The sequence below is a fragment of the Chanodichthys erythropterus genome, chromosome 14 (genome assembly GCF_024489055.1).
Source record: "Chanodichthys erythropterus isolate Z2021 chromosome 14, ASM2448905v1, whole genome shotgun sequence".
Taxonomy (NCBI): domain Eukaryota; kingdom Metazoa; phylum Chordata; class Actinopteri; order Cypriniformes; family Xenocyprididae; genus Chanodichthys; species Chanodichthys erythropterus.
In genome coordinates, this window is record NC_090234.1 from 24,434,838 (window position 1) to 24,557,325 (window position 122,488).

A 122,488-nucleotide genomic window follows, 5' to 3' on the forward strand; every position below is an offset into this window, starting at 1 on the left:
TTCTTTTCTGAGAAAATCAGATCAAAGTATTGCATAACAAAACATACCAAAAGACTGACTTCAGACTTTAAAAAAGACATGGTTATTCAAATTATATTCTTAGCTTTAAATAAACAAAACTCTCAGCCGAGAAATGTATTAATGGTCTATGCACTCATTGCACAGCTCAGTTCTTTCTTAAAGAGAGTGTTAAATGAAGTGCAAATTGCATATATTTACAAGTTTAGATTATATATTCTCATCAAAGTAGAATTTAAATGCAACATCTTTATCAACCATTGTGCGCACCTACACACTCAACCTTGGTTGCATTCCCATCGATATGTGTACATAAAAGGGCTAATGGGTTACCATCACGTGCCACTCATTGACACCAAAGAATTTAATTTGAGAGTATGTTCAACATTCCCTGAGCTGGTGCTAACTGTCTGCCTGTGAGGCATTTATATTTTACCTGTGGAAATACTGTGGCATAATTTCTTACAGCTGAAATTCTATACGTTAATAATCCTAGACATTCTTTTTCAAGCCGACTGAACAAATTAAGATAGGTGTTCAATTCTAAATCTACAAAAACTGAATTTTTAATCAGCATCCCTGTTTTCAGGCATGGTTGTGCAATACTCACATGATGTGCATTGTATTTATTTTCTTCTTTTTGGAATGGATTCTAGTCCATCATAATGGTTCGGTGTAAAATTTACAACCAGAGCAATTTAGAGACAGCTAACTTCAGGGTGATTTATATTATATTATATTATATTATATTATATTATATTATATTATATTATATTATATTATATTATATTATATTATATTATATTATATTATATTATATTATATTATATTATATTTATTATATTCATTAGCCTGGGGTTTTTGACATCCTTAAAAGCATTTTGAAATAAACCTCTGACAACTCCATTTCCTAACAACTAGGGATTCAGTCCCATGGGAACAGACATTAACGGTTTAGCAGTTCATCGCCTTGAACACTCAGCCACCTCATGAGGCATAAAAAAATGGTGTATGATGTAGTTCTTTTAGCAGATCTGTAAATTGAGTTGTTGATCAGTGAATTCATTTTTTATTATTACATTTATTCTACCACTATAACACAATATATTGTTGGAAATAGAATAGAACATGACAGTTAGTGCTTTTAATTAGTGATCCAGAAAATATACTTGTGCATTATTCAGCTTTGATTAGGATTGAGAGGGATTCATGTTTTGAACGATGTGTAATGTAGAAATTGCATAGAGTGACGTTGGTATTTCACACCCTTTCTTTTCAGTGATGTCACTACAATGTGCTGTTGAATGTCTGTCTAGGTTTTAAAAAGATCCAACACAAAGACAGAATGATAGAATCTTTTCACTAAGCAGAAATTTAGCAGGCCTAAAATGTTCTTAAAAATGGAAAACATATTGTTTTGGCATACAAGAGATTCTACAAAAGTTTACAAGAGGAGAACTGGGAAAATCAGCAAATGACAGTTATCATAAATAAGAGATGATGTGGTTGGGATGGGAAAACAGATGTTTTATTATAGAGAAAATATCACAGTGATTACAGTTTTGAATGTGCAGTGGTGAAGGCCTGATATATTTCTTATTTTCAAAAACACTAAGAATGATTTCTTAAAACGTTTTCACAAATATCTAAATTAGCTTGTGTCATGAAAAAATCATGTCATGTTATATAACGTGTAATTAAATGTATGAATATTTCATTAGCATTTTCTAGAGGTGTCACAATTCGATACATATCATGAAACTGAACTCACAATACGATATTATTGCGATACTGCAAGACATAAAATGTACTGTTGATTAAAATGCTAAATTTGGTGTTACATTGGGAGCGGAAATGAATAGGCTTGGACTTGGTGCTGGCAACCCAATGCACAGGACAATGGTGACACCAGAATAAAAATATTCATGATTCTGAAGCTGTAAATACAGAATTATTTAGATGAATATGCTTGTGCTCTGTCACTGACAAAATAATGTAGGCCACTTTTTACTGGTTACACAAGAAATTTTGGCAACAACAGTTGTTGACCCACAAATATTCCCCAATTGCATTATTATACATTATATTCAACATTAGTATTTTAATATAATACTGACACTCTGCAAACTTGAATTTCTCACACACTAATTTTCATTTTGGGTGAACTACACAATACATATTGTCACTATCCACGATACACATTGTGGCATTTTTGTATTGCGATATATTGTGGCACGATATTTTGTTACACCTCTAGCATTCTCTAATGCAAACAAGCAAACGAAAAGTTCAAAGTTCAAAAATTAAGCATAAATGCATTTCCTGCTTTTAGAATAGATGTCGGCATCATGATTAAACCAGGGACTTTAGTTGTCAAGGCTAGTAATTTCAAAACCGTGCTGACTGACTTTCTTAGATACTTTCTAGAAACTCAGACACATACAACTTTTTTATTTTTCTATGTATCCATTTGTGTTAATGTGCTTTCAATTAATAATGTGTCCTTACATGACATTTTACAATGGTTAAACAGTGAACAACATTACATTCTCTTTTGAATTATTAATCATTTTACATAATTCAATAAAATAGAAATTAAATAATGTGACACAGATATGTCATACTAGGACCATGTTTAAATGTGAGTGGGTCATGTTAAATCCGCAATGATAAAAGCCTTTGCAATTATGCAGTGATGAAATCTAATGCAATTGTATCATTTTTTTCATTGAAGTAAGCTCAAAGCAAGTTAAATCAAAAGAAACAACAAATATCAAATTAAAAATGGAATATTATGGAGATGAAAGTTTATCGTTTTGTAAAAAATGCATACTGAAAACTAGTGTTGAGTTCACCAAAAAAGTTTTCTACAGTTTAGAAATGAAAATCTCTCACAAAGGGAAAAGCTGTTTGACTGGCAAGGCTCTCCTCGCAGAATACAAACCTGATGTTTAGTAACTTAAATGTATTTTATGGAAGGACACTAATTGAATATCAAAAAGCTTTGAATGTCACTTTTCTGGTCACCTGCTTTCCTTCCACGTCCACAGCTTCTCCTAAAAACATTGGGCTGGCATCTCCCTGGTCACATCTTTAATCAACCCCTTACAATAAACACTTCACACAGGTGTTATGCAAAACATTTGGAGGCTGTTTGGCCTAAAACATTAATAGGCAATTGGAGTCTGTTGGCCGTAAGCCTTGCCAAATCCAATTAATAATTTGCTGAAGAAACAGGTGACATAAAGGTCTGCATGAACAACAGTATCACTCAGTGAGTCTGTATGAGTCAGTATGGCCAAGTATGTACCAGACAAACAGCACAAATTACACAACAGATGGTCTGTCTTCAAAGACGAGAAGGCTAAGCACATCTTAAGGGGGAATTTTGTGCATTTGTAATAATTTTAATTTGAAATAACTCAAGGCTTTTTCAGGCTTTCATGTTTTTGCATTTGCATCAAATAAATGACAAGTCACACTCTCACAATTATTTAGATGATTTATTTTTATCTATACTACCATTTAATGGTTTGGGGTCAGATTCTTTTATCTTTATCTTTTTTTTTTTAAAAGATATTAAAGGTGCCCTAGAACACTTTTTCACAAGATGTAATATAAGTCTAAGGTGTCCCCTGGATATGTCTGTGAAGTTTTAGCTCAAAGTACAAAGTACATAGATTTTTTTTTATTCATTTTTTTAACTGCCTATTTTGGGGTTTAATTAGAAATGCGCCGATTCAGCTCACTTCCCCTTTAAATGGTCGCGCTTCCCGCCCCCAAGCTTGCGACTCTATAATACATAAACAAAGTTCACACAGCTAATATAACCCTCAAAATGGATCTTTACAAAGTGTTCGTCATGCAGCATATCCGATTATGTGAGTAAAGTACTTATTTTGATGTTTACATTTGATTCTGAATGAGTTTGAGGTTTTGCTCCATGGCTAAAGCTAACATTACACACTGTTGGAGAGATTTATAAAGAATGAAGTTGTGTTTATGAATTATACAGACTGCAAGTGTTTAATAATGAAAATAACGACTCTGATCTCTGTGAATACAGTAAGAAACGATGGTAACTTTAACCACATTCAACAGTACATTAGCAACATGCTAATGAAACATTTAAAAAAGACAATTTACAAATATCATTAAAAATATCATGTTATCATGGATCATGTCAGTTATTATTGCTCCATCTGCCATTTTTCGCTATTATCCTTGCTTGCTTACCTAGTCTGATGATTCAGCAGTGCAGCTCCAGATGTTAATACTGCCTTGTCTAATGCCTTGAACATGGGCTGGCATATGCAAATATTGGGGTCGTACATATTAATGATCCCGACTGTTACGTAACAGTTGGTGTTATGTTGAGATTCGCCTGTTCTTCAGGGAAGAGAGGCTGTGGTTGCAGGAGAGAAGGAAGAAGGAAGAACAAGAGTGCCTTGAGGAACAGAGGAGGAAGAGAGAAGAGGAAGAGCGCCTCCTTCAGGAAAAAGAGAGGAACAGACGAGAGGAGGAGAGGAGGCGACTAGAAGAGCAGAAGAGATTTCAGGATCAAGAGTGAGTTTCTGAGTTTCAACAGTCATTAGTTGGTTTCTTCTACTTTAATTGTATGTCCCAGCTCTCATTATCTTTGTCATACTGATATAAATGTATAATTTTCTCAAGCATGCATTAACTTTTTTTTTTTAACATGAAGGAATGGCATTGAATAGCATGCTTGACAAATATTAGTCCTGCTTTAAATGAAAATGGTTGTGCTGCTTACTAGTATTTTTAAAAAAAAAAATAGAAATCTTTTGTAACATTATAAATATCACTTTTGATCAACTTATTGTGTCCTTTCTGAGTATTAAAGGTGCCATAGAATTGAAAATTTAATTTACCTTGGCATAGTTGAATAACAAGAGTTCTGTACATGGAAATGGCAGTGAGTCTCAAACTCAATTGTTTCCTCCTTATGTAAATATAATTTGTTTAAAAGATCTCTGAAGAACAGGCGAATCTCAACATAACACCAACTGTTACGTAACAGTCGGGATAATTAATATGTACGACCCCAATATTTGCATATGCCAGCCCATTTTCAAGGCATTACACAAGCCAGTATTAACGTCTAGATCTGTGCACAGCTGAATCATCAGACTAGGTAAGCAAGCAAGAACAATAGCGAAAAATGGCAGATGGGGCAATAATAACTGACAAGATCCATGATAACATGATATTTTTAGTGATATTTGTAAATTGTCTTTCTAAATGTTCTGTTAACATGTTGCTAAGATCAAAAGTGACATTTATAATGTTACAAAAGATACTAGTAAAAATACTAGTAAGCAGCACAAATACTAGTAAAACAATACTAGAAAAAAAATACTAGTAAGCAGCACCACCGTTTTCAGCATTGGTAATAATAAGAAAGGTGTTTTAATGAGCAGCAAATAAGCATATTAGAATGATTACTAAAGACTGGAGTAATGACTAAATGTTGAATGGTAGTAAATGTTTTGATATATTTGTTGGGTTGCTCATTGGATAACAAGCACTACAGAATGTGCAGTCACAAAGGCAATGTGATCTTGGTGAAGACACATCTGTTCATTATTATACTATCACCAGATGGCTGCTTCTACCTTCTCATGTTATTAAGAGGGCACAGCTTCACTATATGAGAAGAGTCAAAAAGATTGCTTCCAGCATATTAAAAAACAGTTCAGCTGTTTTATGCTAGCACAATCTGTCTTTGGAGCGTGAAATATTTCACAGCAGTGACCTGGACTGTGATTTCCTGGTTGGCTAGCTCCAAAAATAAAAATCACTTCAAAGTCTATTTTTACTGATAAAATTCTGTGAAACACTAAGAGTGCTGCACATTTTGGTGCTACTGTGGAATATTTCTATTAATCAGAATATAAATTAAGCATAGTCAATATGAATATAGCCGTTTACATTAACAAGTTATTCTACTATTATAGTCAACTGTGTGTGTGCTCACATATGATGAGTAGCTACAAAGAGAAGACATGTGATGATCTTATGCTCAGCTATATAATAATCTGTCATGTGATGATCTTAAAGGGCGCCTATATTGCTCCTTTTACAAGATGTAGTATAAGTCTCTGGTGTCCCCAGAATGTGTCCGTGAAGTTTCAGCTTCAAATACCACACAGATAATTTATTATAGCTTGTCAAATTTGCCCCTAAGAGGGTGGAGCTTTAACAGCTCGCGCTTCGGTTGCTCAACAACAACAAAGCTTGAGAATCTCACGCAGCAAAAATGACGTCAGTAATGGTGTTCAGCCTTACACTGTTCAAACCGGAGTCGGACACTGATGGAGAGACTCAGGAAGAAGTAATGCAACTGGATGTTTTTGAATGGTTAGTGGATTAATAATGTAGTTGCTGTGGAGTTGATTCAACTCATCGACTAGGATGTGCCGTCATGTTATTCTTTTTGTGCAAATCCAGCGTTGAATTGAAGCAGTCCGGCATGGCAACAACACTCTACAACAACTCTTCCTCTTCTCTAAAGCAGCACAACATGGCCTTGCCTACTTTTTGCATGTTCTCGGGGGCAGGGTTTATGTCAATTTTAGGGTTATTGATGTCACTAACCCAGGAAGAAGCTTGTTGTAGTACCTACCAGCCGTTTGTTGTAGTCCTTAAACAGAGAATTCAGAGAAAATATCTCCCTTTGCATTGAACATTGAGCATCGTAACTTTGCAGATGTTGTTCATGTTCTAACAGCAACATTACACACTAACTAAAGTTAAAAAAGTGAAATCATAATCAATCACCCCTTTAAGCTCATATATAATGAACTGCAGGCTCTTTGTGCACCCTATCATCATAATGATATGAGATCTCTATGTAATGAACTGAGATCTCTTGTTGTACTTAAATATATTTTGGCGTATATGAAATACATTAACACTACCTTGAATTGGAGTGTATGGAAACTGTATATAAGACCGTCAGAGACAACATTACAAACCAACTCTCTGATAATAAAGTCTATCTTTTGGCATTGGAACCTGGGACTTTGAGAGTGATTCTTCTTCAGGGGAAGAAGACACTCTATCATTAAAAACAAAAATGTGAAATTCCAAACAAATAATACATTAAATATTATGTAAAGTAATACAGCTGTTTCCAGAACTGTGTCAAGTTTTCAAAAAAACTCTTCACAGGTTATATGGAAGAATTTAATGCAGAGATAAGTAGAAATTCCTCAATGAAAATCCTCCTGAAAATCCAAACTGCATGAGATAAGAAAAGCCCAAGAAGAAGGGTTGAATTTTTAAGACAAGACACTACAGGCAAAACAATTGTTTTTTTTTTGTTTTGTTGTTGTTTTGTTTTGTTTTGTTTTTTTTAATGAACTGATTAATTTAGAGGTTTGGGGCTAGTCAGTAGATTTCAGTTACAATACACATCTTTAAAGGCTGTTTTCTGAAAATGAGTTCTTTCTCATGCACTGAGCCAGAAATCTTTAGTTACACTTACATACACCAAACCTAGTTTTATTCTTATGTTCTGAAGGTTTTTACAGAGGGTTTGTTCATATATCATTCACCCTATTTATATAATATATACCATTCCCATTTTTCTCTGGCAGTTGACAGTATTGTCTGATTTATGGAGTGATAAAAAGAGATATTCAGAATCCCCTCTGTAAAAAAACCCCCCCAGACTTTATCCAATGTTCTGATTTCTGTTCTGGAAATATATGCACATTTGCGCATATTTAATTACACAAACATAAACATTGCAGAAAACTTAAATTTATTATGATTACTGTAATTAACAAGGTGATATATATTTGGATTAGATTTAGATATATTTTAACCTATTTACATGTTTCTTTCTATCTTCATTTATTTTTAAAATACAAATTATAATATTTGCTCTTACTTATGTACTTCTAGACTTACTAGCCATTGGTAGAGAAATACATGAACCACTATGATCAATACAGGTCTTAAAAAGCCATAAGCAACTAAGTGGAAAAGGAAACAGCCCAAGCACAGCGTCAAACAACCCAGTAATCATTTTACCCACAAATCTGTTTATCTTCATTAAGAAGTAGTCGATAGACTGTTTCCTGAGGAAAGGGATTTGTTTCATAACTAGCTGCATTCTGTCTACCTAATAAAATGTATAGCCTTTTCTGTCAATAGTAACAGCTCTCTGTGGTTTTCAGAAAGGCAATGAAAAGAGTAAAAGAGTGCTAATTTAATGTCAGCCAACCTAAACTGAATAAAATCAATTAAACATAGACACTTCCTCAGGGAACATGGACATATTCACATTCTGATCCTATAAATACTTCCTGTAAAAGATCATCCCCTTCTTTTCATGTCTAATGAAATTCAGTGCATGTTTCTGCATTACTTTTTCCTAATTCATCATAGCTAAAATGCAATATTTAGATTGGTAGCAGATAGGGTCTTAATAAGCAGATTACGATACAGTGCACAAATGATGATAATGCCAAATACCAGGACCGTGAGCTGAACAGCCAAGACTACATTTTCCAATACATATTTCCATTATAGAAAAGATCCTTCAAAACTAGATAGTATCCTTGGATTTTGTTCGGTTCATGCTAAACTTCAATGCATTTTAAATGGGCCTGCCTGTGTTCTTCGGGCAAAAACTGGGTCCTTGAAAGATCATCAGGAACAAAAAACAACTGACTCAACTACAGCAAATGCTCAACCAATACTGGAAAAGTTGCCTTTTAAGCTCAAAGAAAATGTTTTAAATATTCAAATAGACTATTAATTTAAATTATTTCATCATATGAAAGACAACCTGGGTAGAGTTATGCATTTGTGAGTTTTTGTAAATGTGCACATGGATTTACATGTGTGCTATAGATTTAGCAGGGCTCTGAGAGTATAAAGTATTGCTTAAATGTCTCCCATCTCAGTATCTCTCTAAGAGTTAAAGCTATTGTTTATAAAAATACAGACAGCCATTTTGATTTAGCATGTTGATCGATGTTTGCTTTTGCCGTTGTTTTAAACAAATGCTCATTAGTCAGGAGTCAATTGAATTAGGAAAAAAGACAATTACCGGTTCCTGTTGTGTTGAGTATAACCCTTCCTTTTTAAGTGTAGTATTACTTGGTAATTCTATTTGAGAGAAAAGAACAGTGTTTAGTGATCTTGTGTTGTTGGTCAAATCATGTAATGCAATAAATGTGGTGCTCTGATCCTGTAATGGCCAGTAAAAGATCTAAAAAAAATTCACTTTATGATAACATCAGTTTTTCATATAGTGATCATATAGTTTTTGCAAAAATGTTATTCCTCTTTATGTAAATTGCTAACATAAGCAACTTAGACCTAATACAGCTTGATAACATTATACTATTTAGTTTACTGAATAGACTGATTATTATCTGATTAACTGACAGATTATCTGCATTGATGGAAGCATATACCTATAAACTCCACAGATGTTCATACATTTTAATAATGCCACTGCTCGAACAAAGTATGTCTCTTCACACTATGGTTTAATTGTATTTGACATCTACTGTGTCACTTGACATAAAAATTTCATTCAAAGGGATATAATCTTTTAGGACAGAATCTTGGCAAATGATAGCAATCTGAAATAGATCTTATTACATTCATGCATGAAATAGCCTACTGATTGTAGTCTGAGAACAGGTGACTCAACTTCTCTTTGAAATGCAAAGCGTGATTCAGATTTATTTCAGAGGCTGAGCATTTTGGGTTCATAATTACACCAAGCCCAAGTTTCCTCCAGATGGATCTGTGTTATAAAGTATTTTAACAATGACATAGAAGCTCAGAGATTTCTTCATTCACTCATAGCTATTTTAGGATATAGCATCAGGTACGGCAAGCCGAATTAGCCTTTGACGTTCTCAACGTTACTTGTTGTAATTACATTTTAACAATTGAAGTAGAGCTCTCTAATTTAATTTGTACTACAATTACAATTTGAGCTCTTTAATTCATGTTACTAGTAAAAATGCAAATACGACATACTAACACGGTGCGAGCAAGAGTAGCTGCTTACACTTTAGACAAAAGTATTTCAAATTCATGAAGCATTTAAATGACACATTTTATACTTTAAAAAGTAAAATTAGTAGTTAATTATCTCTTATTGTTAATTATCTCTTATTAGCCAAGCCCTCCATAAACACAAAAACAAGTTTATTATATTTACATTTAAATCAAGCCATAATTTTATTTTATTTACACTTCAAGATGGTATTTAATGATTTGTAGATTGCATTTAATAGATCACACTTTCAAGAAAACATGTGCAATTAGTTTGTAAATGGTGTTTTATGCTTGTTTGGGCAAGTTTTCAATGCTTTTTGATGCATTTTTCAATACATTTACAGTGTTTTGACCTGCAGGTGCCATCAGCTTGTGGTGTTTCAAACACTTTAATCATTTTGAAAGGCGGCTGGTTTAATTGATTTGGAGTTTCAAAAAGCTTTGTTTCTACCAAAGAGTGGTGTTACTGAAGTTATCATGTGTATAATTCAATTACTAATGAATCTGAGAGATGAATTAAACTTTAAAATGCTCAACATAAGAACTACTCTAAAAAGTATGTGCATCACTATATGTGGGGTGAGGTTGTGGAATAATTTGGAGCAGGTGTTAAAATTTTAAACAGTTTAAAAAGTTGTATAAAAACGAGTTACTAAAAGGATATGAGGATGAACAAGAGTGAATGTGAGGGTGGGTTAAAAGATTGATTGTATTAAGACTAAAGGGTGAGGGGTTGTTTGGAATAAAAGGTAAAATTTGTTTTGAGTTTAAAAAAAAAAGGTTTATTTGTTATTGTGCTATGAAGATATAGAAAAATATTTAATATATAATGGAATTTTGAATGGTTGTATAAGGGGTGGGTAAATAATAAGCTTTTGCTTCATCCCGTTCGGACACATGTAATTAATTGATGATTATTCTTAGATATTGTTTTGTTTTTTATGTGGTGACACAATTATTGTATTTTCATATTTTATTTTATTTTTTATTGGTTGTTGTTCGAAATAAAAAAGGAAAGAAAGAAAGAAATACCCCTTTTGTTTATTCATTAATGTTTTCGAACAAATCTGTTGAGTAAATGATTCAATGATTCACTCATAAAGACAGTCAATTGTTGCCACCTACTTGCGTAATGATTTAACTTGTGGAAGGAGTCACTGAATCCTCCACTAATCATGCACAGACTCTTTCTGAAACAAGCAAACACAAAGTGGAGTGATACAAACAGCACTGCTAGACTGTTATACAGAAATTCTTAGAATGCTTGACCAATCAGATTCAAGAACTAGAAAAATTAATTTGTTAACATTTTAGTTAAAGGTACAATTTGTAAAATTTTTGCAGTAAAATATCCAAAAACCACTAGGCTAGTGTTATATATTTTGTCCAGCTGATAACTAACAATATCTCTAATGTTTTCAACTACTTGTAAATCATGAGAAAATTCCCATTCTAAACAGTGACACGGGGCAGTGCAGTCGCCTGTCAATGACGTCAGTTACCTTTGTTACCACCTTTACTGACGTAGATACCACATGACAACAGTGCCGTGGACAAATGCGGAAGTAGTGTCTAGCGTCCAGCAAACCACTAGCTCGCTTCAAGCAGTTTCTTATTTACTTCTTGCACGTTTTATGGTGGATGGTGTTACTTATTTATGGAACATAATTACTGTTTACCATCTGCCGCTGGTTCTGTCGACAAGGACAGTTCCCGTAAACTCATGACCGGAAAAGCGGAAGCGGTGCCGGCGACTGTGTCATAATAAAAGTCCCGCTGCTCGTGAGGCATGTGTTGATCAATCGCTCCAGCTCCTCGTTCAGCTCCCGCAACACTCGGTCCTGCTAGTCTTTCAGACTCCAATCCCTATTCTTTTGCACCGTCCGTTGAGATGGAGACCACATGTCCCAAGTTTCCGCTCTAAAACTTGACGTCATCAAACTACGCCTTTGTTTTGAATAGGCTTCTAGCGACCTCTATCGGAAAAAAATATCACAAATTGTACCTTTAACAGTGATTTCTCTCTCTCTCTCTCTCTCTCTCTCTCTCTCTCTCTCTGGATATATTTACAGTTATATTATATATATATATATATATATATATATATATATATATATATATATATATATATATATATATATATATATATATATATATATATATATATATATATATATATATATATATATATAAAACTGTAAATATATCCATTTCTTGTGACCTTACTTCCTTACTTTACCATAAAGAGAATAAAAAAAGATGAACTTAAAGAGAAGCTCAGTTTGTCGTCTTTAACAAAGTGAGAAAAGGAATCATTTCTTTTGTTAGCTTCTCAAAAGGAAGTCTGGTTTAATCAGTGAACACACTCACAAGACACACTTACACAGGATGGACCTGCCAAGTGCCCCATCATCCTCTATCTCATCAGCTTATCTTGCTTAAGCAGCAGGGGTCTTGCCATGCTGGGGTCTGTAAATGGCAGCACAAGTTCAGTGTTCCTGGACCAGCATAGGCAAGTTTATTGATCTGGTTTGGCCACCAGACTTGGTCGGGGGTGGTATGTCAATAAGGTGCAACCTGTACAGCTGTGGAAGCAGTTGGTAGCCATTTAATTGAGGATTACATGCTGATGACCTATCCTCCTCATTGGAAATGCATCATGGGAGATTTATATTGATAACGAACAGTAACATCTGTCACTAACACCAGTGACCTCGAAGGAGGTCTATAATTCTAAAGCTATCTGTTAGTACTCCCATTCATCCCATAGGCAGTTGCTCGGCTGGTGAGGGACCCCCCAGAAGTGCGCAACTTTAAATCTGCCTCCCAAAATTTTGAGAACAGCAAATACAACAAAACAAAACATAATACAAATCAATCAGGCTTTCACAACTGTGGATTTTAATTGCTGGGTTGGTTCAGATCTGCCATAGCTTTCCTTTGGAAAAAAAAAATATATATTTAAATTCTATTACTGGTACTCAGATGTAATTTTGATGGATTTTATAAAGCAATACTAGTTACAAAAAATAATTTTAGAGTAAAGCAAATGCAAGTCGATTTTATGAGAACAAACAGTAACCATGAAATTCATCAAGCACTGTGTAATCAAAAGACTGCAGCTGTCCGATTCATCCCTCAAACGTCTATCTGCCTCTAGCTTTCATCATCAGAAAAGGATGCAACTAAATAAATTCTATTATTGGTGTGGGCCTTTCAGTAACTAAGAGACGCTTATACATACAAACACATGTACAGATTCTCTAAAGATGAATGGGTCACTGTAGATTCCTTTCTAAGGAAAATTAAGTCTTTTAATGTTGATAATGTTGATTTTATCAAAGAGCATTTGTAGTTAAAGGGTTTCAGGGAGCCTGAACGTACTACAAGCAACCAGCCTTAATAGTTCAGATTCATTATGCTGTTTGACTTAGGTTTAAATGAATTATAGAATTATACAGTATGAATTATACATTATAGTACTGTTCAGAAATTTAGGGTAAGATGTATTTGGTCAAAATACAGTAAAAACAGCAATTTTGTGAAACATTATTACAATTTTAAAATAACTGTTTTCTAATTTAATCAATTTAAAATGTAATTCTTGTGATGTCAAAGCTGAATTGTCAGCATCATTACTCCAGTCTTCAGTGTCACATGATCCTTCAGAAATCACCCTTATATGCTGATTTGGTTTATTATTATGATCAATGTTGAAAACAGAACAACAAACAGTTCAAATGAATACTATTTATTTGAAATAGAAATCCTTTCTACAATGTAAAAGTCTGATCAAAGTATTAGTAATGTATTAATGCCAATAATAAGAACAGCAGAGATAAACTAATTATTTATGAGATTTAAGTAATCCTTCAACTTCATTTGTACCTCCAGTCAACATGCCAGTCTAAACTGTGTGTATCAGCACAATGTCACTTATTTGACAGTCTTGACATTTGAGAATCCATTTGGAGATAATGAGAATTCTTCCAAAACAAACAAGCTAAGCTTTGCAAAGAGTTGGCATCATTCCCTCCTGGGGGTCTTCCTCTGCTGTAGGTACTGCTCGATTTCCTCAAGCCCTTCAATCAAAGAGGCAAGAAGACGATAACAGCTGACCTATCCTGAGAACCAGCTAGCTACTCTTCAAAAATGTTTTCTACATGTCTCAGTAAATCTCCAAATATTGTCAAATTAAAGCTTTCTTATTATATCCAAAGGCTGTACATTTCATTACTATAACTAAACTATAACTAGTATTTAAATATTATTTCAAACAGTTAATGTATTTACTTTGTCTTGAAGAAAGCACTGTTTCACACAGTATGTCTTTTCATAAAAACGCTGTATAAAACATCAAAAATCAGCCTGCTGCTTGCAATTTATCACCTTCATGGATCTGCAAATGGCGAATAATCTTTTAGATTACAGGGTTATTTGTCGTAATTACTCAAACGCTACATAAAGAGATTTGAAATTGATAGGCTTCACACAAAGAGTGTCTACAGATTAGAGCAGAAGCTCTACGAAGGGAAAATGACACATTCATTCTTACAATGACTGCATAATAACATTTTTCAAAAGCAAAACAATTACAAGTACATTTTCTGTCTGGGATGAGTCACATGACTGAGGAAGAAGGTTATGAAAATGTTGATGAAAAGTTGAAAAAGGAGAGAGTTCAGAGAGGAATCAATTCTGTACTGCTGTGAGGAGAAATCAGAGCAATCAATGAGAAAAGTATAATGCGTCCAGTATATGTTTCTCATTGATTGATCTAATTTCTCCTCACAGCAATACAGAACCGATTCCTCTCTGAACTCTCTCCAGTCAAGCAGTGTGCTTTTTCAACTTTTCATCAACATTTTCAAGATATACCAGGATCTGTTAGGCTATACCAGACTCAAACAAGTTATAGTGAAAACAAACAAGGCAGCAATGATGGGTTGAGCATAACAGGTCAGTAAACAGTCTATTGGCAGGTCGAGGGTAATGGCAGATGAATGATTTACTGATTTTTTTTAATGATTTACTGTTTTGCAGATGGTGACAGAGATCATGGTTGCTGAGCAGAGGATTGTGAAAAGCACACACCACATTGGTAAGAGGAGGAAGGATCCCGTTGAGTACAACTGACTATTTCTTCACTTACAGGTGATGCAGAGATGAGCGTTGGAGCATGGAGAGGCAGGAAGAATACAAGGGAGATTGCTAAGAGTTTGCAGGATAAATTGCTGGAGGTAAGTAGTCAGTTAGGTAGTCCTTGGTCCACCTTGAGGCCAGACAATGAATGTGGTTGAGATGTGTGCTAATGGGTGCCACCTGATGGGTGGCAGGCAGGGGTGATTCCATTTCCAAACAGGTTTAATTTAAAATCTTTTTAAATTTAATATATTGTTTGTATACTAAGGCATGAACAACAGTAGGTTCTACACTATCAAGTCAATCCCTGAATAAACATATTAAAATATATTTTTAAACACACTTTAAAGAAGATCAACAATATATTTTTCATTCATGGAGACAAAATGTGCCATGCTTTAGCAGAGGATTTCTGTCACCTGGTGGAAAAATACATTTTTAACATGAAACTAACCAATAGTAGCTCCAAACCAAACAGTTGTGGGGCATCATTGACTTCCATAGTATTTTTTTTCCCATACAATGGAAATCATTGGTGGTCCACAACTGTTTGGTTAAAAACATCCTTCAAAATATCTTCCTTTGTGTACAGCAGAACAAAGAAATGTATACAGGTTTGAAACAACTTGAGGGTGAGTACACTCTAAAAAATGCTGGGTTAAAAACAACCCAAGTTGGGTTGAAAATGGACAAACCCAGCGGCTGGGTTAAATGTTTGCCCAACCTGCTGGGTAGTTTTATTTAAACCAACTATTATTTAAAAATTGCTATATGGCTAGCTTAAAATGAACCCAAAATAGTTGGGAAATTAAAAACCAGATGCAATTAGAGACAACAATAATAGACAAAAGGTGAATGTTTATTAATAAGCTTTAATATTTTATTAATATAAATTTAATAGTTTAATAGTTTATTAATATAAATTTATTAATAAGCAATTTAATAAATGTTTATTGTTTAATAATTATTCATTGAACATTAATAAATGTTCATTTCCAACATACTTTGGGTTAATTTTAATTAAGCAATACAGTAATTTTTAAACAATAGTTGAGTTAAATAAAACTACCCAGCAGGTTGGGCAAACATTTAACCCTACCGCTGGGTTAAAACAACCAAATTGGTTTTCAACCCAACTTGGGTTGTTTTTAACCCAGCATTTTTTAGAGTGTAAATGATGACAGAATTTTCATTTTTGGGTGAACTATCCCTTTAAGACTTTAGTTTTATAAGCAACTTTTACTCTCTACTTGACTATATTTTTGAACGAGTAATTTTTTACTCCAATACACAATTACACATTACATTTTGCATAACACCTAACTTTTTCTGCAGTTTATTTCTGCTATAAAGAAGCTATATCGCTATCTAAGCGCACTGAAAGTACATCATCTTGTGCGTTTTGCCATGAATGCGAGTGCATTAGCAGGTAGTTGCTGAATTACAGGTGTTTGATTTAGGAGATGAGGTCATGACTTCAGTTGATAGGCTCAAACCAGCATGTCCAGTACAAGTAGGCTTTGACTATTTAATTTTACTTAACATTATTTCATTTATCTGTTATATTGAAACCATTCTGAAGGGTATTGGTTTACTTATATCCTTTTTGAGCACTTAAGTGCTTAACTGAGACTTGAGAGTTTGTAGACATTTAAGTGTCGACCTTGATTTATTGCAACATTGAGGCATTCGGTTTTAATTTTAGATTTCTCATCTTTGCATCAATTGTTTTTTATTTCCACCAGGATGTCTCATAGGTGTTGAGGATTAGTGTATCGTTGAGCCTACATTCAGTATGAGTAAAATACTTAAGTACTGTTAAAATAAGATACTCTAAGACTTTTACTCAAGACATATTAGAATTGGTGACTTGTAACTTGTAATGGAATTATTTTCACTGCAAGGTAACTGTACTTTTACTCAAGTATGGTTTTCAGGTACTCTTTACACCTCTGATATAGGGAACATCATGTTAAATATAGATATTTTAAGGTAATAAATTGCCCATGGGGTCTCTGAGACCTCGAAAAGTGCATGGTGGTTAATTTCAAGCAGTGTGGAAGCTAATTTGCAGTATTCGTTTTTATTTTTATGGTATATATTATATAAATGTACAGTAAAACACCTGGGAGGTTCTAACTAATTTGTGTTTAAACAGCAAGTCTGACCACAAGTGTTTGAAATTATTGAGCAGCTATGCAAGAAATAAAAGCGTTTTTATGTCGTAAAACTGTTAACATCTTAAGGAAGGTAAAACTATTATATGTGGTCTAAATAAGCACCATTTACCATAAGACACAGTTCTTGTAGCACAAACGGTATGTTGCATTCAGGTGATTAAAAGTAGCTTGACATATTCACAGCAGTGAATAAGGATGAACCACCTGAGGAGGAGGATTTGTGCCGCTCTGTTGCCTGTCTTGCCAGCTTGCAGCTGCCGCAGTGTTCAAATACAAGGAAACTATGTAAAATTCATACATTTAAATCCATTGGGCAAATCAGTATTCATGCATTCCCTGTTCTAATCAGAGGTATAAGAACATGAGCATCTTTAAAAGTTGAACAAAAAAAAGTGTAAAATGCTGCAAAGAAGAATAATACAGCCTCAAACCACACTTTGAGTTATGATTATAGGCTTTAATTGTTTCCGTAATTCCACAATGGTTTACGGAGCATGGGAAGCCTCTGTCTTTTAATCCAGTTACAAATAATACCTTGGCTCACCTCCATTCTAAGCCCAGGCATTTGTTTCTATGACAACAGCTGCGTCATCAACCCCAGAGAACACTTGATCAACATACTGCCATCTTTAGAAGATCTGAGGTCACTACTTAAACCTTGGATACAAATAAACCTTCCAATGTATTTATTGAGTTTCTCAAACACAAAGTGATTCAGTTCCATCCATCAATGCAGCAGCAGTCGGGATGTTGTTCAAACACCAAACATATATTTTGTCAATGTAATGTATTGATTTAATATGTACTGATGTAAGTAGATTGAATAATCTCCCACACATTATAATTTAATAATACAAAAGCTCACATGTACTCCACGATCTGAACCTAAAGTCTCAAACTGGCATCTCGTGAAGCTTAGAGGCCATATGGTTCATTCTAGTCATGTGTTGTTGTTGTGTTGTTGCTCAAGTGCTTGCAATTGTCACTGGGATCATGTTGTAGGATTGCTTCAGCTTAGACGGACTTGTTAATTTATGGAATAAGGCTCTCCTTATAGCTTACATTTGTCCTTGCTCTCCCCTGCTTCATATCAGATGTCATTGCAGGCACAATGCCAAAAACATCTGATTCGAGGTCATGCATCATTACATTGCCCTTATCACAAAGCTGTTAACATCTGTCTAGTTAAAGTCATGGACCACTGGTTCTCTGTAGTGCTAAATTGCACTTTATCTTCATTCTAAATGATTAAGAAATAGTGAGAGCATATTCTTTATTTGCTTTGCCTTGTTTAATGTATGATTGTCAACAAAGTACACTCTAAAAAAAAAAGGTGCTATACTAAAAGTGGTTCTTTGGTTCTTAATCATAGAGGAACCACTTAAAGTGCTTCAGTGGTTCTTCAGCAGTTCTTCACTGGTTCTTTGGGATGACTGAGGTGCTATATAGCACTGCTACCGTATACAGAACCGGTTAAGCCCCTGTATGGTTCTTCAGCGGTTCTTTGGGGTGGTTAAGGTGCTATATAGCACCACTGCTGTACAAAGAACCTGTTAGGCCCCTTTAAAAGACCAAAGAACCACTGTTGGTGCTGTTTAGCACCATTTTTGTTGAAGAAATAAAATGCGATATGGCACCTCTTATGGGTTCTACATAGCACCATTTGACAAAGGTGCTGTAGAGCACCTTTAAAGATATGGTGCTAAATAGCACCAAAAGTGGTTCCCCTATGATTATGAGCCAAGAACCACTTTTAGTGCTATATAGCACTTTTTTTTTTTTTTTTTAGAGTGTAGCTTAAAGGTGCCCTAGAATTAAATATTGAATTTATATTGGCATAGTTGAATAACAAGAGTTCAGTACATGGAAAAGTCATACACCGAGTTTCAAACTCCATTGTTTCCTCCTTCTTATATAAATCTCATTTGTTTAAAAGACCTCCAAAGAACAGGCGAATCTCAACATAATACCGACTGTTACGTAACAGTCGGGATCATTAATATGTACGCCTCCAATATTTGCATATGCCAGCCCATGATCAAGTCATTAGACAAGGGCAGAACGTCTGGATGTGCACAGCTGAATCATCAGACTAGGTAAGCAAGCAAGGACAATAGTAAAAAATGGCAGATGGAGCAATAATAAATGACATGATCCATGATAACATGATATTTTTAGTGATATTTGTGAATTGTCTTTCTAAATGTTTCGTTAGCATGTTGCTAATGTACTGTTAAATGTGGTTAAAGTAACCATCGTTTCTTACTGTATTCACGGAGACAAGAGCCGTCGCTATTTTCATTATTAAACACTTGCAGTCTGTATAATGCATAAACACAACTTCATTCTTTGTAAATCTCTCCAACAGTGTGTAATGTTAGCTTTAGTCATGCAGCATAGCCTCAAACTCATTCAGAATCAAATGTAATACATCCAAATAAATACTATACTTAAATGATCCGATGTATGCAAGCAGCATGCATGATGAACATCTTGTAAAGATCCATTTTAAGGGTTATATTAGCTGTGTAAACTGTGTTTATGCTGTTCAAGGCAAGCGCGAGCTCCGGGGGAGGGGGAGCACGAGAATTAAAGGGGCCGCAACCTATATATCGGTGCATAGCTAATTATGCACCAAAATAGGCAGTTAAAAAAATGAATTAAAAAAAAAAATCTATGGGGTATTTTGAGCTGAAACTTCACAGACACATTCAAGGGACACCTTAGACTTATATTACATCTTTTAAAAAGAAGTTCTAGGGCACCTTTAAGTCCAATTGATTCCGTTTTAAAAATGCAGGATTATTGCACAATTATCAGCCCATTTTGAAAATACACAGGTACGTAGCCACAAAATGTACACACAACATGGTAGCATTAGTGTTAGAATCTCTTAGTAGCCTTATCTGAGTAAAGTCCTTTAACTAACGTCACATATGGTAACTCTCCCATGATACACACAAGCATACAGAAAGGAACATTATCTGCAAAGTACTGTTTCATAATAGAGCAAATGACACCCACAGGAATTGTCAATGCAGAGCTAGAAATGTATTCACCTACACAAATGATTAAGAAAACTATAGAGAACATAATGAACTTTGGTAGAGAATAATTCATATAGGTCTAATAAAAATACAAGAGTCACATTTCTTCTCTTATAAACTCATTCATATAATCATTCATATCCTGCTGAAAAATCCAGCATAAACCAGCATGAATTTCATGTTGGTTCAGGTTAGTTTGAGCTGGTAAAGGGCTAATCTAGCTAGTGGACCAGCATGCTTTTCTCAAACAAAATTGAGCTGATGTGGGCGATCCACCAAATCCTACTTCCAATGCAAATTATGCTGGTGACCAGGATTTTTCAGCAGGGTAAATACTTGTATTTCTTTTTTAAACAAACCTATTTTTTTAACAAAAGTATGAGCCAAAATTATCTCCAGGTAACAGGCAGCAACAGCTGGATTCTTGAAGTAAAAATCCCATTAGTTTTTTCCATATGGAGAAAATGAATTAAGTTATTAATCCACAGTATACATGCTAGTTACTGTAATTTTAATTTAAAGTAGCCATTTAATGCTAATTGAGTACATAATGTTATTTTGGGGTCTGCTAGAATACATTTACATAAATTAAAGTAAAAAAAAAAAGACTATATTTTCCTCATACTTCACATTGCTGCAGTTCCTCTTTTCACGTGCAGCCTGAAACACTGTTTTAGTGCCTGTCTCTTTAAAGCCCGGTTTTCTGAAAAGCCCAGTCTGCTCTGATTGGTAAGATGGCCCAAGCTGTTGTGATTGGTCAGCTGCTTAAAGTGTGTGTTGGAAATGTAATACCCCTTACCATAATCAGATATTCAGAAGCTGAGGCTTCATTAGCAGCTGTGAACAGCATTATACCTATATGGTAAATACGGCGTCTGTTTTGGATGTCCATACAATGCTTTTTTGCCCTTGCAGCGAATAGACACATAGCAAATTCACTGACCCAGCTGTTCTTTGAGGGTGGATCAAAGCAATAGGCAGGCATTAAATGTTTAACATGGTGACTTGAATAAGTCACGGATATAATAGAGTGCTGCAGGGATGACATATTTTTGTAGGCCAAAACCCAGAATCGAGTTAGCATTTTTAACACTTCCAGTCGTCCTGAAGTCAAAGGGCTTTTTTGAACAGGTTTTTGGTTAAATACATAAGCTCAAGATACGTTTTATTCTACATCATATAATACATTGTAATACCCTAACTTTTGATTTTTTTTTAAAGCTTTCACTTGTCTTGAAAAAGGTTGTTACTAACATGTGGCTAAATAGGACTACAGAGGTTGTCTGGAACATTAAACGTCATCACAGAAAAACCAGGGTGATTCTAACTTCTGGTTTGGCCTACGAAAATACGCAAATGAGGTGTTTCTGCTCAAGAGATTAATTACTTTGGTGTGGACTTTGTGTTTTGTAACAACACTACTGGAATACTTTTAACCAGTCAGATTGGAAGTCCAGAACTAACTGTTAGTATTACTAACAGTAAAACAATCTGTAAGTCATTTTTGTTAAATTCAAAAAACACATTTTTAAGGCTTTCCAAGTATCACTGTATTTTAAAAGAGGGACATTCCATCATTTCATATGCATTTCAAATGGCAAACTGGGGAGCCCAATGCATAGAAGAATATTTTAAAATGAGCTCTCATTAATTTCAAGAAATTGTGGATGAAAATAGCATGTGGTGACACTGGAATATTAGGATGTGCTTTTTTATAAGGCAAGCTGTGACATGAGGAGTCCAGAAATGACACATAAATACACTGAAAGATGTGTGACAAGAAGGCCTGGTTTCCCAGACAGGGTGATTAAACCAGAATTAGGCTTTAGTTCAATTTGGGCATTTAAGTGGCTTTTATAAATGTGCCTTAGAAAAAAAAAAAAAACCTCACTGGTGTGCATCTTGAGACAAAACAATGGCACTGACATGTTTTAAGATATGTCAGTGCAAGTTGCTTTCAGTTAAAGTTAAATTGAATTTATCTTGGCATAGTTAAATAATAAGAGTTCAGTACATGGAAATGACATACATTGAGTCTTAAACTCCATTGTTTCCTCCTTCTTATATAAATCTCATTTGTTTAAAAGACCTCTGAAGAACAGGCGAATCTCAACATAACACTGACTGTTACGTAACAGTCGGGATCATTAATATTTATGACCCCAATATTTGCATATGCCAGCCCATGTTCCCAACATTATGAAAGGCATTAGACAAGGGCAGCCAGTATTAATGTCTGGATGTGCACAGCTTAATCATCAGACTAGGTAAGCAAGCAAGAACAATAGCGAAAAATGGCAGATGGAGCGATAATAACTGACATGATTCATGATAACATGATATTTTTAGTGATATTTGTAAACTGTCTTTCTAAATGTTTCGTTAGCATGTTGCTAATGTACTGTTAAATGTGGTTAAATTTACCATCGTTTCTTACTGTATTCACGGAGACAAGAGCCGTCGCTATTTTCATTTTTAAACACTTGCAGTCTGTATAATGCATAAACACAACTTCATTCTTTATAAAGCTCTCCAACAGTGTAGCATTAGCCGTTAGCCACGGAGCACAGCCTCAAATTCATTCAGAATCAAATGTAAACAATATAACAGCATACAATACTCACATAATCCGACGCATACATGACGAACACTTTGTAAAGATCCATTTGAGGGTTATATTAGCTGTGTGAACTTTGTTTAGGCACTGTTTAAGGCAAGTGCGAGCTCCGTGGGCGGGGAGCGTCAGCATTTAAAGGGGCCACACAGCATAAATCGGCTCATATTAAATGATGCCCCAAAATAGGCAGTTAAAAAATTTTATTAAAAAAAAAAATCTATGGGGTATTTTGAGCTGAAACTTCACAGACATATTCAGGGGACACCTTAGACTTATATTACATCTTGTAAAAAAACGTTCAATGGCACCTTTAAAACAGCTCAAACATGCATTTTAGTCTAGGACTAGCTTTTCTGTGAAACCGTGGGGGAAGTGTCTTAAAGTATGATCTTTAAGTATGAATCTATAAGACTAAAAACTTAATTAGATTAATAAAGTGTATCATATGTCTTTGTAGAATTTTAAAAGTGTGATTGTATACGAAAATCTGCCTGAAGCTGTTTGCCAATACACCATAAACTTCATACCATACTTGGATCTCTTGAGATCATCAAAATAATTTAGCGGGGAAAATGAAGAATATCTTGTGACTTAATATTCAGCTGCATGCCCAGCTCAGCACAATGGCGGCTGAAATCACAGCAGGCTAAAAAACATCATATTGGCATAATAACTTCAAGCATATCTGCTTCCTCCAGCTGTGGCCACCTTAGCATTCATGAGCAGTGAAACATTTTCCATGTCACTGAAAATGAAGGGCCAGCACATTTCATTGGAGGCCAAGCGTTAGACAGAGCAGTACAGTAAGATAGAAGACATAGATAGATTGGATCTTTGAAGTATGCCATCAAGGGAAATTAGAAATCAGTGCCTGCAGTGATAGCACTCGGCTTAGGTCCTGACATAAAAAATGAAACACTTTCTACCCCCACACCAAATCTCCATTTGACTGAAGAGTGGGTGCTGTGCCCCTCTTTAAAAAATCCCTTTGATTCTTACACCTGCAAGAATCCTTCCCTCATCCACTTGAGGCAGGTAGCCACTCACTCCTCGTGTGTATGTTTGGCTCTAAAGTGCGGAGGAGAAATGATGCGGCATCTGAAAACTATGATTGAGAGTTGTGCTGTGTGTCACTGCCAGGTTACTAAGTGCCGGTTTAATGGCCACTTTAGTCAATAAGCATATTACCCACCTCCACGAAACAACAGAAGCCTCCTGCACAGAAAGGCTGATAATAACAAGGCATGACAAAACACTAGAAAAGGGAGATAAAACTCAACTACCTGTGCAATTTACCAAAACAGGACCACTATAATATCCAAACAGATCTCTGCATTAATTGAAGACTTTCAGGAAACTCACAAATGTGAGCTGCATAAAAAAGGCAATCGCACATTTGCCTCCACAGCGCTAGAACAAAACAGGAACATTCTTTATCCTTAATCGACCCAAGGTATTGCTTAGAGCTACAGTCCGGGACACATCAGGATCTAACTTGATTTCCTTTCACTTCATCAAAAGGTCCTAGAACAATCCTTTTCAAAGCGCCACAAGAAGCTTCTGCTTATCGTGACAAAAGATAAGCTTGTTGAGAAATAAAAAAATCACTGATAAAAGTAGCAAACCAAAACACATTAAATTTGAAAGACTTGATTTTCCGGCTAGACAAAAACAGAGATCAAGCATCCTGCAATAAAATAATACAACTTATCTGGAAAAAAGATCTCAAAGAAGTAGCAAAGGACAATGCCTTGCTCTAACCTCAAAAGGACAATAACTCCCCCACCACAAACACACACAAACACACCTTCCCTTCCCCCTGACTCAAGTCACTGAAAATTCTTCAAGACATATAATGTAACTTGTGTATCTATTGTTTTTCACTTTTTATGTTTGGTATCATTTCAAATGTCTCAGTGCGATTGGTAACATGGACTCACAGCAGTCACTTGTATTATGAAGAAAATTGAAAACTAAGGAAAATTCTGTCCACTTTTTGGGTGGTGCCTTTTGTGAAAACCCACTCCTCTTTCCCCAAAACAGGTGTTGGTGTAGTAAATATTTATAACCCTTTTGTTCTGGTCTGTTTATAAGGTAAATTGCAAAGCAGTCATTGGGGAATTTCTGTAGTCAGAGACCCCCACGTCTTCAAACACTAATCCACCACTGTGTGTATATGCATTTCAATTGATGTTATGCATTTATTATTTCTGAATTGGCTTCTAATTGTCCAACTATGAAATTGACATTTTTACTTGACAAATAAAATGTTATATTTGATTTACTCTGGATTCTTCTGAAATCATTATGACCAGTAGATTATTGGAGTCCATATTTACGCAAATCTGCGTCAGGATGGATTAAAACTAAAGGCTCAATGAAAGGAGCATGTGGGCACATCATGGACCTTTTGATTTTTGTCTATCAACTGGCTTAGCAAGTTGCAGTATCGTGACTAAGAAAACTGTGTTTTTTGTATGAACAAGCATGTGGCGGTTCAACTCAAATGCATTAGTAAACTCTGCACCCTCTGACTAAGATCAGAACTAGAATAAGATAGCATACAAGTTTGACGTCATGTTAAAAGTGTATTGGTGTATCAGATATGTGTCACAATTGGGAAGAAAAAAAACTATTGCAACTTCCAATTCATGCCGACTTAAAGCCCTTCAAGCTATCTTTATTATTACAATGTATAGGCTACTAATTTGCTGGACTAATTAGTTATGGGTAATATGATTCTTGAATAGTGCACTGGACAACTTAAAAGCTACTACCAGACCAATACTTTTGATTTTTTTTCTTTCGCCTGAGCTGTAAATAAATACCATGTGACTACTGACTGTAGATCTTCAGGTAAAGGACTTCTTTAGTGGCATCAAACCAGTGTTTTGTTTTCATTTTTTACTGAAACTAAAACTTATAAATAGTTTTGTTAATTGAAATAAAGCTAAAATGAAATAAAATATAAAAATTATATGTAAAACTTATGGTGCTTTGGCAACTAACTAAAAAGTAAGTAGCTGAAGTACTGAAATTAATAATAAAAAAAATAAATAAATAAAAAAAAGCTATATTGAAACTAAAAATAAAATGAAACAAAAATTTGAACAAAAAACTAATAAAAAGCACATCAAATTACTGAAAAGTTTGCTAAATTAAAGCTTTTTCAAAGTTAAATAAATATATAAATAACACTGCATCAAACACAGCATATTAGGGGGAAAAAAAAACATAAAAACATGAATTAAAAGTCAATTTCTTACATGACCCTAACAATAAAATTAACATTTTTAGATATGAATGTCTTTAGAGTGGTACAGGTAATGAATGATTATTCCTTTATTTTGTAAATGTTACCTAGCAAAAGATTAGAGTAGTGTAGTACCTTGCAGGTGATGTTCAGTGAGAAACTAAAACCATGGCAACTAGACATGGCTGACATCAATAACGCAGACTAAAATTAGCATCAGTCCAGATAGCAGGTGGGAGAGCTTGGGGGTGGAGGAAACCTTCTACCCAGCAAACTAAAGACACTCAGACAATGAGATTGGACATCTGTAGCACCTCTTTAACTGAATTTCAAAGATCTGTTTATGCATGTTCCACAGGTCAATTAACTGTTCATTTGGGCTAACAGCGCCTCCTGGAGCTGACTGCGCTTCAATTAGAAACAACATGATGTGGGAGGGAAATCACAAACAGTCTCTGCTTTTATACATACTTAAGTATCTGAAGTTAGAAAATTATTGAAATTAATTATACAGCCTGGCTCCCTCTAGTGTACAACATTAATATCAACCTTCATCTTTCATTCGAAATAGCTTACTGTTTATAAATTGCTGTTAGCCTTCCGAGCATGATACATTTATGAAACTAAGCACGTTTGCCTTAAAGGGTTAAAGGTGATAGAGAGGATTTTTTCGTCGACTGAGAATCCAAAGACTGTTACTGAGTTTTTGTTTTTCAAAGGAACGCCTCCCAAAACTTGTGTGAGTATTGGAACACGAGTGTTTACCACCGGCATTCGATGTGTCGTGTTAGTGGATTCATTATGTCGGACTCACCGCAGGTAACTCATAATCTGCAGTTGTTACTCCTGTCTCCTGACAAAAACATTGCATGCGGCGCCTGTGGAGTGTGGAAATACAAGGAACATCATGGCAGTGATTGACAAGCCAGAGGGCCAATCCTTTACGCGATGATCGCGTAAACGATTGGCTGATGTATTTAAGGCCCTACTTCGTGCACAGATGATGTATATTAATATTATTACTTTCAGTGCACCTAATAAATAGTCTTTTATCAGTTAGTAAAGACAGTTTCAAGTAATATTGCAAAAATGTATAAAACAAAACATCCTCTTTAGCACCTTTAACAATTCAACAATTTCTTCTCTGTACACACACCCCTTTTCCACCAGCACAAACCAGGTGCTAGTTCAGAGCTAGTGCTATTGCCAGTTCAATCCGTTCATTTCGGAAGGGCTCATCCCTATGTCCTAATCCCTTCAAAGGGTTTAAACTCCGGAGTGAGAGCTTTGAAATTCTTTTTTGGAACTCACTTCAGTGTCATCTTGATGAGACAATCAAGGAGGCGCCTTCTGTGACGCCAAACAACTTCCCTGTGCAAAGGATCATGGGGGCCAGAAGTGTCCATCAGTTGTACCCTTTGAAATCCTTCATTCCGAAGTTTTGAGTACTTCGGTTTGGAACGACCCTTCAATATGGCGGCCATGATTGTTTTCATTCCAAAGTGCCCTTCGGAGGGCGATATATCCTGTTTGGAATGCACCGACAAACACACGAAGCTTGTTCGAGATGCAAGGCTCATGGATTTCATCAAAAATATCTTAATTTGTGTTCAGAAGATGAAGAAAGGTCTTACAGGTGTGGAGCGACATGAGGGTGAGTAATTAGACTTTTTCACAGACTGTGATGACGCGTTTTAATGGTCATCAGCATCGTAATTCCGGCAAAGTTTTTTATATTTTCATTTTTTAATTATTTTTTTTTGTATATTTATAACATTATACTTTGTATTATATTATCTTTGCATCAAATTACAAAAAACTAGTCAACGCTGATGTGAGGGTGTTTGTAATACAGCGGCTGTGGGAGTGACAGTCAAATTGACATATTTCTCTCTTCTGACTGTTATCAATCTCAATTTTTTTTTCCTGTTTTGAAAGTTATGAAAACATTGTTTTTCCTTTTGGGAACACAAAAATATATAATGTTGTCTCTTACAACAACACTTACGTTTAGACGTCGCCGGAAGTAAATTTACCCTGCGATGCCGAGCGCCGGATACACAAAACCCGGAAGTGGACTCACCCTTTAATCAAAACCTGCTGCTCCAATGCACAAAGAATCTTACAGCTATTAAGACATATATGAACTCAAAAAGAAAAAAAAGTATTTTAATAATGCATGGCGTAGGGCTTCCAGCTATAGTGCACAAAGATTTTTTTTTTTTTGTAGTACACAAAGAATCTTACCACTACTCAGACGTATGGATTTAGAAAGGAAACTTTACTGCCTGCCACTGCAATCCCATTACCATCGCAGCCCGTTTTGAGTGTTCGGAGAGGGCCAACAACAGCCACTCACAACAGGAGGACGTCGTTAAGTAATACAAGCAGCCAATCAAAAATAAGAGTTTAAGATAAGGCCAGCAGCATTTGTTAACACGGTTAGGTCCCCGCCCCCTGTGTAATAAAAAAAATAAGAAATAAAACGCACGTGCAGTATCAGAATATGATCCATGAGTGACAGCAGCCTAATATTCCTGCTGCTGTCTTGTGTTTTTAATGTTAACCAAACAACAAAGGACATATTTTATTACAGACCGTTTACTTAACTTTAATAGTGTTTGAAATTTATATTTTATAACTATATTTTATATTTATGTCGATTTTTTTTTCATTTGCATTGTTCTTGCATTCCATGTAAAAAGTCTGGTGAGTGAAATAAAAAATGTAGTACTATCCAATGGCGACTCAAGCTTCAGTGTGTCCATAGAGGGTTGGTATTAAAGGTGCCCTAGAATTAAATATTGAATTTATCTTGGCATAGTTGAATAACAGGAGTTCAGTACATGGAAAAGACATACACTCCATTGTTTCCTCCTTCTTATATAAATCTCATTTGTTTCAAGACTTCCGAAGAACAGGCGAATCTCAACATAATACCGACTGTTACATAACAGTCAGGGGTGTACGCCCCCAATATTTGCATATGCCAGCCCATGTTCCCAACATTATGAAAGGCATTAGATAAGGGCAGCCAGTAACATCTGGATCTGTGTTTTAGTGATATTTGTAAATTGTCTTTATAAATGTTTCGTTAGCATGTTGCTAATGTAGGCTACTGTTGTTTAAAGTTACCATAGTTTATTACTGTATTCACGGAGACAAGAGAGTTGCTATTTTCATTTTAAAACACTTGCAGTCTCTATAATTCATAAACACAACTTCATTCTTTATAAATCTCTCCAACAGTGTATAATGTAGTAATAGTACTCCGTGGCTAAAGCTAACTAGTACTACTCACATGATCCGAAGCATGCATGCAGCATACATGACGAACATCTTGTAAAGATCAATTTGAGGGTTATATTAGCTGTGTGAACTTTGTTTATGCACTGTATCTATAGAGTCGCAAGCTCGATGGGCAGGGAGCATGAGATTTAAAGGGCCAGCAGCCCCTGAATTGGTGCATAGTTAATGATGCCCTGAAAAATAGGCAGTTAAAAAAATTAATTAAAAAAAATCTATTGGGTATTTTGAGCTGAAACTTCACAGACACATTCAGGGACACCTTAGACTTATATTACATCTTGTTAAAAAAAACGTTCGATGGCACCTTTAATGGAAATCTAAAGTAATCCCAATAAATATGCAGGTTTATTAAGCAAATATAAATAAATAGGAGAGAAAGTATAGTTAATAAATAAGTAGCTAAGGCAGCAACTAGAGTTTTACATTTTCTGGATGATGGTTATTGCTTGTAGATAAAGCCATAAAAATCGAAATATGAGTAGGAAACTGCTGGAAGGAAATTCCATCTAAATGTTCCATCTAGAAAAAAATTTCACTCACTTTTCAGCCTCAGGTGATCAAACTGTCAAACTGATAAATGCAATTGTAGCCTAAGGTTCCCTACAGGGTAGAAAAGACAGCAAAATACACAAGGGGAGACAGAGAGGACAATCTGAATCTTATTAAATGTTTACAATTGATAAGTGTTTACTTGCTAGTTATCTGGCAATACTACACTGCTATGAGAACCAGCCAATGCTCTCCATCAGAAGCAAGAAAACCAGAAAACTGTTCTGACTGCATAAATTATCATCATAATGTTCTTGAGGTCCTGATACATCCAGCAGTAAATTCCCAAAATATGTTAGCGATGTGCAATTGTCATTAGGCAACTGCAACAAAAATACACACTCATTGAAAACATAGTATCATGGGAAATGCAGTGTAGTACTCTGATAAAAATGCATTGGAAAATGTATTGGATGAAAATCCCCTGCAACTGTGATGAGGTTATGACCACTATGAAAGATGACTCAATGTTACTTGAAGACAGTAACGGTGAATTTAGCCTAGTTTTAGGTGTAGAAATCTGATTAATAAGAGATAAGTCAAGTAAATCACACCCAGGTAAGACATAGTTTGGTAATTTTATTTACAATTATTACGGAGTACGCTGCTTTTGTTCTAGATCCATTTCCCCCCCTGCAGAGACATTGCTCAGATGCATAAAATAGATGCTAACAGTATATAACTCATGAGTGCTGCTTACTAACCATGCCATTTTAAAATTCTTAATGCATTTAACCTTAATTATCTTTCCCCATCAGAACACAAAAAGGCACACAGATGAAGTGGAATATTAACAGGATATTTTAGTCAGCAAACCCTTATATAGCACATACTGCAGGTGAAAGTTAGATATGCAATAACAATAAAATAGCACATTTCTATTAATTACTATAAACACTTTTAGGACCATACGAATATCAGTTAACCAGCCAGAAATCATCAGAATCTTTCAATCAGTTATGATGAAAAAGACAGTGTATGATTTATCTTTTCAAATGCATAGTTCATATTCAGGTACATGCACATCCCTTTTGTACAAACAATTACTAATACTTTCAAATAAACATAACCTTAGGAATCTCACCCTCTCGTAAGTAAAAAAGGAAGAATAGAAGCTCATTGAATAATCAATGCTGGCTGAATCACTCAATGTTCATCACATCAACACACTCGTAATGTTTACACTTCCTTGTCTGTGATTGGTTCCTCCTCAATCTGCTGCAGTACAGCGAGATCACATGGATGTGGGTTGGCCAGCTGGAAAGAGAAAAATACACTCATAAAGAAGATCAGAAATCACTCGGTGAACTATATTGCACATATTGCAGAGATGTCTGGCATACTTTTGAGTCGCATATAGCAGGAGTTACAATAAAGCTGTTGGTTTCGTATTCTGACTTCTGCTCCTGCTTGTGAGCCTCCCAAATCAGACTTGCAGTCAGAGCACTGTAAACACAAGATGAAAGAACACATTGTTAGACAGACAGAATCCTCCATTTAATGCCATATCATACACTCACCTCCATCTAAGAGTGAGAGAGAATCCTAGCTTGAGGTCAATGGCTGCAGCATAAAAGCATATGAAATTGAAGTATAACACCAGCCCAAAGAACCAGAAATAACCCCACAAGCTTAGAAAGAGGACAATGCAGTGTGAATGAAAGGATGAGCAGAAACACAAATGAAATCATTTGGCTCCGCTGAGGGTAAAGACAGTGGGATAAATTCAGAAGGGAATTAAAGAAGAATGAATTATGCACACTGATAGCTTTTATTTACACACTTGTCTGTGCTGTTTTAGCACCTACTATAGAATTTGCAGTGCAATTTAACATCTTGCCAGTCATTCCTGAGTGCTAAATTATGGGAGATGCAGCAGATTACTGCAATCTGGGGTTCTTAAAGTAAGATTTTTACTTTAATAAAGCATAAAAATACCCCGATATGTTTGCAGATATTTAGGAAACATGCTAAGTTCACCTACTTGTTTCTCTGAAAGACAATGCTACAGCCAGATATTCTACTTTGAAATGTGCGTTCCGTGTTGGAATGTCTGTCTTTGTTTTGGTTTGTGCAAAACCGTGTGCTGCCAGTTCGTGTGCTGTATTTCGACATCACAGGTTGCCAGTTGGCGGAAAACGGCGCGTATTGCAAACATGGAAACCAGCAAACAAACTTGGTCAGAGAATCGCAGATTCTTCCTGACCTAAAAAGCTTCTGAATCCATCTAAATATCTCTATGAACAACAGCATATTAAAATGGATAAAATAACTCATCAGCTTACAGTGTGTAAGTCTCCTCAGCTTTCATTGTGAATTGCGCTCCCTATTGTTGCTGGCAACCCGCGTCTTTGAACGAGGGGGCGGGCCAAACAATATTTCGAATTTGGACTGCAGTACCTATTTTGAACACTGGGTGTCATTATTGCATAGAGCCCCTTTAACTGGGACTCCCCCACTGTGAAACTTAAATAGCACATTAAAATGCAGAAAGTGCAATGCAGGCCTCACTGAGCCATCGGATTTCATCAAAAATATCTTAATTTGTGTTCTGAAGATGAACGAAGGACTTATGGGTATGGAAAGACATGAGAGTGAGCAATTAATGACATTTTTGGGTGAACAAACTGTCTAACACCACTTTATAACAATGCAATGTTTATTGCACCAGCCAAATAGTACTTAGATTGCACCTTGTTCACTAAATTCTATCATTGTATACTAATTTGCCTATAAATTAGGCATGTTTATGCTAAAAAGAATGACAATGATTACTAAAATATGCCACGGTGCAGTGCTAAACCAGCACATATAGGGTAACTGGTAAAGTTAGACTATGGGTAGTTAGTGAATAACGTGTTTTTGTCAAGGGATTTTTGGCACAGATGCAATCTAAATAGTACTTCATAGAATATATCGATAATTATCAATAAATATATCAATAAATATAGTACATAGTACAACAATTATTGAAGCGAAATCACTCTTATTCCATCTTGGCAAAAATGGATTTAAAAATCAGCCTTTAAAAATGCACACGGTTTGTTCTTGATGGTTTGTTTCCATTTGAGAGAAACAAATGACAGTCTTTTAGGAAAGAAAGAAAGAAAAGTCATGGGTCAGAACTGTCAGTGTTGTTATCCATGAATCAGCTAGAGGGTTAGAATTGGCATTTTGATTCTCTGAGTTGACATTTTTATATGTGCACAGAACAACTGATTACAGTAATCGTAAAAGCAGGCAGGGCAGATTAGTCAGGTTAGTCACTGATGAAGGCAGGCTGGACCTGACCTTGAGTAGCTGAAAGCTCACCTTGAAACAATTCAAATGATAACAGAGCCCCAGGGACTCGATGATCATGGCTGCTCCTTTGCCCAGTGGTGTATTACAGAACGAACAGATTTTCCTGCCACTCACTGACCTAGATTACACAAAACATGATCTGAGGGCTAAGCAACAGACTTGCACACAGCCCATGGCTTATGTGGGGTCCAAACACATTTTGAAGACAATGAAAATATGGGAGACACATGGGAATGGATGTATGGAATTAGATCAGTGGATCAGTGGTTCAGTGGTTCTCAAATGGTTTTGCTTGACTAGCCAGATTGGACATCAAGTGGTGGCCCAACACATTATCTATATTGTTTATCATACAAAATGCCATCAAAAATTCTTTAAGGTGCAATCACAACAACAGTTATGCAATCACATAGAACAAGCACTGGGCCAAATGATATATTAACTGCAAAAAAAAAAAAGTTTTTTTAAAGCATAATTGAAAATGAAAATTCTGTTATCATTTACTCACCCTCGTGCCATTCCAAACCTGTATGCATTTCTTTCTTCTGCTGAACAAATTTTTAATTATGTTAAGGGTTAGTTCACCCAAAATTAAAATTCAGTCATTAATTACTCACCCTCATGTCGTTCCACACCTGTAAGACTTTCGTTCATCTTCGGAACACAAATTAAGATATTTTTGATAAAATCCCAGAGGTATATGACTCATCCATATATCCAATATAACCACCACATTCAAGGTCCAGAAAGCTACTAAAGACATTGTTAAAACAGTCGATGTGACTGCAGCGGTTCAACCTTAATGTTATGAAGCGACAAGAATACTTTTTGTGCGCAACAACAAAACAAAAATAACGACTTTATTCAACAATCTCTTCTCTTCCCTGTCATTATCCTTGCGCCATTGCCACAGTAAGCACAGTGAAGGCTTTTGTGTTTACGTCCGAACGCCAGCTCAGTATTGGCCAAAGCTGCACACATGAGCAGCATGTTGCATGCGTGTGATACTGACTCAGGAGCCGGCTAATAATGAGTCGGCATTCGGACATAAACACGGAAGCCTGGCGTTCTGACGTAGAACCTGGAAGTGCTGAATGTAAACAACATATGAGAATGACGCAGAAGAGAAGATGTTTAATAAATTTGTTATTTTTGTTTTGTTTTTGCGCAAAAAACTCACTTCATAACATTAAAGTTGAAAAATGTCACTTCATAACATTAAAGTTGAACCACTGCAGTACCGTCGACTGTTTTAACGATGTCTTTAGTACCTTTCTGGACCTTGAAAGTGGTGATTTTGTTGTCTACGGACGAGTCATATACCTCTGGGATTTCATCAAAAATATCTTAATTTGTGTTCCGAAGATGAATGAAGGTCTTACGGTGAAGGTCTCACAGGTGTGGAACGACATGAGGTTGAGTAATTAATGACAGAATTTTAATTTTTGGGTGAATTAACCCCTTAATAACCAAATAAGGGAACTTACTTAAAATATCTTCTTTTGTCTTTCACATAAGAAAGGAAATACAGATTTGAAATGACATGAGGGTGAGTAAATGATGAAAGAATTTTCATTTTTAGGTGAACTTCTATTTGTTTTTCAGTAAAAACATCTAAAAATCCTTAAGATACATTTGTTTGAGTTTATTTGATGTATTTAAGCAACACTACATAACATATTAAGACTTGCTGTCATAGATAGTATCTTGAATATAAGTGTATTTTGTATTAATGCATTGGGAATTTTTTCCCACTTGTCTTAATTTAACTTAAAAACGTATGACAACAACAAAAATTATGGAAGTTTTTTTCCCCAACCTTTTAAAAGTTGACAAGTCCTTTGTTTTGCTATTGTGATTGAATTTTTGAACTAATTAATAATGAACTAACATTTCTTTTCTTTTACAGGCCTAATAACAATCTAACTTTGAAATAAAGAAACAGTCATAAGGACTGAGTGCTGTGATTCAGAAAAATTCTGCTGTGCTGGCTAGACAGCATCCTTCTGAGGATAAAAATAGGCTTTGAGGAATTGTTTTAACCTATTGAGTAATCTGAACTATTAACCCTGAGACAATTTTTGATGATCTTGTGATTCAGTTGTTCTAAATCTAAATTTATGCAGGACAGAGGAACTGAGATGTTTTTCTTAAATCTAAACCAATCGTATTAAGACTGATGATAATGAGTAATAGATCATGCCATACTGACTGTGAAGTGTACCTGAAATCCTATAAAACCTGTTGTATTCCTTTGTTCGGAGAGAGATTCTCTGGAATTGATGAGAACTCTCCCGGCTGTGATTAAAGCATATTCTGAGGCATAGTCTGGAGTCTGTTTGGTTTTTAGGCCACAGCAAACTAAGCACTAGAGATCTTACTTCTATACTATAGTGATAGTGTTTAGTGGAGGTGAGGAGTACTAAAGAGCTTAGTATCAGGTGATAGTGCCCCAAAACAGGCCGAGACGTCGGCCGACTCGAACAGGTATTGAAGTACGCTTTGTAGAGAAAAATTTATAGATTTATGGGTGTCTGGGACACCCGGTTTAACTAAGTCAGGTGTGTAGGGAAAAATCTACCACACTATCCAGAATTAGTTGCATTTTATTATTCTGCTGTCATCGACCCACCAGTTGAGAACCAATGTTTTAGAGTGTTTAGAGACCAATAACAATTTCTTTTAGCGAAGAATACCTATTCCGTAGTGGAGCTTGAGGCTCTGGCTCTGGTGTAGTTGGGGATGGAGACCAGGACTGCTTGAGGGAGCTCATGGACTGAGATGCCGGCAGAGTGGCAGACCCTGGACGTCCACTATAGTAGGATGAGGAGCCAGAGAGGGCCGAATGAGGACGGCTGTAGTCTGGTATGAGCGAGGTGCTGTTAGATGTGCTCCATGATGATCTCCAGGAGGAACGAGGCATATCGAGGTTGTCAAGAGACTCGCCCCTACAAGTGAGTGAAGTGAATTTTTCAATGTCTAAGCTCACAAGTAACATCAGTTGCATCTTAACACGTGCATTTTCTTTACTTACAAAGTAAGACAACGTTGGCAAATATACTAACCTCCTCATGGGAAGATCAACTGGTTCTTTGGCGGTGACACTGGCAGAGCTCTGCTGGCGAATCCAGCTGTTGTCTGTGTTCAAGGAAGTCTTCTTCTTCATTTCTTGAAGGATCTGTTGCCTTTCCACTTCAGCCTGAGTTAGAGGCTCTTTCTTATAGTCCCTGCTGACCTCACCCAAACCACTGCTTGCTGCTCAGACAAAAATTACCATTAATAACAAGGTGACAAGTTGTAATCAGAGTTGATAAACAAACATCATGTAATTTCAAATCAAGAGCAACTGATTTCAGACAATCTTCATATGATTATATATAGTGGGGTCTGAATGTTTGAAACCACAGTGAAAATCTGAGATTCAAAATATAATGTAAGCCTGGCAATAAACAGTCACAGATGGTCAGATGTTCTTACTTCCACTAAAGCTCAAGATGAAGCTCTTTGGATAATCTTAAATCATGCTGAAGAACATGATCATCAGGATTTTTTTACATGAAGTTCATCTAGTTTAAGTGTAGCTGTTATTAAAGCAAAATGAGGACAACCAAATACCAAGACATTCTTAAAAAAAATTAACTATTTTTTTTAATGTTAACATACTGTACATAACTTTTCAAAAGTTTGGGGTTGGTAAAATTTTGTAAAAATGTTTTTGAAAGAATTCTCTTATGCTCACCAAGGCTGCATTTATTTGATCAAAACAAAGTAAAAAACACTGATATTGTGAAAAATTATTACACTTTAAAATGAATGTTTTGAATGTTTTAAATGTTTTAAAATGTAATTTATTCCTGTGATGGGAAAGCTGAATTTTCAGCATCATTACTACAATCTTCAGTCACATGATCCTTCAACAATCATTTTAATATGCTGATTTGATGCTCAAGAAACATTTCTTATTATTATCAATGGTGAAAGAGTTAATGCTGCTTACCCCCAGTTTCACAGACAAGGCTTCAGCTCAAACATGCATTTTAGTCTGGGACTAGCTTTTGTAACTGAAAGTAACTTGCACTGAAATATCTTAAAATATGTCAGTGCCATTGTTTTGTCGCAAGATTCACACCAGTAATGTTTTTTTTCTAGTGAACGTTTATAAACGCTACTTAAATGCCCTAAATGAACTAAAGCTTAATCTTGGCTTCGGCTAAGCCTTGTGTGTGAAACTGGGCCTTAATGTTTTTTGTGGAAACTGGCACATTTTTAGCACATTTTTTCAGGAAAGGATTATGGAAAGTTCAAAAGAAAAGCATTTATTTGAAATAGAATTAAGTCTTTACTGACACTTTTAATAAATTTGATGCATTTTTGCAGAATAAAAGTATTAATTTCTTAAAAAAAAAAAAAAATCTTACTGACTCCAAACTTTTAAATGATAGTATAATGTATATTAGATCGTTTTAAGTTATTTAAAAAAGTTATTAAATTAGACCAATTCAAAAATAGAAGCATTTTCACTTATGGTCTCAGGCTGTTGGACTCCACTGTTTTTATATTACAGTTTTTAATCAAATGCACACTGATCACGTGGACACAGACTCGATTACATCTGATTTGCTGACAATGGATCTGTCAAATTTGCAGAAAATAAGGCCAAGGTGATTGGTTAAGCTGATTGATTGCCGTGGGTCCGAGCCGCCCCCACCTCTCTCTGGGTCTCTGTATTTCATGGCATTGAGGATGCTCCTCCTCTCAAGCTCTAGCTCACTCGCTGCCTGCTTTCTCTGGATCTGAGGGTTTTTCTTTCGCCTCAATTCCTCCTCCAGCAGCCATCCTGCCAAACCCCTGTGTCTGCTGTATACACCTGAAGAGAACCACACACTCTACAGTGCCGTACCGTGCATGTGTGATCTGTGCGTGTGTGAGCCCTCACAACACGTGGCACGCTCTTCTTGAGGATTCTGACACAATCCCTATATATAGTGCTGTCTCGGCAGCTCCTTATTTGTCAAACCAACAATAGACACACATAAAGGGTTAGAGGAAAAGATAAAAGCTGCACTGACCTTTAATATCTGGTTTTGCAACCTCATCAAGTTCTGGAGTGGATTTGGAAATTGACCTGCAAATCGAACCGAAAGAGATAATAAGATTACTCAGTCTGATAAATATTCAGATAAAAGATCTTATAAATGTCTGAATGGACGCATAGCCTGAAAGCATTGCATTTACTTACAGCTTTGTTAAATAAAAAGTCCTATTTACCTGTGTGAGTAGGATAATTCAGGGTAAACATTGGTATAGCCAAAGGAGTCCACCTTACTGTGGCCAAACAGCAGAATCAGCACAGACAAGCAGATGTTCACACAGTCATGATTGAACATTAATAGAAGACAAATTAGTGTGATTATTAATGCATGAGTTAAACACAGACTAGGGCTGGGAAATAGAACCAAAATCTTAAATCATGGCATGATATCTTGAATCACGGTAACAGCAAACATTACAATGTAGTTATTATTGCTGTAAAATTTACAAATATGTGACCCTGTACCACAAAACCAGTCATAAGTTGCATGGGTATATTTGTAGCAGTAGCCAACAATACATTATAAGGGTCAAAATTGTCGATTTTTCTTTTATGGCAAAAATCATTAGGATATTAAGTAAAGATCATCTTCCATGAAGATATTTTGTAAACTTACTACCGTAAATATATAAAAAAAATATTTTTGTGAGTGGATATGCATTGCTAAGGACTTAATTTGGACAACTTTAATGGTGATTTTCTCAATATTTTGATTTTTTTTTCACCCTCAGAATCAAGATTTTCAAATAGTTATCTCAACCAAATATTGTCATTTCCTAACAAACCATACATCAATGGAAAGCTTATTTATTCAGTTGTCGGATGATGTATAAATCTCAATTTAAAAAAATTTACCCTTGTGACAGGTTTTGTGGTCCAGGGTCACACACACATCTCGACTAATTTACGTAGCATTCCTCCATGTAATTTTATATTATTCCATGTTACTTCATCACTCTGAATGTGTGAATAATGCAAAGCAGTTCTGTTCACTAATATAAACACAACTGCCAATGCATAGAACATATTGCAATTTTTCTGTGTCATATCACCCAGCCCTAACACAGACAATGTTAGTTTAGTCAGGTTACTTTGGTATTTAAAGCAGGACTAATATTTGTCAAGCATGCTATTCAATGCCATTCCTTCATATTAACAAAGAAAAAAAGTTAATGCATGCTTGAGAAAATTATACATTTATATCAGTATGACACAGATAATGAGAGATGGGACATCAAATTAAAGTAGAAGAAACCAACTAATGACTGTTGAAACTCAGAAACTCACTCTTGATCCTGAAATCTCTTCTGCTCTTCCAGTCGCCTCCTCTCCTCCTCTCTTCTGTTCCTCTCTTTTTCCTGAAGGAGGCGCTCTTCATCTTCTCTCTTCCTCCTCTGTTCCTCAAGGCGCTCTTGTTCTTCCTTCTTTCTTCTCTCTTCCAACCACAGCCTCTCTTCCTCTCTTTTTATTCTCTCTTCCTCTAAACGCTGCCTCTCCTCTTCTCTTTTCTTCCTCTTTTCTTCTTCTCTTTTCCTTTCTTCCTCAAGACGCTCTTTTTCTTCTTGTTTTCTTCTCTCTTCCTCTAACTGCAGCCTCTCTTTCTCTCTTTTTTTCTCGTCCTCTAAACGTAACCTCTCCTCTTCTCTTTTCTTCCTTTCTTCCTCTTGCTGGGCTAATCTGGAAGCCTCTTGCTCTTCCCAAGAAACAGTAGGTTGTCTGATGGAGGACAGAGGGGAGTAGAGGTTGTGTCTGTCCAGCTCCATCTCCTGTTCAACAGCAATCAAAGAATTGTTTGACAGTGACAATGGCATACATTTACATACCCCTAGCAAAATTTGCAAGATGTGTACCAAAAAAAAAAAAAAATTCCACAAGATAAAATAAGAGTTGTTTTGCTTGGAAATCACCAGAGAAATGGCTTATGTGCACTTTTGAAAAGCGTAATTTGAGTAAATTCAGTTATTTTCCTAAATTCTGTTATATTTCTTTGGGAATATACTTTCTCCCATGAATATGGTCTAATTATTGCTGAGGCATCCATAAAATATAGACCTGCATACAACAATGGTTTAAATAAATAATCACAGCATAACATAACATAACATAACATAACATAACATAACATAACATAACATAACATAACATAACATAACATAACATAACATGACATGACATGACATGACATGACATGACATGACATGACATGACATACCTCCTCATAATGTTTGGAGCCCCCCTTCACAAGATCTTGCTGTGCCTTTCTCCACTCCTCATCAAGTTTTTCTTGGTCTTTTTTGTACTTCTCCTGCAGCAAGAAGAGCAAGAGAAAAAAAGAGGGAGAGAAGGTGACAGAAGGTGATCAGCAGCACAATACATATCCTCTTCAAGAACTAGTTTCTACAACCTTAGGAAAAAATGATCTCATCAAATGCTATATATACTCCTTTACTCAACATAACGGATATTCAGGCCACAACTCTACAAAGCCTATCGGATAAGCACATATTATATTCACCTGCAGCAAACGCTCCTGCTCTTTCTGCCACTTCTCCTGTCGTCTGCGCTCTTCTTCTGGATCCCAGGACCAGCGTGTAGTGGATGTAGTGATGGAGGGCATGGGAAGCTACACACACAGAAAACTCTTAAATTATTGTAGCCAATAAAGTATCCCAGATATCCTTTACAAAATATTGCCATGATCATGATCTTTTTTTTGCACTCAATCCATGAAACACAATTATGCACTGAACAACATCATTCACTTATTATTAATTAATCAGATCATATGCGTGTGTAAGCAACAGTGGTTGGATTAAAAGAAAACAAACACAACTTACATTTGATATTGCTGTATCGGATCCACCTGTAAAAACAACTTCAATTAGATGCTTTTTAAACAGTGTAGCCTATATTTCGAATGAAACCCTTCATCACAGCATGAAGGGAACACATGAAAAGCATTCCATCGAAATATCTGATAACATAAAATCTATTCAAATAAAAAACCCATAACCCAACAGTATTATAAATAAATGTTAAATTAGCACCACATGCAAAGGCTCGGATAAACAAACACATGCAAATACTCCAATAAAAAAGCTAATGAATAATGCAAAAACACATCCCGCAGATAAACACCTTTGGCCAGTCCCCAAATGCAATGCCTCATGCAGAAGCACTGGCTATTAGTAAAAACAAACCCCACATCCATGCCCAGCACAGCATGCACTATTCACATTCACAACACAATACCAACACACTCCACACTGATTACTGATTTCTTTCCCTGAGCTGCTTCTATAATTATGGATATACAGCAAGAATGACTTGAGTGTGTGAAGGTAGCCTCATATTCCTATCTGTCTTATCCTGAATTCTTCCATTTACACCTGTGGGGAAAATCTCTAATATTATATTAATATGGTACTGTAAGTAAGATGAACTTTCCTACTTTATTTAGAGTGCTTTGTATGTTGGTATATTCCTGGCATGCTGTCTTTTAGAGGCCTCAGAGAATGACTAATGAAGATATATTTTGTAAAAAACATTTACAACTCTTAAGTTTTTTTTTTTTCTTGTTTTTTTCCCGCACTGACAGCAACAAAGCAACCAAAAGTCATTCATTGTCAATGAGGTTTGGAGATGTGAGCATTATTTATATACAGTAATATTATAGTATTTATAAATATTATTTTTATTTGTTTATTTGTAAATTTTATTTTGATATTTTCATTTTCCATTTTAATTTAAGTTTAAGTATTATTAATTTTATGTTCTTTTGTCATTTCTATTAGTTCTAGTTTTATTAGTTCTTTTTTTTTTTTATATATTTCTGTTTAGCTTTATTTTTATTTACTTTAGCTTAAACGTACAAAGTTATTCACTGAAAATCTTGACAGCTACCCTAAGGCTTCTTGTGTGGAGTGATACAGTATCTGATTCATGAAGAAATAATTATTTTGAGTAGAATCTTTTTGATATCATTTTAATCTATGAATGAGCCAGATTTACAAATGATCCAGTTAAACTTACTGACTCTGATCTATCATTGGTTCACAGCCAATTGGAGGGAAGATTATCAGTGATTAACAGCTTAAATTTTGGTCAAAGTTGTTTGCAAGTTGTTGCTGTGGACACCCTTGAAATCATGTTCCTTTCGCCATGCTAGCTACAGCCTTGGTTGTATGGAGCATGTTTATGATATTTCATGGTGCTTTGGCATCTTTTTTTTAAGCTATAAAGCTTAAAGGAACACTCCACTTTTTTTGAAAATAGGCTAATATCATTGCACTGCTGCAGCAATGGAACGGCAGCAAAGTTCCTTGATTATTACGACTGAATGAGAGTATAGTTCCTAGCCATATCAGCCTAGAAAATCACAACTTTTCATTTTCCGCTGGTCTTAGTACACGATGTAAATACAGAAGAGTCAAGTTTTAAATAGGAAAAATATCAAAACTCTTTGGTCATTTTTAAGCGCGATGCTAACGGTCTAATCAGATTCAATGAACTATGCTAAGCTATGCTAAAAGTGGTACCGCCAGAACCGGAGATCGGCTGAATGGATTCGAAAACGGTAAAACTCAACTGTTTAACTCTAGGGGGGTTGGAAAATGAGCCTATTTTCAAAAAAAGTGGAGTGTTCCTTTAAGGCCACATTAATTGCAATTACAATCAAAAGAGCGTCTTTAAATGTTTCCTTTTGTGCTCCACGGAAGTCATAACGGCTTTGGAACAACATGAGAGAACTAGTTTGTTCTGTTTCTCTGCACTATTTACTCGCCAATTTTCCTAAGTACTTCGGCCTCTGTAGACAGCATGTCAGCGCTCGAGATGGAAGTGGACACTGCACACTCAACCCCCCTTTACCACAGAGGTAGACCAGAGAACTGACTGTGAGCCCTGCAGAGCCTGAGGGAAGAGCACAGAGGTTATGAGGGGCTTCTGCTAGAGAGAGGAGGAGGAGGATGGCAGGATGAAGACTTAGCGGTTTACCCACAGCCCCCGAAACACATAGCCTGATCGCATCAGCACTGAACTGATGCTGTTCTGTTACCTTGTTCAAAAAACTCTGATCTCCTTTTTAAGTTTTTCATAGAAATGGATTCAGATTCTACATGGGAGATAAAAATGTTAGAAGAAGATGAATTTGTACAAAGGGAAAAGCTCCAGGTGCCCTGGGGAAGTAGATTTAGCATTTAATTCTTAAAGGGATAGTTCACCCAAAAATTTTAATTTTGTCATAATTTACTCTCCCTCAAGTACCAAACCTGTATAAATTTTTTTGTTCTGCTGAAGAAAAGAAAGATATTTGGAAGAATGATTGTAATAAAGCAAATCTTGCCCCCCATTGACTACTATAGTATTAATTTTTCCTACTATGGTAGTCAATAGAAGAAGATATTCTTCCAAATAGAAGATAGAAGAGAAGATATTCTTCCAAATATCTTCCTTTGTGTACAGCAGAACAAAAAAAAATATATACAGGTTTGGAACAATTTGAGGGTGAATAAATGATGACAGAACTTTCATTTTAGGGTGAACTAACCCTTTTAATTCACACTGTTTTCTTGTAGAAATGTTGGTAGAAAACTACATATAAACAGTATGTGCATAGTGTTTGGATAGCTTATCTTATTTTTGAATTTACTCTTTATCACACTGTTTTAAGTTAATCAAAAACAAGCATTCTTGTCAAGCTATTAAACAATCTCAGAACAAGATTCACAAATTTTCTGAAAACATGCATTTAACAAAACAAGCATACTACAAAAAACTTTTTCCAAGCAATTAGCTGAAAAAGGTTATTTACCTTTATTATTCACATTCTCAGGATCCTCACGGAAGCCTCCATTTATCCCATTTGAGCCATGATTCTGTGTAAAAAAGGTCATATGTATGGTATTATGAAAGAACCATTACAATACATCCAAATACCAATTAAAAAAATGAAGTGTCACATATAGGTAATTAATTAAAGTCTGCTCACATTGCCTGGCTGTGAGCTGACATTCACAGTTTTCACAACATTGTCCTTGGTTTGTTGGGATGTGAAATCCAGGTTGGTGCTGAGATATGGCTCAGAGGGACCTAGAGGATCCAGACTGGTCAGATTGATGGTCTTATGGCTTTTAAATGGAAGGGAAGGTAGGTCTCTGCCCCAGTCTGATTGTGGCATGTCAACAAAACCATGCATTTCAAAAACACAGAATTAGCAAACTATGAGAACAGATGTACGACTACAGACAGATACTAAAAACTGAATGTGTCTGGTTAATACTTCTAAATAGTGGGGATGAAAGGAAGACCACCTTCCCCTGCCATGCAGTCAGAATGAGCTCCAGGTTTACCAACAAGCTTACAGATGCCCACTGATCTGCCTTCAGTCACAAACTATAAGCCTGTCTGTAAACACTGAAAATATAAATCACTGAATATATAAAGAACCACATACTAGAAACTAAGATAATGCACACTGTTTAAGGAGAAATGCAAACATACTACAAACACATAGAAATACAAACATAAGACACCAGACCAGGAAAATGTAGACAAAGGAATAGTTCACCTCAAAATGGGCATTCATATAAATTCATATTCATTTTTAATAAAATAAAATAAAATAAAAAGTTGCAAGTTGGAATATAGTGCACACAAGTCATATGGACTATTTTCATGGTACTTGGTATTTGGAGTTTGGAGACTTATTTTAAGTCCACTATATCTATTTTAAGCATATATATATATAGGTTTTGAAATATTGATAGTATTTTAATTTTTCGAATGAACTTTTCCTTTAAATTGGAAAAAAGTGGAAAAAAGAAAATCAGCAACAAAAAAGTCAAACACACAACTGACAAACATATATGAGATGAACACAGATTATACACACTATGTGCACATTACTTCTTATATAGTAGATATTTAGACCTAAACCACAGGGTCAACCAAGAACATAGGATCTTAGTCTGCTATATATGTAACAAAAGTCTACTATAAAGAGCCTGGCGATGTTATTTCTTTTAAAAAACTTTACCAAGGCTTACTGTGGTCAGTGCTGCATTTGATGAGATGGTGAGAACTTACTATTCTTGCCATGTCTGCGGATGTCCATAAGCAGACTTCCTTGCTGTAAGGCCTCCTCCATACTGCTCTTCCATTCATTATAGCTCATGTCTGCCACCCGGTGCCCGTTCACCGTAAGGATCTCATCTCCAACCTTAACCTGACCGTGTTCCGCTGTGCTGCCTTCTCACACACGCACATCCCACATACGCAATCGAACATAAACACATTAAACATGCATTATACACAAAATAAATGTTGAAACAATTATACAAATAATGACAATGATGTCTGAACTAAACATCATTTATTTTAGCCTCTCATTCAATACATTTTGTTTCATGCACATTTTGTTCCTTTGCTATCTTGGGCAACTACGAGACTCATCAGATTCAACCTAGAAAAATATCTGCCCTATATACTGTAGCAGCACATGTGCGTTTTTTTTTTTGGGAGTAGCAGATGCTCTCTGAAGCTGCAGGTAGAGCCTGTACCTTTTGCTTCATTAATTCACTGGGCAGCACATAAAATCACTTTTATTTCAGAGAACGGTTTCTTTTACCTGGAACTACAGATTTGACACGGACCCCAGTGGAGTCCCAGTCATTCTGGAAGCCAAAGTCCCGGCTACTGTTGGGTTTCTGGTTCAGGCTGATCCTCATCTCACTGTAGTCCACCTGGAATAAATAGACAGGTCAGCTATACACAGAAAGTGAAGTGATTTCACATTAAGTGATTTCTGGTTTTCAGGGGTGTGCCACAGAAATTTATTGCAATGAAATCTAAATTACTTGAGGAGCATTTGACTACACAGAAGGCAACCCAGACCACAAAGTGTAGCTATAAACTGTTTAAATGATCTGGATTTAGTCAGATTTACTGAAAATAAAGTGCTTGTGTGTCTGTCACCGCTTGTCGAATTTGCTTTTGCTTTAGAAAACTTAATGTTATTGCAATGTGTAGTTGAGGAGAGTCTTGCCTCATTGGGAGGGGCGAGCGGGAATGAAGATTTAGGCAGGGGTGACACCTTGTTGACCAGAGGGACAGGAGACGGAGTTCTCTCTTCTGATCTCTCATCTTCGTCACTGCTGTGCTTAGAGCTTTCCTGGGAGATATCGTCATCCTCTTTCACATACTGAGCATAGCGGTTGGAAACTGTAGTTTTCTTGAGGCTGTCTGTCTCTCCATTGGTGCGCTTAAGAGAGTCGTCCATCTAAAAGGTTTTCGATGCCATTATAAGTATTTTTCGTAACCAATTTGAACCACACCCCTAAGACCTTCGTTCATTTTCGGAACACAAATTAAGATATTGTTGATGAAATCTGATGACTCAGAGAGGCCTCTATTGAGAGCAAAGCCATTGAACCTCTCAAGATCCAGAAAGTTACTCAAAACATATTTAAAACAGTTCTACCTTAATATTATAATCAACAAGAATACTTTTTGTGCCCTAAAAAAAACAAAACAAAATAATGACTTTTCAAAAATATCTAGTGATGGCCAATTTCAAAACACTGCTTCGGAGCTTTATGAATCGAATCAGTGAATCGGAGCGCCAAAGTCACGTGACTTCAGCAGTTTAGCCGTTTGATAGGAGATACAAATCATTAATTTGAAACAAAAGATTCATAAAGCTCAGAAGCAGCGTTTTAAAATCGCCCATCACTAGATATTGTTGAAAAGTCGTTATTTTGTTTTTTGGTGCACAACAAGTATTCTCGTTGCTTTGTAATATTAAGGTAGAACCACTGAACTCACATGAACTGTTTTTAGTACCTTTATGGATCTTGAGAGGTTCAGTGGCTTTGCTCTCAATAGAGTCCTCACTGAGCCATCGGATTTCAACAAAAATATCTTAATTTGTGTTCCGAAGTAGAACGACATGAGGGTGAGTAATAAATGACATTATTTTCATTTTTGGGTTAACCAACTATATGGAGTAAATGAGCACTAAAGAGTTCTTTTGGCGAAATTTGATTGTTGAAGATTTCTTTCCAAAATCATGGGTAATGTAGTTTTTCACCAGAATTCTGCTGTTACATGATTATTTAAAAAATAAGTTGAAATAATATGGGCTGATGGCTTCAACAAAAGCATATGCCATAAATTAACAACCTCGTCGCACACAGTAGGTATTTAACAGTTTAAAATGGAGAAAATTCATTTTTACTTCCAGAACCCACTGCACTCTCAAAAAAATCTGACTTCCAAATTACAGTTTTATTCAAGCTTTGTAACTCAATTAGATGCTTTATAATTCACATGAGCTGTAATTACACTTCTGTAAATCGATCGCAGGCTGTGGCAGGTAGCATAATGTTCTCACAGAACTTCATTGATTAAAACAGAAAAACGTCATCATGATGTTTGAGACCAAACAGGGCCACTCACCGTGAATGCTCTAGGAAGAGAGGTTATTCGGTTGGCCTGTGTGCCGAATGGCCTAGGCGTGACTACAGAGGGGAGTCTTGCGCTATCTGATCTCTGGTAGCTCCTGGGGAGGGAGGCAGAAACTTGATCCAGCCCAGACTGCTTTGTATCCATTGAATTGGGCTTATACAATGAGCTAATGGGGCTGCTGGAGTTCTCAACTGGCTTAGTGTTGCTAATCAAGTCCGAGCTGTTGAGAACGCTGCTGGGTTTACTGACGCTGATGGGCTTGATCATGCTGGTGGGCTTAATCAGGCTGTCGGAGAAAGCAGGAACTGGATCATCCAGAAGGTTTTGGGTTGTTGTTTTGCTCTCCTGAATGCTGTAATTCATTGAAATTGGGATATCTGGACTTGAGCGATCAGGTTTGGTAGGAAAATCAGTCTGATCTGATGCCAGCGTGCCAGCCACAGGTTCCTTTTCTCTTAGAGATGGTATGGAGGGTAGGGAAGGTTTGTCCGTGGGAGCGTAAGGGACGTCAATGGTGTAGCTACGTGCTGGCAGGGTTCTGCTTCGGGGTACAGGATCTTCAAAGACATCATCAACGCTTGAGTTAAAGCGGTCCCTGAAGTCGCTTTGCTCACGGCCCTCTCTGAAAAGGAGCAAAAGCGAGAGAGGCAGGACAAGTACCGCGATTAGATTACACTTTTACAATGGGCAGACAACGGATCAGAGAAAGTAGAACACACTACACTCTCCGCACAACAGCGGACGACAGAATGACAAAAAACAACAGTGACAGCAACATTTCATCATAGTACACCACAAATAATAACAAAAATTAAATAAAATTAGGGGGGGGTGGGGGGGGGATTAAATAAAATATACAGTTTTGTACGGTTTAAAATTTAGAGACACACACAACTACATCTAATTTGAAAGAATGTACATTCACCTCCCATCCTGCATTTCCTTGAAGGTCTTTGATTTCCTGGCGCTGCTTGAAGTGATCTGCTCGATCTGTTCTCTCTCCTCTTTTTTCTTCACAATGTCAGAATTCACACTTCTGCGCTTATTCTTCCACTTTGTAAGATCCTGCAGGGACGAGGAAAAAGACGATCAGCCTCCATAACTGGAGCACAGGTGCTTATTCATAAGCATTAACAGTAGGAGGGACAGTGCAGAGGAAGGGTGGAGAGACACAAGGACAGATTGAGGAGTGAGGGAGGACTAGATTTTGCCGGTGTCCTATTTTGCCTGTTTGGCTCCACCCGACTTCTTTTCCCAAGTGAATTAGGGGCCCGTATATGACCTAAATGCTGTTTTGAAGCTCAGTCCAACCTCATTCACACTACAGAGTAATACTGAACAGTTACAGGCTACTTACTATTGATGTGACTGTGTGGTTCGAAGTAGTCAAGGTCCTTATGAGGACATCTTACTAGTCTAAACTTTCACTGAACCACAGGCCAAACAGCTGCAGTTATGAATATTATCAATAACAAAACTATGTGATCCGATACTCACATCTTGCCATTTATCTTCATTCTCCTTCAACCGAGCACGCATCTTCTGCAGCTCTTCGAAGCGCAACTCTATCGTCGAGGGGCTGAGCTTCGTCTCACTGTCAGTTATGTCACTCACTGATTTGCTCCTGTAAACACGTTTTTCAAAAAAAGGAATTCATTGGAATACTAAGTTAAGGGAAAAAAGTCATGCATTAGGATGGAAAAAAGATTTTAGCCATTCTGCGTTTTGATATGAGTAAAGGAGTTACAGCTCACATCAAGCAATCATAAATAACAGAAATATACAAGACAAACTATTGAAGGGTTAGTAAAACAGCAAGTCAAAATTAGTTATCAAATTAGACAACTAACGAGTTGTTATATATGTTATGTTTTTAAACGAGTTGCTTATTCAATCGCTTCCACTCATGTGACTTACCTGTGAGAGCACAATACGTCTGCATTGCAGAAGTACATCTGTGCTTTTCATGCTCTGGATCTTTCCAGAAGGACACGTTTGAACAGAGATTAAATTAGCCAGCAGTGTGCATATCTGTAGTCTACATGGTTTTTCAGTGAAAACATTTTAGACAGCAGCCCATGGGATCATAGCATTGAGAACATTGTGAGTGTCAGTGCTTAATATAGGGGAGAGCGGAGGAAACAAAGGCCTATGCAGCAGCAGTGACCATGCACACAAAAAAATGCCGTTCCAAAGCCACAACTCACCCTTTACTATCAGAGCTTTTCTGGAGCAGTCTATAGGAGCCAAAGAGAACCACAGCAACAACATAGTCATATTTTGTAGTGATGATTGACAGTTTGTATTGAATGACCAATATAGTAACATTCACTATCGTTCAAAGATTTTGGGTCGGTAAGATTTTTTTAATGTTTTCTTAATATTAATAATATTTTTATATTACTAAAATATTAGAATTATTATAATAAATATTTATTCCTATGAATTTTCAGCATCATTACTCCTGTCTGCAGTGTCACATGATCCTTCAAAAATCATTTCTTATTATCAATATTGAAAACAGTTGTGCTACTTAACATTATTTACACATAACTGTGATCCTTTTTTTCAAGATTCTTTGATGAATTCTTTGAAGCATTTATTTGAAATAGAAAACGTTTAAAATGTCTTTAATGCATCCTTGCTGAAAAAAGAAATTATTTTTCAAAAAAAAAAAAAAAAAAAAATCTTATTGACCCTAAACTTTCGAACGGTATTGTACATGTCAATAGCTTAGCCACACCGCTCCAGCTATGATCAAGTGCATAATGATTATTTACATTTACAGTATATAGTCATGCTTCAGCATTCAGTTAATTCGCTGATTACAGACTTGGCTGTCTGACGTTTAAAATGAGCAAACATAATATTAAATGTCAGTTGTAACTTAGTTTAGATACAGTTTAAGGTACAATGACATCATTGGAAACTTGAAGAATTCCCCACCAATCCCAGTGCGGTTGCTCTTTTTAATGCCCTGACATTACATGGACTCTGATCAAATGTAATGTTGTACTTGGTGTTCAAGTGCTAGGTGTGTTTCCATGGTCACATAAGTGTAAGTTCCAGCTTTCACAGGATCACAAGGGTGTGGGGAATTTGGAGCTAGAAAGCATTGTAAGCTACTTCGTATAAAGAGTGAATGTGTCTGACTGGATTATTTATAGACATAACTCAGGTTTTAAAATTCCACCACAGCTTAGCTGGATACACTTGCGCCTTATAAAGTCTGTTAGGACTTTAGATTTAAACGAAAGTCAAAGCAGTTGAGTCTGTACTTGATGTATCAGTGGCTTAGATGCTTTCATGACCAAAACTTTCAGTCTTTTATTAAACACAAGCAAAATGCATTTCACAGGCAATTGGTCAGTCTCTCCAAAGACAAACAAAATATATCTGTATAGCAAATGCCACATTCTTTGGTGTTCCTATAATCAATAAATCTGCTTTTAATTTTATATAATTCAATAATGTAAACAAAAATAAAGTTATTAAAAATATATCAATGCCCAAGTAATTAAACCATTTATCCACCTATTTTCAATCCAGAAATAAGATTTCTTTGAATGTGCGAGACATTTGATTCATTAGCCACTATACACAGCAAAATCACCAGAGTTAAATCAAGAGTACATATGGTCCCTCTCTAAATAGTGTTAAAATAACACTAAAGCAGAGTTAAAGTTAATGAGATAATTAAGCAATCAATTAAGTGATGATTGTGCATTAGTGATGAACACCTGCTGTTAACAAGCAGAATCACTGAAGAAAAGAGAAATGCAAGAACTACAACTGACTTCAGTCACAGCCTTATTAATTGCTTAATTATCTTAATAACTTTAACTCTGCTTAAGTGTTACTTTAACACTATTTACAGAGGGACCATATGTACTCTGAGCAGAGTTGATTTAACTCTGGGGATTTTACTGTGTAGGTAAATAACTAGAAGAATAACAAGAAAGCGCATTAAACTGTAAAACTATATGGGTTACAAACCAGTGTGTTTATGATTGACAATAAATTAAAATAATATGATAAATACCAGTTTATAATATCAAGCAGCATAACGGACTGTTTTCGTACAGCTAAAGTAGTCGGAAGCAGCTGACACCAGAAGCCTTGCATATTAAAGTAAAAGTGGCTGCGCTCACTTTTATGTTAAAAATAAGGTGGATAAAATGCAGCTTGTATCAAATTTCAACACTGAAAACCATTTTGTCATCATCACTTCATGCACAAACTTATTTAAGGAAACCAAATATCTACCTGTTACAATCATTCATCAAGTTGCAGGTCTCATGCAATCAAAGTCAAACCCATATCGGACTCAAAAACATTTGCCATTGCCAGTGTAAGATCATAGTTAACACGAGAATGAGAAAAGTACACCACAGATGAGATCATGATGACAAGCGCACACAGGCATTTCTGCAGGCTCAGAAACCTAACCTCTCCACCATCAGCCTCTTCCTGTATCGCACACGGCTGGCCTCTCTGATGGCTTGCCATTTCTGCATATCTTCTTCATTGCAAGACAAAGAAACACTGGGAGACCCCTTTTCCTCCATCCCTTGGGTATTTAAAGCTTTTAGCTTCCTAAGTAGCATATCATCTGTCTTCAGGTGCTGTTTTTCTCTGTGTTTAATCTCTGGTTTGGATTTGCTCTGTCTGGGTTCAATTGGGACACACATCAGCTTGGCCTGCAGTTTTGGTGGCAAAGCCCATGTCTCTGGAATAGGAACAGGGTGGTAGTTATCAGGGGCCCCAGACAGAGGGCGATGACAGATTTGCTGTTGAGCCCTTCGAAAAACCACATCATCTTTTTCAATGTCAGGATAAACGGGTTCCCCCTCATGACGGGGCTGAATTACCACTGTGACGTCGGCCTCCGATCTGCGGCGAGGCACCAGGAAGTTACCGTACTTCAACTTGGCCAGATCATCACTCGAGTGGAAGGCTTTTGTACGACGTGTAAACATATCGTCATTTTCCAAATCAGGTAGGATGTCGGCAGAAACGTTGTATGGGTCGTTAGGGTGCTCACGCCCAAGGAGGGGATGTTTTTCGCATTTTATGAGTCTGGGGCCAGAAGCAGGATCTGGTCTGGGCCAAAAATCAGGGGGCTTTAACATAGAGAGCCCAGCACTCTGCTGAGCAACCGTGAGGTGTTGTGTTTGAGAACTGTGGGCGAATGAAAGGAGAAAAGAGTAAAGAAAGGATTCAGAACATGCAAGGGGACAGTGTAAAAATCAGTTAAGACCAGTTAACAAGAGTAGTGCACGCAGAAGGATGCAATTAACTATACAATATAAACGTAACAGCAGCATAATGTGGACTCATTTTGCTCTGGATTTTGGAAAAGCAGCAGTGTTCAGCAAGCGCTCAGCCACAATTAAATTTAATAAAAGATTTTTTATGAATCTTGAGGCATACAATAACTACAACAGTAACGACATGTTGGAATCTCTTTAAGATAATTTTTTTTCCAGCTGATGAACAATAAAAACATTGGCTGTAATCAGAATCTTGCTTGAGCATTTAAAGAAGCAGGCGACATAATAAACAGAACATTAGAGTGCATTGGTGTGGACTCTAGTTATCGTTATAGTTCTCTTTATAGTTATCGTTCTTGGTGTGAGCGGGCCTTTAGGCTCCAAAACTGCACCAAAAAATACAACTTGTTCGCAATATTCCACATTTTCTGAAGCCATATGATAGTTTTGTGTGAGGAACAGACCAAAATTTAAGTCATTATTCACTGATAATACACCCCTCAAGTCAGTAGTGGCAAATCATATAAGAACTCAAAGAGTTGAATGAAATTGGTGTATTTGTAAAGGAATTGATCAGTCAGATTTTTAAACTAAATCAGCTATATTCATTGAAACGTTTAGACTCGAAAGAATGATTTGTTCAATGATCTGGTACTCGAATTCAACTCACTGACTCAAATGAACAGCATATTGGATGGCTTTATCTCCTCTCAAATTATATGGCTTCAGAAGACTTGTAATGTTAGGAATGAGTTATATGGACCGCTTCAGGTTTTTTTTTTTTTTTTTTTTTTTTTTTTTTTGGGAGATATGAACAATGTTGTTGTACAGAGCAGAGCAGTTTGAAGATTCAACTTTTTGGATGAACGTCTGAATTAAGTGATGACTAATATTATGCTGATAGTATGATCCTTCTCACCATTTCCATTAGGAAACAAATGTACTTGTCTGGTGAGATCATTAACATTCACAAAGATGTTTATCAATACAACACTACTTATTAGTAAGCATCAGTCGATATATTTATTAGAATATGTGGAGAAGCAGATCAGGGGAAGTGAGCTGATGTCCGGTCCTACTGCATATGTGGCTGTGATAAGGACCTGGGTGTGGAAGTGAGGCTGGACTGAGCGAGGCCTTCAGGTGCATGGGAGTGAGAGGAAGGGGGTTCAGACTGAGTGCGAGAAAAAGTAGGTACAGAGAGCCAGGGATTGATGTCACCATCTGATTCTTCAGAGGACGAACCTGACTTCTTGCGACTGGAAAATGTGTGGTGAAAGAGCACAGAGAAAGAAAAGAGAGAAATGTTAGTAACCATCACCAGAGAGAAGACCAGAGCAGGTAATAGAGAAGCCTTAGTGATAAAGTAAATAAGAAAAAAGAAACCTCAGGGTTTACAGTGGCATCAAATGCATTTAAGCCACACTTAAAAATATATTAAATTATGAGCGAAACAAATGTACTGCTCAAAATCAAGACAAAAACTAATACAAAATTTGGACATGTACTGGTTGTCAAATTTTATGAAACATGTCAGGCCTAAGACCATTTGTTTGTAGATCCCACTTAATTGTATAATATATTGTGTTATGTACTTTACTGTACTTTTTCAGAGCCCCTGGATAGCCAAACATGTCAGAGAATCAGAAATTAATATCTGAACACCTGATGGACTGATCAATAGGGCTCAGAATTGAAAACAGGTTCTTAGTCAGATTTCATTAAAATAATACTGTATTTTTTATTTTTTTTTAAATTCATTTTAATTACCTAATTATTTTCATGGACAGTTGCCAATTCTAATAAACACGGGACAGCTGATTTATTTTTATATTATTATTGTTTTTTAAAACTGAAACTTTCATAATTTGACAACAGCTTGTAATGACAGTAAGAATTGTTAAATTCAAAATAATGTTAAAAATAATTATTAATAGAATCAATAAGGAATCAGAACCAAAATAATTTCCTGTATGATTCCCTCCCCTTCTGCTAATCTGGAATATCAGGCATGTCTTATTTAAATTAGGTATTCCTGGAGTCAGGGATCAAATAATTTATGTTCTTTTCTTAACTTATTTTTTTTTTCTTTTTTGCCTCAGTACTGGACAGACCTGAAACCTTGGATCTTCCTGTACCAAGGGCGGCGCTGGGAGCCCAGTTTGATCATCTTCACATGTGCATCCTCCTCAGGTGTCCAGAACTTGGGCAGAAATTTATCAAAAGGCTCTGTGGCAGATGTTTGGGGCATCAGGCCAACTTTACGGGCATAAAGGTCATCTTGAACAGGATCAGCATAGCCAAACTCATCATCCTCTTCTTCAGAGTCATCGTAAATGCAGGCGTCAGTGGATACAGGCCTCCTGTAAGTCCTCTGAAGAGGCTGTGACTGATTGCTGCTCAAAAGACAGCCATTTTTGTTATATACTGTACCACCAATACCACATCAAACCATCCATGGTTAACAAGCACACCAAACCATAAAAAAAAAAAAAAAAAATCAAACATTGAAAACAAAATGTTTCAAAAAGTCCACGCTAAGGATTGAAAATCAAACAAAATAATGACATCACAGCAACTCAAAACCAAACTTCGAAGGTTTCTGAAGAAGACCCAAAGTTAACATTGATAAAATAGCAAACGGATGCGTGTCAATGAAGCCAGTTTCTGACCTGAGATGGGTCAGTGACTGCCGGGGCACATTACTGACAGTCACCTGTGACCTGGAGGTACACGAGACAGCAGCTGCCTCCAGCGGGCTCATGGGTAAGGCAAAGTTGGTCGGAGCGACAGGGGATGGGCTGTGAAATCTACGGCTAGCGAGGTCATCTAGAACCACGTCGGGATCCGGACGATCTGCATCTGAATCACTGCTCTCATACTCATAGGCCAAAGACTGGTGGGCAGTTGTCTGGGATTTCAACCCGGTGATAGATGAAGGGTCTGAACCTGCCCTCTCATGACTGGGACGCACCACCAATGATGGTCACGAAAGCACAGTGAAAATAGTGAAATAGTGAAAGTTCACCACCAAGAAATAGTGGGACAGTCAAACATGGAGAAAGCTTTATATTTACCGTAACATCGCAACCAAATAAAATAGAAATATAATGATAAACATTTCTAGAAAGCAAAGCGAATGTTCAAGACACAAATTTTGAGAAATGTTTTGAGAAAAGTTCATATTCAGGTCTTTTGGTGGCAGGTATCAGAGCACAATGTGTTTTGAAACTCTAGAGGAGACAGATTTACTAGGGTCTTTTGTTTGGAGAAAAATCTGAAAAGCTCTCTTTCATTGCTGTTTAGGAGAAACTATTGAGATATTAAGCATTTCATGTATTACATAATAAATCACTGATCAGATGGTCACTTTTCACCAGAGTTCGTGAATATACCATCCAATGAAAACCCCCATTGAATCTCTAGCGTGTAGACTTGCATTACCTAGAAAAAGTGCCGTCATCTTCTGTGAACATAGGGCTAGCCCAGCTTCTTCTGTTGTCCTCATTTCGCTCAGCGCGTTTCTTGCGTAATGGTGCTGGAACATAGCCCGACTGCTTGTCCTTTGTTGGCAGGAACTGATTGAACGGAGTGGTGGTCTTAGGGGTTAAGACCAACGAACGGCGGTATTCCTTAATTTCTGACATCGTGAAGCTCAGATCTGCTTCAGGGTCACTACCACAACCTGGAGGAACAGCACAGAGAGCCAGGAGTGTGAGCGTATAAACACACACATTCACACAAGATTGTTTTTCTTTCCTGGTGGGGACTTTCCATTGACTTTTATTGTTTTTATACTGAGCTAATGATGTTTTCTAACCCATAACCCTAAACCTAACCCTTATAGACTAACCTTTTTGAATTTCGAGTTTTTTATTGAGACATTATTTAATATTTTTATGAAGCAGTTTTTCTTACAGTAACTGCTGGATGGTCCCCATAGGTGAATTCACGCTTTACTATCCTTGGGGACAAAATACGCACTGCAAAAATTTATTTCTTCAACAGAATTTAGATTTTTCTTATTTTTCTTACACACAAATCTCACTAAATTTAATCAAGAAAAAAAAAAAAGACTCTTTGCCAATAGGGTAAGAAAATATATTTTAGAAAATAAAATTATTTTACAATTATAAAATATAAAATATATACAATACAATATTATTAAAAAGTTTAAGAGCAGTATATTTTTTTCTCAAAGAAATAAATACTTTTATTTTTCCAAAGATGTATTAAACTGATAAAAAATTTCAGTAAAGAATTTTAACTTGATAGAAAAAATTATATTTCAAATAAAAATCACATTTTATGCAAAAATATTAAGCAGCGCAACTGTTTTCAATTGTGATAAGAAATATTTCTTGAGTAGCAAATAAATTACATTTTAACATTTATTATCTCTGAAAATGTCTTAATCATCCTAATATTTGTATTGTTGTAAATATTTTACATGGAAAGAAGTTTTTTAACACATACTTCTATGTAGTAAACATGGCAGTGGGAAGCGACTGACTCATTGGCAGGTCAGTGGGGAATAAGAAAAAATGTCTCACTGGGGTGAACGTGTAGACAGTCCAGAACACTAATTATATAAGCAGCTAATTACATCAGGACCTTCCTCATGAGCTGCAATTGAGCCCCTGGGAGCATGACTGAGTAAAATATCTGCTAATGTCACTAAAACTCAAACATGTAGAATTGTAGAAAATAGTATAAACAAGATGGGAGTTTGCACTTTCCATCAAAACAGTATCTGCTGACAGACACCGTCACAGACTTCAAAATATTGCTCATGACAAAAGCCTTAAACGGTATATTTCGCATACCACTAGAGGGCACCAGGCATTTGTTTTGACAAGCAAGAGTTAATTAATAAACTACATTTAAGCCAAAGCTATCTGTGGTCAGGTCTTTAAACTTATTTTTGCATATTTTTCTTGCACTGATGGGAATTGTTTTGTTTAAAAATACACAAAATGAGAAATCCAACTCTACTTTTCATACAACTACTCATCTCTGACTCTCAAAGTCAAACTAGAACACGCAAGAGTGACTTCAGAGATTGAAGAGTCTTACCCTCGCTGCTTCCTTTGAGTGTAGCGTCTGAGGATGTGCTGTAAGTTCTGGAGCCCAGCGAGTCGAGACTGTCTAGAGAGTCTTCTCTTCTGTGTCCGGCTCGTAGTGGGAAGAGCTCTTCTTTCTCTGAGTACCAGCTATCTCTACGAGTGCCGTTTTGTGCACTGCCCCGCAGTGATGTGCAATCCTCTAGTGCCTGTCGAGCACAAGGGTGTGAGTGTGAGGGAGACAGGCCGACACACAGCATTCACAAGGGAAAAACACAAACAACAAACACAGCACACAGCCTCCATCAGTGCATAAACACAGTCTTGCTCATGAAAATCCAGTCTCTTCCACTGGAAGTCATGCCATTGAAGTCAATCGGGTACACTGAAGTGTTCAAACTCATATTTTGTTAACGGTGTATGCTTAACACAAACATTTGCACTGCTGATTCTGACTACAATAACTGAAATGTGCAGTTTTAAACTAGTTTTATGACAAAAATGTTGATGTCACTTAAAAGGATACAATAAGCATGGCCAAATTCCATTCAAATTCTTTTGTGGCATGTGTGTTGTTGTTTTTTTACAATATGTAACAGTATCAAAGCAATCAGATTAATTAAATGCTATTGGCTGACTATGTCCCATAATATTTTCTTATATTTACACCATGAGACTAGTATACTGCATTCTTAGCTAGATATTTTAAATGCCAGAATGGATGTAAAATTAGATTTACTGCACATGGTCAGCTAGACTAGAAGAATCCACAGTATTCACACACTCCAATATAGAGTAACATCTAAAAGTAAATACTAAAGTCAAATACTGCATAATCTTACCTTATATAGTGCTGTGCCAAGTAATCCTTCAAAAGCCTTGAGTTTTAGGTAAGGTCCATTGTAAAATGGATCAGCATATGCCTTTCTGCCCAACCAATATATGGTGATCAGAACCTTTAAGACAAATCAACACAAATGTATTAGTACATATTGCAACAAAGATGCAATTCAATGACAATAAAAAGACACTGTGTCCCTGACTGCATGCTAAGATATCAAAAGGAACTAGATAGAACAATTTTAAGACATATAGACTGGTCCAAAAAAGTATAGAATTTATTATTATTATTATTTTACATTACTCTTTTTAGTGTATAAAGTTAACAGTTATTTTAATAATAATATAAACAGTTATTTTAAAAATTGTAATAATATTTCACAATATTGCAGTTTTATTGTATCAAGTAAATGCAGGCTTGGTGAGCATACAGTACGAAACTTCTTTCAAAAACATAAATTGTTTTATAACTTGATATGTAAAAAACTTATATATGCTTAGATATCTTGTTCAGACATTCACACTTGTGTCCAGATACTCTTTGGGCCACTGCATTTGTTCTCTATGGCGGTCAGGGATGTCTTGATCAGTGTACTTGAGTTTTTAGACAAAGCTTCTTGAAATGTTACATACTGCTACAGCGCTACTTTAAGAGATAAACAGACAACCACAAACCGCAGTGTGGGAACTATAAAGTGAGCATTTTATTTGGTACCACAGGAATGAAGGAGAGACTCCTTAAGCTCACAGCATATTTCAAATGAGCAAATTAGGGGATAAACAGGATTTCACACCAACCCAAATAATTCAGCATTAGCACTTACATTTTTGAGCCTCCTGCTGCTCTCCTGGCGTCTGTTGGGGAGAAGAGGTGTTTGGTTAATCACTCACAGTCTGGGAAAAGGACAATAAAAAAACAGTGGGCATGTTTTGGGTTTCTGTGTGCCCTAGCGAATGAGCTAGAAGGTGAGAGCACAATCCCATCAGGCCAGCTCCCAGCAGCTCTATACAAAAGGATACACACTGAAAAAACACATTCACTCAAACACACTGACAAACATGGCAACATAGGGACGGCTGACAGCAGATATAAAGACCTGATAAACAACCCTACTAACAGTAGCTCCACTTTAAATTGACAATATTTTTTATTTCATAAATACAACAAGCAATATAAACAGAAAAAGTATATGTACTGTGTGTATGTTCTACTTTTGTGTCACCTTCTTGTCCTTGATTGGTTATTTATGAGCACTGTCAGGTTGAGACCAAATAGAATCACTATAAAAATACCACATTCATCGATGTAAAACGTCTATAGCATTTGAACTTAAGATTCCTGACATCCTTTTGTTGTGTGTAAAGTGAGAGTGAGGTACTGTATTTCTTCCTCTGATGTTTGGACCAAAACATTTTTATAATAGTTGAGCCATTAGTAATCTAAATAGGGCACTGGATAAATATGTACTACAATATAATGAAATAGTAGTTTATTAATAAGATATATTAAATTATTATGTATATATGCAGGGAATTACGATATCAAAAAAAACCAACAATCATCATCATCATTTGTACTATTATTATACGTTATCAGACGTCATATGTCTGAATAAGTTTGCAAAACTCAAAAAACGTGAGGCAATCAGTTGTCAAATTTTTAAAGTTAAGAAATTCAAAGTTTAGGCCTAAGTAACCAGAACTGGCAGATTTTTATTTTGTACTCATACATTTTAATTGTTCTTAACTTGAATAATTAAGTACATTAATTCATACATTTAACTTCAAATTATCATGTAACCTCAATGTAAACATTTTTATTAATGTAAACTTAGCTAGCTATAACAAGCAAATTCAGAAAACGCTAACTTGCTAACATGTTAGCAATAGCATGGTATAACCCTTACTGAATGAATAAAGCAATATAAAGCATTTATAACATACTTGTTCTCAAACCAATCAGCATGTACCATTTGTCACCATGATGGTAACTCTCCAAAAACCCACATTAACAGAAACTCTTCTAAATTAGCAGAACAAACCATTAATAACTACTAAATCTCCAACTTAACATTAATCTTGCACAAAAAAACAAACAAAAAAACAAACATTACATAACACTTAATTTTAGCATTTACTCTCCCTTTCAAGTGCCACAGGCAAAGCATGCTGGGAAATAGAAATCCCAGCCCAGTTTCAGTTAAACTTAAATTAATCTAAATTAAAATAAATAAGTTCATAAAACTCAAAACAATGAAACAGTTCGGTTTACTTAAAATATATCAGTTCTGTGAACTTGAAAGAAGAACAAAGTGCTAAATACTCATAAAAGTTGATTTGACTGAACTAATTGGTTTAATTTAAGTTTGTCCCACTCAAACCAATTAATTATTTTGAGCACTAGGGTTTACAGTGTATGGAGAAAGATGCTTTTTGTGTCCAGAGTGCATATTTACAGCATATACCAGCAGGTGCAAATAGGGCCATGCTAACTAGCCAAACTTTGACTCCTTGGTCTTGCCTGCAACTTTTATGCCTTAACAAAAAATAACAACATTCCCGTTTCAGTTATAATGATTCAGTGTATGTGCCCTATATGACTGTTTTACAGAGCTCATTGCCACGGTCTTATTTTTACTCTCATTATTACATGACACAATTTAATGATTTACATATTAACATGTTAATGGGCATGTCATTTGGCACTCATCTACATGTGTCCCATTTTCCTAGAGATATAGGTAATACAACGGTACAGGAGCTCAGGCCTGGACCGTACATTTTAGTATTTGGAGCGCCCAGCAGAGTATTTAAAGTCACCATGAAATAAAAATGGACCATTCTTATTTTTTAATGGAATATTGCAGTGTTTATTATAAATGGTTTGTCCTTGCACATCTTTTTTTTTTTTTTTTATGTGCCCAAATAATTTTTAACAATCTAACAATCCAATCAATCCCCGATGGACTTTAGTGACACTGGTGCAGTTGGAAGCACCTGCACTGTATAAAATACTGACAGTTTCTAATGGCACAACACCTTCAGAGTGAATACAAATACATTTTAGCTGTGGCAGCCATGATGCAAGATTTATGCCTACAAAGTTCAACAGCTGAGAGGTTGAAGAGTGATTATGCTAGTCAGCGACCTGTGTTTTTCAAGCTGGCGAACCTGTATGACATGTTCAACTAGCTGAATGAAGGCGTTCCCTGCTCACAAATAACAATTTATTGCTCCAATAAAAGTCGTAAGAGGAAAAAAAAAGTCTGTGTCTGCCATCAGAACAAAGTTCACATTTATAAAGCTGCTTGAAAAAAAAAAGTCAAGAACCTTCTGATGCCTGTTACCTAATGATAATTTATGTGTTCTGAAAAGCAAAAGGACTCTTTGTTGCGGTGAGAAAAGATGGAAGGAATCTATTTTATTTTGGGAACCTCAAGGGTGTATTTTCGTTTCATGTGATCAGCTGTTCACTCACATGAATATGAGGCATTTATTTATCAGCAAATCCTTAAAAAACAAAAAAAACAAAAAAAAAAACAACACACACAAAAAAAACCCACAAGATATTATCTTATTTAGAATGTCTTGATCTTGAAAAGGAAAGCTAAATCAGCAAAATCAACATTTATGATCCAATCTGATTAAAGAGAAAGTTCAGCCAAAAATGAAAATTATGTCATCATTTATTCACTGTCATGCTGTCTTAAACCCACATGACTTCCTTCTGAGGAATGCAAAAGAAGAAATTTTGAAAACTGGCCCTTTTTTCTTTGCAATAAATGAATAGGGGCTTAAACTTTCAAACATCAAAAAGGATGCGCAAACACCATAAAAGAATAAAATTGTCATAAAAGTAGTCAGTTACACATAAATTTTGTTTTTGTTCCTCACAAAAAGCTATAACATGCCTTGCAAGACATGCAGTAAAGCACATGAGCAGTACAGACCACTTTTCTAATACTTTTATGGTGTTTTTTTTAAATCATTTTGGAGCTTGACAGCCCCTGTCCGCATTCATTATATTAAAATGAGTGGTTAGAATAATTATAAAATAAAAAATCACTATTGTGTTCCAGAGGAGTAATAAATATTGATGGGATTTTCATTTTTGGATGAACTATCCCTTTAAATTGTTAACACTGGGTTATGTTAAAAAAAAAAGAAGCGCATTTATGTTTAACAGCCACTCTTGCCACTCTTAATTCTCCATCTTTTAGTAAGAGAACTGTGGCTGGAACATTCCAATTACAACAGCTCATTTTTCTACTCAAAACACTGTCAGACATAATCAGAGCACAAATGCTTTTCAATGGGGTCTTTATTCACACATCAGGCTTTTAATGCTTTGAACTAATGTGTCTAAACAAGTACAAGACTGCGTTAAATTGCTTATAATCACCCGTCTGTTCCCAAGGCAAAAAAATATTGTTTACGCTAATGACCGTTTGTGAGAATATAATGTTTGCACTGTTACATTCACACAAAAGGCGACATCAAACTGCTGTTTGTATTTTTTTATATTTATGTGTAATGAACTCAGAAACTAAGTTACATTCCCAAAAGCTGTATTCTGTCCGCTTTATGGCCTAAAGAGCAAGTCAATGTCATAAATAAGTACTGTACCAGTCCGTGGGAAAGTCACAACGACATTTAGGATGTGTCTCTCTAGAAACCAAACCATTTCTGTATGTGTGATTATTGTGTTGGAACATTTCAAAGTAAAACACAATGGAAGTTTCTAAAAGGCACTGTGCTGTTTCTCTTCCAAACAATGTCCAAACTACAGAGGCTCATAAAGATGTTGTGAGTGAAAAAGTAGGATAGTCTATAATAGAGATTGACTATCGCCTACACATAATGTAAAATACTTACACATGGACACAAGTCCAGCCCTCAGTTTCACAATATCCACGGCATATTTCTGGAATTTTCAAGCCGTACATCCGTTCTCAATTTCGAAATAATTTGAGTCCATAAAAGGCCTGCCAATCCCTTTTGGGCAATGCAATAAAATGACACAGTGACAATGGACAGGCAGGTTCATGACACATCAACACCCCTCATTTATAAAGTGGGTGTGTGTGCATAGCTGGGATATTAAGATCTCACAGCCCAGTTCAACGGGTAACATTCAAAGGGTAAAGAATATTCCTGGTTTAATGAACGAATGATACTAATTAGTCATGCCAGCTTGCATCAATTGTTCTTTGTTTTTACTCACAGCTCTATGATACAACATATACATTTCAATGAAGGCATTTGCTGTGATTGATTGAATGTCTCCCAAAAGGCTTGTTACATTCTTATCCGATTCACCAGTTATAATCCACAAGTAAACACTGTAAGGAATAATTTTCACTAGTCTGATGAGCGATTTGTTGCACAAATGCAGCTCTTGTTTGTCTGCTTATGGCATGGACAATTGAGCAATTCACAATGTACCACTGTCCCTGTCATAGAAACCACTGATGCCATCCAGTGCCACACACCATTGAGCAAATGACATATTCATTCTCCCACAGAAATTATAATGAAAACATAACATTACAATTCACATCACTGTAGATCTAAAGTGGATCTTTAACAAATATAAACAGTTCACCAATAGTACTTTTTTACTGACCTAAACGGACTTAAAGGGATAGTTCACCCAAAAATGAAAATTATCCCATCATGTACTCACCCTCAAGGCATCCTAGGAGATATATTTAAAAATATCCTGACTTTTCCAAGCTTTACAATGGTAGTGAATGAAGGGCCAGCGTTTGAAGCCCCAAAAAAATGTATCCATCCATCATAAAAATAATTCATACGGCTCCATGCAGTGGGTTAATAAAGGCCTTCTGAAGTGAAGGGATGGGATTTGTAAGAAAAATATATATCCATATTTAAAATTTTATTAACTAGAAGAACTAGTTTCCGGCAGACGGTCGCACGCATCGATTTGCAGCGGAAGAGTAACCTCTGACCGGATGCATGATGTAATGACAAAACGCTGGTCACAAATTAGAAGTCTAAAATGAGAAATTTTAAAGACAAATGTCAGAGGATTTCGATATAAGAGAAGACTCTTGTTGCACAAGTTGAATTTATGCGTACGGTCTTCTGCTGGAAGCTAGCTGTCTATTTTAGATTATAAAGTTTTAAATATGGATATTTTTCTTACAAAATACCATTGCTTTGCTTCAGAAGGTCTTTATTTACCCCCTGGAGCCGTATGGATTATTTGTATGATGGGTGGATGCATTTTTTGGGCATCAAAAGCTGGCCCTCCATTATAAAGCTTGCAGAAGCCAGGATATTTTAAATATATCTCTGATTGTGTTTTATCTGAAAGAAGATAGTCATATACACCTAGGATGGCTTGAGGGTGAGTAAATCATGGGATAATTTTCATTTTTGGGTGAACTATCCCCTTAAACTACCGTTCAAAAGTTTAGGGTCTATAAGAATGTTTAATATTTCTGAAAGAAATGTAATTACTCTGATGGCAAAGCTGAATTTTGAGCATAATTACTCCAGTCTTCTGTCACAAGATCAATATTATCAATGTTGAAAACGGCTGTGCTGCTTAATATATTTTTGTGGATATATATATTTTTTTCCCAGAATTGTTTGATGAATGTTGAAAGAACAGCATTTATGAAATGTATTGCAACATTATAAATGTCACTTACTGACCCTAAACTTTTGCATGGCAGTGTATTTAAATCTAAAAAGAAGGAGTATAACATTCAATTTTCAGTAACCAGCTAAACGTATCCAACAGCCAACCTCAAAGCACATTTGAGAACTGCTCTAACAGTGGTTTATGTGTCAATCAGTTCGGAGCTTGGGCATGAGATGATGGCATGAACAACATTGTTACTGCACCACTCTGCCACACTGTATTGTTGCTGTAAAAACAGAAACAGGTACAGAATGACATAAAGAGTATTTGTGATCATGTTGTGTGAATCCACTTGTAGTCAATAACTGATGATTTCCCATAATTATTAATATTGTTAGAAATTGAAAAGTGAGGCATTACCAAGACTCTTAATCAGATGAAATGCTATAAATTACTGGAATGCAGGAAGAGATCAAATTCTTTATCGGTCACTGGACGAGACAATAATAAAACACAGAGACAAAGTTCACACAGCTAACTAGATTTCACCACCTACAATGACAACCCTCTGAACTATGATTTGCCACTAGTCATAGTTGTCATATACCAATAAATATCTTGTCCATTCCATGACAAATTTTCAATCCTGTGAATACCAATTTATAAAGAAGATGGATGGATATCGATACATCCTACATTTACTCAGCACTAACAAGCACTAATCTGCTACCAGTACCTGGACAAAACATTAGTCATTTAAATGTTATGTTCATTATTTTATTTCAGCTAGGTGACAAGGCAACATTTCTCATTTAGTTTATGAACTACTTAATGAACTAAAATAACTAAAATTGAAATAAGAAATAATCAAATCTATACAGACATATTTAAAAAAAGAACTAATAAAAATGACAATAACACGACAATATACTAAAACTTTGATTAAAATTGAACATTTTTAAAATAAAAACTAGGGATGCACTGATACCGAGACTGGTATCTGTATCGGGCCCAATACTGTGCTTGTGACTTCAAACTCATCAAAATGCACATGTACAGTGTTTGTGTACAGACAAAGAAACACTGACAACAAAACAAAGACATGGAGATATCAGAGATAAAAGATGTCTATGAATGCATCTAACTAAAAGATTAAAAATGTATCTAACTAAAAGAATATTAAACATAAATTCAATATTTACGTATAGCACAAGCTGATAAGTGAAGCAAGCCAAGTGGATTTATAGAAGTGCAAGCTAGTCGAGCACACATCCATTTTTTCACAAACAACGCTAAAACGTTTGCAGTTTGGTTGGATATGTCAATAGCAAACAAAGTAAAATGACGCACCTATTACTAATGTTACTTAATGGTAAGAGAGAGAGGGACAGACAGACAGACAGAGTGTGCGCTTAATTGGTGATCGCTCACTCAGCAAACATGCATAAGTTGGATAACAACTAAATCGTATATGTAGCCTAGTTAAAATATGAAATGTATAACATGGTTCCCTACATTATTACAGAAAACAAACTGTGTAAACTAAATGTATGCTGTAGATGAAATACGAAATATATGAAACACAAGCAATAAAATGAACAGTAACAGAACAGCAACAGAAGCTTGTACAATACATTTTAAGAATTAAGCATGGAAATAACTGAAGGTTATTAATTCTATTTGCTAAATGAAATTTCTATACCCATTTTTTATTTAAAAAGAATAATAATTATTTATTAAAATTATTATATTTAAATATTATATAGAAAAATTACAAATGCAATGAAAATACAGGTATCAGTACTCTGTATCAGCGAGTACCAAAAAAGAAAGTATCGGTATCAGACACATTCTGGAAAGTGTGGTATCAGTGCATCCCTAATAAAAACGTATTATACATAAAATTATTAAATGTATTAATAAATTATTAAATGTATTAATATTACACACGTGTGTGTGTGTGTGTGTGTAAAAGTAAAGTAATGTTGATCGTGTTTATTGGCACACATAAACAAGCCATGAAACTGAGCAGCTGTCGTACTGGAAGAGGCTGCCCGTGGGACAGATGACCTGGAGTTGTTTCCCTCTCTGAGACACTTGCTTTTCATGGACTGATGAGTAATAATGAATGTAGACCCTGCTTATCTCAAGCCTGCCGGCAATAGGCTGCAATATCTGCTCACGTTGCCTTCTGTGTGATGGTGAACAGCCGCCATCAAACTCCACAAGGGCTATAAACCACAGATCAGTGTGGGAGATCTGAAAACTTTAATGTAGCGTGCAAACTCTGCCCTCACATTGCAGATGCTTTACTGCCATGTATCATTTACTGCTCATATATATCGCTTCAGAAGACAAAAAATGCATGGCATTTGCTAGAATGATTTGGCAAGTGTCGTAAAAACCTTAAAAGTGTTGTGTCTGTGTTGGACAGTGCTGACTGGGTGTAGTCTAATTCTTGACCAGCTTACAGTTATTATATGCAAATTGCATGGTCTACACAAACCTGGAACAGAAAATACAAGCCAAAACGTTAGCCTTCTTGTTGTGTTCTTGATGTAAACACAAACATGTTTCTGAAGCATGTAAAGTTACACCAGGAGAACGAAGGAGAAAACAAGCTAAAAAAAGAAACAGGAATCAGGAATCATATCACTGCTGCACTCCATCTAGTGTCAAAAAGTGACCTTTCAATTCTAAAATTAGGAACCCTGGAACTCTTCCGACAAATGCCTGACAGTGGACGCAGATAAACCCTCACTTCATGCTCACAGCCACACACCCTCAGACATATACAAGTGGAGTGAGTGATTATAATTATAGCCTATAGGGATTGGATGAGTTCTGTTTAATCAGAGCCTCGGTACAGTTTCCATGGCAGTGAGGGTGTGGCATGGTAACCGTCATGCAGCAAGGCTTGCTTTGTTTAATCTCGGCCCACAGGTTAGTGTCTGACATCACTGTCACTTCTGTTGAGGTAACAATGACAGGATTGGCAGAAACAAAGCCCTCCCTTGCCCTATTCAAAGCAGTCTTATCATTATGGGTAGGTTAATTTCACATATTTGAATCGTTACTAATTTGTATGTGATGTGATACAGCTATGATGTCACAATGCTCTAAAGCACACCGATATTTTGTGCTGGACTAGTTCAAGCCACAGCTGAACACACCTTAGTCAAATGAAGCCGTTCACAAAGGGATCAACTATCAGAAAACACAGGAAAAGAACAAAAGTCATTTGCATACAGTCCACTAAATAATTAGATCATCCCAAATGATATTTTTTATGTTGTTCCAAACTCATAATTATGAGTTTTTTGTTCTTTGAAACACATAAGGTGAATTTTTGAAGAATATCATTAGAACTCATTTTTTAAATAATTAATTGAATGAGAGCTGAAGCTGCAAAAAAAAAAAAAAAAAAAAAAAAACCCATAAAGCTATGATTAATATGGTTTATATGACTTGTGCTCTATATTTCTGTCTAAGCCTTAAGGTCATATGATTTGTTTGTGAAACAGACCTTTAAACCATTATTCACTGAAAAACTTGACATTCGCCTTAACTCTCCTTGGCAAGTTCATGAGAATTCATGAGGGCTTATGAGAGTAGTAGTGATTCCCAATGCACAAATGAATGATCTTTTCAGTGAATCTGATTAAACATATCATAAAAGTTTCTGAATGATTTATTTACGCATTGAACTGATCCGATTCAACTTTTCAAGTTACTAACTCAATGATCTCGATTAACAATCCACCGACAGCAAAGATTGTCAGTAAACAAACATTCTGTTAGCACAGCTATCGAATTACTTCAGAGCACTTGGAAAATAGCACACAATTCAAGCAAACTACTTTTATTATACTTTCATAGTGCTTTTGCTTCCTTTTTTGAAGCTTGACAGCTTAATTCTCCATTCAATTCAACTTCACAGGGAAAAAAACAACCAGCAAATTTATGAAATTTCTCCTTTTGTGCTTTATAGACAACTAAGTCAGCTTTGGAACAACATGAGGGTAAATGATGACAGAATTATTATTTTTCTGTGAACTGTTGCAATGAATTATTAAATGTTCTAGTTCAATTTAAGTGACCTTGAAAATGTAATAGCCTAGTACTGTTTTTGTTCACAAATATCACAATGCTATTGCGGTGATGAACATGTCAGAGCTAAGCTGACAGATCTCACAACGTCACTGCCTCCCAAAGACACACCTGTGAAAATACTGAACAGGTTGATCAACATGCCATGGTTTTCCACCCTGGTCACAGGCTGGGCTGATCCAAAACACTGAAACTACAACAATATAGCATGATTACAGCATGCACACAACATAAACACCCGCAAGTGGCAAATTCACCCACAGCGCACACAGAAAGTCTTTAATCTCTCTTCATCTTGAATTTACACATACACAGGCCAATTGTCAGCTTGTGTTTCAGTGATAGTGAGAGTTTATGCTTAACTCATGAGGGTGATTCTGCTTTTTAAAGATCAGATTATAGTTTCATTGCAACTCACCTCTGCTCTTCTTTATTTATTACCTCTTCTCTAACTTTAATTTCTCACCTGACAAATAAAGGGCATAGCTAATTCATGATTTTCATTTAATATTCAATGTATTTTCATAAAGAAAACAAGTTCATACAAGCCAGGCATGATTGTATGATAAATGTTATTGAGCTACTATGTCAACAACCACAGAACGTCCCAAGAATCTTATAAAAATAGCTATTCACATTGACTTTCATACTGGCTCAGTTGAATTTAAATGACTGGCTTAGTAATACAAGCCTGTTTTACAAAAATATGTGGATATGATACCAGAGGACAATAAGATCTGCCAAAATCACCATCCAGTGAGCCATAAACTGCGGTTGGACACATTTTGTTACAGCTAAACCACAGCTATTTTCACATTGGCGGAAGGTCAAACATATTACCGAACATTGTAAGTTGAGAAAACCAAAACTTACTTGACAGTCACACGTGTGGATAAGTCTTGCAGGTCTCCTGGGTGGAAAAGTTGGGCTTCTTTTAGTCCAAGCTTTGCACAGGCTTTTAGGAAGAGGCTGATGTTGTCCTGTCGACAGAGAATGTTGTCCACCTTGTGAGTTACACAGCACTCATACGGGAATTCTTTGGCACACACAGCCCAGAAATCATTACATCCAAAGTTCAATCCAGTGAGCTGAAGCAGTGGGAGGAGACGAAAGAAGGCAATAAAAAGTGACACCACAAGAGCAAAGAATAAAGGCAGGATATCACTGATTGACCTGTGACTGTACCTGTGAGAGTAGGAGTTTGGCCTTGGGGCGGTGCAACAGCATGACACAGAGTGTCAAAGCCACCAGTCCCCTCCCCCGCACATGTAAGGCAGTCACACAAACACACACACGCACTCTCTTTTCACTCGCTCTAGACTAACCCAGAAGCATACCTACATGTGCACAAACTCAAACATACTTTCCCTTTTCACACCCAGAAACTGCCACTCAAATCTCTCAGCAGAATATTTGAGGAATCTTCAGGGTGGATTATTTTGGAGACGGGGTTGCCATGAAACACAGGTGACTGAGACGACAAAGTATTTCCCCCAAGCAAATGTTAAAATTGCTCGGTGGGTGGGTAAGGAAATGCTTTTAATATTAAGGAAACTCAAGATTGTGTGTGTGCATTCACATATACATCCGGTATGTTGATGAATGTAGACTATCATGGCACTGAAGTCGTGTTATGACATTATTTCAATTAGACTTGATCAACCATCTGGATGATAGTTCAGAGCGTGTAGCCCACCCTTTCCTGCTTTCCCGCTTGCTCTGAAATAATAACAGGGTGCTTCGGCCTATATTTAAACAGCAAACATGCTTATTAGCAGATGGCAAAGAGGTGCTCCACTTCTGAATCACCTCCTCGCCTGCTGTTAAATCCTTTCCAGAGGTGCAAGGTCAAAAGGTCTCACCCTGACCCTGTGTGTACGTTTCATCTGTGTTTAAAGGTGACAAATGAGATACACTGCACAGAAAATGGATGTCAACAACAAGGCGTCTCTTATTGTTCAGTGGCTCAACCAAATTCTCACACTCCAACATCTAGTTCAGTGTCCTTAACCTTTAACCTAGACTTATGCAAAATATCTGAGATATGAAAAGGTCCAGCTAGTCACCTGTTTATCTGAATACCTGAATGCTAAATGTCTTGAAGCAGGTGGTAAGGAAAAACAGACTATTACATGTTTAACCTTTACTTGAAATTTTAAATGACCTACAATCCAAACAGGACATGTTAGTTAAAACATTAACATGTTTTAATAATTTAGCACAGATAGCTTTGGGACAGTGACATAATCACTGGCTAGAGTGTGTCAGATACCTCTACCTATAACAATATCACTTTGCACAAGCAAAATTCTTCAAATGTATTAAATTAAGGTCTAGTTCTTAGGTTTCATACAACACAATAGTTGCAGGTTCAATCCCAACTATATGTGACACTGGATCTATAACTTTTGTGTCCTTGAACAAGGCAAACAGCATGACAATTGAATGTTTCTGCAATTAGCATACTGAACATTGATTTGAGCTACTAACTGTAATGAACAGTACTCACCCTCATGTCGTCCCAAACCCGTAAGACCTTTGTTCATCTTCCGAACACAAATTAAGTTATTTTTGATGAAATCTGATGGTTTCTGTACCATACATAGGCAGCAATATCATTGCACCTTTTGAGGTCCAGAAAGGTATTAAAGGGGTGGTTGATTATGATTTTTTTTTTTTTTTTTTTTACTTTAGAAAGTGTGTAATGTTGCCATTAGAGCATAAACAACATCTGCAAAGTTACGATGCTCAAAGTTCAAAGCAAAGGGAGATATTTTCTTTTAAAGAATTCTCTGTTTAAGGACTGCAACAAACGGCTGGTAGGGACTACAACAAGCTTCTTCCCTGGTTGGTGATATCACAAACTCTAACATTTACATAAACCCTGGCCCCGAGAACACGCAACAAAGGGGTAAGGCCATGTTATTGCAATATAGTAAGTAAGACAAACGCAATAGCATGTCATAAATGCAAGATGACAACATAAGTAAACTAAACTATAATTAAACTAAACTATACCTGTTCTGTCTTCATGCAGCATATATTCTCTGGCTCCGTAGACATCTTACAACAGTTCCCACATGAGCGATTTATAGATAATCATGACAGAATATACTAATCAATGACTTTAAGCTATCCCACATCAGCTACATAAATTAAACAACTAACCATTCAGAAACGTCCTGTTGCATTCTACATGTTGTCACTTCTTCTTGAGTCTTTCCATCATTGTCCGACTCCAGTTTGAACATAAAAGAGTGAACAGTTTCTGACATTTTCAGTGAGTCTGCGTGAGGTAATTGGCACTGCTAACAGTACTATGTGCTAACAGGAGCTCTTGAAACTCTGCCCTCTTCTTGGGAGCAGCAGCTCATTTGCATTTAAAGGTGCCCTAGAATTAAAAATTGAATTTATCTTGGCATAGTTAAATAAGAAGAATTCAGTACATGGAAATGACATACAGTGAGTCTCAAACTCCATTGTTTCCTCCTTCTTATATAAATCTCATTTGTTTAAAAGACCTCCGAAGAACAGGCGAATCTCAACATAACACCGACTGTTACGTAACAGTCGGGATCATTAATATGTACGACCCCAATATTTGCATATGCCAGCCCATGATCGAGGCATTACACAAGGGCAGAACGTCTGGATGTGCACAGCTAAATCATCAGACTAGGTTAAGCAAGCAAGAACAACAGTGAAAAATGGAGCGATAATAACTGACATGATCCATGATAACATGATATTTTTAGTGATATTTGTAAACTGTTTTTCTAAATGTTTCGTTAGCATGTTGCTAATGTACTGTTAAAAGTGGTTAAAGTTACCATCGTTTCTTACTGTATTCATGGAGACAAGAGCCGTCGCTATTTTAATTTTTAAACACTTGCAGTCTGTATAATTCATAAACAACTTAATTCTCTATAAAACTCTCCAACAGTGTAGCATTAGCCATTAGCGATGGATCACAGCCTCAAATTCATTCAGAATCAAATGTAAACATCCAAATAAATACTATACTCACATAATCTGACGCGTGCATGCAACATGCATGACGAACACTTTGTAAAGATCCATTTTGAGGATTATATTAGCTGTGTAAACTTTGTTTATGCACTGTTTAAGGCAAGCGCAAGCTCCGTGGGCGGAGAGCGTGAGCATTTAAAGGGGCCGCGACCTGAATCGGCTCAATGATGCCCCAAAATAGGCAGTTAAAAAAATTAATTAAAAAAAATCTATGTGGTATTTTGAGCTGAAACTTCACAGACACATTCACGGGACACCTTAGACTTTTATTATTACATCTTGTAAAAAAACATTCAATGGCACCTCTAAAGGGACACATAAAAACGGAGCATTTTTGCTCATCCACAAAAAGTGACAAATTTAACATGCAATAAAAATGATCTGTGGGGTATTTTGAGCTAAAACTTCACATACACACTCTGGGGTCATCAGAGACTTATTTTGCATCAAGTAAAAATGGCATTATACCACCCCTTTAAAGACATTGTTATATATGTGACTACAGTGACTACAGTAAAGACATGACTTTACTTTATTCAACAATTTGCAAACAATTTTCCCCTTCTCTGTCAGTCTGCACTGCATTCAGTAGTACGTAGGGACGAGGAAAAAATGTTGAATAAAGTAGTTATTTTTGTTTTGTTTTTGTACATAAGAAGTATTACCGTCACTTCATAACATTAAGGTTGAAACACTGTGGATTTCAACAAAAAATATCTTTTTTGTGTTGCAAAGATGAACAAATGGGTTTGGAACGACATGAGGGTGAATAATTAATGACAAAAATTACATTTATGGGTGAACTACTGTAACTAGCACATCAGAATTCATCTCAAAAACCAAATCATGCAGACATGATGCAGAAAAAATCTCTAACTTTACAGTCAGTGCACATACAGTAATCCTGTCAGAAATAATCAAGCCTATCAAGCCTTTCTTCCAACACTTTTTTTTTTTTTTGTGACTGCTGGTTCTTGTTTTGTTGCAAAGGCATTACTGGTGATATGCATGTAATCGGAGGTATACTACAGTTAATTTCTTGTGATAAACTGTCAGCATTGATCAATCTCTCATGTGTATCATGTTGTTCAGTAAACTATTATGGTGAATTAGGGAATAATAATTTAATTAAAACATTACAATTTAACACTGAGACATTATGGGTTTAATTAAAGTAAATAATAAAATATAAACACATAAATGCACACACTTAAGAGCAAACAAGCCTGGTGGCCTGTGGAAAATTCTATTAAAATAATCAGTTCTGCCAATTCTCCTTTCACAGTGGTGAGACTCGTTGCAAATATATCCATCCTGCTCAATTATAGGGGGTTTATGAAGGGCTGCACTCTACAGAGTCATCTCTCTGCTAAACCTCAGGCCAAAGCCCTGCCAGAATGACTTTTCTAATGTGGCCGACCAGCGTGCCACACAAGTGTAGGCTTCCTCTCTTCAAATTGTTAAAAGGAGGATCAGCTATCCGGGGAAACACAAGGGTAAACCACGGCTCCGGATTTGATGGAACTATGGGAAAGTGATCCAGAGATCAACCAAAGCCAAACCCTGAGTAGAGTTTAGTGATCCAAAGCCAGAGTCGCTACACAGTCCACAAAACCAGAGATTTCCACTCTTGCACTAATGAGCCTTGATTTAACAAAATATAAAACCTCAGTATTAGAATGAAACTGTCTAACAAATCTAAGCAGCCAGAAGGAACAATAATGGTGCTGGTAAAATTTCATAGGCTTGAATGAGCCTTTCATTCTGTGGAAAAATATATCTTTCATCGGTCATAAACATAGCTGGATAAATGCATTGTGTTCTTTTGCATTTTAGGGGTTGCTGGTAGCTAAGAAACAGCGCTCTTAAGGACAAACTTTACAGGCTCAGCAGTATTTAGCAAAACTAAAATATACTCCGAAAACTATGTGTTTTTCTTTGCATGCCTTTGCTTAGCCTGTGCCATGTAAGCCCTCAATTGTGAGTTTAGGCTGTGCTTGATAGGTTTCGGGGTTGGAAGCATTTTATGGAAATACCACTGTGATGCTGTTGGACATGCAGACGCTTATCTAAGCTTACCTGGGTCAAGAGTTTTAAAGGGCAATGGGAAATAAATGAGCATGTTTTGCATAGATTAGGCCAAAAAGCTTCAATAAAAACAGCTTAATTCAGGCCCATATACCACTTCTCTATGCTCTTTCATTAAAAAGTCCTACAAAGATTCATGTTATTTAGTATTGACAGAGTTAACATTGACACATATATATGTTTAACTTCAATATTTTATAGTAAAACCTCAAAAAAGGTTGCAGATTTTTGTACAGTCCAATGTAATTTATCATATGGTTTCCAAATGTAATTCAAAGAAGCCTTCTCTACATGCATGTGTATGGATCGTTCATAATAGACAAATTGCAATGCTTCCTGTTTGGAAAATGGTGACAAATGATTTAAATACCAAGCATAAGTAAATCACCTTTTTTCAATTCACACTAAATACCCATATACATGTTAACCATTTAATAAATCATACAAACTTCTTTTTGAGAGTTAAAGTTCTTAGTCAGGATGGAATACTACAGCTCAAATCAAGTATGCATGTCAAAGTACAAAAAAAAAAAAACTTACCAGGCCAGCAATAGGTGTGGATAATCTGTTTAATTTCTTGATGATGCCAGGTTTGATCTTGTTGATCAGACTAGAACAAGAAAAACAGAACAAACGTCAACACAAAAATTACATCACGTGTCAGTGGCTTCCTTTAATTCTGACCATCTGGCTTCAGTTTACAAAGCCATCTAATGCCCTGAAAAAATACAAACAGCACTGTGGAAACAGACATCAGTCAATAGCCTCCAAGTAAGTCTAGTTTTGTGTGTAAAACTGGTTTGGGGAAATACACAGAAACATTAAAGTGCAAAATCCAAGGCATGTGGCTGAGTGATGATCATGAAATATGATAATGTGAGGTATGCAAACTGTTAGAAACTTGATTTCTGACTTTTTTTGCTCATGTGCAATAAAGGGAGAGGCAGTCATTAACATTCTTATGACTTATTTAGTGTTGTGCAATTACTTCTGTGGTAGAAGAAAGAAAGTCATGCAGGTATGACATGAGGGTGAGTAAATAATGACAGAATTTTCATTTTGTATGAAAACTTTTAAGGAATAACAATAGGGATGCATGATATATCAGCCGCCATATCGGTATCGGCTGATATATACTCATTTTTAATGTTAACATTATCAGCCCAATAGGAAAATTTGGCTGATATATTAAAGCCGATAAATAATGGATTATTTCCTTAAGCTGAGACACTTCAGATGCGCACTGACCGCCATGATGGTTTTGATTTGCTTGAAATATGATTGAAATCACTTCAAAAAGGAAAATACAGTTAAACGCAACATGTACAGCACAAGTCTGTCTCTGTCATATGATATTGTAATGAGAACATTATAATTGTGTGCTTGGTACATGGCTTTAATGGAGAGACTTTTGCTTGTGTAATCAGGCTCTCAAAAATTATATAAAAATTTTGATTTAGATGTATCGGACAATATATCGGTTATTGGCTTTCAAATATAAGAAATTATCGTATCAGCCAAATTTTTCATATCAGCGCATCCCTTAACAACATAGCTGCCATTTTTGTTACAGGTTAACGCAGGCTTTAGAATCAATATCAAATTCATGTAGTGTATTTAATAACATGCAAAAAATAAGATAAAATAATGTGTAAATACTGTATGTGATTGGTTGAATGTTGAATTTAACTGTAACATTTACAATTAAAGGTAAATGATATATAGAATCTGATTGGTTAATGAAGCAGTGGCATGCAAAAAGTAGGGTCATAACCATGGTAACAAAGTCAAAATGTGTGTATGTGTTTAAAATAAATTACTTTTGGGTTTGGATTTACAAACAAAGCTTTGAGTCATCTTTAAAAAAAAAAAAAAAAAAAGTTTCTAGTTTCACAGGACTCTTTGTTTGTGCGTGAAATCCAGAGTGACAATATCCTCAGGTAATGTGGGCTTTTGTTCGCTCATGTGGAAATAGCAAAGCTAATGGCTCGGTGCAGACTGTAAGCAGACAGCATGAGAACGCAGGAGCAGGACGATGACATTCTGCACTGGACTGTGGTAATTAGTCTGCTGAGTCACTCGACTGACACCAGCGTGTCAGACCGGCCCACGCACTGCCCCAGAACCATCCAGTCAGGTTCAGAAATCTGCTAAAATCCCTGAGCTTGCAGCATGTCACACCCAGTCCACCGACCCAACGCTCTCTTTACACAAACAGCACAAGAGGCCTGAGAGCCGCCTCTCCCCATGTGCCTGTCCTCTGCTCAGGTTTCTGAACCCGGCTAGAGTAGCTGGCACCTCTTCCCAGCTGTCCTTTTAAATGCTCTGCCATCCGTGTTGTTTTCCTCTGCTAGGCTTACTAATGCTTCCTGGGAGGGAACAGAGTCTGATTGTGGCAGCCGGGTACAAATTTTGTGTTTTAAAAATAGCTGCATGACACAATGGACGTTAAATGACACGCAGCTGACATTAGATGTAAATTGCAAATTAAAAAGTTCAGGTAGTGTTAGCTTGCCTCACATTTCAGCCAACAGGTAAAACACAGTTTCAGTGCATTATAGAAAAGTAGTTAAAGGGGTAGCTCCAACGCTCACTGGAAAAATGTGCCTCTACACACACTCCAAAAATTTACCAATAGGGTACAACAGGGCTAAAGGCGCATCGGGGTAAAAGGTGCATTTGATTTGTTTCTCTTTTAAACCACTAGATGTCACACAAATTCAGCTCAGCACTTTTCTTAAAGGTGCCCTAGATTCAAAAATTGAATTTATATTGGCATAGTTAAATAAGAAGAGTTCAGTACATGGAAATGACATACAGTGAGTCTCAAACTCCATTGTTTCCTCCTTATATAAATCTAATTTATTTAAAAGACAAGCTTTTGGGGCGTGGAGCACCAGATTTAAAGGGCTACAGACCCTGAATCGGCTCATCTTATGCCCCATAATAGGCAGTTAAAAAAATTAATAAAAAAAAAATCTATGGTGTATTTTGAGCTGAAACTTTACAGACACATTCAGGGAACACATTAGACTTATATTACATCTTTTAAAAAAAAGTTCTAGGGCACCTTTAACAACCACTTTTGACTATGGTGGATCCTAGCGGATTGTGCACTAATTTGATCTAATAATTAATGTTTTTTAAAATGTTGTAGATTTATGTAGCAAATGGGAATCAATAAAATTATTGACTATATTTTGAGGCAAAGTTCTTTTTTAATATTTTTCAGTTTTGTTCATGGTAATTAAAACAATTTTTTTTAATAACGGAAGAATATGAAAAAGTTAGCTTAAGTTGGGTGTCCACCAGAGACAATCACCATATTTAAAATGAAACTATCATATTTAAAAATATGATATTAATCATATCATATAATAAAAAAATATAATTTAAAAGCTATATTATGGGATCTCATTCAATGCTTTCAGAATCTTTACTTTTTTAAATAATTTTGTTTCTGTATTTCTAAAAAGTACATATTTTAATAACAGTATATTCATTGAACAAAAATGTATTTATTTATCAAAATAAACTGAAAATAGTACAATATACATTAGGTAAAAAGTATTTTTATAAGTACTTTGTGCCTTTTGCCCCATGCTGGTGAGCCTTTTAGCCCGTGTGTGGGGTAAAAGGCCTATGCACCTTACCACCTCATACATTTGTAAGATTTTTAAACAAACCGCTTGGTTTATTTTCACACAAAATATGTTGCTCCATCAATGTTCAATAAAAACATGTTTTTTTTTCTGCAATCATACACTATGGGAGTAGTGAAAAGGGCATTTTTCTTAATTAAGGTGTGCCTTTAGCCCCGTCGTACCCTACATGCAGCTTCAAGCTGAAATGAACACCTGTGGGAGTGAAAACACCAACAACTTATATTCCTTTTCACATTTCTAATTACAATTACAGGGGCAGATTATTGATTAATAAAGACTTAGTTTTGCATGGTTCCTTGTGCAATACTATGTTATGAATTAAAACACTTTTACTATACTGCACGATTTGTGAACTAATTCATTTTGACATTTGCATCACATAACGAGCTCCACTTGTTTGGGTTTAATGATGTACTGTAGTAAACTTGCTTGGTAACTCACCTGATACTGCATTGTATTTGCGATGCAGAACGCTATATGAGTCCTTTGAAACACAAGTCACAATAAAAGAGCTCAAAGACTTGTAGAAGCAAGCTAAAACGGTTACTTCAGTACAGTCTTGAGGGTAACAAATTACAAGTAACGTGAGTTAAGTAATCAGATTACTTTTTTCAAGTAACTAGTAAAGTAACATATCAAAATTACAACAAAATATCTGAGTTACTTTGTTTTCCCATTTATTGTCTGACACCTCTCAGGATTAGGTGCAGCAGAATTGTGTGTGCTGTGCAAACATGATGTTTATTGTAGTTCTAGACAAAATGTGAACAGGAATTGCACAAAAGCAGATTTACCATTCCTCAGAATTAATAAAAACAGTGAAATGCAAACTCATAATATTTAGCAAACCTGCAATAATTTAATACACACACACACAAAAATGCATTAACCAATGCCTTTGCTGCTGCTTTGATGATGTAGTTCAACCATATTAATAACCAAAATGACCTTAGATAAACATCACATTTGGGTTTTTATTTATTCATTATTCATATAACTAAGAGTGTTGAACTGTACAGGTGTGAATTTTTTTAATTTCTTTCAGCCTGTGGCTTATTGATTTCACTATTGGTGTGAAATGGACTTGACATTTGCTAAAAATAGAACTTTTTTTGCTATTAAAAAACAAGCAAGCCCAGCCCAGGTGAGAAAATTAATGTAAAAGTAGCGTAATGCATTACTTTCCATAAAAAGTAATTAAGTAACACAAATAGTTTTTTTTTTAAGGAAATAACGCAATATTGTAACATTCATTTTAAAAGTAACTTTCCCCAACTCACATTTGCTTTTGTAAACACTATTGGTTAGGTTTAGGGTATGGTCTAGTGTTGGAGGTATGTTATTTATTAATAACAAACATTAACCATTTAGCATAATGTAATTTTGCAAAAATGTCGCCACAGGCACATTTTCCAAAAAGCATCTATAGAACACAAAAGAAGATTTTTTGTAGAATGTTTTAACTTTTTTTGTCCATATCCCGAGTCAAAGGTCAGTGGGGTCCAACATTTCTAATTCTAAACAGGGCATAAATGTAACATAAAAGTTAGTGTCATTACTTAACAACATGACATAAGCACCAATGAGGTTTGAGATTGAATAACAACTTAATTTTGCTCTGTTCATCATGCAAAGTAATTTTTTGATTCAGGAGACATCATTTAAACCAGATTACTATTACCTCACCTTTATGTCCTTTTGGAGATCAAAACTTCTGGACCCCATTGACTTTCATTGTATAGACAAAAACAACAGCAGAGACATTCTTCAAATGATCTTCTTTTGTGTTTCACAGACAAAAGAAATCATGCAGGATTGGAACAACATGAGGGTGAGTAAATGAATGTTTCTTTTTTAAATGAACTGTCCTTTAGGAGCGTTTACATTATATTATGTTCGTGGTGCAAAAAAGAATTATGCAATGGTTAAGATTAAAAACCATTACAAAACGATAAGCAACAAAGTTTTAGCAGAATCCTTTTCATGATTTAAGCAAGAAAACCATGGTAAAAAATTAGAAAAGTATTAAAAAAACCCAGCTTTACTTACTCACACAACAGAAGTCCATTCTCCAGAGAACTTCGGAAATTACTGCTCCCAAACTTCTTCTTAGTGACTGCCTGCGAGATGAAGACAAACACAGGAAGCACTAAGAACCAGTGAGTGGGAACGTAGGATGTCCAGGGAAATGAGAGGAAAGTTGTTCTTCCAAGCTTTAAGTCCAAGCATCTAGCACACCAGTACCATAACACAGCCTCTTTTGGAGAATCGTGGGTTATTCAGTAATCAAGGCTGGAGCCCAGCAGCCAAACCACAGAGAACGAGAGCATCTGGAGGAATGTCACAGTTCTACACACAGCTTCATGCCTTTCCAATGATCTCAAGCTACTCCTGCAAGATACAGAAGGCAGGCAGCCCATTGTTTTTGCTCACACACAGGGAAGCATTTATGTTGTGTTTATTCCCCCACACTACACTGTTACAATGTGAGCCCTGTTGCTCCACACCCCATATAACATAATCTATGAGTAAAGCCCTTTTTCCGATACAAATGTTTTCAATTTTCAAGTTTAAACGGCAGTAAAACATTCTACCGAGTTTAGCTTTCATGAGACGAAGCCATTATGAGTAATACTTTAAGTATGTTGTTTTCATAATATGCTACTGGTATAACATCAAATTTAAGAAACTAATTACAAACAATCAGGCCATACAGACATACTGTATTGTAATATCTCCAAAATGGTCTTGTTGCAAAAACAAAGTATGCAAAAGATATGAAATCTATGGATGGCAGATTAAGCTGCTTTTACTTGACTGTCACTCAAAAACATGCCATGTATTCAGAGGGTGTGGAGGGCCTTACATGTAAAAGGACACTGGTTATATTGAGATCAGCATTGACTGCGAGATTTGAACCGCAATTGTTCTCTTTTAGAAGCAGAACTTCAAAGGGCACTTTCTATGTCTGCTGAACAAAACAAGAACAAAAATAATGTGTGGACAAATACTATGATCCTAATACTAGATCCAGTTACACTGCAAATTACAAACTAAAGGGGATTATTTCAACAGGAATTTTGCATTCCATGTCACATTGATCCAAATCTTTCAAAGCTTGAGACAAATAATAAGATAATCTTCTAAAACAGCCAAAAAGGTCTGTATTATTTTGTCAGAATATTGTTTTTGGAATAAAAAGTCAAAAAGCTTCCTGTCCCCTTCATGTAGATTTATGAAACTATTACACACTCTCACAGATATGGTGTAAAGAGGTTAATCATATGGAGCATGTTCACACAGCATGGTGCAGTAAACATCAGAGTTCAATGACATATGAAATCCTGACCCCTGCTGTTCCTGTCATTGTAATGTCCATGATGGCCTATTGTTTTTAAACACATTTCTGTAGCAGGTGGAGAACAATTTGAGAGCTTGAACAAATCACTTACATAACTAATAAACAATTGAACAAAAATATAAAAAATATTTTAGTACTATTAAATTATATATTATTGTAAAAGGAAAAACATAATTTATGTAGCAAGAATCCATTAAACTGATCAAAAGTAACAGTAATCAAAGAATTCTGAAAAACAGTATCACAGTTTCTACAAAAAAATTAAGCAGCACAACAAATTTTTCAACAGTGATAATAATAATGTTTCTTGAGCTCCAAATCAGCATATTAGAATGATTTGTAAAGGATGACACTGAAGACTAGAGTAATGATGGTAAAAATTTCATCACAGTAATAAACTAAATTTTAAAATATGTTAAAGCTGCAGTCCGTAAAATTTGCCTCTTTGTCGCCATCTCTGTTTGAAACCTGCAATTGCAGTTATTTGCGGAATTATCATCTTTACGTGGGTTGTGTATCGGCATGGTTCCTCAGCGCAGGTGAATCTAGGACTGCAACAACTATTCGATAAAATCAATTATACTCGATAATGAAAATCATCGACAACGATTCTCATTATCGATTAGCTGGCTCCGCCCACCGTGCACAGAAGACTTCCACCAGTAGTGTCAAATTACAGCACTGAATAACGCATTTCTACGGACAAAAATGCATCTAAGAATAGTGGAGGACACAGAGTGAGCTGCTGCGGGAAAGGTACGAGATCAAAGCTGATCAAAACATGAGAATTCTTTATTTTAAGCTTCAAGCTAATGCATTAGCATAATGGCTTGCTCTGTCAGGTGCTTTGACAGATGCATGCATTTCCTCAGCGCAAAACGTTAATTCTACGTCTATATCCTTATCTGTATATGTTACTAATTTACATGAGCATTTCCATTTTGCATAAAGACTAGTCCTGACAGTCTGCGTTAAACTTTTAGCTTTACTGAATGAGCGCCGGCGCGCTCACCCGCGTCAGACAGACGGAACGCGGTAGAGAGGGAGACAATTAATATTCAGCACAAAAATATTCATTTTGCTGAAATATCTGTTGTTTAAAGTTAAATTTAGATTTAAAAGTCAACATGTCATTCAAGTATTTTATGTAACTGCAAAGGGATAACAACATGTCATTGAAAATAATTGTAAGATGTTTCTTATAGCCTATTTACAGGATAAAGAAATGACAGTAAGAGGTGATTGTGTTCAGAGTGAATATGTGTGTTCCTGCAGAACATTTATCTTGTCTGTTGGTTAACAACGCAATGTATGGTTTGTGCCACAGGTCAGGGCAGCCTAAACTATATTGGTGCTAAAATAATTTTTCATGTTTCTGTAATGGTTAATTCACCAGTATGTGTAAGCTCTTCAGTATTTCTAAAGCTACAATATATTTATTGTTGTTATCCATGAAGTTTTGATTTTACTGTTTTAGAAGAAAAGCATGAAAAAGTAAAACACTTCATTATTGCAGCTGCTGTGAGAAAAAAATGATCCACCGCCCGCAGCATCCCTTACATGCCATATAGCCTGCATACCTTCTTTATGTAAACAGACGTGACATAATGACGCATAGACAAATGGCTGCATGCTCGTTTTTCCCTGCGGAAACCCACCAGTACCATTTGAATTAGAAAACATTATTACAAGCTTACCATTGTGAACCAGGCTAAGGTAAGGTAAGTTTTGAACACTGGCTGGTTATGTACTTGCTCAAAAATTGAATTTGGATCATTTTTAACCAAATAAAGTTACGGACTGCAGCTTTAAAACAATTATTTTAAATTGTAGAATATTTTACAATATTGTTTTTACTGTATTTTTGATAAAAGAAAAAAAAAAATAAACACACAGCACACATTCTACCACCTACACTTCTAGTCCAAAAAAGGAGGATTTATTACAAACTATTTATCTTCAATCTCACGTGATGGTATCACATACTCATTTCAATCATGCAAATAGCAAGTTTTGATGATTTAAGACATGATTTTAGCTGCACTTTTGCACACAGCTATTGTTCATTCATGAAGGAGCAATGAGGCATTCCAAGTTGTTTGGACACATGGAATGCTGCACATCGTTAATTGTGCCAAAGTGCTTTAATCGTTTGCAAGGTCTGCTGAACAAGAAGGAATATTGGGAAAAAAAAAAAAAACTGAACAAACAACACATCTCTAGAGTCATTTTAGGCTAACAAGAACAATCAAGTATAACTGTTTCATACTATAAGTATTCAAATCTGTAAACAATTTTTTTTTTTTCCAAAAACACTTTAAACTTCACACTGTAAACTCGATTTACCTCAATAATAATAACCAGTGGATGAAATATTTAACTTACATGTATAACAAAAATACTTTTTAACAAACCTGCTTTCTAAATATTTAAAGGATTAGTTCACTTTCAAATTAAAATTTCCTGATAATTTACTCACCCCCATGTCATCCAAGATGTTCATGTCTGTCTTTCTTCAGTTGAAAAGATATTAAGGTTTTTGATGAAAACATTCCAGGATTTTTCTCCAGATTTTTGAAATTCAAAATTACAGTTTCACTGCAGCTTCGAAGTGTTATACGCGATCCCAGACGAGAAATAAGGGTCTTATCTAGAGAAACCATCACTCATTTTCTAAAACAAAATTAAAAATTATATACGTTTTAACCATAAATGCTCATCTTGAACTAGCTCTCTTCTTCTTCATCATTATTAGAATTCCGGCAGTGTAGACACTGCTAAGTGTATTACTGCCCTCCACAGGTGAAAGTTTGAACTAATTGTTATATACTTGCACAAGCATATTGTATATGACAATTTAGTTCAAACTTTGACCTGTGGAGGGCGGTAATACACTTACACAGAATTCTAATAGAGAAGAAGAAGAAGAGAGCTAGTTCAAGATGAGCATTTATGGTTAAAATGTATCAAATTTTCATTTTGTTTTAGAAAATGATTGATGGTTTCTCTAGATAAGACCCTTATTTCTTGTCTGGGATCGTGTATAACACTTCGAAGCTGCAGTGAAACTGTAATTTTGACCTTCAACCATTTGGAGGCCATTGAAGTCCACTATATGGAGAAAAATCCTGGAATGCTTTCATCAAAACCCTTAATTTCTTTTCGACTGAAGAAAGAAAGACAGGAACAGCTTGGATGACATGGGTAAATTATCAGGAAATTTTAATTTGAAAGTGAACTAATCCTTTAAAATGATTTCACCACAATAATGATTTAAACACAGTGGCTAACGGTTAAAATGTCTACACTTAGATATACCAAGCAACTTCAGATGGGTGGCTAATTATAGGTTTGACTTTAACGAGCTGAGAACTACCCTGAAGAAAAAAACAGGAATGTCTCTGCCCACAGAGCGGGTGCAAGAATGAGCACATGTGACAAACTCCAGATCGTTCAGCTGACTATAATACCCTACACACTCACGCACTCAACACTCCAGCACTGCTCAGTGTGCCCTCACGCCTGAAAACCTGTTAGTCATCCAGATTGGACGCTAAGCAGCACATCACCTTCCTTTGCAGGGGGGCAATCAGCTTGGGGCTGAAACTGCCCTGCCAAGGTCCACTGCCTGTGACAATGAACCAGTGTGCATGTGTGAGAGACTGATGTCACACTGAAAGCATTTAGATTCACCCCTCATGAATTAAGAACAATATTTGTTCAGTTACAGCCAGTGCTTTGGCCCTGCCATCTCCCGCTGAGAAGGGAATTCACAAGGATAGGAAAGTCCTAATCATTTGTGCCCTAGACTAAGAGGGTTCCAGAGGGCTTGGAGGAATAAACCCAGTAAAGCATGTGAAAATTGTTGCAGGACTACTTGTTTTCCACTGTCTGTGAGCTTGACGAAAAAAGAAAATAGATGTTTTTTGTTGAGTGCTTTAAGATATCGTTCTCCCAAAAATGAAAATGCTGTCATAATTTATACTCTCCTTTATGTCGTTCCAAACCTGTATGACATATTTTGAGAAATGTCTCACTGTTTTATGTCCAGCCAACATTCTACAAAATACCTTCTTTTGTGTAACGAAGAAAATCGTACAGGTTTGAAACGACATGAAGACATAATTTACATTTTTGGGTGAACTATAATGCATCACTGTTTGTGGAATAAGATACAAAACTGCATTGTCACGTCCTCTTAAATCACATACCCAAAATGTGTTGGTTGTGGACAAGAAAATACTAATGAATAAATATAAAAAATTTGTATGAATAATAAATCAAAATTGTTGTATTAATATTAAATAATTATTTTATTTATACATTTTAGAATAAATAATATAATAAATAATCAAAGCCAAAGAGTATCTCTTTTGTCAATTTGACCGTGATATGAAGTGCAACTGTGTACTAGAAATACTAACTTTATGGGTTAAACAAAAATTCATGATGCATTAAAGTGATAGTTCACCCCAAAATATAAATTCTGTCCTCATTTGGTCACACTCATCGTTTGGTAAAAGTAAATGTGAACCGACAATTATCTCAAGCTAATCAAAAAATGTTTTTGGAAATACTTTTTATAGACTACATTTTGCATGCAACACCATGTTATTGTCAGCTTTTAAAATTGTTATCAATGCTAAAGACGAATTCAACAGGTTTTTCTGGATATAATTTAGCATGAGCTAATGAATAGATTCAGTGCTTTCTCATTTTAGTTCCCTCATAACTTGGCAGTATCAAGTGTCATTTCCCTGAACTCTCCTTATTTAAATGAGAGCATGTGTGAAAGTTCTTACCTCAATCCATCTCTGTGCTTCTGAGTAAGCAGCCTCATAACCCACTGCAGACCGCGGTCGCCACTCCATCACCGGTCTTAAGTGGTGAATCTGTGATGAAACAGGCGTCTACACTCCACGAGCGCGCGCAACACGCGCGTAGTCAAGACGCAATCGTTCGGTTCCACCGCGTCGCGTGAATATGTTTAAGACTACCAGGTTTCTTTAAAAAAAAATGAAGTCAGCCGCTTTTCTTATTCGACTACCAGTGTCAAAACTATCACTTTTTTGAACGCCAAAGGCCGTAAAGGACGCAGAGTAAACTCTTAAATCTCTTGTTCTGTTACCTACTCCAGAGAAACTTTAGAGTTGCGTTGTGTACTTTATACGCCCCCTAGTGCGTCAGGATACACACCTAAAATACTGTCAGGTTACGCTACAGGTGCCGAGGGTACAATAAAGCGCCACTTGGGGGGAAAAAACACTAATGTCTAAGATTAAATTAAACACATATTTACAATTACAGGATACAAACAGAGTGAAAACAGTTAAAGATCAGAAATATATCAATAAAAATGGTAAATATAATTTAAGCAAAGGGTTGCGACTTTTAATAAGTTAGCTAAAGTTTTGATTTAATATTTTTGATCACTATAGGATACAATTTTTTTTTGCTTTATTTCATCATTTTGAAATCATTCATGAAATAATACACAAATAGATCATCACAGCTATGTGGGAAACAAATGTTTCTTGAATTTCCATGGACAACATATTTTAATTTCATTTTTAACATATTTTAATTTATTTTTAGAGAACACTGCTGTTTTGAGTGGAAAAAAGTAAGAAATTAATCATTGCTTATTATTCAGGAGTATTCGGGAAGTGAACTGTTGTCACTCAAAGCAATGAGGTCAACGTGAGATGAAAACATTGGACATTTGTTCTTTACTGTTTTAATCTTAACTGAATTGTTATATTCTTGAGAAGACGGTATTTAGAAGACACCATGTGTAATGAAACATTGGCATAGGTGTAACACTTCTGTGAGAACAGCACATTTGTGTATCAAAATATGATGTGTACATTTTCATCATGAGAACTTTTATTTTAAATGGCTTCTTTTCTGGCAGAAAAACACCATTAGGTCAATTAGTATCATTAACACAGAATACATTTCATATACTTTTGAGTGAATGAACACAAAAAAGTAGCTCAGTCAGAGTGTGTCAACTTTCAGATATAAAATTATGCATGTACATTTTTTTGATATTGGCTAATTCTAATTTGCTTCTCATTTGCCTTCTGGTCAAAACTTTCAACAAACTTTAATTTTAAGCAGTCAAAACTGAACCTCTATTGTATAAATGCTAAAGGTTTAAAGTATTCAGCACTTCTGAACAATTGGCAGTTTTTCTTTCAGGTTAAATAAGAACATTTATGCTTTGGAAAGAGCCACGACAGTGAAGCGGAGCTCCTGGGGATCACGTGCCATGAACTTCTTGCAGACCTCTGCAGAATCCTGTAGATAAGTCAAAAACATATGGGCAAATGCATAAACCCCAGGCCCCAAAAAATTTAAACAATGCCTACAAACAAAACAAGTTCCAAATATACATCTTTGTCAGAGATAGTCTTTACATCTATAGAATGCGAGTGAGAATCATACCTCAAGAAATGTGTCCTCTGTGGTTTTCCCATGAACAATTGGAAAAGGTTTACGTCCATCTGAAACACATGAACGAAACATTAACACCACAAAAATGTGATGTATATTTCTTTAAATAGGTGCTGATAAATTTTGTTTGCATAACTGAAAAGCACCCAAAACAAAACGACAAATATACATTTATTTAAATGTACCTACCCAGTTCATATAAATGTCCCTCAACATTTACAAAGGCAATAAAATGCAAATCCACTTTTTCATCTAAACTTGGAGCCTATAAAAGGTGAGCAGAACAAATTAGCAGGTTAGACTTTTTCTACGACACTCAAGTAGTAACAAGTGATAAAAGCAGAACTGATATCCAACACTATGAGAATGCTAAAGGCCTCAGAGTCAAAGAAAACAAGAAGGTCATCAAGAATTAAGAAAGCCATCACATTCTTTTGGAAAGAAGTGAAACCAGATTGGAAGGGGTCTTATAGGTTATACTGTAGGTAGATGTGTCTGCAGCAACAATTTTTGGGTTCAGACGCATTTAAAGTGGGTATCTTACACATAAGACAGAAGCAATTATCATGTTCAAAAGAACTGAAGATTTATTAAGTGAAAGATCGGGACAGTCATAAGCATGTTCTGAGAAATACTTGGTCAAGCTCACAGGATGATAGGATAGACGGAGTTAGATTAAAAAATGTATTTGCTGACAAATATCAGCAATAATCAGCAAGAAACTGAAGTTGTGATCGCCTTTTTCCCCTACTATGACAAACTGCTATTCAAATAAGACAAAAATGTAGGGAAAGACTTGATTTTGTCCATTGGGAATTGACTGGATATATATTGTTTGCCAACTGCTGCCATCTCATGTGAGTGACAGGTTGCTGGAGGGGAGGGATTATAGAGTGCTGCAGGGATGGTGTATTTTTGTAGGCCAAAACCAGGAAACGTGTTTTAGCACTTTTAATTCTACCATCGCCCTGAAGACAATAGGATTACCCACCAGCATTAAAGATGCCATCGAACGTTTTTTTTACAAGATGTAATATAACTCTAAGGTGTCCCCTGAATGTGTCTGTGAAGTTTCAGCCAAAAATACCCCATAGATTTTTTTTTATTAATTTTTTTAACTGCCTATTTTGGGGCATCATTAACTATGCACCGATTCAGGGGCTGCTGGCCCTTTAAATCTCATGCTCCCTGCCCATCGAGCTTGCGACTCTATAATACAGTGCATTTATAAAGTTCACACAGCTAATATAACCCTCAAATGGATCTTTACAAGACGTTCGTCATGCATGCTGCACTGACGGCTCTTGTCTCCGTGAATACAGTAAGAAATGATGGTAACTTTAACCACATTTAACAGTACATTAGCAACACGCTAACGAAACATTTATAAAGACAATTTACAAATATCACTAAAAATATCATGATATCATTGATCATGTCAGTTATTATTGCTCCATCTGCCATTTTTTGCTATTGTTCTTGCTTGTTTACCAAGTCTGATGATTCAGCTATGCACAGATCCAGACGTTACTGGCTGCCCTTGTCTAATGCCTTTCATAATGTTGGGAACATGGGCTGGCATATGCAAATATTGGGGGCGTACACCACGTCTGTTACGTAACAGTCTGTGTTATGTTGAGATTCGCCTGTTCTTCTGAGGTCTTTTAAACAAATGAGATTTATATAAGGAGGAGGAAACAATGGAGTTTGAAACTCACTGTATGTCATTTCCATGTACTGAACTCTTGTTATTTAACTATGCCAAGGTAAATTCAATTTTTAATTCTAGGGCACCTTTAATACTCCACCAATGATTTTTTAAAGCTTTTACAAGTCTTGAAAAAGGTAGTTGCTAAAAAAAGTTGCTAAATGTGACTACAGACATTCAGGGAAATTAAACATCATCACACTGAACAAATAAACTCATCTACACACCAGTCTGCTCTCACAGCTTCGTGTTTATAATTGCGCTCTTGCAAACTATTGTAATTCACACTTTCAGGGAAAATGTTTTAATAAAGATTTAAACAGTTGCTGGAAGCCTAATGGTGGTGGTGATGTTTAAGTCAACTGACTGTGTGTAGTTCACTTATAGCCTATAGGCTAGGTTTCATTTCTGGCAACTGCAACTGCACATAAAATGTGTAAGTATCAAACTTTTATAGATCACAGAGCTTATTTTTTGTGATAATTCAAAAGCCTTCAAAATCCTGTTGGGTTTTTGTCGGGTTGGCCTACAAAAATACGTCATCACTGCAGCACTATTGTCCCACCCTTGAGCCTCTGGGGAAGTTAATGTTTTTGATTAAAGATTAGAGAACACATGAATTTTAAAGAAAAAAATGATTTACAACAAACGCTGCAATATTCCATAAACCCCCCCCCCAAAAAAAAAAATTAAGAATAGTCATCCATAGAATATGTCCATATCAGACAACCCACATATGCAAAATGTGTTGTGTTAATATATGGTCCAAAAATAATTATAAATTAAATAAACAAATCGAGGCACTGCCTCTTTGTCTCTGTTCTCTAAAAGAAACAAGGACTAACACTTTAATATTACCAATACGGTCCACATCTTAAAATGTCTGCTACTTCAACAAAAGAAAAACATAACATAACATGGAACATTCAGTAACGGGATAAAACTTCAAAATGTGTGCCGATTCTTGGTACGGTTTTGAATGCTGTACTAACAACTACTCAACTACTGTATTTAGCAAATACCAACCTCGGTTTGTCCTTCCTGAGCGCTTGACTCATGTGTTACTCGGATACTCTGAAATCATAAAAATATGAATATCAGGAATAAAGGTTTAGTTTGGTTAATTCCTTCAGAGATTTGCTGAAAACAGTCAGAAGTAATTTAAACTTCGAAAAACAGATAGTTTCAGTTGGAAGCTGCTGCACTAAAATACGCAATATTTTATCACCTCATCTTTTTCAAGGAAAGTTGCCTTTTCTTCTGGGCTCATCTTTGCAGACTGCAGTAAAAATGCCTTCAGCGGTGAATTGGGCTCTTTAAAAGAAGAACTTCATGAACATACCACAAATTTTTAATCTTACAAACAAACTGACTAAAATACTTTTCAAAATAAGGCAAATGACTCTGAAAATGATCAACACTGATACTTACCAAACTCCAGATGCCTTTGATTGTTTGCCACAGCATGAATCAGCCCTATTGTACCACAAGCATTGCCGATGGTTTGTTTCATGAAGTAGACATCCGAGGACACCTCTTGTCCTTGTGCCTTAATTTTTGCCTCTTCTTCTTGTCTAAATGTTTCATACTACATTGAGGAAAAGAATTATATTACTAAAAATAAATCTACAGTAAATATAAAAGATAATAATAAAAAATGACAAAGATGCTTCATTCTACTGACTGGATTGGGATCCGATTATGAATATAGAGTCTATTTATACGCGAGTAACATTGGTTTTGCTACATTTCACAGAACCAAGATATGCTGTTGTTGCAATGTTAACTACAGTAACAGGACAGTTTTGACAGTAAATGTTTGTCTGGAGCTGGTGTTCTGCTGGCAACTAACAACCAACTCTTGCTTGTATATATTCCTGTGCGTGTTGACGCTGTACACATGAGCAGCACTACGCATGCGTGTGGCGCTTACGCAGGAGCCGGCCAATAATGAGTCAGCATTCTGACGTAGTACATGGAAACGCTGCACTGCATCAACCGCATAGGAGACTGGCATGGAAGAGAAGAGATTGTTGAATATTTATATCGAAATTATTTTTGTTTTGTTTTTGCACACAAAAGGTATTATCATCGCTTCATAAAATTAAGGTTGAACCACTGCAGTCACATGGACTATTTTAACAATGTCTTTAGTACCTTTCTGGGCCTTGAAAGTGGTGGTTAAATTGCGGTCTATGGAGGACTCGCTAGAGAGCACTCGGATTTCATCAAAAATATCTTAATTTGTGTTATGAAGATGAACAAAGGTCTTAAGGGTTTGGAACGACACGAGAGTGAGTAATTAATGACAGAATTTTGATTTTTGGGTGAACTAATCTTTTAAGATGTTATCATGAGGGTGGCTCGAATCTGCTGTGACGTATATGATTTTGTGTGCATGTATGTCTAAACACCTGTGTATGTACTGTAAATAATTACTAATTGTAAATGCGTAACATTCTATAATTATGTCTCTTTCTTTCTTTCTTTCTTTCTTTCTTTCTTTCTTTCTTTCTTTCTTTCTTTCTTTCTTTCTTTCTTTCTTTCTTTCGTGTTGTGTTTGGGGCTAGGGATGGAGTGGGAATATTTTTTTCACAATTTTCTTGTACCTGTATACTCTTTTTATTGTAAGTTTAATAAAGAGATTAAGCAAAAAAAAAAAAAAAAAAAAAAGATCTTTCTTCCTCCCCATATTGCATGAGAACTTTGTATTGCTTAATAATGTGGAACAACCTCTTTAAGTAGGTTTTCCATTTGCCTAAGAAGACCTGGCAAACTATTTATCAAACCTGAGATTGATTCCAGATATCGAAAAAGAAATGAGAAATAAAACAAACACTGCACTTTCTTTGAAATAAATCTGATGTTTATTGTTCTAAAATTCTACTAATGTGTCACTTGCATAATGCATTTGGAACTGTGTGTGTGTGTGTATTATATTATATTATATTATATTATATTATATTATATATATATATATATATATATATATATATATATATATATATATATATATATATATATATAGTTGCAAGAAAAAGTATGTGAACCACTTGCAGAATCTGTGAAAATGTGAATAATTTTAAGATAAAGGAGATAATACAAAATGCATGTTCATTTTTTATTTAATACTCTGAGTATGATATTTTACATAAAAGATGTATAATCCACAAGACAAAAAAATAGCTGAATTTATTAAAATAACCCCATTCATAAGTATGTGCATCACAAAACAAACAGTTGTAGATCATCCAGGTAAACACACACAGTGTTAAGAATCAGTGGTTCACATACTTATGAATGGGGTTATTTTAATAAATTCAGCTATTTTTTCAGATTTTTTTAATATGTAAACGTCTTTTATGTAAAATAGCTTACTCAGGAGAGTACTAAATAAAAATAACATGCATTTTGTATTATCTCCTTTATTTTGTTAAAATTATTCACATTTTCACAGATTCTGCAAGTGGTTCACATACTTTTACTTGCAACTTATATATATATATATATATATATATAATATATATATATATATATAGGGAAAGAGTTGATGCCAGCAACAACCATATCCATTTTCACCTCCACCATCATTTACAAATAGACAACTAACTATAAATACAAAGCTTGTTTACAGACATGAAGTCTATATGAGTGTAAAGTGCAGTCATACCTTCTCTGTTATAGGGAAGAGCAAAAGTACAGCGCACACAGGCCTTGGCACCAAACTGAGAACTTCGGGTTCCAGACCATACACATCCCCAAACTGCCAAGTGGGTACCAAGCCAAGCTGCCGTAAAAACTTAATAAAAAGGTATAACACAACACATAGATTAAATACAAATCATATAAGACTAGTAAAGGGGTCAGAAGTGCATATACAAAGACACCCAAGGGGCCTACAAAATCCAAAAGCATTTCGTTTAAACATATGAATAATAAACTAATGTGGAACATAAAATACATTTTACATTAGTACAAGTGCAATAAAGTTAGGAACAATATATCAAGCGCAATATTGTTGATAAACATAATAAATCAAAGCTGATGTAATTAGCTTTATCACAAGCGTGCTTTAATAAACCTGATTCATTCATTTGGCACAAGTTTTGAATCCTAGACACACCCAGATAGTCGAGACATCTACTCACTTGGTTCATAACCTGGAAAGCAGACACAGAACACAAAACAGTATCATATAAAAAATGATGTCAAATGAGCTGCAGCTTACCGTTCCTGCTAAAATGAACCCATGTAAGATATAAAATTCAATTAACGGCGAAGGATCGTGAGATAGGGGAGGCATTCATACCTCTGGGTTAGCTTCCAGTGGTAACCAGCGCTGGCCCTCCATCTCAGATTACACCCCGTCTGATATGCTAAATAAAAAAAGATGATATTGCTACCACCAGTAATGGTGTGTGGACTCTCTGACAGCTGAGGAGGAAGTTCAATGGAATATGTGCGCGCGCCAGCGTGAATTCAGCGACTGGCCTAACGTCTCAGCGGAAATGCAGGTCAAATTCCAAAATAAAAGTCAACACTTGATCAGGGATGATCATAGAAACGATCTTTTATACTAGCGACAATGGGCTTTATGCGGCATCATCCACGAACACGAAGGTCTTTGATACTCTCACCACGTTTACATGCACAATCAGTTGAAATTGTGGTTAGGCCTTTATTTTGTATTTTGTAATTATCTTATCCTTTATTTGGTTCTTATTATTCTTTCATAATGTTACTCTAGTTTTATGCTAGTGATATTATGACTAGGTCCGTCAGAGGTTGTTACCTTACAGTCTATGGTTGTTACTCACTTAGTGGCTGGTTCGCTATGATGTTGAAGGCTGTCACGTTACAGATTTAGTCCAGTGGGTGGCGGTACTCAACAACTGTTGATTCCATAAACGCTATTAACAGCGAGCGAAGAAGAATTTTAAGATTCCGCGCGATGTTTGTTTTTAAATTTGTATAAACCGATTTAATGCGCGATTGATGCGCAGTATTTGTTATCCGAATAGAAATGCATTATAACAAGAATAAAGATGATCATCGTCAAGCTTCGAGTTTGTCGTCTTCTTTTATTGCTGGTGAGTAACTGTTAGTCAGAATGTAGCATTATATCCAGGGTTTAATTCCGACATTGTATAATCGGTCCTGTCTTTTCTACAGTCCCCAATGATAAAACGTTGATAATCTCGTCTAAGGAGAAGAAGGAAAACATACGACTGGGCAAACAGACAGCGTCTGTATACGCAGCCAAGATAAAGACGAAAATACACAGTAAGAAATACTCTGAAATGCCAAACAGGTTCAGCTGTCTGCAGGACAGTAACTCTTATAAGTTGACAGATGACAATAACTTTTATTATGACAATAAGAATAATATTATTTTTCAGATACCTCATCATTCTTCAAGCTCTCTTTGAAAAGCAACAACAAGGCCCTGGCCCTGGCTCTGGTTGCTCAGAAGAAGAGGAGCAGAGAGCTGGAAACAGAGGTGGTGCGGCTGAGGAAAGATGCACAGACCACTACTTTTGATCTTGCTTATCAGCGTCATAAAAACAAACAATTGGTGAGCCTGTTAAAGAATTGGTAAAGTCTGGTTATATGGAATTTAAAGTCCCACTGAAATCAAATTTTTTATTTTTTTTTAGCTTTTAGTATGAATATGTTAGCCTTAAGGTTATGAATAAGCTGGTGTGTTCCAAAACAATGACAAAATTCGTAGGAGATATAAGCATTCAAAACTTACAGTCTCTCACATCCGCTAAAATGGATCACGGATTTTCATGACATCACATCGCACTTCAGTTTCTCGTCAAATCTTCTGTTCAATCAAATGCTCAGTTGAAATTACGTCAACACATTGAATAATGCTGTGTGTTCCAACTCTCTTCAGTGGGCCTTTAATGGTTCAGGTTTGTTATTGTAAGTAACTTGGTAAAGTTAGGCTCTTTGTAACTTAACTTCAGCCTTGGTTCCCAGACTCTTATACTTGTATACTGTACATGCACAAGTAGAAGTCACTCTTAGATTAATTGAACAATTTGACCTTGTACATATTTTTTTTTTTTTTTTTTCCAATAGATGTAGTTAATGTAGTTTGTTTTCTTTCTCTAGTTTGCTATTATACGAGAGTTTTATGACTCTTCCCTGAACTGGATGACAAAGGCTGTTGACATTTTTTGTAATGATGAGGTAAGCTGTCAATATACTTTTAAGCTATATAGTTGTTAATAATCAGAATAATAAGCATTATTTTAAAGACTTCAGCCAAGCTTTGCTAATTGTTCACAAATAGCTAATTGTTAAATAGTCACAATATTATTAATTATTATTCATTAATAATTATTATTAATGTTATTTTAAAGGTTCCAGACAGTATGGACACTGAACACAACACCAGTGAAGGTATGAGAACACAGCCTAAGCTGTTCATGGTATACACATTTCCTTAACAATGTCATTCAAGCTTAATTAAATTTGAATGATCGGCACTGTTAATTTATATTAGCTTAATTTCTTTCTTGTACATTACAGCTAACACAATATCTTGATGTTATTTTAATTTTAATTTGCTAGGCTATTTATTTATTTGTTTATTTTTCAGACCAAATGTTTGAAATGGAGAAAGAGGTTGAGAGTTTGCAAGAGAGACCGTTGTGTCCACAGCAGGACCATGTTGAGTCTGAACCAGTGAATGCAGCTATGGTCAAAGAAGCTACAGCCTGTGATGTTCTCAGCCAAGAGAGAAACAGTCCAGCACAGCAAAACACCCTAAATGGCTCTGAAATGGACATAACCGTTAATGACAGTGCTGCTGAAATTGTAATAGTTGACACAAATGCAAAGAGAATCTCTGAAGTTGGAGAAGAACATCAGGAAAAAAAGGATTTGTGTCTGTCAGGAAAAGGTTGTGACAGTGTATCTGCAGAGGGCGACTCACCAATTGAATTTAGTAGATTAGATTCTACATCAGCTGTGCCAAAAGAGTTGACCACTGTGATGCAGCAGTGCTGTCCCACAGTTCAGAATGAGGTGGTGAATGGGCATGAAACAGAATCAATAACTGCACGCAGGAAGACTCATGTCACCTCTCGTTGTAGTAAAAGTAGCAGGCGCACATGCAAAAGGAAAGATCCAAACCCAGATCCGAGGAAAACGTACCTAATTTCCCAAGATCCTCCTAGTGACATTTTTAATGATTGTTTCAGTGATCTTGAGCAAAGAAGCAAGGCAATTTCTTTAGATGGAAATATTTCAAGTAAAGCTGCTAAAAGCAAAGCAAAAGAGTCTTGTGTCACCAAGGAACCCAGGAGAACATTTATAGTTCAAGACGAGCAAAGACCTCAGAAGAGCAGGGGGACCAAAGTCTCATCCCTTATGGATCACAGTTTATCGTATGTGCATGAAAATATTGAGTCTGCTGGTACTGCATGCCTAGAGACTGCTGGTACTGATGTGCATGTCAATGAGAATGCAGTTCAAGTCAAAAAACACAAAAACAAGTCTCTGACGCAGTTTGAAAAGTGCAACACGCAAAAAAACAGAGGAACGTTTGTGGTACAGCCAAGTCAATCATTCATCAACAGGAATTCCATTTTGAAAGAGACCAATATATTAGATGATCCTAAGAGTCCAGAAGGATCAAAGGAGGTAGCACCAGAAATGCAAATGACACCTCAAGATATTGGTTTAGACACTATTGCACAACAGCACAAGGAGCATGTTTCTCATGAGATGCTGAAGAAAAACGCCTATCATCCAGAATGTTCACAAGATGTGCATATCAGTCTTGTACAGGAAGCCCCTAAATTTGCATCATCAGTTCCTGGTAAAGCTAAGAAACTCAGAAAAGAGGGGGCAAATAAAATAAAAAAATCAAATGCTGCAGTAAAAGAAAAATCCAAAGCATTAACAAAGAAACAAAACAGTTGTGCTTTGAGTATGCAAGAAAATGTGTCGACTGAAAAGCAAGATGTGATTGATCTTCAGAATGGTGCAGGATACAGGTCTTTGTCTAATACTTTACATCTACCAGAAATATCTTATCGCTCAGAGGAGGACCTCAGAGATGAACATGATGCAGCAACCTCTGAAATACGCTGCCCTTCCTCTGTTGACAAGATTGATCAGGCTGACCATATCAACATGGATGCTCTTAACATAGATCTGGACCAAACAAACCAAGCTTATGAGAGCAGGTGCAGGAAAACATATGTAATTTCATCTTCTCATAAATCACTAAGTAAAGAAATGACTGACGGTGGTGCTTCCAGCAGAACATCATCTTCTGAACATCATCTCACAAATGAAACAGATGATGTTTCAGCTGTAATGAACTCAAGCATGTTTATTATGGAAAAATACAATGTGACTTCAGACCCTTTTAGTGAACACACGAAAGACCTTCAGCTCACAGAGGAAAGGCCTCCATGGGAGACCATTGATGGTTACCCTGAAACGCTCTCAGATGAAAGCCCTGCCCACAGCCCTCAACCAGAGGCCCGCTCTCGAACTATGAACATTTACCAGGACCAGGACTCAGACTTGAGGCACCAAGCTCCAGGTAAACCTTATATATTTTTCTAAATGCTTTGCTATTGTATTTTGAAAGGTGAAACAAATAAAAAAAAATTTTCTTCATTTTACATATTTGTATTTTATACATTTTTATTCTGCGAACAGAAGATGGCAGGGTTATGAAGAGTCTAACAAATACAGACATTAACTCTTTAGGGAGAACGCGAAGAAGAGCAGCACCAGTCTCCTACAAAGAGCCAACTCTCAATTGGTGAGTCACACTTGAATAATTATAAGACTTGAAATATAATATAATATGCAATAAAAAAAAACAAACAGTTTCAAAGACAAGACTTAAGCTAGTCCTAGACTAAAATGCATGTTTGAGCTTTTTTTTTTTAACAGAAAGCAACTTGCACAGACATATCTTAAAATATGTCACTGCTTAGATGAACACCAGTAAAGTTTTTTTTTTTTTTTTTAAGGTATGTTTAAAAGCTACTGAAATGTCCTGATTGAACTAAGGCCTAATCCTAGCTTAGTCTAAGCCTTGTCTGTGAAACCAGGCCATTATGTATTTCTGCCATGATACAGAATATGCAATTTTGGATAACTTTTATATTTTCTTTTTTTATTGATTTATTTTGCAGCAAAATGAGGCGTGGGGACAAATACTCTGATACAAAATTCTTAAACTCTCCAGTGTTCAAAGATAAAAAGAAGAAACGAACTAAGGAGTGATTTTCCCATTGTTTGATTTGTCTTTTATTTCTTTTCTTTTTGTTGTTGTCTTTTTGTTTATTTACATTTTGTCTTTTATGCAATTCTAATGTTTAATAGATTTTGATCTTAAAGTGAGCATTTTTAAATCACAGCTGGTAATTTGCTGTCAAAGCATAGTTTCTTTTTTGTACATTTAGGACATTTTGTTTTAAATTTAAATATTTATTTCTGTGGTTAATAAAGAGAACCTGCTCTATTTGCATTTTATTATTAAATTGATTCTGCTTTCCAACCCTACGTTGTTCCAACTGATCATATGGAAGTAATCTCTTTACTAACAAACTTCATATGGAAGTTGTATCCGTGTGTTATGTAACCAAGCACTGGCCGACAGTGTTACAGTGATTAAAGGACTGAATGAATAATTTAGAGGTCTGTTCACCTGAGATGACTACAATTCTGAGATCGAGTAGGAGTGTCTGTTCAACCAGTTTATACGGTCTGAAAGCAGACTCAAGCTTCTGATATAGTCATCTTATTGTGCTATCAGGAAGTGTTAGTATCAGAGTTATAGGTAAGTTTTGTTTTCTTGGTTTACAACATTTTTTGTGTTTTCACGAAGGATGATTTTCTGTTTGTAGAGGTGTTCAGTCTTTGCATCAAGGCATAAGTAGATGCATTAAATTAAAATGTAACTTGTTTATATTCATGGACTGTTTTTATTTCATCAGTAACTTTTTGGAGTATCCCGATATTTTTGTGCAAATGTAAATTTTATCAGATGCCTCAGGTAACCTAACACTTGTCTGTTAGATACTCTGTCAAATGTTCTTCTCACTTTTCCTGTTCATTGGAAGCCAACGTTTGCAGTTTGCTTCCTGTGTTTAGTGTTGCCCCTGGCAGAGGATTAAGTACTAGGTAAAGTTAAACTCCATGATTTTTTTTTTTAACTGTTTATTTTATTTTCCTAGCATTACTGTTATAATGGAATTTCAACTATTGTTCCAGACTGAATTTTGGAATAAAGACTTGTTCAGAATTAAGTGTCTCAACTGAGTGCCTACAACATGGAGGCCAAGCGAGTGAAGAGGGATGTTCAAACTTTGCTGTAAGTAGTGTGAAATAAATTTATTGAACTCTATCAGGATAAACATGATCATCAATTGTTCATATGCAAGGACACACATTTAGAAAAAATCATAAAGCTTTTAAATTCTGCTGCTGCATATATACTGTATGTATATATATATATATATATGTTTAACATCTTTTAGAGGAGAATATATTGGACAGCGACTCAGAGAAAATGGTTTTGATCCAAAAGGGAAAAGCACTTTTACAATGTTAGATGATTTGGTAAGTGATCAATATTAAAGCAACAGACTGATTTCAAAGGTTGTATTGTCCTATTGAGATGGAAAGTTTAGTTATTAGCTGATGTTGGTTTTATGCTATAATCAAAAATGTTATGCTTTAGGCTTTTATTGCTAAATATGCATCTTTACACCTTCATATAGGCCCATTACGACTTGGCTATAAGTGTGGCTTTGTGGTGGCTCAATAAAGATGACGGGAAGAATGCAGCTGAGAACAACTACATGTGAGTAATTTATATAACTGGTATTTATGTTTGTATGCAAACACTGCATAAATAGCATAAATCACATTTTACCTATGTCTTTGTAGAGGAATTGACAGTTTACGACATATTAACCAGTACCCCAATCGCCTGGAAAGAGAAGCAATGATCCTTTCTTCCTTTGCTGGAATGCTTCTGGTAAGGTTCAGAAGAGAGTTTAAATAACTGGTTGCAACAGCATTTCTGGTTTTGACAACAATTTGTATCATTTGTATCCTCTCATTTTCAGAACAGCTTACCTATAGAAGACATTCTGTCTCTGTACAGTTGCAAACCATCTGCATCTTACCCTCATAATCACAATAAGGTATTTGAGGGATATAAATTAGTGATGATATACATCTGCTCTGAAATAGTCTGTCACTTCTCATTATACTTCTCAACCAGGAGGCCAGGACCCACTAGAGGGCCTTAACCCTTTGATGCGCAAGCTATGAAAACCCCTTCTAATGCGCAACATGGGTCAAAAATGACCCGTATTCTTTTACTATGTAATTTCAATCGTGGTTGAGTGTTTCTTTGCTGAGTCTTTCAAAGAAATGTATTTTATCATTCATTTATTCCAGGTATTCCTTAAATATCTTGTTTTTGATTGTCAAAAATCATTGTTCATTTTTTCTTTCTTTCTTTATAAACAAACACAGTTTGTTTATTTATTCCAGGTATTCATTACAAGATATTTAATGAATACCTGGAATAAATAAATGACAAAATACATTTCTTTCAAAGAAACACTCAGTCATGATTGAAATACATAGGAAATGAATACGGGTCATTTTGACCCATGTGTGTAAAATTGATGTAGACATACAAAAACTGTGCTTGTTTATAAAGTAAAAAAGAAAAAACGAACATAATGATTTTTGACAATCAAAAAAAAGATATTTAAGGAATACCTGGAATAAATTAATGATAAAATACATTTCTTTGAAAGATTCAGTAAAAGAAACACTCAACCATGATTTAAATTACATAGAAAATGAATACGGGTCATTTTTGACCCATGTTGCGCATTAGAAGGGTACTGATACAAAAATGATTTTTATTCAAAAAGTAAGAAAAAAAAATTAAAATGAGGATTTGTGATTATCAAAAAGAAGTTAATTGAGGAATACCTGGAATACTGAATGATGAAATTAATTTCTTGCAAAGATATATATAGAAAATAAAAACTCAGCCGGGTCATTTTTGACCCATGTTGTGCATCAAAGGGTTAACAAACATCAAAGGGATGCCTTTTTTTTTTTTTTTTTTTTTTTATGTATTTCTTTATTTATAGTTGTGTGTATTAATCTAACTGAATTACTAAAAATGTAATAAAATATAGTAAATACAAATAGTAGTAAACGATAAAAAAAGCATTATTTCTTTTAATTTTTCTCAACAACTTTTGTCTTTGAATGGACAGTTTTTACAAATTACAAACTGAATCATGATTAAATAATATATCAGTATGTTAATAATAATTAAAAAAGCTTAAAAACAAGAAGTGTTGTTGACAGCAGAAATACCAAAATAAATATTTTCATATATGGAGGGCCTTCAAGTTGAGAGCCACTGCTTTATACTGTACAGACATACGGTACAGTGTCATGAAAAAGTATTCCTGATTCCCTCTTTAATTGCTTTTACCAAAAAGTTTCATGTCATCAAATTTCATTTTAGAAAATGAGAAAAAGCATAGTTTAAAATTATTTCAATTTTAGTAAATTTCTGAAAAGTCTCTTCCTCAACAGGGCAACATTGTTCACCCATTCTCCCTCTCTTATCATCCATTTGCAATGCTTAGTTCATTCAAAGCAGTAGAGCGCTCCAGAAAACACAGTATGTGACCTTTTACATATATTAATCAAATCCATTGTTAATATGCATAAATTGAAAAGTGATCACTAAAAATTTTACAAAACGCTTTCTTGATTGTCTATCATTGCCTTTTGTCTCTTTACCAGCCCAGGTGCTGAAACGCTGGATCAAAGAACACAGTAAACAGGAAGTCTCTCCAGTAACAGAGACACTGGAGTCGTCCTCCTCTTCTAGCTCCTCATTTAGTGTGAGTGTCAGTCTACTACTCATATACATTCTACCACAACTATTCACTCATAAAATAACAATGCACTCATAAAGTTGAAAATTACTGTTGTCATGTGCTCAGATTATGTACTGTAATTGTTGCACCTGTCTTTTGTGACAAATACAGGACAGTGAGGACTCTTTAAAAGATGAAACTGCTCACTATGAGGGCTCGCAAGAATCTCTGCAGGACTGAAAACAGCCGCTGCCCAACAAGCAAATATTCATTTGCATGGTTTATTAAACATTGCTATCATTACACGTGGTTTACCTGGCTTGTCTGTATTGTTAAAATAGTGTTTCTTTCCCAAGACTTTGTTCACAGCCAGGTAATAATAAAGAGAGGAGATTCATTTAGATTAATCTCTTTTATAAATACTGAGATGACCTGTTTTTACTGACTTTATTCATATTTGTCCAAAGAGTTCATACAGTACCTTTTAGAAATGGAAGGTGTGTATAATTAATTTGTCCATGCATTCTCAGTTTATAATAAATGTGAATGAAAATGCAATGTTAAACTTAATCAATAAAGTTCTTGAACTACATATTTACTCAGTAACGCGTTGTACATTACAGACGTATTTAGTTCTGTCGATGCATTCTATGTCATAAGCAATAATTCCATCACATAAAGCATCTCATTAAACAGAGGAGGGCAGCTGAGGTCAGTAATTTGCCAGCTAGGAATTTTGATTTGATGAATCAGGGCTTTTAAATCTATGGATAGGATTAAGAGGTTGGCAGCACCATCAGAGTGCCAAATCCCAGTCATTGAGAGGACAAATAAAGTTTGATCCACCATGTTGATAGAGGTTTATAAAGCAGACCTCACGCCCTGGTTTGTTTGACTGTTTCGCTTGTCTCGGACTGTTTCCTGAGGTTCACATCATGAGTAAGGTAAATGGTCAAAGACTTTTGCATTTCTTGAGGAAAGCGTAGGTTAGCATTTTGTTAGCCAAATGCTACTTATAGATTACTTAACAGTACTATGAATAAAACCAATACAGTTGTGTGTATGACTTTATTCTCTTGCTTGCAGATTACCTTTTATGAGGACCGAAACTTCCAGGGTCGCTCCTATGAGTGCGACAAAGACTGCCCAGACATGCACCCTCATTTCAGTCGATGCAACTCTATCAGAGTGGAGAGTGGCTGCTGGGTCCTGTATGAAAGACCCAATTACTCTGGTTTCCAGTATGTGCTAACCAGGGGAGAGTATCCTGAATATCAGCACTGGATGGGCTACAATGACACTATTCGCTCATGCCGTACATTTTCCTATGTGAGTAACATGCATGCTAATGATTTCATCTTATTTGTTGTGAGTTCTCATCAATGTTTTTTTTATTATTTTTTTTATTATTGTTAGTACATTATTCCATCTTTGTAGTTTACTGTTCTGCCACACACATCACAAAACTATGTTGCTCTCAGTACCCAAAGTGTGTAAACCTTGTGTTGTTGACTTTAAACTTAAAAACATTGTTTTGCAGAAAAGTGATGGATCCTACCGCATTCGGATCTATGATCGGCCAGATTTCCAAGGTCAGATGATGGAATTCAGTGATGACTGCGAGTCCATTCATGAAAGTTTCCAGTGCCGCAGCGTTCATTCTTGCAATGTCATGGATGGATACTGGACCTTCTATGAGCACCCCAGTTTTAGAGGCCGTCAGTATTTCTTGCGTCCCGGCGAGTATCGCAAGTTCAGCGACTGGGGTGCCGTGTGTGCCACAATCGGCTCCTTCCGCAGAATCACTGATTTTTAGAGTCCGCATTATTAAAATAATTGTGCCTTTTCTGGCATTGACTTGTCAATAAAATGCCACAAAACCATATTCTTTGCAGTGTATGTATTCATGCTGCAGGTGTGTCATTGATCAAATGTGTGTAGATTTCAGGCTATACCTGTATCGCATTTGTGGGGGATGCTTTAATTCCTAAAAGATAAGGGCTACACTTTATTTCAATGGTCCATTTTACTACCTACTGTATAAGAAACTAACTCTCAGAGTATTGTAGACTGTGTTAGGGTTTGGGTAAGTAGAATATGTTGATATGTGGTTTCAAAGTTACTTATAGTCAGTAGATTGTCTCTTTGGTGACCATCAAAATAAATTGTTAGCACACAGTCTACTAATATTCTAATGACTGGTAGTTGACATGTAGTTGCAAAGTTACTTATAGTTAGTAGAATGTCTAAAGTGGACCATCGAAATAAAGTGTTACCAAGATTAGTATTCCTTTATGTTTGCCAATGTAAGTGATTTAAAAATACACTGTAGGCATTACATATCTACATCAATATATATTTAAGGCACTTTGGCTTTTGTAGGAATCAAGCAAGTTATAATATACTATATGGACAGTTGGAAACAACCATTGATTGTGGCAGATTGTAACGACAAACTAAACTTCACTATACTGGCTACCACATACCATGCTGGTTATATTATTAAACATTGACAATTATTTTAATTAAGTAGCCATCCTACATTGGCAAAGTCCTGCAAAAAGTTTGAATAATTGCTGTAATATGCTAGATAGTGAAATAAGTAATGGCAATGGGACTGTCTTTGATCTTACTCAGGGGTGGCTAGTGTCAATCCTAGAGAGCCACAGTCCTGCAGAGTTTAGCTCCAACTCTAACCAAACACACCTGAACAAGATAATCAAGGTCTGAAGAGTTAAGCTACTGGTAGGTGAGTTTTATCAGGGTTGGAGCAAAACTCTTGCGGCTCTCCAGGACAGATCTCTGATCTAATTGTACATATATGGATTCCCTCATGAAACATACATATACTACCACTATCAGCTACACTAAATCATTTCACAATTTCAGAAGCAAAACTATTAAGTGTCAATGAAATGATCTTATTTAAACAATCTCACAATGTGTAATTCTAAAATAAATGCAAACCAACACTATTGTTGTGTTGTTTCCCCAAACCTTTTCAGCAGCTTTCAACAGAGCAGCTTTTGCTGGAAAAACTAATGTTATGAAGGCAATCAAAGTGATTGTTTAGGGTAAAACAGACAGTCATGTTTGCAATATTCCTGTACAGTTTCTGCTGACATGAGTACACTGATTTAAATGACAACATGACCAGTAGTACCATTATCTTCTCAGATATATATATTTATAGTTCCAGCAGCACTTGGCACCTGCTCAGGAAAAATTTTCAAAGCCCCTATAAACATGGGAAAGGTCTGTATGAATAAGAATATTGTATAAGTAATATTGTTCTTCCCTCATTATTTAAATATTGTTTTCTCTAGATTATCTTTTATGAGGACAGGAACTTTGGCGGCCGTTATCATGAGTGCATGAGTGACTGCTCTGACCTACATTCCTACTTCAATCGCTGTCACTCCATCAGAGTGGAAAGTGGTTGCTTCATGGTTTACAACCGAACCAACTTCATGGGACACCAGTACTTTCTAAGAAAGGGCGAGTACCCCGATTACATGCGTACGATGGGAATGAATGATTGCATCAGATCCTGTCGTATGATCCCAATGGTAAAGACTGAAGCTAATCATTATCTAAATTATATCAATGGTCTTGTTTTAATACATTAAAATTAAGCACTCAGCCTTAACTCCTGTTTTTTACCCATTAGCATCGTGGATCCTTCAGAATGAGGCTCTATGAGCACTCTGACATGGGCGGCAGGATGATGGAGCTCATGGATGATTGCCCTAATCTTATGGACCGGTTCAATATGTCTGACTTCCATTCCTGCCATGTGATGGATGGTCACTGGCTTATGTATGAGCAGCCCAACTATATGGGCAGGCACTTTTACCTGAGGCCTGGCGAGTATAGGAGGTACAGTGACTGGGGTGGTATGAGTTCCAGGATGGGCTCTGTCAGACGAATCATGGATCTCTAATGAAAGGAGTCCTTGTGAAATGTCTGCTGTATGCCCTTTTTCACACACTAAATAAAATGGTGTCTGTGCTCAAGTGTATTCAGTTTTGTTCTTGCACCCTCTACCTGGAGGGGTCACTGCCTGATGATGACACTTGCTATAGGCTGCCAGACTACTTTACACTATTCAGAGACTTGAATAAAACTATAGAGACATTTTCCTTCACGAGACATGTGTTGAGTGTTCTCTCTGCTTGTACTGTACATTAAAACTCACTCTTGGTGAATAACTGTTTAACAGATGAAGTGTAGAAAACTTGCTTTTTAATAATATGACAAATGCTGAATACATTATTTATGTAGATTAACATTATAAATAGGATTGTGTATATAATCTAAAGGTGGGGTTTGACTAAGTGTCTACTGAGGAATACACTTAACCCCAGTTTAGGTGAATTAGGCTAAGTGAAGTATAAATTGCTATACTGAAATCTTTAGAAATATATACAGTCAAACCAAAATGTATTCAGACACCTTGAAGATTTCATTCCTTAATACAGTTTATTCACTATAGTTTAAAAAAATGGTAATAAAATATGACAAGTTCTCAGAGTTACATTATGTCAGATAACACTTATGCAAAACATGGTCAGTTCAAAGTGTCTGAATAATTTTTGGTCACAAATTTTTATCAATTTTACTGGTAGTCCACTGTATGAAGAATTTTTGGGTATAATATGTCACAGTTTACTTTATTTTGCTATCGTCACTTACATAAATGAACTATAGTGTCCTCCAAAAAAAAAAAAAGTTATATCTAGTGTCTGAATAATTTTTGGTTTGACTGTATATATATATATATATATATATATATATATATATATATATATATATATATATATATATATATATATATATATATATATATATATTTTAATAAAATAAAACATGCTTAAAATAATATATACTGATTGAAAATATATTCAAATCATAGTATAAATATATATTACATTTTGACATGCACACAAACACACACACACATATATATATATATATATATATATATATATATATATATATATATATATACACACACACACACACACATTATATATGTGTGTGTGTGTGTGTGTGTGTGTGTAATGTATAATTCAGATTTTGATCTCCATATCCATTTACATATATTATATATATCTTCCAAGGGTTTTTTTCCCTCCTAGGACTTTTTTCCCAGTGCTAGCACGCTGGGTTTTTCTCCTAGGGGTTTTTTTCCACCCCTGGGAGTCAGCCGACATTGGCTTAATGTAGCACCATCTTGTATATGTTACATATTACCACGCTTGGTCGTACAGCTTATTTTTAACCACTTCCCTTTTTCTGTGCTTCTAATATGTAAAGCTGCTTTGAACAATTACCAATTGTAAAAGCGCTATATAAATAAATTTGACTTGACTTGACTTAATGTAATCGGAATGTAATATATATTTATAATATAATATATTAATAGATTTTCAATCAGTATATTTTATTTTAAGCAAATGATGAGTAACCCTAACTGCAAAGTATCCATTAGAAACAGTGAAATAAAAATATAGATAAAATGAAATTAAACAATCAATAACATTAAGTATTTAATTAATAAAAATACATACATTTAGCATGTTTATTGTTTTAAGAGACATGCAAATCCCACAAAACTGGCCATTGCAAATCCATAGATTTAAATAAATAAATAGATTTAAAAAAAACATGTCATGTCGTAAATGCAATTTGTAAACAATGTATCATGACTTATTGGATATTTGGTATAGATATTGATTGTTTTTTATGTGATTACAGTCTCATAAAAACTTCAGGCAGAGGTAGATATTAGTATTTATTTTATCATCTATTACATAAAATGGCAGTAGTGACAATATTTTTTAACAAAAGAAGAATTATAACAGCAGAACTTTTTAAAACCAAATGGCAAAAAAGCTTTTTCTTTTTTTCAATTTTAATATGAATGACACACACAGTGTCGGCACTTCGTGTATACTATATATACCAGAGATTGTCCTCAGAATAATAAGCAGTGTCACACACCCATGGTACAACTGCACTGTCAAAAATGGGAAAGGTAAAGCAATGCTGTGAGGAAAGTGAGAAAGATCGTACAAAAATATTGTTTTGTGTTATATTGAAGACATTTTTTTCACATTTTTACTGTAAATTGTGCATGCATATGGACTAAAATGTCTTCTTTTTTCATCTCTTTTTTTAACAGATAATTTTCTATGAAGACAAAAATTTTGGGGGTCATCAATATGAATGCACTGGTGATTGTTCAGATATGCTCTGCTATCTTAATCGCTGTAACTCCATCATGGTGGAGAGTGGATGCTTCATGATCTATGAACAACCACATTACAACGGCCAGCAATTCCTGGTCCGTAAAGGAGAGTACCCAGAGTTCAAAAGCTGGTTGGGCAAAAATGACTCCGTCTGCTCCTGCCGTGTAATTCCCTTGGTAATTATATGCTACTATATGCTTGAGTATTCTACACTGAAAGGAATTACATACTTAATTTTTTTTCACTCAGTCATTCTTTTAAATTTCAGGAAATTGTTTTATGAGAAGACAGTAGCTGATTTACAAACACTTTTTGTTCTTCTGTCTTTCAGACACAGGGATCTTCTCATGAGGTGAAACTTTTTGAGAGAATGGAGTATGGAGGTCAAATGATGGCTCTTGTGGAAGACTGTCCAGATGTGATGGACATGTTCCAAACAAACCACATATTCTCCTGCAAGGTAATTGGTGGAAACTGGCTCTTCTTTGAAAATTCCAACTACAGAGGCAGGATGTACCTCATAAGGCCTGGAGAATACACCAGATTCACTGAATGGGGAGGCACGAGTGCCCGTGTGGGTTCCATCAAACGAATCATGGATTACTAGAATTAACATGCATGCTTAATATGAACTTAATATTTTTAAACCTTCTGTAAAACTTTACTATATTTACTCCATTAGATACTTTATTTTATTACTTGTTCATTTTTTTTATTGTGACATACACTGTTGTAAACACACACCAAACTTAATACAGACTTCAAATACTTGTGTTATTTAGGGCCTGCCATGCTGAGTAACACAAGCAAACATGTTGATTAACAGCTCACGCAGCCTTTACACTTTGAATGCTCTTATATGCTACCTCAAAAATAAATGTTTATAAACTCAGAATTTGTTTATTTTACTTCATATTTGACAAAAATTTCTTTTCTACTTATATAATACATTAGCAGACTAATTAAACAAATAAATCTGCTTATAAATGACTGTAATGTTTTCTTTTGCAAGTATACAGTTTAAAAAGGACAAAAGTTCTTTAAAATAACTCCATGTTCTGCTTTCATGTTAGTTTACTGGTATTTTTTAGTTTTGGTCATGAACAATATTGCAGCTTTCATCCAGACTAACCATCTATTAATCAACCGATTCAGTAAAAGATATTTTGCTCTTGCATTGATTTATTGTGCTGACTGCAGCCAGATTGAAGCTTCTGCTAGCAGGACATGATGGAGTCCTGTGCATTTTGATGAATATGGAAAACCTGCACCAGAGACAAGCCAAACATAATCAGATTGTTTCATTGCCCCCCTGATTGTAGCCCCTATTACTAGATTTATTTGAATGACAATACTTTATGCTGTGCAATCACAGAGCTGCTTCTAGGTTTTATAAAAGACAGTGATAAACTGGATGCCAGTGTTGAGCTGTATAACCCTGCCAGATGCCAACATGGCTATCGGAAAGGTAAGATGGCATCTCTCACTCTCATAGACTAATAGCCTTATAATGGTTTTTAACTCTGTAACATGAAGCCAGTTTACAGCTGCAAGTTCATATTATTGCTAATTTGAATAGTAGAATTATTGTACCCTTTTTCTTTAATAGATCATTTTCTATGAGGACAGGAACTTTCAGGGCCACCATCATGAGTGCAGCAGCGACTGTGCAGACCTGCACCCCTATTTTACCAAATGCAACTCTATCAGGGTAGAGAGTGGGTGCTTCATAGTGTATGATCACCCAAATTATATGGGACAGCAGTACTTCCTGCGGAGGGGCGAGTATTCTGACTGTCAGAGTATGATTGGGTTCAGTAACTGTATTATGTCATGCCGTATGATCCCCATGGTAAGTGATTTTAGGGAAAAAAACATTAAATGATTAAAACATAATCACACACTAGTTCATAAATTCAAATAAATATAATGCTTTTGACTGCTGAAACACACTTTCCACATATTGCTTAGTATATGCCAAATCTGTTTTCTTGTAGTATAATGGTAACTACAGAATGAGGCTATATGACCGGGCTGATATGGGAGGTCAGATGATTGAACTCACAGAAGATTGCCCTAACATCCTGGACCGCTTCCATACATCTGATATCCACTCCTGTCATGTGATGGACGGCCACTGGCTTCTATACGAGCAGCCCAACTACAGGGGACAAATGTATTACCTAGGACCAGGTGAATACAGGAAGTACAGCGACTGGGGAGGAACAGCTCCAAGAATTGGGTCCCTCAGGAGAATAACCACTTTCAACTAGACAACATGAATTGTGCAGCAAAATATGCACTAAATAAATTCTCTTGACTGAAACATCTTCTTGTCTGGTTATTCTGTTACAGTGTTTTAACTTGTATCACAGAAAAAAATAAATAAAATACAATTTTAAAAAAATACTAAGTAATTCAAAATACAATATATATATATATATATATATATATATATATATATATATATATATATATATATATATATATATATACAGTAACTAGTTATTGTAAACTTAATTTCCTTTGCATCAGTGCAAATCTGGTTACCAGACTGGAAAACATTCATTGAAAAAAATCAGTAAAACAAAACTGAGGGCAAACTGTTTCACACAGCTAATGCTTTTGGCAGAACAATGTGTGGCTGAGTCTGGATTTACGGTCCTCATTGTAGTTAAATCTATCACTACCATGACTGTCAAAAAACAAAAGGAGCCCTGTTATTTAAATGCACATTGACCTCAGAGAAATTAGAGGACGTTTTTAATCCACATGCATGTTATCGTGGTACAAAGTAGCTTATCAAATACCACATTACTGGAAAAAAGTGAAAATACAAAGTTGTTTCTCCTCAGCTTTATAATGTGAAGAAGACTGAATAAGAAGACAAAATCAATCAATCAGTTAAGTCATTCTGGATTTAATGAAAGTAAGTGATTAAGTTGTGATTGGGTGGAAATTTCTGATAATATCTCTGATAATCCAATTGGCTACATCAATGCCATGCCATACTATTTTGTAATCAACTTAATACAGGTTTTTACTAATGGAAGATTATTAAGTGTCCTACTTTACTTGAATTTGAGTATGGCTTTGCGATTATGTGGTAATTTTTCTTCCTGGAATACTACCGCTAACAGGTTTGTGAATCATTTGTCATTTTGTGTGACTGATAAAAGCTATTTGCACACATATAGTCAAATGATAGTTTATGATATTACAAGAACATGAAATGATTACTGCTAGTTTGCTTTTTACTGTGCATCCGAGGCCTATTTATAAAAGATATTTTAATTTATTTTCAACATTTGAAAAAAAAATCATTTTTTTTTTCCACTTAAGAAGTTTTACATTTCATTTTACTTTTGCCATCACAAATATTTAGGCTATTTATATCAACATGTAGAAGAGATTTACAAATAATGCACATGCAAGTTACAGAAAATTTGTTGGATAAAATTTGCGCAAATAGAATATTTCTACATTGAAACTGATCAGTTTTGCATGGTGCGGCATCCACAGTTATTGGTGTCAGTAAGATTGTCGTATTGATAATTAAAACAAAACTTTTTGCACATTTTACACACACACACACACACACACACACACACACACACACACACACACACACACACACACACACACACACACACACACACACACACACACACACACACACACACACACACACACACACACGAGTTCCAAAACACCTGCCTGGAAGTTTCTGGTAATCCTGAAGATCTTCATTAGCTGGTTCAGGTAAGTTTAATTAGGGTGGGAGCTAAACTCTTCTGGACAGTGGCCTTCGAAGTTTGACACCCCTGTTCTAGAGCGTGAAATGAAGACAATGCTCACATAAAACTGGTGTTTAATCGTTCCCAAAAGGATTACAACAGGACTTTTTCTCTCTAAATTTCCCTGTAAATTCTCCATGTAATTTCTGATTTTTTTTTTTTCATATGAAAGAATTTATTGGAGAATTCAGTAAAGTATGTCAGTGCTGTTGAAAATCCTGTTGAGAATGGAATCTCAGTAACTCCCTTTGTTGAACAACTTCTTTAATGCAAAAGGGATGTTCCATATTGTTCTGTGTGCATTGTGCTGTGAATGTGTGGGTGCCGTACCAGTCCTTTCCCTCGACCGTGCAAGAGAAAACACCAAACATGTAATTATATATCCTTTTTCAAGTAAAATCCATATTTTGAACCCAATATTGTGCTCTAACAAAAAGGTAAACATGTGCCAGTACCCTGACATATTCCTGTGTTCATTTGAATAACAATACTTTGTTTGTCAAGAGGTAGTATAAAAAGCTTGGGAAGCATATGGAATCTCTCCAACGGAGACCATGGGCAAGGTAGGATTTTTGGCACCACTTTCATGACATTGAATTGCACCTCCCCATATGTATGTTAACCTTTGATGCAGATGGATTACTCTCCTAATCTCGGCGTAAAAATGAAGTGTTGATTTTGTTAATTTTTTCAGATTGTTTTTTACGAGGACAAAAATTTTCAAGGTCGTAGTTATGAGTGCAGCAACGACTGCACAGACCTGCACACTTACTTCAGTCGCTGCAACTCCATTAGAGTAGAGAGTGGCTGTTTCATGATCTATGAGCGTCCAAATTATATGGGCCACCAGTATTTTATGAAACGAGGCGATTATTCTGACTACCAGAGATGGATGGGCTTCAGTAGCTGTATTCGATCCTGTCGCCAGATACCAATGGTGAGGTTCACTGAATGTGCTGCTTTTATGGATATACATTACGGTTTCTTTGACGCCACTGTACTGAGTCATTCCTTTGCATCTTGATGTCAACAGTACAGGGGACCATACAGACTGAGGATCTATGAGAAGGCTGACTATGGAGGTCACATGATGGAATTCATGGATGACTGCCCCTGTGTGTCTGACCGTTTCCACCATCGGCATGTGTACTCCTGTAACGTGATGAATGGCTACTGGATCTTCTATGAATATCCAAACTACAGAGGGAGGCAGTACTTCCTGAAACCCGGGGAATACAGGAGATACCGAGACTGGTGTGCTACCTGCGCCATTGTGGGCTCCTTCAGACGAGTCACCGATTATTAGCCATTCTGCTTGCACTTATTTATATGAACTGTTCATTTCCTGTTTATAAGCATAACTGTTTATAAACATTTAGATTTTTCACTTCTTGTGCCTGGATATAAAAATAAATGAGAATAAAATGATATTTGTAATAATAAAGTACTCTTTTTTTTACTGAATTGTCAGCACTAAATCAGACTATTATAACATAATGCACTGTATTTTTTTTCACCTTTTCGATTTGGGTTTTACATTTTTACACATTTACAAATCTTACAATGATTAAATGATAAAACAATAACAACAAAATATGCATTTATATTAATAAATAGCATATAGAAACACAATTACAGACGCTGGTCATAAAATCTGACGTGAACTAAAGCCACTGCCTAAACATTAATATACAAAAAAAGTTTTATGTCTCTATTGAAAAAAAAAAAAAAAAACATATGCCAGATAATCATCACTTACTTGCACAGATGGAGCATGACAAGTTTTGATTTCAAATGCTTGCACTATGAAGTGAAAATAACACAAATATGAAAGGTGTTTTTAAATAATGAATAATATAATATGAAACATGATTAAATGTTATTTATTTTAATAAAAAGAAATACTACTCTTGCTTGGTTCATTCGAATCTCATCTACCAGGTCAATTGAATTTCTCTCTGCAGGAGCAGCCCAGCTTGTAATGTGCATGTAAGAATTGAGGAAACTGATTTTTCTCTGTTTCCAAATATGTGATAAATATAACTAAAATATTTAGCACATGTTTAAGCAATGACTATAATTGCAAAGAGACTAAAATGTTGTCAAATGCACTGAATTTTGTATGTTTGAATGTGATGAATGCTATACTTACAAGCACTTATTTCCATGGTCCAGACATCATTTTTTACCTTGTTTAAGTATAAAATTACCTTTATAATTCCTGAGGTTAGTTGTCGTCTATTTTGTCTCTTTTGTAAAAAGAGTCGATCTAATAAGAGAAAAACTATCGGCCACATTTTGTCTCTGTCATGTGATATTGAAAGAACATTCGCTCTGGATGTGACTAAAGCTTTGTCTGTACTGTAAAAGACATTGCATGAAAAGCTGCCAGAGATGTATGGATAAAAACTATTGTTTCAGTTTACAGGACCACTTCAGCAGAAGTCATACTGCTTGATCATCAGCTTTTGGCATTTGAATAACAACAAAATGTGTGCCCCTGGTTTTTGTATAAAAACCACAACCAAAGGCCATCAAAGTACAGCTGGTACAGTGATCTGAAGCAACACAATACCACCATGGGCAAGGTAATAGTGCTTGAAATAAGTAGCTTAATACAAATGCTGCAATTTGATAAACCATATTTGATAGAAAGCTTTAGGTTCATATTGCAGCCATATTTGTATTTGCTTAAAACATGATGCAGTTCAGATCTAAAATCAGTGAATATTTGAATCCCATCAACAGATCATCTTCTACGAGGACAGGAACTTCCAGGGCCGCAACTATGAGTGCATGAGTGACTGTTCCGATATCTCCTCATACCTGAGCCGTGTTGGTTCCATCAGGGTGGAGAGCGGTTGTTTCATGGTCTATGAGCGCAATAGCTTCATGGGCAACCAGTTCTTCTTGAGGAGGGGCGAGTACCATGATATGCAGCGCATGATGAGCATGGGCATGATGTTCGACACTATCAGATCTTGCCGCATGATTCCTCCAGTACGTAATTTTTCACTTTGTTGTGCAGTATTAGCAATGCACTATTTCTTTCACAATTTTAACTGTACACTATGCATGCATTGCTGAGAAACTGCTAAGAAACGACTGAGAAACAATAATCTTGCTTTGTTTTACAGTACAGGGGAAACTTCAGGATGAGGATCTATGAGAGGGATAACTTTGGAGGACAGATGTACGAGCTGATGGATGACTGTGAAAGCATCATGGACCGTTTCCATATGTCCGACTGCCAGTCCTGCCATGTGATGGACGGCCACTGGCTCATGTATGAGCAGGCCCACTACAGAGGCAGGATGGTGTACTTTAGGCCTGGGGAGTACAGAAGCTTCAGGGATATGGGATATAGCAACATGAGATTCATGAGCATGAGGCGTATCACTGAAATGTGTTAAATTGCTAGAATGTAGATGCAAATAAAGAGTTATTTTCAGAACTAGCTTTTGTGTCCATTGTTTTATTAGATTAATGAATGGCTAACATTTTAAAAGAGTCATATCATGCATTTTTAAACAATTTACTTTAAAAAAAAAGAATTAAATTAAATCAAGCTCAATTTCAATTAAGATTTGAAAACAATTACCTAGTACATCAACCTAGTTTAATTTAAAATATTATGGTAAATTACGTTTATTTCATGATACCCTCAATAAACCTTTTAGATTGCATTTTATTTTTGGTAATATCGTAGTTTTCCCTATAAACCACAACAAAGCAGAAGAATATATGGACAATAATGAAAAATGTGTGTTACTACTTAGTAGGTATTTTGTTTTGCAATAATCATTTGACCTGTAGGGCGCGCTGACGACTCAAGTGCAGCAGTGCGCATGCCTAAGTGGAGACTCACCCTGCGTTCCATTCGGAAGGGCTCATCCCTATGCCCTAATCCCTTCAGAGGGTTTACCCTCCGGAGTGAGAGCTTCGAAGGGATGAAGGGTGTAGGGGTAAAAAAAAAAACTTCTTTTGGAACGCACTTCAGCGTCATCTTAACGAGACAATCAAGGAGGATAAATTGTGCAAGCTGCGCCTTTTGTTTAACGTTATTATTTATTTATTTATTTATTTTAGGTTTACCGCATGTAGGCTATATTGTATCTATGTATTTGAAACATTTGAATGGACTGATAAATGAGCTGTAAAGTATTTTTTTTAAGTACAATGTCATTTTGACCATAATAATGTAGCAAATCTAACTCGTATAAATATTACAGAAGTACAGAAAAATATTATACATACCTGTATAGTTAAAATCCGAACTCCTAACCTCATGTACCCATTCTGTGATGTCAAACAACTTCACTGTGCAAAGGATCATGGGGGCCCGAAGTGTCCATCAGTTGTTCCCTTCGAAATCCTTCATTCCGAAGGGCCCTTGAAGTGGCCAGTTTTGAGCACTTTGGTTTGGAACGACCCTTCAATATGGCGGACATGATTATTTTCACTCCGAAGTGCCCTTCGGAGGGCAATATATCCCGTTTGGAACGCACCGAGAGTTGATAAAAACCAAGCGGCAACCTCCCCCAGTTTCTTGTGAAGCCAATACGGAAGTAACTTAAACTGCGATTCATCGACTTGCCGCTAGGGACAGGCTGCAAAAGGGAGCAGAATCACATTGACCATCATGTTAAAACAGCCAAGTTTAGAGCAGAAAAAAAAATGTTTACACTCTGGTTCACATTATGTTTTGGTCTATACTGCTAATTTTGCCCTTCATGACAACTCTGAGGGGGGTGCATTTTTTTTATAACTCATCCGTTTAAATTATATTAAGCCTTAAAGTTCTGCATAATTAAGGGCGTGGTCACTTGAGTGACTGGTATGCCGCTGCTGTCTGTGAGCCGTCATGTTACCTCAGCAGCTCATTTCAGCCACTGAATTTGGCATCTCAGTCGTATTTGTGCTTTTTTCTGGATTATTTTATACAATATGGCTTGCTGCATACTTGAGACAGATGTCAGTCTGTGTACATGTGCTCGCATGCGGAACACACGTTGTTGGATCGTCGTGGCATTGGCTAAAAGTTTTGTTCCTGAGATTTACAACAATGACATTACCAGGAGGATATACAACTCCGACAGCACTGCTTGGATACTAGACTAAAACTGCTGCACTATTTTGAAAAATTATACTTTGGACACGTGCTCATTAGTTTGAGAGAACGTTTGAAAGTTATACAGATATCTGGTACGTTACCTATATATGTACGTATAGAGTTTTACATTATAAACGATGTTTTATGTTTTGAAATGGACATTACCAAGTGCAGCGGATTGGATTCATCTCGCGATCTCTATTTCATTATAAAGGTATGAAATCCCATTTGATTTGTGTTATTTGCACACCCCACACAAATTAATTAGCCTACTGGTGTTAGAGCATCTATAACGTTATCTTAAAATCACCGTAGATTGACAGTAAACCTTTAGTACTTTCTAATGATATTGTTATCTTTATTAATATTTTAGATAGTATCTAAGATAGATATGCTAGGCGGGCGTGGTTTCAGCAACAAGTCGCATGGGCTCCAACTATGTCCCGACTCTTTGCCCATTTTCAGTTATCCGTGAGTGACGTGTGGTCACGTGCAACTAAGATGGCCGCGGCCTCATTTTTGCATCAAAACTGCTGTTCAGAACTCTATGGGTGACGTCACGGACACTACGTCCATATTTTTTTACAGTCTATGATAAAAACGAATAGAAGCTGAAGCAAAGGTGGAATCTATATTTTAGATTATAATGTTTAAATTGTTGTTTTGTTAAGATAAAAGTCAATTTACAACAGAGGTTCTAGTTCATTGTGACTTTCTCAACTAACGTTAACTATGAGGTGAGTTTTCTCTGAGTACGTTCTGCACGTGTCTGGTAGATTTGGTACGAAGATATGATGATTTTTATCCAATGTTTAATGACTATAAAATTCATAAAAGCATTATGAGTCTTGAATATTTAAAATATTTAAATATTTATTGAGGGTTAGTGCAATTTCAGTCCACTGGCATGGAAAAAGGCGCTCAAGACGCTAGAGGTTTCCCAGCGGGCACCTTGATATCACTTGATATCAATTTGACATCAAATGTCAAGACTTGATCAAGATGCTGTATAACATCATTTTAAGGTCATTTTGGACAGCAGTTTCTTCCAGTGGTAACTGGGTGAAAAGAGGAAGTTAATAACTACACTGAAAGTGGATTAATGTATATGCAGGCCAATATGTTTGACATTCAGTTTACATCAAATCATTGTCATGGTTTAGATGTCAAATTGAAGTCATATGTGACCCTGGACCACAAAACCAGTCATAAGGGTCAATTTTTTGAAATTGAGATTTATACATCATCTGAAAGCTGAATAAATAAGCTTTCCATTGATGTATGGTTTCTTAGGATAGGACTATTTGAAAATCTGGAATCTAAGGGTGCAAAAAATCGCCTTTAAAGTTGTTCAAATGAAGTCCTTAGCAATGCATATCCAATGATTTGTGTGTTTGTTGATATTTATTGCATAATATGAATTCTTTGTCCTGATTAAATTTAAAGGATTGGTTCACTTTCAAATGAAAATTACTCCAAGCTTTACTCACCCTCAAGCCAACCTAGGTGTATGTGACTTTCTTCTTTCTGATGAACACAATTGGAGATATATTAATAAGTATCCTGATGCATCCGAACTTTATAATGGCAGGGAACAGGGGTCACGAGTATGAGCTGAAGAAAGTGCTTCTTAAGCGAAGCAATGCGTTTGTCTAAAAAAAAAAAAACCATCCATATTTACCAAGTTATAAAGTAAAATATCTAGCTTCTGCCAGACAACCTTCCATATTCTACTTACAAAGTGTAAAACTCTCGAAGTGTAAAACTCTGTTACATGATTTCAATGACAGTCGGTTTTTCTAGGTTACAACATCTCAATGACAGTCGTTTTCAGTGTCAGTCAGTTTTGTTCCTTTTTTTCATGAGATTTCAAAGATAGTCAGTTTTGTTACGTTACAAAATTTAAATGATTTTGCTGGTTTTGCTGGCTTATGAGATTTCAATGACGGTCAGTTTTGCTTGCTTATGAGATTTCAATGACAGTCGGTTTTGTCATCATTGTCTGCATTGATTTCAATGACGGTAGGTTTTGCTGTCTTCCGAGATTTTAATGATGGTCGGTTTTGCTGGCTCATGAGATTTCAATGATGGTCGGTTTTTTCATCATTGTCGTCATTGATTTCAATGAGGGTTGTTTTTAGTGTCAGGCAGTTTTGTTCTGTTATGAGATTTCAAAGATGGTCGGTTTTGTTCCTTTGTTCTTTTTACGAGATTTCAAAGACAGATGTTTGTTTTGCTGGCTCATGAGATTTCGATGACAGTCAGTTTTGTTCTGTTATGAAATTTTAATGTTGGTCGGCTTTGTTCCGTCACGAGATTTCAATGACGATCAGTTTTATTCGGTTACAAGATTTCAATGAAGTATGTTTTGTTCGGTTACCAAATCTCAATGATAGTCAGTTTTGTTCCTTTACGAGATTTCATTGACAGTTGGTTTTCATTGTCAGTCAGTTTTGTTCAGCTACAAGATTTTGTTCTTTTATGAGATTTTAATGGCAGTTGTTTTTGTTTCCATTACGAGATTTCAAAGAGGGTCAGTTTTGAAATTTCATTGACAGTCAGTTTTATTCTGTGACGAGATCTCAGTGATGGATTTATTTTTTATTTTTTTCAAAATCTTAAGTAGAGAACCATACAGATAAACCTTTCTCCCCGACCTTAAGAGGCGCACTAGCAAAGGATGTTAGAGACTGTCTACTGGTCTTAAAGCCCAAAGTATAGTTCACGTTATAGTTCACGTATGCGGGGGTCAGCGTACAGAGTGTGCAACACAAATTTTGTCATCAGAGGAGTATGCGCACTGTCAATTTTTTTGTAACCATGCTTACTTGTGTGCACAGGTCGCACATGCACAATTAGTTTATCCACAAGGTGGCAACTGTGCCCTGGGCGTCGATTCAAGGTAGTCAAAGAAAAACTGCATAAACAGAACAGGCCTAAGACTGTGCGAAGAGGTTAGAAAGTACTCTCATTTGTTTAACTTTAGCATGAAAGAATACAAAGATGTTTACATGGGTTGTAACTCGTGGTGAGAAATTGCTCAAAACTGCACCTGCATCAAACGCCTGTGTATGCGTACAAGTCGAATGAAGTATACTTTCCAAGACTGTGCATTCGACTGTAAAAAAAACAAAACAAATTATATCCAGGGCTTTAGCCTCCTTGTTAGTGTG

The 122,488-nt window shown here is 35.8% G+C and overlaps 10 protein-coding genes across 19 annotated transcripts; 8 read left to right on the top strand and 2 right to left on the bottom strand.

Moving 5' to 3' along the window:
* Positions 1-30,716: 30,716 nt before the first annotated feature.
* On the bottom strand, positions 30,717-70,114 carry lmo7a (LIM domain 7a). Of its 3 annotated transcripts, XM_067410199.1 has the most exons (32): positions 70,039-70,114; positions 60,029-60,059; positions 59,207-59,320; positions 58,378-58,573; positions 56,746-56,986; positions 55,974-56,264; positions 55,416-55,697; positions 54,405-54,560; positions 52,478-53,209; positions 50,236-50,265; positions 49,526-49,652; positions 48,954-49,093; positions 48,020-48,650; positions 46,608-46,841; positions 46,191-46,305; positions 45,650-45,811; positions 44,553-44,653; positions 44,376-44,439; positions 43,620-43,676; positions 43,433-43,474; positions 41,401-41,426; positions 41,079-41,186; positions 40,776-40,868; positions 39,851-40,329; positions 38,740-38,796; positions 38,541-38,596; positions 38,180-38,338; positions 36,537-36,726; positions 36,168-36,419; positions 33,481-33,589; positions 31,512-31,614; positions 30,717-31,425 (listed from the first exon to the last, which is right to left on the bottom strand). In XM_067410199.1, exons 5-32 carry the CDS (start codon positions 56,946-56,948, stop codon positions 31,403-31,405), a joined length of 5,022 nt encoding a protein of 1,673 aa, XP_067266300.1. In that variant the 5' UTR covers positions 56,949-56,986; positions 58,378-58,573; positions 59,207-59,320; positions 60,029-60,059; positions 70,039-70,114; the 3' UTR covers positions 30,717-31,402. The 3 variants fall into 3 exon arrangements, with proteins under 3 accessions (XP_067266300.1, XP_067266302.1, XP_067266301.1); XM_067410201.1 differs by lacking the exons at positions 55,416-55,697; positions 55,974-56,264; positions 58,378-58,573; ... (1 more) ...; positions 60,029-60,059; positions 70,039-70,114 and having other exon boundaries at positions 30,718-31,425; positions 54,500-54,560; positions 56,746-56,769; XM_067410200.1 differs by lacking the exons at positions 55,974-56,264; positions 56,746-56,986; positions 58,378-58,573; ... (1 more) ...; positions 60,029-60,059; positions 70,039-70,114 and having other exon boundaries at positions 30,718-31,425; positions 54,500-54,560; positions 55,416-55,550.
* Positions 70,115-88,713: 18,599 nt separating this feature from the next.
* Positions 88,714-95,683, bottom strand: uchl3 (ubiquitin carboxyl-terminal esterase L3 (ubiquitin thiolesterase)). 3 transcript variants are annotated; one of them, XM_067409389.1, is made up of 9 exons: positions 95,547-95,661; positions 95,386-95,397; positions 94,908-95,036; positions 92,669-92,825; positions 92,466-92,551; positions 92,264-92,311; positions 89,719-89,794; positions 89,521-89,579; positions 88,714-89,373 (listed from the first exon to the last, which is right to left on the bottom strand). In XM_067409389.1, the coding sequence occupies exons 1-9, from the start codon at positions 95,586-95,588 to the stop codon at positions 89,290-89,292; spliced, it is 693 nt and encodes a 230-aa protein (XP_067265490.1). In that variant the 5' UTR covers positions 95,589-95,661; the 3' UTR covers positions 88,714-89,289. The 3 variants fall into 3 exon arrangements, with proteins under 3 accessions (XP_067265490.1, XP_067265491.1, XP_067265489.1); XM_067409390.1 differs by lacking the exon at positions 95,386-95,397; XM_067409388.1 differs by lacking the exon at positions 95,386-95,397 and having other exon boundaries at positions 88,715-89,373; positions 95,466-95,683.
* A 353-nt stretch (positions 95,684-96,036) lies between these two features.
* On the top strand, positions 96,037-102,226 carry sgo2 (shugoshin 2). 3 transcript variants are annotated; one of them, XM_067410642.1, is made up of 11 exons: positions 96,037-96,327; positions 96,410-96,520; positions 96,637-96,812; positions 97,361-97,438; positions 97,612-97,651; positions 97,851-99,809; positions 99,929-100,034; positions 100,414-101,404; positions 101,495-101,594; positions 102,004-102,086; positions 102,173-102,226. In XM_067410642.1, exons 1-8 carry the CDS (start codon positions 96,261-96,263, stop codon positions 100,502-100,504), a joined length of 2,628 nt encoding a protein of 875 aa, XP_067266743.1. In that variant the 5' UTR covers positions 96,037-96,260; the 3' UTR covers positions 100,505-101,404; positions 101,495-101,594; positions 102,004-102,086; positions 102,173-102,226. The 3 variants fall into 3 exon arrangements, with proteins under 3 accessions (XP_067266743.1, XP_067266744.1, XP_067266745.1); XM_067410643.1 differs by having other exon boundaries at positions 99,932-100,034; XM_067410644.1 differs by having other exon boundaries at positions 99,980-100,034.
* LOC137036230 (uncharacterized protein C2orf80-like) lies at positions 101,828-104,391 on the top strand. Its single transcript, XM_067410266.1, has 7 exons — positions 101,828-101,842; positions 102,004-102,086; positions 102,173-102,263; positions 102,355-102,432; positions 103,862-103,949; positions 104,075-104,175; positions 104,323-104,391. The coding sequence occupies exons 1-7, from the start codon at positions 101,828-101,830 to the stop codon at positions 104,389-104,391; spliced, it is 525 nt and encodes a 174-aa protein (XP_067266367.1).
* A 714-nt stretch (positions 104,392-105,105) lies between these two features.
* Positions 105,106-105,989, top strand: LOC137036462 (gamma-crystallin M2-like). The gene is made up of 2 exons (XM_067410645.1): positions 105,106-105,480; positions 105,692-105,989. Exons 1-2 carry the CDS (start codon positions 105,187-105,189, stop codon positions 105,965-105,967), a joined length of 570 nt encoding a protein of 189 aa, XP_067266746.1. The 5' UTR covers positions 105,106-105,186; the 3' UTR covers positions 105,968-105,989.
* Positions 105,990-107,300: 1,311 nt separating this feature from the next.
* Positions 107,301-108,094, top strand: crygm7 (crystallin, gamma M7). 2 transcript variants are annotated; one of them, XM_067410646.1, is made up of 4 exons: positions 107,301-107,310; positions 107,387-107,406; positions 107,478-107,720; positions 107,822-108,094. In XM_067410646.1, the coding sequence occupies exons 1-4, from the start codon at positions 107,301-107,303 to the stop codon at positions 108,092-108,094; spliced, it is 546 nt and encodes a 181-aa protein (XP_067266747.1). The 2 variants fall into 2 exon arrangements, with proteins under 2 accessions (XP_067266747.1, XP_067266748.1); XM_067410647.1 differs by lacking the exon at positions 107,301-107,310 and having other exon boundaries at positions 107,383-107,406.
* Positions 108,095-110,182: 2,088 nt separating this feature from the next.
* On the top strand, positions 110,183-111,012 carry si:dkey-57a22.14 (gamma-crystallin S-1). Of its 2 annotated transcripts, none has more exons than XM_067408962.1 (3): positions 110,183-110,191; positions 110,339-110,581; positions 110,737-111,012. In XM_067408962.1, the coding sequence occupies exons 1-3, from the start codon at positions 110,183-110,185 to the stop codon at positions 111,010-111,012; spliced, it is 528 nt and encodes a 175-aa protein (XP_067265063.1). The 2 variants fall into 2 exon arrangements, with proteins under 2 accessions (XP_067265063.1, XP_067265064.1); XM_067408963.1 differs by having other exon boundaries at positions 110,743-111,012.
* An 837-nt stretch (positions 111,013-111,849) lies between these two features.
* crygm6 (crystallin, gamma M6) lies at positions 111,850-112,678 on the top strand. The gene is made up of 3 exons (XM_067408964.1): positions 111,850-111,873; positions 112,015-112,257; positions 112,403-112,678. Exons 1-3 carry the CDS (start codon positions 111,859-111,861, stop codon positions 112,676-112,678), a joined length of 534 nt encoding a protein of 177 aa, XP_067265065.1. The 5' UTR covers positions 111,850-111,858.
* Positions 112,679-114,744: 2,066 nt separating this feature from the next.
* Positions 114,745-115,508, top strand: LOC137035382 (gamma-crystallin M2-like). 2 transcript variants are annotated; one of them, XM_067408612.1, is made up of 3 exons: positions 114,745-114,765; positions 114,897-115,139; positions 115,236-115,508. In XM_067408612.1, the coding sequence occupies exons 1-3, from the start codon at positions 114,757-114,759 to the stop codon at positions 115,506-115,508; spliced, it is 525 nt and encodes a 174-aa protein (XP_067264713.1). In that variant the 5' UTR covers positions 114,745-114,756. The 2 variants fall into 2 exon arrangements, with proteins under 2 accessions (XP_067264713.1, XP_067264712.1); XM_067408611.1 differs by having other exon boundaries at positions 114,757-114,765; positions 114,897-115,144; positions 115,241-115,508.
* A 1,273-nt stretch (positions 115,509-116,781) lies between these two features.
* zgc:153846 (uncharacterized protein LOC767711 homolog) lies at positions 116,782-117,615 on the top strand. The gene is made up of 3 exons (XM_067408610.1): positions 116,782-116,790; positions 116,951-117,202; positions 117,340-117,615. The coding sequence occupies exons 1-3, from the start codon at positions 116,782-116,784 to the stop codon at positions 117,613-117,615; spliced, it is 537 nt and encodes a 178-aa protein (XP_067264711.1).
* The last annotated feature ends 4,873 nt before the right edge of the window (positions 117,616-122,488 follow it).

What these genes read in the sequence shown, in the direction of transcription:
- lmo7a (XM_067410199.1), bottom strand. Translation starts at nt 56,948, where the DNA reads ATGTCAGAAATTAAGGAATACCGCCGTTCGTTGGTCTTAACCCCTAAG. An exon ending in AGCCTCACTTCCACACCCAG is followed by an intron (nt 53,210 to 54,404) that starts GTCCTTATCACA and finishes ATTCGCCCACAG; the next exon opens with TTCTCAAACACAACACCTCA. An exon ending in CCGCAGACATGGCAAGAATA is followed by an intron (nt 44,654 to 45,649) that starts GTAAGTTCTCAC and finishes TGGATCCTCTAG; the next exon opens with GTCCCTCTGAGCCATATCTC.
- uchl3 (XM_067409388.1), bottom strand. Translation starts at nt 95,540, where the DNA reads ATGCCTCCCCTATCTCACGATCCTTCGCCGTTAATTGAATTTTATATC. An exon ending in CTTTCCTTGAAAAAGATGAG is followed by an intron (nt 92,312 to 92,465) that starts GTGATAAAATAT and finishes TTATGATTTCAG; the next exon opens with AGTATCCGAGTAACACATGA. An exon ending in CTCAGGAAGGACAAACCGAG is followed by an intron (nt 89,795 to 92,263) that starts GTTGGTATTTGC and finishes CACCTTTTATAG; the next exon opens with GCTCCAAGTTTAGATGAAAA.
- sgo2 (XM_067410642.1), top strand. Translation starts at nt 96,261, where the DNA reads ATGCATTATAACAAGAATAAAGATGATCATCGTCAAGCTTCGAGTTTG. An exon ending in GTCGTCTTCTTTTATTGCTG is followed by an intron (nt 96,328 to 96,409) that starts GTGAGTAACTGT and finishes TCTTTTCTACAG; the next exon opens with TCCCCAATGATAAAACGTTG. An exon ending in TGAACACAACACCAGTGAAG is followed by an intron (nt 97,652 to 97,850) that starts GTATGAGAACAC and finishes TTTATTTTTCAG; the next exon opens with ACCAAATGTTTGAAATGGAG.
- LOC137036230 (XM_067410266.1), top strand. An exon ending in CCTTTGCTGGAATGCTTCTG is followed by an intron (nt 102,264 to 102,354) that starts GTAAGGTTCAGA and finishes TCTCATTTTCAG; the next exon opens with AACAGCTTACCTATAGAAGA. An exon ending in ACCCTCATAATCACAATAAG is followed by an intron (nt 102,433 to 103,861) that starts GTATTTGAGGGA and finishes CTTCCTCAACAG; the next exon opens with GGCAACATTGTTCACCCATT.
- LOC137036462 (XM_067410645.1), top strand. Translation starts at nt 105,187, where the DNA reads ATGAATAAAACCAATACAGTTGTGTGTATGACTTTATTCTCTTGCTTG. An exon ending in CATGCCGTACATTTTCCTAT is followed by an intron (nt 105,481 to 105,691) that starts GTGAGTAACATG and finishes ATTGTTTTGCAG; the next exon opens with AAAAGTGATGGATCCTACCG.
- crygm7 (XM_067410646.1), top strand. An exon ending in CCCCTATAAACATGGGAAAG is followed by an intron (nt 107,407 to 107,477) that starts GTCTGTATGAAT and finishes TGTTTTCTCTAG; the next exon opens with ATTATCTTTTATGAGGACAG. An exon ending in CCTGTCGTATGATCCCAATG is followed by an intron (nt 107,721 to 107,821) that starts GTAAAGACTGAA and finishes TTTACCCATTAG; the next exon opens with CATCGTGGATCCTTCAGAAT.
- si:dkey-57a22.14 (XM_067408962.1), top strand. An exon ending in CCTGCCGTGTAATTCCCTTG is followed by an intron (nt 110,582 to 110,736) that starts GTAATTATATGC and finishes TCTGTCTTTCAG; the next exon opens with ACACAGGGATCTTCTCATGA.
- crygm6 (XM_067408964.1), top strand. An exon ending in CATGCCGTATGATCCCCATG is followed by an intron (nt 112,258 to 112,402) that starts GTAAGTGATTTT and finishes GTTTTCTTGTAG; the next exon opens with TATAATGGTAACTACAGAAT.
- LOC137035382 (XM_067408612.1), top strand. An exon ending in CCTGTCGCCAGATACCAATG is followed by an intron (nt 115,140 to 115,235) that starts GTGAGGTTCACT and finishes TGATGTCAACAG; the next exon opens with TACAGGGGACCATACAGACT.
- zgc:153846 (XM_067408610.1), top strand. An exon ending in CTTGCCGCATGATTCCTCCA is followed by an intron (nt 117,203 to 117,339) that starts GTACGTAATTTT and finishes TTTGTTTTACAG; the next exon opens with TACAGGGGAAACTTCAGGAT.